The 142,826-nt window shown below is 47.6% G+C and overlaps 2 protein-coding genes and 1 long non-coding RNA gene across 15 annotated transcripts; 1 reads left to right on the forward strand and 2 right to left on the reverse strand.

The window, feature by feature from the left end:
- Window positions 1–4,450: 4,450 nt before the first annotated feature.
- ENTPD4 (ectonucleoside triphosphate diphosphohydrolase 4) lies at window positions 4,451–38,025 on the reverse strand. 4 transcript variants are annotated; one of them, XM_023636167.2, is made up of 14 exons: window positions 37,739–37,932; window positions 28,563–28,651; window positions 27,206–27,403; window positions 26,479–26,684; window positions 23,182–23,332; window positions 22,300–22,403; window positions 17,933–17,992; window positions 17,496–17,650; window positions 15,435–15,601; window positions 12,652–12,976; window positions 10,840–10,925; window positions 9,774–9,935; window positions 9,100–9,260; window positions 4,451–8,612 (listed from the first exon to the last, which is right to left on the reverse strand). In XM_023636167.2, the coding sequence occupies exons 2-13, from the start codon at window positions 28,568–28,570 to the stop codon at window positions 9,107–9,109; spliced, it is 1,776 nt and encodes a 591-aa protein (XP_023491935.1). In that variant the 5' UTR covers window positions 28,571–28,651; window positions 37,739–37,932; the 3' UTR covers window positions 4,451–8,612; window positions 9,100–9,106. The 4 variants fall into 4 exon arrangements, with proteins under 4 accessions (XP_023491935.1, XP_070112189.1, XP_023491933.2 ...); XM_070256088.1 differs by having other exon boundaries at window positions 17,520–17,650; window positions 37,739–37,919; XM_023636165.2 differs by lacking the exon at window positions 9,100–9,260 and having other exon boundaries at window positions 37,739–38,025.
- Window positions 38,026–39,848: 1,823 nt separating this feature from the next.
- LOC102149524 (uncharacterized) lies at window positions 39,849–61,923 on the reverse strand. Its single transcript, XR_289894.4, has 3 exons — window positions 61,787–61,923; window positions 52,685–52,779; window positions 39,849–47,541 (listed from the first exon to the last, which is right to left on the reverse strand). It is a non-coding gene; the product is annotated as an uncharacterized lncRNA (long non-coding RNA).
- A 36,080-nt stretch (window positions 61,924–98,003) lies between these two features.
- Window positions 98,004–135,197, forward strand: SLC25A37 (solute carrier family 25 member 37). Of its 10 annotated transcripts, none has more exons than XM_001493024.6 (4): window positions 98,004–98,442; window positions 129,901–130,129; window positions 132,117–132,173; window positions 134,013–135,197. In XM_001493024.6, the coding sequence occupies exons 1-4, from the start codon at window positions 98,233–98,235 to the stop codon at window positions 134,531–134,533; spliced, it is 1,017 nt and encodes a 338-aa protein (XP_001493074.1). In that variant the 5' UTR covers window positions 98,004–98,232; the 3' UTR covers window positions 134,534–135,197. The 10 variants fall into 10 exon arrangements, with proteins under 10 accessions (XP_001493074.1, XP_023491938.1, XP_023491937.1 ...); XM_023636170.2 differs by having other exon boundaries at window positions 98,020–98,442; window positions 129,901–130,583; XM_023636169.2 differs by having other exon boundaries at window positions 98,087–98,442; window positions 129,901–130,829.
- The last annotated feature ends 7,629 nt before the right edge of the window (window positions 135,198–142,826 follow it).

Raw genomic sequence — 142,826 nt, forward strand, 5'->3', positions numbered from 1 at the left:
GCAAAAGCGTAAGGTTTAAGTAGGTGGCCAGGTGGGCTTCCATGGGAGAGCAAGTCATGGAAGGTCCTGAGGCCAGTGGGGCTGGAGCAGAATGAGGCTCGGAGAGAAATTAGAGGTGGTCAGAGGGGTGTGGAGTGCGCATGTTGTGTGTGCCTTATGGGCAATTACAACAACTTTGGTTCTTCTTTTGAGCGAGACCAACTGGATGGGTTTTGCTGAACAAGTGTCCTGATCTGCATTAGGTTTCTCAAGGCTGCTGTGTTGAAGGGACCCCGTGGGGGCGGGGTAACCAACCAGCTCTCTGGGCTGTGAGGTGAGGGCTTCGCTGGGCTGAGGCTCCAGTACTCAAGCCAGGAAAGACTCGGGCAAACGGGTGTGGTTAGTCAGCCTAAAACGAGGAGACCAGTTTTATCCTTTGTCCTCCTTTCATAACCAACCTGCGTCCCCCATAACATCCATTTTAATGTTTGACAGTTGAAATATGCATGTCCTCATGACATATCATGTTGTGTGCCTTACGCTTACATAAATGGCATTATGTCATAAATCTCATTTCTTTAAGTTTTCAACACTATTTTTAAGATCCTCCATTTTGGTCTATTTACCTCCAGTCCATCATTTCGAACGGCTGCACAGTCTCCATAGTGTGCAATGGCCACCTTTTACTTACTCAAGACCTTGCTTGCCTCCTCAGATAGCTCAGATGACACTGCTGAGAGCATCCCTCTGTAGTCCCCTTATGGATCAGGTGGGAATCTCTCTGGGCAGCACAGGCTCTCGGACACATGCTGGGCTAAACTTGCAAGTGCTGCCGGCTTCCTTTCCAGAGTGCCCGCAGTGGGTTACATGCCCCCAGCAATACCTAAGCTACTGGGCCCACATCGCTGCCAACACTTCTAATAGCAATTCTGAGGGCAAGGTAGGGGCTCTATTTTCATTTGCACTTCTCTGGTTCCCTCAGTTTGTCTCTTCTTGTTAAGCATTTGGGCTTGCCCTTCTGTGAATCACTTTTTAATACTCATAGCCCATTTTTATTTTGATTTCCTTTTTCTTGCTGATTTGCAAGAAACCTTGTACAACACATATTAATCCCTTTTCAACTTTAGTCATTGCAAATACCTTCTCATCTGCCATCTGTTGGCTTTGGGTGTGATGTTGTTGAACAGAAATCCTTCCTTCAGGTGAAGCTGGATCCATCCTTTTCCCCCTTACATTTGCTTTTTGGTGGGAAGCTGTTAAGAAGTGACTATCTTTTAAGGAAAATTTTGGGTGAAAAAAATTGTGAAGCTATGCTTAGAACAAGATCGATAAACAGAAACTCTCTTCTCTAGGCTGGGCTTCCGGAAACATCTGTTGTACTTGGTCCCTACTCACCACTCCCTACTTTGGTTTTTCTTTGTTTCAGGACTAAATGGGTTAAGAAGAAAGGAAATAAATTGAAGTAAATTCAGTTCCCCTAAGGTTTTCTAACCACAGTTTAAAATGCAACACCCTGGGGCCAGCCCAGTGGTGCAGTGGTTAAGTTCGCATGTTCCGCTTCTTGGCAGCTTGGGGTTCGCTGGTTCGGATCCCGGTTGCGGACATGGCACCACTTGGCAAAAGCCATGCTGTGGTAGGTGTCCCACATATAAAGTAGAGGAAGATGGGCAGGGATGTTAGCTCAGGGCCAGTCTTTCTCAGAAAAAAGAAGAGGATAGGCAGTTAGTTCAGGGCTAATCTTCCTCAAAAAAGAAAAAAAAAAACCCCACAAAAAACTGCACAAAACTCTGCAATCTGGAAAGAAAAAAGCAGATTGAGAATATAAGATTTGTAAAATATTTGTTTCACAAACCCTAGAAATCTAAAGAGGTGGTTTGACAAAGAAACCAGATATTTACAAGGCACTATGTGCTATAAGCTGTTTTCTATTGGCTTAGTTATAAATATAGAAATAAAGAGAGTACACATGTCACCACCCATGCTCCAGAAGGTTCAGGGATCAAACAGGTACACTGATGGGCAACAGGGCCACAAAAGGTTGAAGACAATTTTAAAAATGTGATTTGAACATTATGGAGAATGGTCAGGAAATTCCAGAAAATTCTATTGTGTTGCCATTACCAAGATAAAAGACTTTATGGGGCTGAGTAGAGCCCATTAAACGTTGATGTGCCTCAATCTTTTTGAATCTAAAATCTAGGTAATAATTAAAGCCTGTGCAGGTGGAGAAGATGGGTCTTAGGAGGAGAAAGGGCAGAGCCAGGTCCCTGGAGCTTAAGTCCCGTGTCTTCACGGCAGGAAGATATTAATCTTTCCCAAGATGCCCACTTCAAACTCTGATTATCGAGTAAGGCCAGAGGCCCAGCGGGGCTAGGGGAGCAGGGTATCGAGCCGAGAGCCGGAAGAAACGACCTGGAGACTGAGAACCAGACATAGAGGTTTATCTGGACTGACTGACAGGGAGAGTGTCCGGTGGCGGCCGGCTGGACATAGATTTGTGCTCCGCTGCGGCCCCCTGGGAGAAGTGGGCTTAAGCAGGCAGAGGAACAAAGGCTGCGTGTTTACCAAGGGGGATCATCCTTGTATGGCCTGCATTCCAAGGACCAGAGCCCCCCACCTCCCTCCTGGAGACCTTGAGGGTCTTGGTGTCAATTACCCCATGAGAAAGCAGCTGGTCGGCCAAGCCCAGTACTGCGATCATCATGGGTGCTGGCGCATAGCCCAGATAAGAAGACTCCAGAACACGTGGCCATTAAAGGGGCACACCGGCTAATGTCCCTACAATCATGAAGGCCGAAAAGGGTGCCCAGTGGCATCCCACAACCACCGACAAAGCCAGGAGTCAGGGCGGCGCACTTCGTCTGCTGCGACCCGGCCACAGCCCCACTTCCCCCGTCTTTTTTCAGGAGAAAGCAGAATCTGCTTTCCCTCCATTTAGTAGAGCGCCTGTATTTAAACAAGCCTGTCTTCTGTGCCTATCACCGTCATGCTCTGTGAGGAGCTGGCAGTACTTTTCTCGGGCAGAAACCTTTCCTAAGGCCGGGTTTCTCGTTTGGGCTTCTTATCTGGGTCTCTTACACACAACAGGCTGTTGACAGAAACGTTTAAGTGGCCGTGAAGTCTGGAGCCAGATGTAACTCACTTGCCAAACAGGACCAAAGGCAGAGAGAGGCCGGAGGCCGAGCACAGGTCTCCCAGCGGCAGGTCCTCTCAGCCCCCGTGATGTGCTCATACAAAGGGGCGCCCTGCCGGGAGGGGCACTATCTGGTAACAAACGGAAACGCCCGACAGCTCGACTCCCATTAACGGGGGCAGATCACAGGCTGAGGAGTCAGGCTCCCACACAAGGCGGGGCTGGGAGGACCTTCACGGTATTGCTTTCATCCTGACACTGATGCTCCAGGCAAATGGCCTAATCTGCCACACTGGGCTTTGGGATTAAAGGGGCTCCTTTGTCTTTTGATGACCTTTCCAAAAGACAGTTTGACTGTGAGGGAGATGACGTTCACATCTCTGCTCCCAGACCAGCATGAGCGCCATAAGCCCCTGTGCAAAACATTAGCATTTCAGGATCTCAAAAAAAAAAAAGATCCACTTGTGCATTCCAGATTCATGGGACAAATGGAAACAGATGAAAACAAGCAAAAACCCAGAACCACTGCCTTTCAGATCTGTTACCATGGGTAGCAGTTGGAAATCTGCACTTACTTCTCTTCAATCAAGTGGAATAAAATTTAGACATCTTTAGACGCCTTAGATATTTTAATGTATTTACCCTCAGGCACAAAGACCTATATTTATTGCACTGTCTCAAAAATCACTCAAGCAAGCTCTCTCTTACCATTACGACACCACCTCCCTGCTGTCACCGGGTGAGCATGCGCTCTCCTGCTGCCTCTGCTCCTTCTCCGCTCCCATTTGGTTCTGCCTTTCCCTCACCTTTTCAGACATATTTCTTAGGCTCTTATTTTTGTTGTTAACTGCGGTCCCCTTCCCCTTTCATCTGTCTTCAGGTTCCGGCTCAGGCCCCCACTCCTCCTCCAGGAAAACCTCTGTATACCCCCAGCTGAAAAGGAGGTGTAGCTTCTAATAGGCACACTGGTAACATTACTAACGAGATTCCTATTTCTCTGGAAAGAAGCCAAGGGCTTCAAGCTTAGATCTATCTGCAAAACGGTGTAACATAAAGTCAGCATTTGATTTAATATCTATGAGAGAAAAACACATAAAAGTTGGTTAATTTCATTTTTTGGTCTCTCTATATAGTTAACAGATACCTTAAAATCACCTCACAAACAGTCGTCTCAGAATGGCCTGTATTGTAGGTGAATGGCTTAATATCACACCTTGGGAATTATTTCTCCTTGTGAAACACGTGGTTTTGTGCTGCAGGATGCACAGGCCCTCCCTCCACAACGCATACAGCAGGGCTCCAAGCAATGCACAGCAAATACAGCAAACGCATCGAGGGTGCAGTCAGACGCAGACAATTTATTTTACTGAATTTAGACTCAAGTTCAACAAAGCATTCTAACAGGCAACAAGATTCAAACATCAGAGAAAAAATCTATATAAACTGCAAGAAAGCCAGCTCAGAGAGTCTCTGGGCCACGGCTGCACTCCCATTTCATGGACTGTCAACACCCCTCCGCGCGCTCGTGTGGCGGCGCGAGCTCGCCCAACACACAAAGGGATATGACACCACAGTCTCCCAAAGACAAGTGTTCCTACCATGAATGGAAAACATCACTGAAATAAAAAACACTTAAAGATGCTCCCTTAGTTTTTCTATTTCCTAACTGTAAAATATACTCTTAGCAACAGAACAAACAAATCTCCTTGGTTGGTCACATCATTCATTATTGAAAGGAAAAATCAATATCATAAAAAACAAAACACTGAAATAAATAACTTTATAATTTACTTATAGGTAGTTTTGCTGCATTGCACATTACCACACAAAATTCAAAAGCTGACTTTTTTTAAAAGCTTGGAAAACACATCTGCCTCTTAGAGTTTCTTGCTAAGTCTAGCACGCTTCTTACAAGGAAAACTAGTCTATGTAGGCCTGAGTTTAAGGTTTAAACATCTGTTCTTCTAGAGCTTGCCAACCTGAGGGCACAGGTGTGGATCCACAGGTATGACAGTGCGCACGGGCAAGGGATCTTCTCAGCCTCCAGGGCTCCAGGCTGAGCCACAAGCAGCCGCTTCGGTTTGCCCCCAGGTTGGGGAGGGCTGCCGAAATCCAGCAGTTTAGGATGAAAATGTGCAAAAACCACGGGTACGAATCAGTATGTTTGTACCTTTAGTGTGATGTCCTTCAATGGATGGTGAGATCTCTGAGAGCACCCTCTGGAGGTCTGAAAAGGAGCAGCACATGCTACGACTGACGACGGACAGACGCACTGACAGTGGGCGTGCCTCCATCAAGACTTCACCCACCACGCTCTGTCTTCGACAAGGCTTTTAGCGAGTTCCCGCCAGGCCAATTTTTCACTTTCTATTACAGTATTCAGATGCCGCCTTGGCCTCTCTTATCTGGTATTAATTCTCCTCCTCTTGAATTCAGCCCCCCCCACCCCAGGCTTGCCTCTCACCCCCACGTCCCCGAGGGAAAGCCCCTGGCTGCCTCCTCTGGCGAGGCTAGAGGGGTGATAAAACCATGAGACCTTCTCAGGACAGCAGACATCTTGGCACAAGAGTGAGCCCTCCTGAACAGCACTTTTTAAATTTGGGGGTGGGGAGGCATGTTTCCTGGTTTATTAGAAAACTGATCTTGAAAATAATCTAGAGAGAACTGTAAGAAGTGAAATTCTGGTGCATAAACAAATATTTTAAGATAGAAGTTGGGTCACTTCTCTTGTCCACCTTTTTGTGCCCACGAATGGTAACTATCTTCCTGAATTAAGAGTACGCTACTGCACCTCCGTTCTGTAATGGGGTTGTCCACGCAGGGGGCAGCAAACGTCTTCTGTAAAGGGCATTTGGTAAATATTTTAGGCTCTACAGGCCACGTATGGTCTCTCGTGCATACTCTTCACCTGTTTTTTCTTTAACAATGCTTTAAAAATTGAAAAACCATTCTCAGCTCAAGGGTCCTGCAGATTTTCCCTGTGGGCAGGTTAGCCGAGCCCGCCCCAGGGAGTTCTTTGGCAGGGGATAGTGGGCACTTAGCTGTGCGAAGTGTAAGCTTCTTTGGGCCCTGGAACCCTAATCTGGGGATTCTTTTGGAGAGTGAGGTAGGCCCCTGCGGGGGATGCTCACACCAGGCTGAAAGCAGAACTCCTAGGAGTCCGTCTCTACTCTGCTCCCTCAACAGTCCAGAACTGGACCAAATTGGCATCCTTTATTTAAAAAGGGCTATTTATGGTAGGAAGTCCTAATTAAGGCCTATTTAAATCTGTGCCTATGCTGCTTATCCTTACCTTGATTTTAAAAGCAAAATGACATACTCCAGGCATTTAAAAATGCTCCTTCTACAGGTTAAGCCCTCAGCACTCCAACTGGTTGGTGGCAGAAGAGCTACAGTGTGAACTTACTTCCTCTTCCCTACTAATGCCGTCCAGCCTGCAGGCCACGTCACCCAGGAAGTCAGGAGGCTCCCCAGCTCACTCTGCTGCGGGGCGTCTGTGACAGCTCGCTTGTGTCTCGATAAGGATCTAAAGAGCTGGAGCCCAGCGTTTCCAGAGCTAGATCTTTCTGAGGGACATTCACCCCCATCCTCTCTGAAACAAGCCTCTGTGCTGAGATGCTGGAACAGCTTCCGGCTCCGCCAACCTTCTGGGTTGTGTGAGAGGTAAACTTCTACCAATAAGTTTCTCATTGCTAAAATATTCATATTGAAGAGGAGAAAAAGAGAATTTGCATTTCTTTCATAAATTTGTGATATTTTAAGTCATCAGTATACAGTATATCATGTTTTTAAGTAATTAATGAACAAATAAAATCCAACTTTTTTTCTAAGTTAAATAAGGGCTTTTAGAATCTGAATTCTTTCTCTAATCAATGATTTTTTAAAGAAACAGCTAATAGTTCTCAAAATACACATTTGCTACCAACTAGACGAATTTAACTGTTCTGGAGTTAAGAAATAGAATGCATGCGCCACACACGTGCGCACGTGGATACACACACAAAGAAAAGGAACTTCACCTCAAAGACTATGTATGAGAATTCTCAAAGCTTCTAAAAAAATGAATAGGTGAAAAACAACCAATCTCACATATGCCAACCTAGGTGTCCTTTTTAGGTTTTTGTTTAAAATGTCCAAATTGTTTTCTTCAAAATGTGAGTTTATAACTTATATGAAATTCAGACCCTTCTCTTAGTCTGGATTTGTGGTGGCATCGCCAACACAGCCTCACCCACAGCAGTAAGAGAGAACTTGTCAGGCTAAGCATGGGGTCTCCAAAATAAAGCTGCTGAGACCATTTTTAACTGACTGGGAACAACAACCTGAAGTCAGAAGAAACTAGAGCCTTAACAATTAAACAAGCAAAAACGTCTCCTAAGGAACTCTGAGGAGCCTGTCAGTGGCAGCAGCTCAAGGTCGAACAACATTGAAACCAGTGAAACTAGGAATTTTCCAACTCCTTAAAAAACAAAGCGTTCCAAGATCACTGAAAGAAGGGATACAGAAAGTAAGTACCTGCGGTCAGGAAAAGATAATGGTAATGGGGATTTTTAAAATAACATGAAACAGTAAATTCTGAAGTGTGCGTTTTTAAAAGAAAGCCCTGTATCCCTCATTCTCTTTCAAGAGCATTTCTCTCTCTCACACACACACACACACACACACACACACACAGCTCTAGTGATTATTTCACATTTTTCAGGTCTCTTCTCTATCAAGTTTAAAAATAATTACCTCCTGGCACCTATAGTTCTCTATTTTGGATATAAACAGTTTTGATGTTTTAAACCTGAAAAGAAAACACATAGCAACAGACCTGAACAATAAACAAAACCTAAGCATCAAGATAGGAAACAAAGAGGATTATCGTCTCAGTCAGGAGGTGTTTTGGTTCTGTAAAGATATCGCTCTTGGTCTTACCTCCACTGATGGAAAAAAACACCTTTGCCAGTTCCCTCCCATATCAAAGTGCATCTGTTTAAAATTGAACATACCTTTAAAAAAACCCAACAATCTCAGTAATTTTTGGCAGATATCCTATACAGCAAAAATGAAGTGATTTTCCCTTTTCCTACTCAGTTTGAAGCTGTATTCAAAGTGGCTAAACGTAGTAATTCTAGGACAGCAGAGCTTACAAACAGTGGATTGTGTTTTTGTTTCAAGGAACAAAAAGGGAAAGGAAAAACAAAACCAAATGAGAATACAGAGCAGAAACCCTGAGGCAAGAATGGCTTTTCCTCTGGAAAGTCTTCCTGGGGCTCTCAGTCGCGCTCACAAGGGACCAGCGATCTTCTGGGACGCAAGGCCTTCCTCCAGCCAGATGGTGGCGGTAGAGCCGCCGCGGAGCGTTCTGCGGTGGATGCGCCGGAGCCGCAGCAGGTAGAGAAGGATGGCGAGCAGGACCACCAGGAAGCAGCCCGAGAACAGGTAGTGATTGTAGACAAAGGAGAAGCCCCGCCAGCGAGCATGACTGGCCCGGAAGGTCTCCTGCTGGATATCTCTGCCCCATGGAAACAAAACAACATGACAGAACGATGAGAGATGGCAGAGGGCGAAACAGGGAGGACTGTGAGGTCGGAGTGCACGGGACATGGGTCGGGGACTTGGTTTAAGACAGCTCTGCGTGAAAACTGTCCCCTGGGTCTTGGGGGCTCGGTTTCTTTACCTCTAAATGTAGGGTACTACGGCCTTATAGAGTGTGGCTGCAAGATTAAGGATAAAACATGCGGCAGTTTACTCCTCGGTCTGCAGCAGTTACCATCACTATAATTCGGGTAACAAAAATTACAGAAATCTAGACCTGTGAGGGTTTCACTAACCCACAGAATCCAACGTGGAATCAAAGCACGTTTGTCATCAGTAAGACCCAGCACTCACATCTTTTCCAGTTAAGCCAGCTAAAAGGATTGCTGGGAGATGCTCAATTAAATGAAGGGAAAAAGCCCAAAAAAGTTAATCCCTCAATTATCAGTGAACCAGGGTCTTACGTGGGGGTCAGCTGACAATGGGTCGGTGAACTCGAATGGGGGAGAATGCGCATCTTTCTGCTACCAGTCTGCCTAGATGCAGCGCCCCCTCTGAGCACGAAGGCAGATGACAAACTGCGGCCGCAGCAGGGGCCTCGGACTTCCCGGGGAAACGCACAGACCTGTTACATCACATGGCCAGGTTTTGCAGATGCCTCGAAACATCATCAACATGCATCACTACATTGCAATTACAGAAATGACTAGTTCTGCTGCCAGATCTTGTCATTTAATGAGTTAATAAAGAACATATATTACTATATGACAAATTTGTTCTATAATATTTTGATAAATATATTTTAATATAATGGTTTCCTCTGTGCCCTAGGTTATTTATATTATGCATTAAAAACAGTATTTTCAGAAGGGATCCAAGGCCACAAGGTTAAGAACCCTGGCACTAACCCTTCTGCACAGGGGTTAGGGAACAGCCAGTTGAGAATAACCGAATGTTTTTGCGCTGTGTATGATGGACAGCTAGGGTGGGAAGGGAGGAAGCCCTGGGGGGATTCTACAGTTCTGCCCACGGCCAGCACTAACAACACCCCAACATCCACAGCTCACAGCTGCTGCGATGCATCAGAACTGCAGAGAAGCATCTCGTTTGATTCTCATTACCAACGCAACAGCCATACCTGAGGGGTAAAAAGCGGGTCCTGTAAAGGATTGCTCCCAGAGTCCACTGAACCTCCTTGTCGTAAACTTGTAAGGCTGTCTTTAAGTTTTTATAGTTGACGGGAAACGAAAAGCCCCTGTGAAATACCTCGAACATCCAAGCAGATTTGAAGCATTGATACCTATGAACACCAAGCACAAACATAAGCGGGACTGATTCATTTGGCAAAATGAACCAAAAAGACAGAGACAGCCTTCCCTCTGTGAGCAATGTGGCTGCAAAGGCATCGGGAGGTGAGTGTTCTGAGCAGCCAAACCAACCGTGCGCGTTTCAAGGTGACTGACTTGGTTTACGCCCCTTGTCCCGCAACACGAGATGGTTCACCTGTTAAAATCAATTAGCTCATGAAACTTGGTCTCAGCATAATTTAACATGCTGTTGCCATGACAGGTTTCTTCCTCAGGGATTCCATCATTTACTCATTGAATAAATACTGAGTAAGTTCCAGCCTCTTTGGATCTGTTTCTTTATTATAAAACAAGAAGGCAGGAGGATCTTTTTCAGCTCTGATATTCTAGGATGCTAAATATTTATCAGAGGCTTACTTTTTGCAAGCAGTGGGCTAAGCAAGCAATAATAATAAATAATAAGACAGTCAATGGACTTAAATGACTTAGAAGAGGATTTTTAAAAGGCAACAAATAACTATAAGACAAAGCAGTATATGATAAACACCATTAGCAAGACATAATCAGTGCTCTGGAGGGAGACCCGGAGAGAGGACGGAGTCCGGCTGAAGGGGCAGAGGAAGACTCGAGAGGGGCAGCATCTGGCCTGACTCGGACATCTGGGCAGGCCTTCAACAAGCGAAGGCTGCACGGGGGAGTTCCAGGGGGAAGAGCGCAACTCTAAGATACGTTTGGGCACTAGGGTTTGCTGTCCCATTTGAAAGGAGCCCAGGGCAGATGAGGAGGAAGAGTGACTGAGGATAGGAAGGCAGGTTGGGGCCAGGGCGTGGCAAGCCAAGGGCCAATACTGAATGTGCGGTTTCCTGCAGCCCCCGGGCCTGGCCGCCCACGACTTACTTCAGCCTGTGGAGGTCCGCGTGCGAGGCGTAAAGCCCTCGGTCAAAGCGCTCCCGCAAGATCGACCACTTTGTTGCACAATAATCCTGAAAGAAATTTCACCCAAAATAAATGATTAGGTTTAAAGGGTTTATTAAAAATCTTTTTCGTTTTGGAAAGGGTTTACCAAATTCATATTCATAACAAACATATCCTTCCAATTAGGAAACACCAGCTTAACTTCTCTATGTGCACGGTGAAGACAAGACTTACAACACTCCGTGAATACTTGCCGATTAGCAAAGACAATGCTTGTTCTTTGTCTTAAAACTTTGTCAAGGTTTGTTAAAGAGAATGTCACTGCCCACAACCAGCCTCTTCTAAACTGCTTAGTTTCTTCCCTCAGGACTCGTGCATGTGACAGGCAGAAACTTTCAGAAAAGTGAAGTGGTTCAGACTGAGTACCTATGTCTTTGGCTGCATCGTGCAAGGTTCTGAGAACAGAGACAATTGGAAAAGGCACTGTCTTCTCGAGATGGGAAGCCATCTGCAACAGTAGTAACATTAAGAGCTGGCGTCTGCTGGGTACTGTGTGAGTGCCTTTTCTGAATGTGACACTTAAAACAACTCCTTGACACGGCTACCACTCTAACCTCTAAAGGATGAAGAGACTGAGGCTCAGGGAGGCGGTGACACTTGCAACAGGGAACACAGAGACCAGCACTCAGCCTGCAGTGAGAGGGTAAGGACAGGCATTTCAGGCAGAGGAAACAAGACATGAACAAGACAGAATACAGAGTTGCGTAGATGGGAGGGAAACGAATAGCTCTCTGAAACGGTCAGAGTATAAAGTGATAGGTGGGAGACGAGGCTGCAGGGTGGGGACGACATGCTAAGGAATTTGGAATTTATCCTGGAAGAAAAAGGCAGCTGCTGCAGGTCTTAAGGAGGCGAGCAGGCGTCTGCACTTGTTTCAGACAGAACCTTCGGGGAGCAGTGTGGAGGATGACCAACGGAGGGAAGACCAGAAGCACGAAGACCAACCGGAAGGCTCCTGCGACAGAGCAGGTGACAGACAGGCCTGGACCAGGACAATGAGAGTGAGACAGAAGGCAGGGAGGGGTCTGAGAAATATTTATGATGTAAAATAATAGGCTTGATGACTGATTATATGGGGGTGTACAGCAAGGGATGAATGAGTGACAGGGAGAAGCCTGTAACTCCTGGGTTAGTGATGCCATTAACCAAGACAGCATAACTGGGACAGCACGGGGAGAACACGGGGGGTCTGTCCGGAGTCACAGGCACTGAAACCTAGCAGGCACTGGGCAGGGGTCAGGCCTGGAGCCTCTTCTTGAGAGGCAGCAGCAAACCATGAGCATGGATGCGACCATCCAAGAACCTGAAGGTCAGAGGGCGAAGGGGAGAAGTCTGGGACCACCAGGTATAAGGGGCATGAAGGGGGGAAACCTGTGAAAGAGCTTAAGAAACTGTCAGAACGGCAAGGGAGAACAAGAGAAGGGGAGCCTTGGAGCTAAAGGGACAGGAAGGCTCGAGGAGCAGTGTCAGACAATTCCATCATTACACAGCAATACAAAGACCGTGGTCTGGGAGCCACTGTGACCAGAGCAGTTCAGAGTGGTGGGCAGAAATCGGCTCGCACGGGAATTTTTACTTCTGCTGTCACTATTTCTCCTGCCCAACCAAGGGAACAGGGCTCCCAGCGGTTTCCCTTCTTTTGACCTGGGCCTCCAGACGTGAAGGGAGGACGTAAGCTGCCACTGTCCACTCGGTCTCTCAAAAGCGAGCAGAGGACGGCTTCTTTAAGGTTACCTTTGCAGCTTTAGTGAACGTAGCAGCATTGTAGTCTCCCCCCATTCGTAACACGTCCTCAGTGCAATAGTAGAACTCAGAAAAGCCGTAGAATTCACTGTTCTGGAAGTGAATTGGGGGCTGGTAGACCCCATTGAGGGACGTCTGTGTCTCATTTGTTTTATTCATGAAAGGCTGGATAGTCTCGCGACACAGGTCAAAGTCTCCTGTCCCTCGGAGGTACAGGGTCTGTCCATTTTGCTGAATTTCATCTTTAATGTCTAGGGGTAAGCAGGGGTCCAGGTACGGAGTATCAGGAATCAGACCAGTCTGTTTCCCCAGGAGCCTGCATCACAAAGAGAAACTTGTATCATGTTTCGGAGGATAAGTCAGTGCAAGGAACACGAGTCCTGCAGGGTGTTCTGCGGGGACACAAAAGGGTTCTGGGATAATTAGGAGAATGGGCACTTGGGCCCTTCCTAGAGATTCAGGATACACACCTGCATACAGCAGACACCTTAACGAGTCCAGTGCAACAGCCTCCCGGTGCCATCACCTGTCACCTCACCGAGAGACGGCCTGGCGCCCACCGCCACACCTCTGCTCAGCGAGCTCCTCTCAGGCTCACGTTCGCGGCAGTCAAATGCCCAGCAACTGTGTTGTTCCCAACCCCATGGTGCCACTAGAGCTTGTGATTTTAATTATATACAGACAAAATGTGACAATGAAAAGAAGCAACTGGCCCTGTGAAAACTAGGTTAGATGCCTTAGAAAAATATGAAAAGGCAAGTTGCTAGAAAATTGCTGTCAAATTAGGTGCCAGCAAGATAAAAAAAAAATTGGGAAAAATCAGTAAAAATCTAGAAGGATCTGGTATCAAATTGCTTCACAGATGTCTTCAAGTCCTCGGTATTCTTTTTTTTTGAAGAAGATTAGCCCTGAGCTAACATCTACTGCCAATCCTCCTCTTGTTTTTTGCTGAGGAAGACTGGCCCTGAACTAACATCCATGCCCATCTTCCTCTACTTTATACGTGGGACGCCTACCACAGCATGGTGTGCCAAGCAGTGCCATGTCCGCACCCGGGATCCGAACCAGTGAACCCCAGGCAGCAGAAGCGGAACATGTTCACTTAACCACTGCGCCACCGGGCCAGCCCTATGTCCTTGGTATTCTTTCTTTATTTTTTTTTTTTAAAGATTTTTATTTTTTCCTTTTTCTCCCCAAAGCCCCCCGGTACATAGTTGTGCATTCTTCGTTGTGGGTTCTTCTAGTTGTGGCATGTGGGACGCTGCCTCAGCGTGGTCTGATGAGCAGTGTCACATCCGTGCCCGGGATTCGAACCAACGAAACACTGGGCCGCCTGCAGCGGAGCGCGCGAACTTAACCACTCGGCCACGGGGCCAGCCCCTGTCCTTGGTATTCTTTAAAGAAAGCCAAAGTGACATCAACATGAGGGGTTGCAGTGCATGCCAGAGAAATGATGGATGTAGCCTAAGAAAAAACTTCAGTCCAGAGCAGAAGATTGGCCAACGAACATACAAATTAAAACTAATTATTATAAAAGTCCAAGACTAGTGAAATGTATATTTCGCGCCACCATTTTCAGTTGCCCTCTGCCTAAATTAAGAAGTAGCACTGAACTGTCCATTATATAAGCTTCTTGACATTAAAACCAATTAGGAAAAATTCAGGTTGCAGAATAAAGTGTTTCTTCAAAAGTCTGATTCAAATGTCACTTATAAAATATTTCTATTTTAAAACTATTATAAGATTTATTTAAGAATGTGCTAAATAATATACCACCTTTAAAAAGACACTATGAGACTGCCAATCCTGTAACTCACACTATTCAGCTAATGTCTGGGCAGACAAAGGACAAGTTTTTCTTGCTTTTCCTATTCACATACGTGAATTTCTGGAAAATGTGGTACCGAATGGCTCTGACCCGGTCTTTCTTAAAGTTCAGGACTCCACGGGTTTTCTAAGATTAAATTGGCCAAGTAAAGATACTATCATTTATCTCTATGAATTAGAATTTTTCCTCTCAAAAGTGTTTCGTTAAAAAAACCAAAACAAAATAGAGGAATTAACAGGATATCTTACGTAACCCAGATTTCAGACTTTTTTGTTCATCCAAACGGCTTTTCTGTTCTTATGGACTAATTTCAAATAAATAATTGCTATATACTTATAAAATAAATTTAAACTGATAAAGTGTTGCTTTTATTTGTTTTATATATTTTCTATCAGAATTCTTCATAAACTCATTTTTAAAAGTTTCACTGCTAACACTGTTTACGACCACCAACTTTGACTTCTAGATCCCTTCTGTCTCTTGAATAACTTCCTTCATTCCGGTCTTATTCACTAACAACTGCACGGACTGGTTTTCAATAACTTCGCCAGAACATCTACCCCAACTTTATCCTCACTGACCACAGGCCTCCAGGACACACGCAGCAGCCCAGGTGCTGAGTTCCCCAAGGACTCTGCAATCTGGAACAGCCTCATCCATGCTGAAAACTATTTTCATAGCCTGAGATGCAATTTCTAATCCATCAGGGGAGGTGTGGGTCTGAGAGAGAGACCCTCCTTTGGAGCTTGCTGGGAGGTGGGCTGAAGGCAGGACCCTTGTGTCCTTCCACATCTTCTCCCAGCTCAGTTGGCAGGGGAATAAAAAGTCACCTAGCAGTGCTGACACATTTCTGTTGACTGAGGTCTCCCTGCTCTGCCTGGATATGTTTTCTACGAGGAGAGATCTAGGTTTGAAAGTGACTGCCAATGAGCGGAAGGTGCTTTACCTGTTCTTTTGAATGGTGTTGGCAAATATTCTGTCTTCATATCTCTGTCGAGCAGCATTGCCACCAAACCCAAGAAAAGTGGCCACGTAGACTCGGTACACATGCTCAGTTTGGTGAACATCGCAGCCCAAGTTAAATTCAGCTAACAAGTTCTTAGCTATTTCTTCCTGCAGACGTAAGGATAAAAAACTAATATTTTAAATAATACAAAAACAATTACTTCCTATTAAAAAGAAGAATCTAAAAAGATTCTCATCTAATAGGAGCAAAAATTTCTGCTTCTGCATTTCCCAAGGATCCTTCTAAGCATCCCTAATTCAATATGACAATTCTCACTTAAGAAGTTTCAGATGAGCTGCCCATTTGTGATGCTGTTATGACTTTTTGAAAAAGGAAGTTAGCAATATAGTTCATATCCTCTGGTCTAGTAAATTTACTTATTGAATTCTATGCTTTGGAAACAATCCTAAACATTCAAAAATCTCTATACACAAAGATGTCCTTTGCAATACTATGACAGAAAAAACTGATGTAACCCAAATATACAACTCCAAAGAGGGTTTAATTAACTATGGTAATTAATAGTTTATGGAAGATCATGTTTATGCACCGTTAAATAAAGGACACAAAATTGTATTAATAGTAAGATCAATTATAAACAATATATTTCTGGAAACTATAAATAGGAAAGGAAAAATGAAAAGAAATACACCAAAATGCTAACAATGATTTTTTTGGATGATGCATCCATGGGAAATTTTTAATTCTGATTTTTCAGTATTTTTCCCAGACTTGCTTTATACATATTTTTTGCTTATCTCGAGGGAAAAAACATGACTTTTTCAGAGTGGAACAGTTTCTAGAGGCATGTCTGGATGGGAAGCACGAAACATAAATTGTAACACTTGAATTTACTAAGCAATTTTCTTTTCTTTTCTTTTTTTTTTTTAAAGATTGGCACCTAGGCTAACAACTGTTGCCAATCTTTCTTTTTTTTTTTCTGCTTTATTTCCCAAAGCCCCCAGGTATATAGTTGTATATCTTAGTTGCAGGTCCTTCTAGTTGCGGGACGTGGGACGCCACCTCAACATGGCCTGACGAGCGGTGCCATGTCCGCGCCCAGGATCCAAACCCTGGGTCGCTGCAGCGGAGCTCATGAACTTAACCACTCGGCCACGGAGCCGGCCCCTACTAAGCAATTTTCTAAGGTGCTTAATAAACCTATGAACCACGTTTATGGAGCAAGCGCTCGGGGCCTGGTGGTGCATTAGATGCCCTGAACATGCACGATCTGACTTCAACCTTAGGACACTCCTGTGGCAGAGGCACTTGCCTTTACATTTACAGATGAAGAAACCAGCTCAAAGAAGTGAGACTTGCAAAAGGTCACATAACTAGTGAGGACAGGGTGCTGACGCAGCCCGGGCTGGTCCAACCCAGATCTTTTTTAACTAGTACGCTGTGCTAGGGGAAGTGTAGGAAACCAGGCTTTGGAAGTAATTCACAGCTCAATGGGAAGAGAGTAATAAAGACATGGAGCAATCCGGGAAGACGCCTGGAAACCCTGTTCGTGCTCTCTACACAAGGCTGCCCAGGCAGTGCCTGAGAGCACTGAAGAAGACGGAGAAAAGTAGTAAACCATCAGTGGATACAAACCTCAGTTCTTTCCAGAAAAGACAAAAGCTGCCTGAGCCATAAAAAAAGCTTTTCCCCCAATTATACCTTAAGAAATCTGATGCTATTAGATTAAGTTTTACAATACCTGTTGAGAAAGGAAGTGACTGCAGAGAAAATATAAACAAAAGCTCAGGCATGTGATTGACATGTATACCAAAGAGAACCCCTCAGTTCAGAATGCAAACAGCTGATTCAACGAACAAACACACACGTCAGTGGAGGTCTGCCTTGGTTCCCTCCTGCCTCCTTTCTCCTGGGTTGAGAAGGTGGTACCTCAGCAAGCACAGTAAAGATGTGTTCAGACTCAGAAACAAAACAAAAATGGATGGAGACATGTTAAATGAAAACCAAACCAAACAGAAGGAAATTTGTACAGATAATAACCTGCTGTGAGGAGGCAAAGCTTACAGTTTTGGGAACTTCATATGCTATCTGAGTGGACACGCCTCCCATGTCGAGAATACCAGCCGTTCTTTTACGGAGAATGGCTTCGCTGCTTTCACTACCAGGAATGTTAACTTCCACAACTGCCTCATCATCTGGAGAGAGCAAGAAACAGCAATGGGAACAGAACAAACCTAGAGAATGGGGCTGTTCTGAAGAGTCATCTTGTTTTCATGGTACATTTCAAGCATATCTAGGCAAATCCAGCCCACTCCTCCCAACTGAGATCAAGTTAATTGTGTGAAATAGCACTCCTCTCACTCCACTCCTACACACTCAGCTGTGTCACAAAACTGTGCTCCGTTTTTATCCTTTGGATTAAATAGAGAAAGCCATCATGTCCAGTTAGACACAGTAGCTGGAAACATGATACTCACCATCTTCAATATGCTCAAATCGTCCCAGGACAAAGTTAATGCCAATCCAAGCATACACACCTACAGACATTTCACGGGGTGAAGGTAAGAAGAACACAGTGTTGAAACATTGTGTGACACTGATCAATGCACTCTGTGCAGACATCTCATTTATTTTACTCCCTGCCAACCTGTGAAAACATCACCTGCTATAACACATTTCTACTGATGTATTTTCTCTCTTAGTGGTTTTCCAAGAACTCTCAACTTTAAAATTTATAGTTTCACATCATTTACATAGGTTGAAAATATAATTCTCTAGGTGCTGGTTTTCCTCTGAGATTTATAGGTTGTTTTGAAACACTGGCATTTTTACTTTTTATGAAGCTAAACTTATCAGTTTCAAGGCTCTAAAAACAAGTTAACTTTGACTCTTTCCTTTCCTTTATCCTTCACTTCCACCCAGTTGCCAAGTCTGATGCTCGTTTCACATTTTCCACACCTGATCGGTAGCCCCGTGCATTAGCACCTTGATGTAAGCTGTCAGAGAGGGAGTGACAGCCCATCTAATCCCCTTCCAGCCCCTCCTCCTCCACTCCACTCCTCTGCTATTAGACTGATCAACGGAGCCAAGTCCAAACTCCACAGCCTGACCATTCAAGACCTGTCCAACTTTTAATATCCCCACCACCTTTCAAAAGGGCCATAATCCAGTCAAACTAAAATACTTTTGTTCCTTTGTCCATAGTGTATCCTTTCCTGTGTTGACTCAGATCATTTCTTCTGCTGGAATGTACTTCCTCTCTCTCAGAGCCCTGCCCTTACCATGCCCTGGCATGCTGTACTTATAACTGTCCCTTGAGGCACACTTCAAATGTCACTTTCTCCGTGATGCCCCTAGCCAGAAAGAAAAACGTCTCCCTCTTTCAAGTTCCCGTGATATTTTTTCCTTATCATTCTTAGGGCACTTAAAACTCTACCCCATATAGCAGCTAACTGTGTACCTCACTTATCGGTAAACAGCTCAATGGCAATATCCAAATTTCATCCAATTTTGTATTCTCCATTGTGCCTTTCACAGAGGACTATTTGCTGAAATGATAGAGGATTCTGAAATAAAGGTTTTTTGGCCTTCATTTCCAGCAAGCTATTCCCCAAATAATTTCATCAACTTGTCATTTTATTCTCAAATAGGATAATTTCTTTGAAAACAGAACTAATATTTTCTCAGTGCATCAAAGTCAAGAATAATTTCCCCTTCAGTAAGTAAATCAGTAGAAGGCTCCAAGAATTTGGTAATTATTGTAATTCCAGAACGGTGTAGAACTTAGGCAAGAAATACAAACCTTTTCTATCAAAATGAGTCCAATATGAAAAACTACATGCCAACAAACTGGACAATCAGAAGAAATGGACAAATTCTTAGACTCTTACAACCTCCCAGGACTGAATCAAGAAGAAATAGAGAATCTGAAAGACCAATCACAAGTAAAGAAATTGAAACAGTTATCAAAAACTTCCCCCCAAATAAAAGTCCAGGACCAGATGACTTCTCAGGAGAATTCTATCAAGCATTCAAAGAAAATTTGAGAAGATTACCCATTCTTCTCAAACTATTGCAAAAAACTGAGAAAGATAGAAATATTCCTAACACACTTTGTGAGTACCACATCACCCTGATACCAAAGCCAGACAAGGACAACACAAAGAAGGAAAATTACAGGCAGATATCGCTAATGAGCATAGATGCAAAAGTCCTGAACAAAATATTGGCAAACCAAATACAGTAATACATTAAAACGATCATACACCATGATCAAGTGGGATTTATACGAGGGATGCAGGGATGGTTCAACCTCCACAAATCACTCAGTGTGATATACCACATTAACAAAATGAGGAATAAAAACCACATGATCATCTCCATAGATGCAGAGAAAGCATTTGACAAGATCTAACATCCATTCATGATAAAAACTCTCAATAAAACAGCTATAGAAGGAAAGCACCTGAACACAATAAAGGGCATATATGACAAACCCACAGCCAACATCATACTCAATGGGGAAAAACTGAAAGCCATCCCTCTGAGAACAGGAACAAGACAAGGGGTGCCCACTCTCACCACTCTTATTCAACATAGTACTGGAGGTTTTAGCCAGAACAGTTAGGCAAGGAAAAGAAATAAGAGGAATCCAAATAGGCAATGAAGAAGTGAAACTCTTGCTGTTTGCAGATGACATGATTTTATTATATAGAAAACCCTAAAGAATCCATTGGAAAACGATTAGAAATAACCAACAACTACAGCAAAGTTGCAGGGTACAAAATCAACTTACAAAAATCAGTAGCATTTCTATACTCAAATAATGAACTAACAGAACAAGAACTCAAGAATACAATTCCACTTACAATCGCAACAAAAAGAATAAAATATCTAGGAATAAATTTAGCCAAGGGGGTTAGCCAAAAGAGCCAAGACCTATACAAAGATAACTATAAGACATTACTGAAAGAAACTGATAATGACATAAAGAAATGGAAATATATTCCATGCACATACATCAGAAGAATAAACATAGTTAAAATGTCCATACTACCTAAAGCAATCTACAGATTCAATGCAATCCCAATCAGAATCCCAATGACATTCTTCACAGAAAAAAGAACAAAGAATCTTAAAATTCATATGGGGCAACACAAGACCCCGAATAGCAAAGCAACCCTGAGAAACAAGAACAAAGCTGGTGGCATCACAATCCCTGACTTCAAAATATATTACAAAGCTATAGTAATCAAAACAGCATGGTACTGGTACAAGAACAGACACACAGATCAATGGAATAGAACTGAAAGCCCAGAAATAAAACCACACATCTATGGACAGCTAATCTCTGACAAAGGAGCCAAGAACATACAACGGAGAAAGGAAAGTCTCTTCAATAAATGGTGCTGGGAAAACTGAACAGCCACATGCAAAAGAATGAAAGTAGACCATTATCTTTCCCCATGCACAAAAACAGACTCAAAATAGACCAAAGACTTGAAGATAAGACCTGAAACCATAAGACTTCTGGAAGATAATATAGGCAGTACACTCTTTGACAACAGACTTAAAAGGATCTCTTCAAATATCATGTCTACTCAGACAAGGGAAACAAAAGAAAAAATAACAAGTTGGACTTCATCAGACTAAAGAGCTTCTGGAAGGCAAAGGAAACGAAGATCAAAATGAAAAAACAACACACAAATTGGGAGAAAATATTTGCAAATAATATATCTGATAAAGAGTTAATCTCCAAAATATATAAAGAACTCACACAAATGAACTACAAAAAACCAAACAGCCCAATCAAAAACTGGGCAAAAGATATGAGCAGACATTTTTCCAAAGAAGATATACAGATGGCCAACAGGCACATGAAAAGATGCTCAACATCACTAATCATCAGGGAAATGCACATCGAAACTACAATGTAACGTCATTTTACACCTGTTAGAATGGCTATAATCACCAAGACAAAAAACAATAAATGTTGGAGAGGATGTGGAGAAAATGGAACCCTCATCCACTGCTGATGGAAATGCAAACTGGTGCAGCTACTATGGAAAACACTATGGAGATTTCTCAAAAAATTAAAAATAGAAATACCATATGACCCAGCTATCTCACTACTGGGTATTTACCCGAACAACTTGAAATCAACAATTCAAAGAGACTTATGCACCGCTATATTGCAGCATTATTCACAAGAGCCAAGACAGGGAAGCAACCCAAGTACCCATCGACTGATGACTGGATAAAGAAGATGTGGTATGTATATATATTCAATGGAATACTCTCAGCCATAAAAACAAACGAAATCATCCTATTCACAACCACATGGATGAACCCTGAGGGCATCATGTTAAGCGAAATAAGCTAGACAGAGAACGACAAACACCGTATGATTTTATTCATATGTGGAATATAAACAAACTTACGGACAAACAGAACAAATTAGTGGTTACTGGGGGACGAGGGGTGGAGGGTGGGCACAAGGTGTGCAGGGGTATACTTACATGGTGTATGACAAATAATAATGTACAACTGAAATCTCCCTACATTATAAGCTATTATGACCACAATAAAAAAAAAAGAGTCCAAAATATGCTTCCTAAATGTGGCAAAAACAAACTAAATATTTTTTAATGGCTTAATGTTTAGGTAATAAAGACCAGTCATGTAAGAAACTAATTTTGTCATTTAAAAATTATAATATTTCAAAGCTATGGTTTCCCAAATTTTAAGATATTAAGAGTAATTTCCTAAAGTGTACACTAGGGAAAAAGGGGAAGATTTAAAAGAACAGCTTCCCAAGTTTCAAACCGAAGACCAATATACCAACCTTCTTGTTTCCCTGAAATTACTTCTGCGTGAGAGTCAGAAAATAGGAAGTCAAAGTGCACAGGGATGTCGGTCAGGAGGTCTTCCAGGATGGCACTTTGCTGGCTGTAAGACAACCCAAGACTTCACAATCAAAATATTTTATGAGTTTTTCTGTTTTGAAAAAAGAAACAACACTGTGGCTCTGGTGTATCCTAGATGAAACACTTAATTTTAAAACCAAAGCAATTTATTGAAAAGCTTATTTTTAGGAAGGAATTTTCAGGAGTTGTGTGAATTATGTGATTTCTACATGTAAAACTCCACCTGCAAACAATCCTTAAATTAATAAATAGAAAATCAGGTTTTTTAAAATGACAACTTTATAGTTTGATATTTAGTGTCATAAACGAATATGCTAAAAGATATCTGGTGAGTTCTGGCATAAGGGAACAGTTCTGGGACTATTCTGTATTTGAAGAAAGCATTTTTTTTTTTTTGAAGATTGACACCTGAGCTAGCATCTATTGCCAATCTTTTTTTTTTCCTTCTTCTTCTCCCCAAAGTCCCCCACTACATAGTTATATATTCTAGCTGTAGGTCCTTCTAGTTGTGCTATGTGGGATGCTGCCTCAGCATGGCTTGATGAGTGGTGTCATGTCTGCGCCCAGGATCTGAACCAGGAAAACCCTGGGCTGCTGAAGCAGAGGGTATGAAATTAACCACTCGGCCACAGGGCGGCCCCTGAAGAAAGAACTTTTAAGGTCTTCCCTTTTGATGACCATGATGCCAGAGGAGGAGGAAGAGGGGGAGGAGGGACATGCAGGGGAAGAGGAGGAGGAAATAAACTACCACCCCTACCCCCACCCGACCTTGGGCCTGGCCTGCCCCTGTGGAGGGTTACCTTTCAGGAAGGATTCTCATTCCAGCTGTGCAGAGAATGTAGAGAGGGGTCTCTTTGTGTTTTGCCCGTGGCACATGCTCGGCAGCAAAGTTCAAGAGTGGAGAAATGTAATCACTGACTTTCTCTGGAGAGGTGGCAAACTCTGAAATGCCTAGAGAAAAAGGGCACTTTTGTTAGCAGGTAGCTATCTTTGCTAATAAGCTATGCTTCTTCCGTGTAGCTAGGCTGAAAAAAATGCAAGCTACATACCGTACTCTCCTCATTTTTCCCATCCCTCTGGCAACTCCTTCCACAGTCTCTCTTCCTTAAATGATGGTGGTACTAAATGTTCAGTGCTATGCTCTCTTCTTCTCAGTCATCAAAAAAACACAGCCCCAACTGAACATCTACTGTGTCAGACACTCGGGATCTACTGCACATGAGCGGATCCCTGCCCTCGAGAAACGTGCCCCCACTGTCCTCAGGCAGCACTCACCCCTATGGCTGCCATCACCGTCTATATGTTTTGGATCTCCAAATCTTACCAGTAGCCACCAAGATCTCTTTCCTAACCTCCAGATCAGTATGTGGTAACTGTCCACTGGACATGGCCATGTGCTTGTGCTCACAGCCCCCAAACTCAACATATGCAAATCTGAACTCGACTTTCACTACAAACCTGCTCTTACTGCTAGTTACCTACCTCAGCAACCACCATTGTTGACCATCCAGTGGCCCAAGCCAGTATCCTGGATACAATCTCTCCCCCTCACCCCAACACGCATTCTGGGTTGCACTGACTGCCTCTCCTTGGTACCCTTCACACTATTTCACTTCTCCTCATCTCTTTTGGACAACACCACCCTGCCAGCCTCCTGCACCACCCTATTCTCCAGTCTTGGCCATCCCCCCAACAATTCCATATACAAAGGGTGTCTCTTCCTGGCTTAAAATCCTTTTGTGGCTCCTCAATGCCTCCAGATAAAGCTCGAATCTAGAACTGCATAACCTGCTTTGCATACTCACCCATCCTCTCTCTTCCCACATTCCTTCCATTCAGCTTCAACTATACCAAATAAAAATTGCTGTAATGCATCATCCTCTGGCCTCGGGGTCCATGGCCTCCACCAGGAAGAACTTCTCTGTCTCCCTCCCCACCCACTTCCCACCCCTTTTCACCTGGGCAACTCCTGCTCATCCTCTGAGCTACTTCCTCTTCGGAATCCTTCCTAACAGAACCCTGAAGATGGGCTCTCCTTACATTCTATGCTCCCCCTACCTCTAGCTGTAGCACTCATTACACATTATCAAAATTACCTATTTACTTATTTGCCTCATTTCAACTGGAAGTTTCTCAAGGGCACAACTGTCTTGTTCAAATTTATATTCTCCACTACCTAACACAGTGCCTGGCAAATAGCAGGTGCTCAGCAAATATCTGTTGATTGAGAATATAAGTGAATGGAATATTTCCAGCTGTCCTCTAGCCTACAGCATTAAAGACGATAAGGATTTTAGAAATTCACATATCCCTTATTTCACAGATTAGAAAATTGTGGACCAAGAAGGATTACATGATTTGTCAAAAGAATCAGCAGAAAACAGACTAAAAGCCAGATTTTTTTTATTCCACATACAATGCTATTTCAATGTACATCAAACCCAAAACTATCCAGAATCTATTAATTAAAAAATGTCCAGAGCTTTGCTGTAATGCTATGCACGAGCTTCCATGCTTCAGGACAGAGAAGCGCTATCAAAAGTGCTTGAGTTTCCACTTCAAACACTTCCGAGCATCAGAGAGAACCATGTTAAGCCTGATTTTAATGGGATTCTCGTGCATACCCTGGGATGATGCTCTTTGTTCTCAAAGGACAACTCTAAGGCATGGGAGGTTTCATCTTATTCCACAAGAGCAGTTTAATCACGGATGGAACTTGCTTTGTGAAGTTGGATGAAATGAAAAATGCTTTTTAGAGTTTTATTTTTTAATCTTCTGGTGAATTTTTTATTTGATCAATATTACTTTAACCCTGAAAGTCCTTCTAGATTAAGGATACATAAAAACTTAAGGGGTGGGAAAAAAGAAAACTAAAATTAGTCATCACTAAAACTTATAGAAAAAATGATGTTCATTCACGGAAATAAACTCTGATTTCAAAATAATGTTTGTCCAAGAGAGTCAGATAAAGTTCCCCTCCTCTAACCTGAAAAACTCAGTAGAGATTTTGAATTTTCTGTGCAATATGCTGGTGCCCAGCTGCCTAAAAATCAAAGAACAATCAGCTTGTTCACGGTTGCTGAAGAAGGAGGTGGGGCCTGAATCACTCCGTGAAGAACGCACAGGCCTCCAGGGGTCTGCAGTCCACATGGCGGGAACCATTCAAGGAGGGGAGGTATTTTGTCATGTTAAAACTGAATCTCTTTTTCACTTATAGTTTTGAAATAGGAGATAGTAAGCTATGCTTATTTTTTATCAGCATTCTCTAATATTTTAAAAGATAAAATCCTTGATTGTTTTTGATATAATATTTTACTATTTAACACATTAGCAAGATGAAATAAAAGTGCTAAATTCTATCAAGATCTATGGTCCACTGTTTTAAATCAGTGATCATCAACTATCAGGATGTAAAAGGCCTATTTCAAGGTCATCCTGACACCTTCCATTCCTAATGCTCTTGACAGAGAGGTGCTGCCCAGGCAGATGGTGTTGATATAGGAAACGTTGAGAACCACTGACTTAAACTATCTAAAGGGGAAGGCAAATCCCAACTTTTGCATAACACACTGGCTTAGAAATTCTAATATCTTTAAAACTGGACATAATGATATCAGCTCTTCTGAGTTCTACAGTCACCCTTATTAAATAATCTGCATTAGAAATATACTGGGCAGCAATTTTGTTTAAAATGACAAATATATACCAACGTATAGAGTACAGCTATCCATGAGTTATATGAAATTACCTTGTCATTAAGGATAAAGACCAATGACTATTTGGATAGGAAAAACTCCCCCCACAATTCATGCCAAGTAGCAAACGTGAGCAGACACCATGAGTACAGCCCTGTGACAAATGCTGCAGGAGACAAAAATGACAGGCAAGATTTTTGGATATTTTATTAATGTGTTGGTCATCTTATGCAAGATGCATGGAAAAGGGGGAAAAAAGTGAAACCAGGAGACCAACTGAGTCCTGGGTGAGCTCTGAATTAGAGTGATGACATTGGCATGAGAAAGGGAAAAATGTGGAAGACATCATAGAGAGTGAAAGGCAGAAGCTGTTTACCAATCAGCTATTTATCATTTACATACCGGGTTTTATTTTCATAACTACTGGCTTTCGGTTTTTATCCCTCATTTGCCTGATATCCAACAGATCATGAGGATTGCCATTATGCCTTGGCCAGCAATAGACAAAGATTCGAGACCCACTGCTACCACAGTCCACCACGATGCCATAGTTCACATTGGGGTTATTGGTGTCTGTAGCTTCAATGTCGGTAACTCGCGCCAGGTACCTTGTTTAGAAAAACATACACTTTTATTGAGACAGAGAATATCATCTAAATCTAACAGAGCAAACACAATAAACAAATGCCAAGTCAGTGAGTCTTGGCTGTGAGGCGCACCACTGTAACATTCTTATAACTGCTGAACGAGCAAAGAGCCAAAAGGAAACAAAACAAGTGATGGTGATGAAGATAACCTAAATCACATACACACTCATCACTCCTTTAAAACACTCAGACAAGTTCTAAAAAGCAAAACTCTATTTCCAAACTATCAACATTAACCGAAAAATCGGCTTAAAAGATATCACAGAAGAAGCTTATGTTTAAATCCTCTTAGAACGTGGATGTGGTGGCTAATGATTAAATAGTTTCAAATAGTTTAATTTTTCATGCCATGCTGTATTCAGCACAGAATCCATTTCCTACAGCCACATGTTCCTTAAATTCCAACCTAATCCCAAGTCTTGAAGCCATGAAATGAAGGTATGGCAGCCCATCTAGAAAACAAATGTTTTTTTTTCTCTTACCTTTGAAACTTCTTGTCTCTGGATAGCCGCCCATACTTATTTCGGATTATGACAACCGAAAAGTATAAAAGTGAAACAGCAGCAGCTAGAATGCTGATAACAATAATCTGGCGTAAATGGGTATTCAGAATTCGAGGACATCCCGCTGGAGAGATGCTAAAATGCCAGGAAGCAGGAAAAAGACAGGAGATGCTGATCCTGAAATTCCGAAAAACAGATTTTAAAGCAATCTGCTCCAAAGAGGCCTCCCCCACCTAAACTGACCGCCAAGTACCACAGTCAGTGTGAGCTACCCTATTTCCCCGCCAGCGGGTGTCTGTGTACCAGCATCCTCCATATTGATATTTCCCTATAAAACTCATTACTATAAAATCCTATGAATGAGAATTAAGCACTGATGCTTATGACACTTCTGTGTTTTCACCCCTTTTTTGAGAGTATTATGCAGATTTTTATTTGTACTCTTTTGTTTCAAAAAATGAGACAGCTTACAAGTTCAGTAAGATAGATCTATAATGAAATCAGATTTAAGAATGATGAAACCAAAAGACAATTTAGTACACAGAAATGCATGTAATAAGGTAGGCCTGCAAAGGTGGCTGAGCATCCTAGTGGCCAAAACTTTGCCATTAGATTAGAAACATATAAATAGCTCAGGAGGAGTAAGATTTTCCTAATACTGAATTCCAAGGCAAATTTCTCCCTGATGATTGAGTAAGAAAATGAGAAAACAGTATCTTTAACTACATCCCCAAAACAAAGTCAATAAATGAGTTTTACATGTCCTGTGTTTTCAGAAATATCCTGAGACATTTTTGCAATTAAAGGCTTTTCTTCTCAGTTTATGTCAGGAACGAGAGACTACTATTAGGCTTAAAACAATTCTGCTGCCTTCAGAATAAATTTTATTTTACAGTTAATTTCTACACTCTTCCCTAGAAAGAGTTCTTCCTGGACTAAAATGCCCCACAGAAGGGGGAGGTAGCCTGCTAACCCAAAGGAATCTCCTGTTTGTCATTCTGAGTCTCCATGTGGGTTCCTGGTCTACTCAATGGGGTCTAGCACCCCCTCCCCACAACTCCGAGGCTTACAGATGGTTCTCCTGTGCCCACTACAGCCCCGCACAGATTCCAACATGTAGGCCTTTCCGGTAAAGGACACTAACCCTGCAGAATCCACCTGGCAGTAGCACCTTCCTCCTGTGACAGGAGCCCCACCGGGGCCCTGGAAGAACAAGGGCTTACACAGAGGGTAGCACAACTTTGCACACTTTGCACTTGGGATTTAGATTGTTTTTTCCTCTCAAGACCTATTCCTGTGGCACTGAAATCTCGGGTATTACAGGGTCATCACTCACCTCCCCATGCTGACAGGTCAGAGGTCAGGCAATGCCCTGGGGTCAGTCCTCACACAGAAACACTGGGGTCCTCCCGGAGTTCGAGCCTCCTGCCATAGCAAGTAAGAAAAATCATAAAGAGGGCATAATCCAAGAAGAGGTCTATGCTCTTTATCAAGTGCGTGTTTAAATCCAACCATGGAGCCGGCTTGGTGGTGTAGTGGTTAAGTTTGTGCATTCTGCTTCGGCAGCCAGGGGTTCGCAGGTTCAGATGCTGGATGCAGACCTAGCACTGCTGGTCAAGCCACGCTGTGGCAGCATCCCACATAAAATAGAGGAAGACTGGCACAGATGTTAGCTCAGTGACTATCTTCCTCAAGCAAAAAAAGGAAGACTGGCAACAGATGTTAGCACAGGGCCAATCTTCCTCACCAAAAAATAAATAAATAAATAAAAATAAAAAATCCAACCACACATAACCTGGAACATGATCCTTGCACTGAAGCTGTTAGAAGGGCTTATTTCAAGCAACACACTCCTAAGTTAATTTCATGCTGTCAGGGATACAGGCCTAACACAAGAGAGATGATTCTAGTCTGGCACCAGTTAGTGCTCTCTACTTAAAAGCACATCTGTGACCCAAAAATACCAGGTCACCAGATAGGTCTTAACCACCTTACGGCAGCGAATGTTAACAAAGATTAGGGGAGGGGGTAGGAGGTAGGCAGAACGATTAACTGAATGGGAATTTGAAATACCCGTTCATCTGAAAAATATCTATTAGATCTCCCTTTTATGTACAAAATACCAAGCCTAGTCAGCTGTCACTCTCACAGTCACTGCCACTCCTCCAGCTCCCACATCTCAAGTCACACAGAAAACAGGGGCCTACAGCCAGGGCCCGCTTCCAACCAGCCGGATCCAAGGGCCGCCTCCCAGTCTGCACCTTTCTTGGTCGTGCAGCACTGCGTTCTCTCTTCCAGGCCTCTCAGACAGCTGTCCCCCCTACTCTGCTTCTTAGCTCTTCAACAGCTCCTTCTCAGGATCCTCCAAGTCGCCTCATTTCGTCTGCTCTGTTCTGCAGGCTTCTTTCTGTCTCAGCTCCATTCTGTTCTAACTGATCGCCATTCCTGGTCAACCTCATCTACAGCTTCAATGACTGGACTGATTCAAAAATTTCTTTCTCCCAAAATATTTGCAAATCACATATCCGACAACGGGTTAGTCTCCAAAATATATAAAGAACTCACACAACTGAACAAAAAGCAAACAGCTCGATCAAAAAATGGGCAAAGGACAGACATTTTTCCAAAGAAGATATACAGATGCCCAAAAGGTACATGAAAAGATGTTCAAGATCACTAATCATCAAGGAAATGCAAATCAAAACTACACTAAGATATCACCTTACACCTGTTAAAATGGCTATAATCACTAAGACTAAAAATAACAAATGTTGGAGAGGTTGTGGAGAAAAGGGAACCCTCACACACTGCCGGTGGGAATGCAAACTGGTGCAGCCACTGTGGAAAACAGTATGGAGATTCCTCAAAAAACTAAAAATAGAAATACCATATGACCCAGCTATTCTACTACTGGGTATCTACCCAAACAACTTGAAATCAACAATCCAAAGAGACTTATACACCCCTATGTTCATTGCAGCATTATTGACAAGAGCCAAGACATGGAAGCAACCCAAGTGCCCACTGACTGATGGCTGGATAAAGAAGATGTGGTATATATGCACAATGGAATACTACTCAGCCATAAAAAAGATGAAATCATCCCATTCACAACAACATGGATGGAACTGGAGGGTATTATGTTAAGCAAAATAAGCCAGACTGAGAAAGAAACACCATGTGATCTCACTCATATGTGGAACATAAACTAACACACAAACAAAGAGAACAGTTCAGTGGTTACCAGGGAAGGGTGGGGGAGGGCACGGGATTGAAGGGGAGCACTTATGTGGTGATGGATGGAATGTAGTGATAGAAGAAATAATGTACAAGTGAAATTTCACAATGATGTAAACTATTACGGACTCAATCAAAGTAAAATAAAAATAAAATAAATTAAAAAAACATTTCTTTCTCCACTGCAGGCTTCTCTTCTGAGCTACAGATACCTTCAAGCACCAACTGCTGTCTCCATCTGAACGTGGCACAGACCCATGGAAGACGTTTCCGAAGCTGAACTCTTGAACTGCAATCCTTGCCCTCTTTTCTCCCGACCTGCTCCTCCCTTGCGGTCTCAGTTCTACCAAGCTGCTCGCACCACACACGAGGGAGCCGTGCCTGATCCCTCTCCCCGCTTCACCTTCCACAGCCAATTTCCTACAGACGCCTTCCATTTCTCTAACCTCAGTTTATCCACAATCTGTCCCTTTTCTTACCGCTTCTGCCTGAGGGCAGCTTCCTGCCTCTGGCCTGGCCTAGCAGAACGCGGCCTCAGGAGTTAGTCTCCCACCTGCAGTCTCAACCCAGCGGCTCTCCAGCTCTCCATCCGATACCTTCAGGCATAGATTCTTCATCCGAAGCTGACAGCCACCCGGTCCCTGCTCAGGCCCAGGGTCCTGCAACCTTGCGCTCAGAATCCTCCAGTGGCTCCCGCCACACTCGCACTCGAAGTAGACGCCAAAGGCTCGACCCTGACATACCTAGTCCTATAGGATCTCGGCCCGTTACCGCTCTGACCCACCCACTCCTCTCCCCTTCCCACTGCACTCCACCCGCCCTGGCGTCTCGGCTGCCTCGACAGGCTAGGCACTGTCTGGTCTCAGGGCCTCAGAACGTGCTGCTGCCTCAGCTTGGAAACAATCTGTACGGCTCACTTCTTCACTCCCTTCAGGTCCTCAATCACTGTCACCTTCTCAGAGAGGCCTTCCCTGGCTACCCCACCTATAATGCAAGCTCTCCTCAACACCCATCCCCTCAACACCTCTCCCTTCCCTGATTTATTTTTTCTCCTTAGCGTTTACTTATTTATTAAATACTTATATAGTGCTTATTATATGCCAGGCCTCGTTCAAATGCTTTACAAGTATTAATTTATTCCTCCAAACAATCTACAAGGTAGGCACTATTTGCACAACATTTTACACCTGAGGCAGGGAGGCTAAGTAACTTGCTTAAGGTCACACAGCCAATAGAAGGTGATATAAATAAAAGAGCTGGGATTCAAGCATGAGAATCCATGCTCTCATCCTGTCCTCTAACACCCTGTGTGTGTGTGCATTTCTCCTGCTCAGGCGTCCCCTCCTCTAGAATGTGAGCTCCCGGAGGGGCCAGATGCACGTCTGCTTGGTTGACTGCTGCATTCCCAGCATTACGGACTCTAGGAAAGTGCCTGGCAAGAAGTCAAGTGCCAGAGTTCTGGGACCCAAAAAGCTTAACAGCTTATCCACTAGAGCGATCTGTCCAAAACAAACGGAAACCATGATACCTTCCCACCTCCCAACTTCCTCTCTCACTCAGGAAGAAGTCCTAACTCCTTAGGGTGGTAAAGGAGGTCCCTCACAGCTAGTCTTCTGCTGTTCAACATGGCAGCCATTGCCACGTGTGGCTGTGTAACATAATTAAAATCAAAAATTCAGTTCCTCAGTTGCACTAGCCACATTTCAAGTGCTCAACAGCCACATGGGGCTTCTGCATTAGACAGCACTGACCCAGTCCCCATCTATTTTCCTGCTCTTATCCCCTAACAGACAGTCTGGACAGATAGGTACTCTATGTTCCAGACACACTCAACACAAGCTGCAAGTCAGTGGAGCGCCCTGCAGTCCTCTGCATTTGCACGACGCCTCTCTCCTTTGGGTCCATCTGTTGGCATTCCTATGTATTCCTCATGACACAAGTAAGGACCTTTCCAATCCTCACATCCCAGAGTACGCGCTCATCATCGCAGTGGGCTGCACTACTATACCCGTGGCTGACTTTCTCATTACACAGCAAGCCCCTCATTGGCAGGGACCACCTCTTATGCACCCGCTTCCCCAGTGACCAGTGCCTGTCACAAAAGCGACGAGCAACCACTGTTTGTTTCGCGGATGGCTGGGAGTGGGATACAAAGGTTAGTCAGGTACGGACCTAGCTCTTAAAGAATTTATAATGCAGAAGAGGGGATAAAACACAGACATACAAAGATATATTACAGAGTAAAAAGTATTAATGCCTATCTGACAAAGGGGGAAAAATCATTTTAACCAGTTCAGGTTTCATTATGCTGTCCACGTTATACCATGTACCCAAAACTTAGGACAAACAATATTTGTGACTTAAAAATTTACACAAAAAGGAAAAAAATTTCAACTACTTGAATGTTTAAATGAATTTTAATGTTTTTATAAGGTAGCTCCCTTTTAGCACTGGAATATGGTGAAATTACCATATCACATGTTTTATTAGAATTCCAGTGGCTCAAAGATTTAAATATTAAAAATATCCATATAAATGTAAGATAAAAATGTAAGTAAATATTTATATAATCTTGGAATGGGTAAGGCTTTTCTATAAATAACATCAATGTCTCAAACCATAAATGAAAGAAAATACATGTCCACATGAGTTTAAGACTTCTGAGTGTTTAAAAAAAAATCCCTTTCAATATTCTTTTGAAGATTCTTTTGGCTAGTGCAGCTAAGGAACTGAATTTTTAATTTTAATTACATTAAACAGCCACACATGGCAACAGCTACCATATTGAAAAGATTATTGTGTACTTGTGAAAAATATACAAGGCTTGGGAAACTTACTTGTAACACACATGACAAAAGGTAAACATCCCTTACATATAAAAAGTTTTTACAAATAAATAAGAGAAACACTGGAACATAAAAATGAGCAAGGATAAGCGGAAATTAGCAAAGTAAGAAATATAAATGGCTGATAAAATATAACTTCATTAGCATTTAAAGAAATAGAAAAACAAGACTTCATCACTATCAGGTTGGCAGAGATTCATGTCTAATGATCCTTTGCTAACAAGGGGGAGGAAGAAGGTCCTGAGTACTATTGGGGAGAAGCTAAACAGGCACTAACCTTCTGGGGGCACATGTGTAACGTACATGAAAATTTTACACGTGCTCACCCTCTGCTCTACTTATCACTTCCAGAAATTCATCCTTAGGAAAAGATAGGGTAAATTCACTAAAAATGTAGAAAGATGTTCATCAGTTCAGCATTGGGTATAGTAGCAAAACACTGTTACTAAACTAATGTGCATTATAGGGGGTGCATTAAATTAAACATGGTCCATCTGAGCAATGGAATATGATGTGAGTATTAAAGGTGACAATGCAGACCTATATTTATGGACATGGAAAGATATCCTCGATATATTAAAGTGAAAAAACTGCATCACGCATACAGGGTGAAAATGGAAGGAGAGAAACCAAAAAGTTAACAGTGGTTACTTATTTCTGAGTAGTAAGATAACGGACCATCTTTATTTTCTTCCCTAGGCTTGCCTATATTTCTTAGAGGGCATATATTAATTTTATCATCAGAAGAAATAACAGAACTATTTTTAACAAGCTACCTTTGACTGATACCTCCAGTTTCCAGCATCGAAACCTCTTCTGGATATATCAAGAAAGCCTATCTTCATGACAGGAATTCCAATCTAAATATCTTTTAAAATTGATAATTATGTGAAAGCTGAACTAAGAACAAAGAGAAGAACATTTTAGTTAAAGTCAAGGTCCTTGGGGGAAGAAGGGACTTTAATGATTCAATGATGAGCACCATGAAGTGACACGAGCGCACAGAGGAGTAGCAAACAGGACTGCAGACTTCAAGGAATCTGCAGACTGGTTACAAGGAAAATACTAACACCCAGGAAATAATAAAAAGCATAATAGAGACGATTCATCTCTTGCTATGAGAGGTCAGAGAAGAGCGCCATGAAGGGTAGTCAACAGAAGGAGATTTCTGGAGCCGGGAGTAGACTTCAGATGGGGAGGAGAAAAGAGAAAACATTTCAAAGGAGAAGACGCACCATTGGAATTATCGTAGCAAATTTAGTAAATGTTATTTAGCCTGGTGTTTGTCTTAGAACTTTTTGTTTTGAGATACGTGACGATTCCAACAAAAAGGAAAAATTGATATTTTTGTTAAGTTCCAAATTTGTGTTTAAAGACATAGAGAAAAGAGGACAGCTTACAAATTGCTGAAGTAATTGCTTTTATTTAGGACAAAAGTATGGCTGAATATTGCCCAGTAGTCAACAATACGGTAATGTGATCTTAAAATGTAAATTCCAGGGCTGGCCCTGTGTGTAGTGGTTAAGTCCAGCGCACTCCACTTCGGTCTGTGGGTTCAGATCCCCGGCATGGACCTACACCACCCCTCAGCCATGCTGTGGCGGCAACCCACATACAAAGTAGAGGAAGACTGGCACAGATGTTAGCTCAGGGTGAATCTTCCTCAGTGAAAATAAATAAATAAATAAGTAAATAAATTTAAACTCCTATGGCCTTTGCAGATAAGAATCTTGGCACCACAGTTTGGGGAGGCAAATTCTTAGTACTGTTACATAAACTGCCATGTTTTTAAAAGGCCTAAATTCTGTTAGACCTATCATCAGAGAGAGGCATTAACTCTCATGATTTCAGCTAGTGGGCCCTCCTGAGCTGAGCATTCTTTAGTGGAGCAAAGCCCATCAGGTCATAGGTCATAAGTCACTGTCTTTGTCAGTTAGTTCTCACTAATAGTCCCAAGAACACAGTGAAAACAATACAAATCAACTCCAAAGTGAAATGGCTCCTCTGGTGAAAAATGCAGGATGCAGTGAAACAGACAGCAAATTCTCAAATCACAAGCTAACAAAATCATAGACAAATGAGACTCTGGAAGAGCTAGACCTCTGAGTAAGAAAAGGTGAGATGACATAAAGGGTGCTTCAAAAAAGAATGATACGAATACCCAAAGATTACAAGAGGATCTTGAAAAATCAAAGAAGCCCACACTTCGGCAGAATTTTCTAAGAAATAACCGTCTTTTTGAGAGTGAGAGGCCACAGTGAAGCGAAGGCGCTGGTGGCACTCAGTGGTGGGGAAATACATAAAAACAACTTGATTCATTCTTTGAAGAAGAATGCATGCAGTTGCATTTATGATCTACATTTTCTCTGATATTTATTTTTAAATTTTATTTTTCAATATTAAATCCTAATCACTACCTCTTAATATTCATTTGCAAAATTCGAGCCCCCATTTTAAATGATCTTTTTCTGCTCACACTTTTTCTGCATCACCTCTCAAGTTTCCCAAATCGGCAATTCTTACTTTCCTCGAGTTCAGTTCCACATCCTGAGCTTTCTGACACCGTTACTGAAAACTCATTTAGTCTAAGTCTGGGGTCACAATCTTTTGACACAAACTAATACCACCTTCCAAATTCTCCAGGTCTAAGAGGGGCATCACCACTGACTGGGGTCACCTGGTTCTTAACTTTGATTCCCACTCATCTGTGTGTTGACACATTGTATCATTCATCAGGTCCTGTCAATTCTTCCTCAAATAGTGCACACATCTAAAATGACCGCAGCAAACATCACTACCTCAAGACAGATCTCTAGGTGGGTCACCCACTGCTGCCTTCACTGTGAACACCACTCTTCGGAAATATCTCTCTGTAAAATGCTACCTTCAAATTATGACCAGCTGAAGAACCTTCTGGAGCTTATGGGTCAACACCAACTTCCCTGTGTGGCATCTGAAACCTTCCATTCATCAACTGGTCCCATCTTATTTTCCCAACCTGCCCTCTCCTCAGCCCCAGATAACATCTCTCTGCTCTAGGGAGGCACATCTCTTCTCTCCACATAAGCTGTTCTCATTCCTGCCTCTGGACTTTACTAATGTCACTTGCTCCAAACTAATATGTCCTGCTCTCAACATTATACTTCTTTCAAGGCAAAGGTCTATGCTCTTCTTTGGCAAAGGTCTATGTTTTTCTTTGCCAAGATTTAGCTTGTTATACTTTCTAATGTTTTCCCACATGCTGCATCTTCTCTTTATTCATGTGTGGTCCATTTTAAATAAACATGCTGAATAAATATGTAAAGAATATAAATCCTTAGATCAACTTTTGGTTTTGTTTCTTCTTTCCAGACTATACAAACAAGAATTGAGCTCATGCATTCCTGTTAGGGCTAAAAGAATGAAAACCATGGACTCAATATGCAACAAATACAAGCGATAAATCAACGTTAAGGTAAACACAGAAACAGACAAACTACTTATACAAATTAGTACTCCATTTTATAATTCTGCGAATGTGTCAAATAGAATTAATGAACCTCATACAAAGAGAAGATAACATCAAATATAAGATAGCACAATGCATACGATTGTTTTAGGCCTCTCCAAGGCTGCAAAATTACGTATTTTCATTACACAAGGCGGAACACAGTAAAGACTGCGATGTGAATTTAAACTAGAGATTCGAGGCTCTAATACAGAATTCTTTAATAACTTCGTTTATCTTCCAGCATGGAAGTTGCTGAATCGTAAAGCCTCTCTTTTCTTTCCTAACAGTGATAATGTTCTCTGACAGCGCTCCGTACTAGTGTTCGTCTAACTGGGGCCCGGGGACCCCTGTGGGTTCTGCGAGGTGTTCGAGAGAATGAGGAACTGTCCCTTTAAAAAGCGTCCACGCATTACTCAAGTTTGAGAAACACTGCTCTCACCATCACTATCGCCCCATTAGCTCGATTTTTTCAAGGAGAAATCTAAAGCATGAAACTTTATGCTTCAGCAGGGCAAAGCAGAAACGATGCTGAAGGTGTAATGTCCCGATAGGCGTCAGGCAAGAAGCGCGGGGTCCCTGGCGCGGCAGCCCCGCGCCCTGGCAAGGTCCCTCCCCGGCGTGGGCCCTGCGCCCACACTCCGTGACAGAGGGACAATCCAGCGTGGTCACCGGGGCAGGCGCCACCGCCCCGCTCCTCCTGCCAGGGGCCGGGAGAGCACCTGCCGCGGGGGTCACGGGCTGACGGCGGGCGCCCGGATGTGCCGCCCGGCCCGGCGGCAGGGGCGGCACGGGGGAGGGCCGCCGGTAGGCCCGGGGCACAGGGCTCCCCCGCGGCCCGCGCCGCCCCTGCCACCCGGCCCCACGCTCTAACCGCCCTCGCCCCGCCGGCTGCTTCGGCCGCCCGCGCTCCCGTCGTCCGCGCCAGGAAGGCCGCCTCACCTGCTCTGCAGCGCCCGATTCGGAGGCCGCGGCTCTGGGGAGCGGGAGCGGGAGCGGGGAGCCGCGAGCCGAGCGCATCCCGACCACCGCGGCGAAACGGCGGCGGCCACGCGGGCCGGCTTCCCAGACAATCCGCTCCCTTCCGGGAGCGCGCCGCGCCGTGCCGCGTCACCGCCCGCGCGGGGAGCGAGCACGCCGAGGGGCGGGGCCTGCGCCGCGGGCGGGGCCTGCGCCGCGAGGACGGGGTCTGGCGCCGGGCTACCTCCCGCCGCCGCCTGGGCTGGTCCGGCGGTGGATGCGGGAGGGGAGGATGGTGCGGCAGGGGGAGCAAGCGGCTGGGTGACCGTAATGGTGGCGATACGCGCTGTGCTTATGATGCCGCCCTTTATCTTTGTGTCTTGAGGATTATGGTGAATGACGCTTGAAACCTGAACAAGGTCTAGGTATCTTTGCGCGACTCTTGGTGTTTTTACAACTTTGCCGGCCGCCATCTATTTTCAGATGGGGAAACAGGCTCAAACTCAGTCCATGACCCTCTCAGGGTCCACGTAATTACTAAAAGCCAGGGTTTCCTCCCTACCGAAAGTCGCTTCTACAGTCTTAGAGCCTCTTCTGAGGGTAACAGACTGCCTTGCACACGCAGTGCTTGTGAGGAGAAACAGTAAGGTGAGCAGCATGGCTCCTGAGACTGACCCCATGACCCGGACTTGGCACAAGGCCCCTGTAGGGCCACTCGCCTGCGTGTCTTTTAAGCCACGTGTCCTTGAGGCTCCTCTCTGGGCTGTGCACTGCACTGGGATGCTGACAGCCCTGGGCTTGGTTAGCCAGCTGCTTTCTCCTGGAGGGGTTAGCACAGAGACCTTGGCGGTCTGAGGGAGCTCTGAGGCCCCCTGGGAGCTGGGCCTTGGAATGCAGGTCATAGAGGGACAGTCCCCCTTGGCAAGCACGCAGGCTTTGTTCCTCTGCTTACTTAAGCCAGCTTCTCTCAGGGGGCTGGAGCGGATGCACACTGCCTGTCCAGCCTGTGCCACTGGACCTTCCCTGTAAGCAACCCGGTAAACCCATATGTCTCCTTTGCCATCTTGGGGTCTTTCCTTGGGTCTCTTGGCACCCTGTCCCGCACTGCTCAGCCAGCCTGGCTTGTGGCAGAACAGCGCCTCTCCAGCTTGACAGAAAACTGCCTTAAAGTCACAGAGCTTTGCACGAAACAACTGAAGAGACCTTGGGAAGCACAGATTCCATCCTTTTCCCCTCTTTTCTTACAGGTGAATCCAGTGCTGTCCAGAGATAGGAAGTGACCAGCCAACCTAGCTGCTTTCAAATGTTTTTAAAGATGAGAGCCCTAAAAACATCTACTCCTTCCTTTTCGGAAGTGAAACAAGCTTGGACAGAACAAGTAGTTACGCATTTTAAGCAGAGTCCCTTTGGTCCAGTGCCAGCTGGGGTCATCCCGGGGTGGTGATGTTGCATCCCTGGACCAGATGCTGTCCATGGAATAAGGCCAGCGGAGCCCAGGCAGCCTTGTGCTTTAGAGTGGATACCGACTTTACTATTGCTCCACCTTAGAACATGTTTGAGCCAAGGGACTGTGGAAACCGTCTATTCCAAACCATCTCCTTTAAAACCACCAGGAACCCAGAGAGGTTGAGTGACTTGCCCAAGATCCCTGGAGGCAGAGGGGGAAGCAGAACTGATATTTCTGACTCTTACTTCAGTGCCCTTGTATGGCAACCTGTTGCTATAAGAAAAAATGACCCGTTTGGATAGTTCACACATTAGCAACCTCTTGGACGTGTACCTAAGGCTAGCTTTAAGGAGCTGAAGTAGTTGGCTACTGACATGCTGTGATGTTAGGGCCACACACCCTTGAAATCATGTGCCCTTCAAAGTCTTTCCCATTTGGGATACTGGTTTGGAGTGTGGTAGTCTCTCTTAAGGAGCCTCCACTAAAATGCCAGACTAAAGTAGTACACCATTAGTACTTCCTGATAGTTCTATGTAATCATTATCTGATAAGAGCTGGGAAAGAAAAATATAAAGAAAGTATGAAAACATGTAACGTGGTGTATTAGTTTCCCAGAGCTGCTGTAACAAATTACTCCAAACTGGGTAGCTTAAAATGACAAATTTATTCTTTCACAGAACTGGAAGCCTTTCCAGAAGTCTGAAATCAAGGTGTTGGCAGGGCCATGCTCTCTCTGAAGACTCTAAGGGAGGATCCTTCCTTGTCTCTCCTGAGCTTCTGGTAGCTGCTGGCAGTCTGTGGCATTTCTTGGTTTGTAGAGGCACCCCTCCAGTTGTCACCTGGTGTTCTCCTGTGTGTCTCTGTGTCCACATTTGTCTCTTCTCCTAAGGACACCAGTCATATTGGATTTAGGGCCCACCCTAATCTAGTATGACCTCTTCTTAGTTACATCTGCAGAGACCCTATTTCCAAATAAGGTCACATTCATAGGTTCTGGGTGGACGTGAACTTTTGGAGGACACTATTCAACCCAGAACATGAGAGGACCATCCCGGTCTGGGTCATCAGGGAAGGCTTCTTTGAGGAAATGATGTTTGAGATCACACTCAAGAGGTGAACAGGAAAAACTAGAGAAGGATGAAGTCAGGGCCTATGTGGAGGAATAGTTTCAGGCAGTGGAAACAGCAAAGAGACTCTGAAGGGGGAAGGAACACAACTGTCAGAGTGATCCATCAGCTTATTCTCATTAACAAAAGAAACGAAAAACTAAGCCAGCAGGAGATACCACTTGCTGAGGACTTACTTTATTCCAGGCACAGATCTAAGAGCACTAGAAAACATTTCAAACAGAGTAATAATGCAAATACAATGTATCGAAATTCATGGAATGCAGCTGAAGCAGTACTAACAGAGAAATTTATAGCTTTATAAAGCTTATTTTAGTAAAGAAAAAACACTTGAAATCCATGATCTAATATCCCACCTTAAGAAGTTAGGCTAAGAAAAGCATGTTAAACCCAAAGAAAGTAGAAGGAAGGAAATAATTTTTTTAAAAATTGACAAAATTAATAAAGCCAAAATTTGATTCTTAGAAAATACTAGCAAAGTTGATAAACTTCTAGTGAGATTGATCAAGAAAAAAGAAAGAAAACACAATCAATATCAAGGATAAAAAAGGAACATCCTTATAGATGCTACAAAAATTAAAAGAATAAGAAAACGTTATGAACTATTGTATGCTGATAAATTCATTAAATTAGATGGAATGAAAAAAATTTTTAGAAAACACAATTTCCCAAAATTTAAACAAGAAGAAATAGAACATCTGAATAGCTGTATATCTTTGAAGGTCCCCAAAATAAAATTCCAGGCCCAGATGGTTTCACTAGTAAATTTTATCAACCATTTAAGAAAGAAATCTTACCAATCTTACATAAACTCTTTCTGAGAAACAGAGGAGGAGAGAAACTTCCTGACTCATAAGTTCAGAATACTCCTGATACCGAGAAATAAGAAGGAAAGGAAATTACACATCAATATCCCTTATGAGCAACAATGCAAAACTTCTAACAAAATACTGACAAGTCAAATCCAGTGATACCTAAAAAGAATAAGATAGCTTAACCAAGTGGGATTTTTTCAAGAAATGCAAGGTTGCTTCAACATTTTAAAATCAATCCATGTCATTCGCTACATAAACAGAATAAAGGAGAAAATTCATATGATATACATGATCTCAATCGATGAAGAGATAACATTTGACAAAATTCGACATTCATGATTTTAAACAAAACCTCTCAATTATAAAGGGAATGATCTTCAGTTTGAAGGATGTCTGCGAGAGAACTACAGCTAACAATGGTTGCAAGATCAAAGTAACTCATCACGTTCGGTGTTTTAAGAGCATTAAAGTTTGAGAAAGCAGGTGACACCTGGACTGCAGAAGCCATCCTGCAACCATGAGGGAAGAGCAATGCAGATAAGAAGCCAATACTAAATATGACGAAATAGAAAAAGCACATTGTCTGGGGCGATCATGGCATCACTAAAGGCACTGAACTAATACCAGCCACTGGGTCTACCTCCTGACTTCTTGTTATGAGAGGAAAATCAAGCCTTTACTTGTTTCAATTACTCTTGGCTGGATATTCCATTACTTGCTGGTAGGTCTTTAAAAATATTTGTTGACTGGTTGATTGAAAGCTAAAAGGGACCTTAAGAGGTCATATTTTCCAGCTGTCTTTCTGTAGTCAGTTTGGGTTTCATTTACATTTTATAGATGAGACAGCTGAGGTCTCAGAGGCAAAGCGACTTGCCCGAGCTCCTAAACTTGGGAGGGAGACAGGAAGATTGAATGTAGAGAGTACCAAACTGGGAGGTAGACACCCAAGGCCCAGTCCCCACTATGCTGCTAACTGAGCGTGTAAGCTTAGAAAATTTCATTTGCCTCATTGCTCCTCACCACCATATATAATTTTAAAAAGGGAAGGGGAAGGTCGTTAGGTAGACATCTAAGGTCCTTTCCAGGTCTAAAACCCATGATTTCTCTTTTTCTTTTTTAAAGATTTTATGTTTTCCTTTTTCTCCCCAAAGCTCCCCGGTACATAGTTGTGGGTCCTTCTAGTTGTGCCATGTGGGACGCCGCCTCAGCGTGGCCTGACAAGTGGTGCCGTGTCCACACCCAGGATTCGAACTAGCGAAACCCTGTGCCGCCCAAGCGGAGTGCGCAAACTTAACCACTCAGCCACAGGGTCAGCCCCTAAACCCATGATTTCTAAGACACAAAAGAGAAGACTAGAAACAGGGTCTTCCTCTTCCTCCTTCCCCCTTGCCCTCTCTTCCTCCTCCTTCTCCTTGTGACATCAAACGTAAGATAGAAGAGCCCTTTCATTTTTTTTATTGAACTCCAGATTACTTTGAAACTGTGCATGTCGGAACCTTGATGAATGGATCAGGGCCAGTGAATAACCGTCAGTATTTAAAACCCAAACAGGATTTATTTTTAATTGTTTTTCTGAAAAAGCCCCCACCATGGCAATTGCTTGGCATTCTGCTGGCTTTGCTCTCCAAATGTTTTAACCCGTCATTCCAGGGAGCCTAGATTGGCTAAACTGTCCTTCCTGGCATGTGTGGGTTGGGGGAGGTAACTGCGAGGCAATAGATGTCATGGAAACAGTGGAATCAGTGGCCCTTGGAAATGACGAGTCTCATTGCCCTCCCCCGGTCCTGTTTGACTTCCAATGCATTCATGCACAGACTGGTTTTTGAGTGACTTGGCTGATAATCCTATGTATTTATACAGCATTTGTCTTTAAGGAGATCATAGAACTTGACAGACATGACCTCATTTATGAGCCTGGCATTCCTAAGGCAGAGAGTGGGCCAAGAGAATTCTTATTTTATGGTGTTTTGTTACAGAGAATGCACTTGAGATCCAGAAAGAGCAGGTGACTTGTTCAAAGCAACATTGAAATTCAGGGTTTCCTTCAACCTTTTCTCATCATAGCAGCGTGGTCAACTGTACCATCAAGAGGTCATATGAGATATGGATCATTAAATACTCTAGTAGGGAGTGGACATGGTTGTTTTTGCTGCGTAGGACTCTTCCCTGTTTTTGGTAACTACCTCAAATTTCCAAAGGAATATGACTATCTCACACTCAGTCCATTTGGGTCAGAAAATATGACCTTGGCCTGATTAAGTGGAGTAATTTTATCCCCTGATTACTATGACTGGTACATGAATCATGCTGTTCTGATCAGATATAAGCCACATTCTTCAAGATCAGCTTCATCTGATGAAGTGTTAGGAACTTATGTCCTAACTTTCCTCCATATATTCCCTGTATTCTAACGTGCTTAACTACTTGCTTGCTCCCAGATCATTCCTTATTTTCATGTCTCTGTGTCTTTACATATGTTCCCTATGAGTGGAATAATGCCCCCCCCCTTTTTATTTTGAGGAAGATTAGCTCTGAGCTAACATCTGCTGCCAATCCTCCTCTTTTTGCTGAGGAAGACTGGCCCTGAGCTAACATCTGTGCCCATCTTCCTCTAGTTTATATGTGGGACACCTGCCACAGCATGGCTTGCTAAGCGGTGCCATGTCTGCACCCGGGATCTGTACTGGCGAACCCCGGGCCACCGAAGCAGAACGTGCGAACTTAACCGCTGTGCCACTGGGCTGGCCCCTAATTCCCTCTTTCCTGACTGCCTGGAGGAAAGCCCTCCAATGCATCCTTCAATTTGCCCCTCTGAAGCCGTGTCATCATCAAGTTGTCCCTAACCTCCCCAGGCGAGAAAGCCTTCCTCCTTTATCGCTCAGCACCATTGTTTGGTGTAACTGCTCTTGCTCTTTGCTACCATCTCATTCCTCTGTGTTTCTCAGCCTGGAGCAAACATGAGTGCAATCCAACGAAAACATTTTGTGTGCCCATGATGCGTTCCTCTCATGCCCTGCAGAACTAAGAGGCATCCAACTCGCTTGCCTTCCACAGACAGGAATAGATTTCACCCCCCTCCCGCTGCAAGGATTCTTCTTTTACCCTATCTCCAAATTCATCCCTGTTGGAAACGCATGCTGTATTTTTTCAAGAAGGTGCTCAATAATGTCTGCTTGAACTGAATTGAACATTTCATCTTGTTGAGGTCAGGCCAACAGCTTCATCTGTCAGAGTCTTTGGAATTCATATTTGTTATCAACTTGCTCATTATCCTTCTTAGCTTTGCATAATACTTATCTGCATATGTGTCTTATCTCCCAAATCCTCTCCTCTTAGACTGTCATCTCTTTGAAGACAGGGACTATGTCTTCTACTTAATACCCTTCAGTATGTAGCTTAGTACAGTGCTGGGCACATAGGATGTCCTCCAAACATGTTTGCTAAGTGATTAGTGAGTGAATGAATGAATGATATTATTTTCCTTCCTGATCAGAGGTAGACATCTATGAATATAGATACAGCTTGGCAAGAGAGGTCACTTCTCAGCTTACCATCCTTTAAGGTCACTAGAGGAGAGGGGACAGGAAAGGGAGAGAAAGCAGTGGGTGGTCCAGGGAGAAGATTTATCTTTCCTCACAATATTCTGATCCCCATGCCTTGTGTGTCTAGCATGAAATTCCTTAGAGTTTCTGGACTTGGATGGGGAATGTTCCACTTCAGTGATGCAGGTTGAACCTTATTTTTATACTATCTCGTCATTTCAGTAGGAATTGGGGACAAGGAGTCAAATGTGTCTTCTCAGTCCAACATCCGTCTCTGTGCTGCCTTCTCTGACCCCCACTGAAGAGTCCAAGCTGCCCTCCTCCTCCCCACACTCCCCGTGCCCATTCCCTGCTTTGCTTTTTCTCTGTAGCAGGCATCACCGTCTGACATACTATAGATTTTGTTCTTTTGTTAGTTTACTCTTTGTCTCCCTATATCAGTAGGGAGGCATAAGGCATATATGTTATTTGAACAGGAAAAATTTAATATAAAGAATTGTAAACTAGGAGAAGGTAATTAACTATTAAAAGAAGAGGTTTCACAAAGGGGTCCGGAAGAAGCAGGTGCAGAAAAGCAATTTCTCCCTCTAAGCTGCGGGGGAGTGGACAGGAAGGAACTGAGGACTCAGGGAGCAGCCCCCAGCCCCTTCCAGGCCCATCCCCAGGCTTGGGTTCAAGCGCTCCCAGGAGGGTGTGGCTATCTAGGACCGGCCACACAATATGGAGACTCAGTGAAAATGAAAACGTTGAAAATGTCTTGTACAGGGACATTGTCCAAAAATTAATAAGAATTTCAAGACAGTGACAGCAGAACATGAAACCAAATGCGGGGCTCTTCTCAGTGCCAGGCCCCATATGATTGACTGCATAACTGTCAGCTCAGTGGCTGCCTCAGGATTGCATAGCCTGCTCGTGGCAGAGAACTTTGCCCAAGGGTGCAAGCTGGCCTGGATCTGTGGCCCAAGAGTATGAGAGTGTGGACTGGCCTGGGCTGCTCTGCTGGGCAGAGATGGCCAGTGGAGTAGGGATGGCGTGGCTTAAGGATGCAGCCAGAGCCTTGATAGCTTACTGACTTTCAGTGTTAGAGAAACCACAACTTACACATTTTCTATTTTGTTGTTACAAATATATATTTTTCAAGTTAGAATGATAAAATATTTTATTTACATATATGTTATCTGCGTTTATAATCTTAAATATATCTAACCATATGCACAAATGTTTGTGGCAGTCCTGGAAGGGAGAGACAGAAGGTATAGCCTCCTGGAAAAGATGGTGTGAGATAGGATTGAGGCTGCAAAGAGAACAATTAGTGTGAGGAGGAGGAAAGACTCCTCTTCTTTTCTTTTTTGCTGAGGAAGATTAGCCCTGAGCTAACATTTGTACCAATCTTCCTCCACTTTATATGTGGGTTGCCACCACAGTGTGGCTGACCAGTGGTGTAGGTCCACGCCTGGGATCCAAAACCACAAACCAGGGCCACCAAAGCAGAGCACACTGAACTTAACCTCTATGCCAAGGGCCTGGCTCCTCCTCCTCTTTTTTTTTTTAAGTTGTGGTAAAATACACACAATAAAAAATTTACCATATTAACTATTTTTAAGAGTGCAGTTCAGTAGTGTTAAGTATATTCACATTATTGTACAACCAGTCTCCAGAACTTTTTCCTCCTGCAAAAGTGAAACTGTGTATCCACTAAATAATAACTCCCCATTCCCTTCTCCCCAGACCCCTGGCAGTCGCCATTCTACTTTTGTCTCTATGAATTTGACTACTCTAGGTATCCCATAAAAGTGGAATACACAATGTTTATGTTCTGTGACCGGCCTGTTTCACTGAGCATAATGAACTCAAGGCTCATCCATGTTGTAGCATGTGTCTGAATTTCCTTCCTTTTTAAGGCTGAATAATATTCCATTGTATGTATATAACGCATTGTGTTTAGCCATTCATCTGTTGATGGACACTTGGGTTGCTTCCACGTTTTAGCTGTCGTGAATGATGTCACAATGAATGTGGGTATACAGATATCTCTTTGAGACCCTGCTTTCAGGTCTTTTGGATATACAACTAGAAGTTGGATTGCTGGATCATATAGTAATTCTATTTTTAATTTTTTGCCATATGTTTTCCACAAGGGCTGCACCATTTTACATTCCCACCAACAGCGCACAAGGCTCCCATTTTCTCCACATCTTTGCCATCGCTTGTTATTTTCTGGTTTTTTGATAGTAGTCATCTTGATGGTGTGAGGTGGTATCTCATTGTGGTTTGGAAGCTGCTGCTTCTTTTGAAATAGGAGGGAAGGAGGGGAATGAGTGGAGAAGCAGAACTATTTTGAAGTCACTAAGAGGATACTGAGATAGCTCATAGCTGATCTCCATTTTGTCAGCTATTTTGGTGGCAAGGGCACAATCTCAGAGAGGAGGCAATGGAGAAGGTAGGTGCTCCTGAGGACCGGCAGGTGTTAAAATGGGAGCCTGTAGGGACGTGACAGGTGAATCAGCCAGGGGCGATTATAGAGATAACTGAGCAGTTGTGCGGTTCCCTCTGAGGTTAGGGGGCTTGAATACATAATGGACCCAATCCTAGATTTGTGACTGTCTTGAGCAGCTAAGTCGGGAAGAAGTCAATAGCCATGGGGGTTGTCGGGAGCACCAGCTGGAAGTCCTTCTCTTGTTTGTGACGGTGGGTGGAGCGCAGGAAATAAGCCTTATTTTCTACGTGTGGCTGGTACGGAAATGGTTATCAGAGCCGGAAGACTAAAGAAATCGTGAGATGAGGGTGTGAGAAGTGTCAGTGGGAACCACTCTTCCTTGCCTTGAGATCAGAAATCAAGAAAAGCCAGGTTTCCCTGTAAGACATGGGGAAGAGTTTGTTTAGGGAGAAGGTTAGCAACACAGAAAATATAGTAGAACGCAGGCACCCCAGAGCAGGGATTCTCAAAGTGTGACACCAGAATCAACGGCATGAGCCTCATCTGGAAACTTGCTCGAAATGCAGATTATCCACTCAACCCCAGAGCTGCTGCATCAGAAACTCTGGGAGTGCGGCCCAGTAACCTGTGGCTGCACAAGGTCTCCAGGTGATTCTGACGCCTGGTTACGTTTGCAGACGTTACCCTAAAGTACAGTAAAGGACCAGTCGAGGGCAGGACGTGGTGAAGTGAAGGACAGAAGGACTAGAACAGACGTATAGTCACGCTGAGTGCTTGAGAGGGGAATGTAGGCGTAAGGGACATCAGGTGGGTGCAACGGCAGCCCACAGAGACACAAAGCACAAGAGGTTGGGAGACTGGTTGGAGGTTGGACAGTGGTGGGGGTGGGTGCAGAGAAGGCTGCTTTATTTGCTGGATTTGGAAGAACGACTAGAATTAATCAGACACAAAGTTCTGATTGCAGTGACAAAGTGTGAGTGAGAATTCTCAACGTGGACTTCCGAGTCCTGGGCCATTATTAGTTATGACAGCTTGGGCCAGTTATTAACTTGTTTAAGCTCCCATTTTCTCAAAGGAGATCATGTTAACATCTATTTAGACTGCTGCGAGGACTAAATGAAATAATTCAAGTGAAGTGCTGAGCACAGTGCCTGGCATGTAATGAGAGTTGATAAAAGTCAGCTGTTAATTGTTGTTTAGCAGCAACTTCCAGTTTGGTAGGAGAAGGTAATCAGAGAGAAGGTGAAAGCTCTATAAAGGCCCTTCAAACCACACCGTACCTACACAGACATGTTGGACAATTAACGTTCATTGCTAATGAGTCTCTTCCATTTTGTCATGTGCTCAGTAGCTGTTCAGTCATCTGCACATTCTTCACGTCTGCACCATCATGAAAGCGTTTTCAGATTACAAGCTAGTGGTCAGGGGCTGTGTCTACTGAGGATTCATCTCACTTGGCCTAGAGCCTTTACAAGGCACTTTAGAAATTAGCAAGCTCAGATTTTCCTTGTTCACACAGGGAAACTGAGGCAGGCCGGATGTATGTGTCTTGCCAGACACAGACAGCGGCATAAAAAGGATGAGTAATGTAGCATCTGCTTTCACAGTTAACCTCTCAGCATCCAGGGAGACAGAGACAGGTGCTGACGTCCCGTGGGGCCATGCCTAGTGCAGTGAAAGTTTCCCAAATACGCAGAGGGGCCAGGCCAGGCTCAGATGTGGCCTCCCAGAGCTGCCCACCCTGGGAAGGACCTGTGTGTACAGCTGGATCCCTGCCTCCCTGCTGGGGAAGAGCCTGGCCTCCTGACCTGCCAGGCTGTGGTTTGTTGTGTTTCTAAACAGTATATTCCTCAGCAAGGAGCCTGCTGCCACTCCTGCTCTGCGCTGGAACTTAGGCCCAGAGGTTTACGTTTTTTCCTGCCCTGTCCTTTAATATAATGATTATAACTGAAAAGACAATTTAAGAAGGTTACGTAACAGAACATCTTGCTTCACATTTTAGCACCTCTCCTTCCATGTGTATAGACCATTTTACCTTTCTGCAGTCATGGTACTCCTCAGTCCATATATCTACTTTGGCTCACCCTAATTGCCGGGCACTTGGTACAATCTCTGATCTATAGCATGTGGTCAGCAAAGGATTATTGAACGAAGACTATTTTATAGCATGCTGTTTCCATTTAGCATAATGAGACTATTCCCTATGTTTCTATAGTATGAATAATTGTAATTCTCAATGGTTCCATAATGGTATCGATTAGTAATTTATTAACATTTTCCTTATGTTGGAATTCTGTTTCCTTTGTTATTGCTTTTACTGTTACAGATAATCTTATTATAAAAATTTTCATGCATTTTGTTTAGCTTCTTTGAATTAATTTCAAATACAAAATTCCCAAGAATGGAATTACTACATTAAGGAGGTTTGGACTTTATGATTCGATCATTATTTCTTAAGGAGCCAGCACTTCCTGATAGGGACGATCTGATTTGCGCCCTGTCTACAGTACCTATTCACGTATCTACTTCTACAGTGTGTCCAAGTCAACGACGAGGCCATCCCCAGGAGCCCCCAACTCTTTGAAGAGCCTAAAGCCACGGCCCAGTAGGTGGCACGGAGGAGATCTTTGGGTTTCTGAGTAATAAAACAGATGAACAGAAACGACACCTTTCCCCCAGGTGCTGAAACAAAGCCTCAAACCACGGCTCCACTCAGAGCCGAGTCTCTGAGAGGCAGCATAGCTCCGGCCGTTCTCGCTTTGACGCTGGCAGAGACTTGGAGAGCTCGAATCCTACAGGAGGCCTGTGTTAGCTTTTATTGCTCCTCTAACAAGTTACCACGAATTTGGTAGCTTAAAATGATGCAAATTATCTTACACTTCTGCAGAAGTTGGACACCGGTCTCACTGGGCTAAAACCAAGATGTCCACAGGGCTGCATTCTTTTCTGCAGACTCCAGGGAAAATCTATTTTCTTTCATTTTTCCAGCTTCTAGAGGCTGCCCACATTCCTTGGTTCCTTGGTTCCTTGGCCTCCTTTCTCCATCTTCAAAGCCAACAACATCAAATCTCGCTCAGACTCTTCTCCTGTTGTCATCTCTTTCTCTCTGACCCTAGCCTGGAAAGGTTCTCTGCTTTTTTTTTTTGGTGTGGAAGATTGGCAACAGACATGTCAACCTTCCTCTTTTTATTTGATGAAGATTGTTCCTGAGGTAACATCTGTGGTAATCTTCCTCTCTTTTGTATGTGGGACGCTGCCACAGCATGGCATTATGAGCAGTGTGTGGGTCTGCACCTAGAATCTGAACCCAAGAACCCTGAGCCGCCAAAGCCGAGTGCACGAACTTAACCACTGTGCCACGGGGCTGGCCCCAGGTTCTCAGCTTTCAAAGGGCTAATGTGATTAGATTGGACTCACCTGGATAACCCAAGATACTCTCCCCATCTCAAGGTACTTAACTTTAATCACATAGAGTCAGGTCGCTTTGGCCATGCAAGTTCATCCAGTCACAGGTTCTGGGGATTAAGATGTGGAAATTTGGGGAGGGGGGGATTATTCTGCCTACAACAAGATCTAAAATGGAAGTATATTTTTTAATTAAAAATGTGTATATTGACAGAATCTAATATTTTCATTCACTTGTATAATGAATTACTAAATTGGGTGAACCAAGTGCAAAAGCCCATCTGAGCTTGGAGAACTCTTCATTATCCAGTCGTGTTCAGAGGAAATCTTCTGGGATGCCATGTAGACGCTCCATCTCCTCTGCCACCGAGGCCAAGTCTTCGTCTCTGGCCCCTTGATACTGCCCATCTCCCTCCTGTCCAGGTCCAGGCTCTGCACCGCCGCCTGCCCTACTGGAAGGTGGAGCCGGGGCTGCGTTGTGGCACAACCGGCAAAGAGAAGGGGCAGAAAGCAGGAGCAGGCAGCCGGTGCCTTGAGAGGCTGCTGAGGACGCCCTGTTACAGAGGTTCCTTTGGCAAGAACAGCATTTTCTTCCGTGGTGGTCCTTATTCCTTGCCTTCCCAAGCTGCTGGATTTTTCCCTCCTGAATATTGTGTTTAAGAAAAGTTCCCCTGGAGAGGCTCTCTGATGAATGACCCTGCCAGCAGGTGGGGGGTGTGTGTGTGTGTGTGTGTTTTGGAACTGCAAGACTAGACTGAGTTTTTTTTTTTTTCATTTGTGACTAACACGAACGGAAATGCAAAGGAGAGTATAGAAGGACATTCAACTGTCTTTCCAGAAAGCCTGGAAGGTGAAGGTGTGGGCTGAGAGAGCCCACTGAATTCAGGGATACAGATCTGACGTCAACATGGGCAGCACATGAACTTCTTTTGGGATCCTAGGATGGGTTCTGGGCCTGGGATTTAGGACCTACCCATTACAGCTGACTCTCAATCTCAGCTCTTCACGAATTGTGAAGGATGTTGGTACCAGATCCTTTTTCAAGCCCTACAACGAGGCTTTGGACTCACCACTAGATGGCACCCGAGCTGTGGCTCTCACGGCAGTGCAGCAAGGCGGGCCAGAAACTTGTCCCTCTGAGGTACCTCTGTCACTCGACTGGACAGGGTCGCTCAGAGTTCTGCCTGTTAAGACGCAGCCACCCTTGCCCCTGGTTTTGCTGAATTCCATCGTGGTATCCACCAGGACTAAGGTTGGCAGTTTTTGCTCTATTCTCTGGATCCAATCATAGGTGGAAAACGGTCCTTTTGTTCCTCGGACTCCTGAAAGAAGAAGTGTATCTTCCCAATGAGAACCAATTTGTTTTGTAATTGCATTTTGTTTATTTCTTTATAGGTGACATGGAGGCAGACTGACTTGGGTTTGAGTTTTGGCTCTCATTTTCTGGGCCGTCCTTTCTGGGCCTCAGTCTTCTTCTAAAATGAAACTCATCATCCATGCCTGAGGGGGCATTGAAGCGTGAAATGCAAGGATGGTGGAACATGCCCAGCACAGCACCTGGCGCTTAGTAGGCTCTTTGTCTCACTGCTTCTCCCTTTGGAGCAGGGGCTCTGTTCCACTCACCTCTACACCTTCTCAGCCATCACAGTGCCTGGCGTGTGGACAGTCTTCGTACATGTTTTGAACAAATGAACAAACCAGCTCACAGAGCTACTCACCTTGATTTTAATTGACTGATCGCCTAATGAAATACCAAGTTTTGTGGGGGATTCAGAGGATTATATCATGACATCCCACAACTGGAAGGACCTGCAACCAAGATATACAACTATGTACCGGGGAGGTTTGGGAAATAAAGCAGAAAAAAAAAAAATCAAACAGAAGATTATATCATGAAACTCCTCCCACAGGTTCTAACAATCTGATTGGAGGAGACAAGATTAATCAACACATTTAAGAGTGAACACAGAAGCTAACAAATGAAAATGATTAAACATGTATGGCACAGACTGTTCATAATTAAGTTCACAGTTCCTCCAACAGAGCTCAGTTCTCAAATTCTGACACTCACAGTGTTAGTTTACATCTGTGTTGTTTGTTGACAGTCGGCTGTTCGTCAGATCCTGGGCGTTCCGATGGGAAGGAGAGCACTCACCTTGCAGCAGGGACCTTGTGTCTAGACGGCAGGGCTGGGTGGGAATCTAGCAGGCATCAGAAGAGCGCAGGGCCCGGGGGATGGGATGGAGGTGCCTGGAGACAGGAAAAAAAGGAGTCAAGGAAGGGAAGCGAGAGCAGACTGAAACAACATTCAGCCACTGCACCATTTGGCTGTTGATTTCTTCCTCCCTCCGAGTGTGAATAAAGTCACAGGACCTAAATCCGGGAGCCACCTTAAAAGCGTCTGGCTGGGAGGCTTTATGTAACAGCTCACGAGGCATTCAAATCACTGCTCACACACTTTTAGGGACAGGGCAGAAAGCCCTTCGCTACCGCTACCTCGGCAGAGAGCCCGCGTCTTCATTAGACTGTTCTAATTGTAATGATTAGCTCAAAACCTGCCTCTAGCTTCTCCACGTAGCTGCCGGTTCTGCTCGAGAGCCACGTGGATAACGTTTCCTCCCGCTTCCAGAGGTCAGTTCTTCACGTTGCAAAGAGCTGCTCTCAATCGCATCTTCCTTAACTCTTTCTCTCAAAACTTCGCCACTACCTTCAGACGTTTTCAAACGACTCTTTGCCTCTCCTGGACCACAGACTCGCCGGAGGTCAGCGAGTGAGCAATCACGGGGACGCCGTCCGGCGCCCGGGCTTCCCCGCTACGCCACGATGCAGCGCTAGGTGGCGCTCTGGACAAGGCCTCATCCTGGTGCTCCAGGTATCCAGGGCTGACACGAAGATTGCCCGCTCCCCGCAGAAGTTGCCAGTGCCAACGCCAGCATGCCTCATATCCCTGTTTTCCCCAGTGACCCGCCAGAATTCCAAATCCCAGCCTCATCAGTGACTCAGCATCACCCTGACCCTCATCCCCGTCCTGCACCTGATGTGGACGACCGATGTTTTGCCTGTCCAGTACCCTGTCGGCATTCTCCTCATGATAGACAGCACCACAACTTGCCTTTGAAGAACCATTCCCCTTCTTGCCAGCATGTGGTTCTGGTGGATTCCGCCCACCGGAGGTGGGCAGTGGACCCAGGCCTGGCCACCTAGAGATGCGCCTGCATTAACCACAGTGGATGGTTCAGACTGGGATTTCACTGCTGTGATAAGGGAAGAGGCAGGTGCCGAAGACCATGTGCAGCTGGAGCTGATGGGCAGCCATCCGCCGCTGTGGGCAGAGGCTGTCTGAGAAGGTAGCAACACAGAGGAGAGGGAGCAGAGCCTGAAGGAGAGCACCCTCAGGACATGGTTTGAGAGGGGAGCAGAGCCTGAAGGAGAGCACCCCGAGGACATGGTTTGAGAGGGGAGCAGAGCCTGAAGGAGAGCACCCTCAGGACATAGTTTGAGGGTCTGATGCATCCAAGACTGAAGCTAGCATCCCCCCTGTATTTCCAGGTATATGAGCAAATAAATTCTCTTTTTTCTTTTGCTGAACCTAGTTTGAGTTGGATTTCTGACATTTGAAACTGAAAAGTCCTAATATAATCCCTAACCTGACCGCCCTCCCGTCCTCGGGGGGACATTTAATTGTGCCCTCATGGAACACGTGCTGAGCGATCAGCACATTCTCCAGTATTCTCACCTCTTCCCTGAACTCATCACCCGCCTCCTTTCATTAACTGAAATCTGGCGCCCCCTTCAGGACACTAGTTCCCCCGCAGTGTTCTCAGAATGGCAGTCCCTTTTTCTCCTCACCTTGGGGTACCTCGGGGCCATGAAGTGGGTAGGGGCCCTCCTTGCTCTCTATTGCGATTTTAAAACCACTTCCCTTAACTTCTACTTCAAACTCTCAGCTTGTTTCAAGCTTGGTGTCCGCCTGTCCTAACAGCTCTACCTAACAATCTGCCAGTCACTGCGGCACACTCACTGACCACTTTGGCTCTAGGCCCATTGACTTTCTCTCTGGTCCCTGCCTAGCCATGTTCTCAGCAACTTCAACATCCACATGAACGATTCTTCCAGCACATGAGTCTCCATCACCTCAGCCACCTTGGACGGTAACCACAACACATCCAAAATCTCAAATTCATATTCCCACCTTCCATCAGCTCTTTTCCTCACAGCTCACTTACTCTAGCATCCCCAATGCAAAAATCCTGTGACTTTGAGGCTGCCAATTCGTGTGATCCCCATATTCTGGATCCTATAGTCCATCATTATACTCATGCCCCCCAAAATACTCTAAATTCCTTTGTATGTCTTTTCTTCCATTATATTTACCATGCTGTATTTCTATATTGATGACTTATTTATGTTGGGAACTGTGTTTCCCAAAATCCCTTACTCTGAATGGTTCATGGTTAGAGTTAGCCAAAAGTGAAGCTGTGCAAGATTTGGGAGGCAAAGTGAAACAGCAGCCGTCACACTCTGAAGCTTGTCGTTGGTTCGAGGCAGACGTAGAAGAGCCAGAGGTGCCAGCTTGTGCTTAGTCTTCCCCTCACTGGGTCACTCTTCCCAACTGCTGGCCCTGCTGACCAACAGTGACCCCAGGCCCCCACCCAGACAATTTGAGGTGAACACACAGAGGCAGTAGCTACGGAGAACCAACACCCATCCATGGACCTCTACACCAGCTCCCTCTGTGGTCCTACTGCAGCAGCTGGATGTGACTAGCTCCCAGAATTCCTGCAAATGCCCACTTGTTCACCACTGCCAGGACTGGTTAGTGGCTTTTCTCTGGTCCTTTCAGCTCCAAACTTGGACTTTTATTTCCCCAGCTCCTCCCATGATTGTGTAAGGTCTAATTACTATAATAAGCTCCTTATTCCACAATGCTTATTCAGCTCAATCCCAATGACCCACTTTCTTTGAGCTTGCCCCAGAGAGGCTGAATATTTCTGGAGAAAACACACACTCCTACTGACTGGTTACATTTTAATTTATGACTACATAGTCATCTGACTTTGTCCAGAATCCTTTCCCTCTTGTTTGGGTAATGATATCATAATTTTGCAGGATGAAGTATCCATCTCTCACTGAACAGTCTTGGTGAGACTTTCAATCAAATCACTGTTCTTTGTCTCAATCTGGCCAATCAGATGCTCTCTCCTTGGAATTTGGATGTGGAGGGGTTGAATTCATTCATCGAAAGAGCTGCATTCTACCGCTGTCCTTGAGTTCCTGCTTTTGAGATCTCTGGTGCTAGGCTAGTCCCTGGTACTCTGGTCCTTCAGCTTTTCCTATGACCATGTGAACTCTCTCCATTCTTCCCATATATTTGTTGCTTAACTTAGCCAGAGCCAATGTGTGAGGCTTGCACAAACCTCAAATGGCAGAGTGCTACTCTGCCCAGCAATCCGTTACATTTCTCCATCAATATGGACTCTCACTTTCCAAGGCAATTATTTCATGTCTTTCCTCTCTTTTAAACCTGATTTCTGCCCCATCCAACTTCAGTCTCAAACTTCATTAAGAAACGGAAGCAGTTAACATCTTCCTATCAACAAGTCTACAAACCTACTGGCAGGTGAACTCCTACTTTCTGTTTTATTTCCCGTCACAATGCTTCCCCTGCGAGCTTTCTAAGTCTCCCTGCTCCTATCGCAAGCCAGGTCCTCCACCTGTGCTCTGGATCCATCTCCACTCGCCATCTCAAAGGTCATGCGGCTGCATTTATGCATCCCCCTCTCTCCTGACCATCACCCTCCCTTCCTCTGCTGGATCCTTGCCATCGGCACACAGTTGTGTGCTAACACCTTCCATCTTTTGAAATACATCCTTCCTTGACTCTATATCCTCCACTAGCCACTATCCCATTCTCTGCTCTCTGTTCACAGAAAAACTTCAGCGAAAGATTGTTTCTACTTTCTCACTTTCCACTGTTTCTTCAACCCACTCCACCTGGGCTTCCATTCTCACTACTCCAACCATAGCCCCCCTCGTGTTATGGTAACAAATGACTTCCATCTTGCCAAATTCTTCTGTGTTCTCATCTCCCTTGTGTTCTCAGCAGCACTCAACACAATCAACCTTTCCTTCCTTTTCTAAGTTTCCTCTGTTTCTGTGACGGCCCCCAATTCTTGATTTTCCTCTGCTTCACTAATTGCTCTGGAGATTATAGCCAACTTGCCACCATTCCCCCTTTATTTCTTTCATACTATAAGAATCTTGCTTATGTTTTTCATATACTAGCTTGTTTTCTCTTTCTTCCTGTATTCACATCAGAATGTAAAGTTCCTTGGGACAGGAATTTAGTTTTTGTTGTCTGTACTATTCAACTGGCACATAGTAGGTACTCAATAAATGTCTTCTGAAAGGTAAACAGGACATTTCTCTCTGTTTCCCAGGGCTTTGATCATTCCAGTTGCTTTTCTCTTGGTACACTCAAGCTAGTCAGTATCCCTCTAAAACTCCGGCCCCGCTGCAGCCCAGATGAGCATATTGCCTTGGACCCTGACAAAGATTCTCTCCTTGACCTAATGCTAGTTGGGCTCCTCCGAACTCTCTTCTCAACTAGGCACTGGCTGTTGGGCTTCTGTGTTCATCTCCGCTTAGTCTAGATTTAGCAAGAATTCTGCTGGGTCAGTTTAGCAAACGTCACCCACCCTTGATTTCTGAGGAAATTCCTATCCCCCCAACACTCAATATCTTACTATCCTGGCCTACCTTCAGCAAGAATCCTGTCAAGTTGGTTTAGCCAGAATCTTCCTTATCCTTGATGTTTCCTCTTAGTAATTTTCCATCCACTGACCCTGCTCCTTGGCTATAAATCTCCACTTGTCCTTGTTGTATTCAGAGTTGAGCCCAATCTCTCTCCTGCTACAAAACCACATTGTAGTAGTCCCCCCTTGAATAAAGCCTGCCTTATCATCTTTAACAAGTATCGGGAATTTTTTTTTTTTTTTTTTTGGTGAGGAAGATTGGCCCTGAGCTAACATCTGTTGTCAATCCTCCTCTTTCTGCTTGAGGAAGATTCTCACTGAGCTGACATCTTGCCAACCTTCCTCTATTTCATATGTGGGATGCTGCCACAGCACGGCTTCATGAGTAGTGTGTAGGCCTGTGCCCAGGATCTGAACCCACAAACCCTAGGCTGCCGAAGTGGAGCACATGAACTTAACCCTACACCACTGGGCCAGCCCCTCATGAAATTTTTTTAAACAACCCTCCAGTTCTATTAATACAGTCCAGAATCACTGTAGCTTTTTGGCATCTGTGTCCAAGGCCGTCTCACTGAAGTGCATGTAAACGCTGCTCCCGGAGCTGTGTGACTCGGTGGCTCCCCGTGTTACACTCTGACCAGCACAGAGTGGAGGCAGCTAACTGTGCGGCCAAACATTTTTTAGCAGACATGCTATCTGGTCAGTTTTCCTCCTTTCTGTGTTCAGTTCCTTTTTTTTCCCTCTCTTCTTTTACAGACTGGCATCTGAACTAACATCTGTTGCCAGTCTTCCTTTTTCCCCTTTTTCTTCTTCTCCCCAAAGCCCCCCCGGTACTTAGTTGTCTATTCTAGTTGTGAGTGCCTCTGGTTGTGCTGAGTATAGTTTCTCTTTCTTTCCTTTTTTTAAAAAAAGTTTTGGATAGAAACTAAATCTTCATACTTCTTGCTAATAGGAAGAGTTTGGGTCCATCCTTTAGGTCCACTGAGTTTGTAATCTTGCTTTGGTCACTCAGCATATTAGTTATATTAGCTCTATGTTTTCAGAAGCCCACTTTATCCAGCTTCATCGAAATGCCAGACAGGATAGAGTCAAGGATAGAGACCCGTGACACATCAATAGAGACCTTCCCTCAGGCTAATAATGAATAAAGGATCAACCCTCTCTAGGCTTCCTTTAACATATTATCATCTTAGGCACACTTAGCTCTCAAAATACTCAAAAGAACAATAATTTTATTTTTAGAATAAAAACAAATTTAATCATGTGTGAAATTTAATCACGTGGGACCCAACACCTTAGGTTTAAGTTCTTATCTTTGATACTTGCAAGATTTCTGAACTTGTACAAGCCACTCTAAATTCTCTGTAGTGCGCATGCCTTGTCCGTGGACGGAGGATATGAGTGATTTTGAACCCAGCGGCAGGGTGCTGAATGAGTGATCTCTTGAGGCACTTGAGTGCTTGAGCTCATAATTCTGTGACTCCCGCTAAGATAGGGTCCTCCTCACGAATGTGGTGACCTTTGAGCAACTACTTTAGTGTCATTTATAACAGTGAAGCACTGGGGGGAAATTCCCATAATCACCAATAAAATATAAATTATGAATACATACAATGGGCTATTTCACGGTAACTAAAAATCATGTTTTTGAAGGATTCTTAAGGATGTGGAGAAACAGGTGAAAATAAGTGAAAAATACAATTTTTATATATAAAACAATACCAGAACAATATGGAAGAAAGTATATGAAAGTGTCAAAGTGGTTATTTTTGGATGGTAGGATTATTATTTTTTCCATTCATTTTACTTACTTCTATGTTTTAACATTTTTATATGAGTATATGTTACACGTACTGTAAGAAAAAATTGGAAAACATTTTGAGATACTTAACATATGCATAAAAAGCCTTTAAATGTTCATGCCCTTTAATAATATGAATTCCATTAGGGGGATTTAGTCTAAGGAAATAATTCGAGTTACAGAATATGCTGCATACAAAGATGTTAATGCGCTGCTATTTATAATAGTGTAAAATTGGAAACAGTCTAACAATGCAGGAATGATTCGACAGGAACACATCATCTGATTAAAATCAAAGGCAGACTTTTGAAATCGTGTATATAAAGTCTACAATAACAAAACTTGTTAATGAAGTAATGTTAAAGTGAGAAAGAATAAAATCATATTTTGATTACAACTATATTGTTTTTTAAAAAGTAAAAAATAATGCACTGAAAAGAATGGGGAATACAGAAAGGCAATTGTTTCAGGTGGGGAGACTCAGGTAATTGTAAATGTTATTATGACTGTTCCACGCTTTTCAAATATAAGCATTTATTATTTGTGTAAATAGAAAAAAATGTACAGTCATTTAAAAATAAAAAGTACCTGCTCTATGGGAGGAGACTGATGGGGTGAGCTTATCTCTTTCTGGGGAGGCTCCTGGGGTTGGGTGGAGACAGGACCGATAAACTCCTGTCCTTGTTCGAGGGCCCCAGGGCCCCACCCCCAGAGCAGGGCCTCCCCCCAGTCACTCATGTTCAGGTGGAACACACTCCCTCCCGGCAGGACGCAGCCTGAGCCCTGAAAGTCCAGCCCAGGATGTGGGTCTCTCCCGTGGCTGCTTGAAATCCCCAGAGAGACAGGAAGGGGGCCTTCTACCCACTCCTTCTGCCCCAGCCCGACCAGAAAAATCCCCTTGTTCTGCCACCTTCTTTCCTCCTCCTTCCCAATGGGGCACTTTTGATAGCAATGCTGCTGCTGCTGCTGCTGATGGATGACAATAGTTTACTGAGTTCCTATGACACACCAGTCATATTACATAGAGTACTTAGTCACTCCTCACAATATAAGGTCTGTACACTCCGTATCAAATATGTATGGTTCTCCTCATTTTACAGATCAGGAAGCTGAGATTAGAGAGATTGAACCATTTCCTCAAGATCCACAGCTAGTAAATGGCAGATCCAATCAACCATGCCCAGTCCATGGCTTAACCACTGTCCTGATGCCGTCAAATGCCCAGCCCTGCTCGAGGTCATACTGTCTCCCCTTCCTCCTGCAGATGTCACCCCATCATTTAAACTGGCTCTGGCTTTCTTTTATTGCATCCTTATCTGGTCATCTGCCCCCCCATCTCCCTGAGACCTGTGCAGCAATTTCAGTAGCCTCTGTGTGTACACACACACATCATAATTTCCCATTACCCAACTGAATGGCATTTATATGATAAAACTGAACTACACAGATAAAAGTCTTAAGACTCTAGTGCACAGCCAAAATACAAACTCCCAAATTGTTCCATATGTTTGTCACTGTCTGTGTGGGTGTCCCATTGTGGGGCTGGATGTGCCTGACTTTCTCTGGACCAGCCTACAGTGTCAGCAGAGGGTCTGGCATATCATGTGGACTCAGTGAAAGTTTTCTGAATAAGTGAATGAACAAAGACAGAACAAATGAGTGTTTTAATGACATCACAGTCTTATATTTCAGTCTCTTCATCTGTGAAACGGATTTGACTATGTTCTCTCCCACAGGACTGAGAGTGGCTGAAGGGTGGGGAATGGATCATATTCACTGTTGCATCTTTAGCACCCAGCGCATGGCCTGGCAGACAGGATGTACTCTGTCAAGGTCAGTTGGCGACAGCGCATTCCCCTGGACTCCTAGTGGGGGTCTGAGAACAGGCGAAGCAAGGCCTATAACACGCCCTGCACATTCCCTAGAGAAGGACATGTTGCTGTTAAACGGCTGAAATGGAGTGCGGGGTCTGCTGCCCTACGGCAGAGTCCGCGTGCAAATCATGGGCCTGAGTCCACAGGAAGTGGTCCCTGCTGAGAGCGGGAAGCAGTCACTGTCCTGGGGTAGGCCCAGGCCAGGCCCTCAGGGAGCTGCAAAGAAAACCAGGTTCCTCCACTGCCCCGAGCCTCTGACTTGGGCTTCAAGACTCCATAAAACTCTGTCAGACCCAGACCCAGCTTCCTTGCAGAACTGCTCCCTGAACCACCCTGGCCGTCCATTGCCATGTACTGAGCACCGGCCTTCGGTCAGGACCTGACTGAACGGCTGCAGCTTTTCAGGCAAGGGCCCCTGTCATTGCTTTGTACACGGGTCTCTAGTTAAGGAAACCCAGGGGGGGAAAATGGCCCCACAGGAGAGGTTCCCCCACAGCCACCGACAGGATTCCCTGCCTGGGAATCTGCAGCTCTGAATATTCTTTCAAACAGCCTTTCTTTCTAGCTCTTTGTCCTCCTGCCTCTTCTCATTTTCTCTCTCCTTCCTCTCTTCCCCATCTTCTTTATCCACCACAGAACCAACATACAGTCAACTCTCAAACCGCACTTTCAAATGCAAGACTGGACAATGTCCCTTCTCTACCTGCCCTCTCTTCCTGTCCTGCAGCCTCTGCCTCTCCCACCTCCACACACACATGCACCTCCCCTTCTGCCACCCTCGCCACCATGCCAACACAGCAGCTTCAAGAAGCTAGTGGAGTCAGTACCTTATTTTGCTCCGGGGTCCAGGGAATCCTGAAGGCTGAGGGCCCTCCAGGTGGGAATGGGGCCTCTGCACCGAGTGCAGGCCCTTGGGATAACTCAGCGGCCTGGTGGCCAGCACAGGACCAAGTACCCAGTGGTGTCACCGTCTGCTTCTGAGCGGGGCAGTCTCCACAAGGCCTGCTCTGATTCAGCGGAAAAGCTTGATGTCTGTCAGGTCAGAGGGTTTCAGGTTCCAGCCAAGCCTACGGCGGTTTAATTCAGAAGGGCTGCAGCACTGGTGGAGACTGGAGGGCACACAACGTCTCCAAAAGCAGCTTGGCAGGGTGTGGGGGGTCCCCAGCTCTATCATCTGAGGCACAGCTGAAAACTCCCCTCCCAGCTTCAAAGCTCCCTAAACAAACTGCGGAGGGACAGCTGGCACTAACAGGATCCTACAGGCACACAGCATCTCACAGTTCACCAGGCACCTTTACAGACAAGTGTCTCGCTGGAACCTACCACACAGGGGACTAGAAAGACAGTTATTCCCATTTCATAGATGAGGAAACTGAGTCCCAGAAAAGAAACACAGCTTGAACAAGGCCATGGTATAGGGGGAACTCAAACCCACGTCCTCCGATTCCAGAGCCCATTTCCTTCCTCTGACTGCTCCCCTCTTTATTCCGCCTCCATTAAGTCAGTACATACCTCTGGTTTGGTCATTATCTCACTACTTAATGATCAGTTAACACTTTTGCAGGGATGAGCAAGGTTCATGGAGAACACAATCACACTGCGATGATTTGCAGAATTGACACCTGGGAGCGGGCCCTACTCAGGAGCTAGAAGAACCACACACACGTCAAACTTCAGCTGTTACCAGGGCCACACTGCTGGAAACTGAGCTAACCTAAGCTTTACTGCCTATGGTTTTTTTTTTTCTTCTTTTTTTGAGGAAGATTAGCCCTGAGCTAACATCTGCTGCCAATCCTCTTTGTTTTTGCTGAGGAAGCCTGGCCCTGAGCTAACATCCGTGCCCATCTTCCTCTACTTTATACGTGGGATGCCTGCCACAGCATGGCTTGCCACACGGTGCCATGTCTGTACCCAGGATCTGAACCAGCCAACCCCGGGCCACCAAAACGGAACGTGCAAACTTAACCACTGCGCCACTGGGCCGGCCCTACTGCCTACGTTATGACCCCAGTGAGATTTCCTCAAAAGTGCTTTGCAAACAATCTCTCTCTCTGCCACCATTTTCTTCCAGGGTGAGGGGAGTTCTGCCCCACAGCTTTGCCAGTATCCCTTCAGTTTTCCCCTACCAGAGGGGCCCCAGCAGCACACTCTGCCCCTCTTGTCTCCATGGTCCAGCTGGCCCTCCAGGTGCCTCGATTCTCCTGAGCGTTCTGCCAGAGCTGGCAGCGAGTCACAGGACCTGGGGGTGCTTCATTCCCCCCACTCCCCTCACCTTCTCCACCAGACTCACCGCAACTTCCTGCAATCTTAGGCTGCTCCTCCAGCTCAGGAGCGTCGGCCAGGAGCTGGTTTCCCTGTGCTTTACCCCGGCTTTCCATGGCATCCTCATTGTTTCTCTGCCTCCCCTAGGGACCTTGCACTCGTCCCTACCTAATCACAACAATAAGAATTAAAACAAAAATAAGCCAGTACCTATTGAGTGTATCAGGCTTATTAAATCTTATTGAATCCTCAAACTATGTGGATGTCATCTCCATCTTATGGTAGTTGAAGAAATAGAGGCTTAGAGAAGTCAAGAAACGTGTCCAAGCTCTCCCAGCTGGCTAGTGGCTGCCCAGAGCCCCCACTCGCACTTGCCCATGTGGCCTGCTTCACAGTCTGGAACACTCGACATCTTCTCCCCAAACAAAATCCACCAGCCCTTTGTCCCTTCAATCAGTCCTCCCCATCAACAAGTGTCCCCAGAACCCCACTATGGGCCTGGGCACCTGGAGGGATTCAAAACACAAGCAAGCTATCGGCCCTGCTCCTGAGTTGCTGAGACAAGACAAAGATACACAGTAATTCACACACGACCCCTGTGTGACCTCTGCCAAGTCACTTCCCTTCCCTGGGCCTCAGTTTCCTTATCTGTAAAATGAGGGGGTTGTACTAGAAGATTGCAAGTACAAAATCCTACTTATCTATGATCAACCGAGCACATCCCACTTAATGAGAAGGTGGGGACACTGAGGCCCCAGGATTAGGACCGTCGCAGAAAACAGCTGGAGCAAAGCCAGGAAAGAAAACCATGCGATCTGACCCTTAGAAGGAAACTGGTTTCCTTCTCAGAAGAGGACTACCCCGATAATGAGCCCAGAGCGGGGCGGGCAGGGAGGGGCTCCTCTCCTGCTCAGTCCTTCTGTAGCTGACGAAGCCCAGAGAGCTTCATGCTGGGGGTTTCCCCTTAGTTCTCGGGCGCTTAAGGAAAAGTAAGCTGGATGCCTCTGATCCTTTCACTTCCAGGGTCCTGCAGGGACCTGAGAGCAGGAAGGCTCCAAAGGAGCCATTTTGAAGCCATTTTCCTTAGAAACAAGAATCCGTGCTTGAGTTTGGAGTTGGGACTGAAATGAGACGCCCCGGGGCCCGGAGGTGCAGGGTTGCGCTGGGCTGGGAGGCTGCCTTCGCTTCGCGGCGCCCGGCACGCGTGCACCCGGCCCGCGCGCCTCCAGAAGCACGTGCTTGCGTTGAGCACGCAGGAAAGGGACGAGGCCGAGAGATCTAGGGCTCCTTGTTTACAGTATTTTGTGGAAAGTCCTTTTCTCGGTTGTGTTGCCTGTTTTCCATGCTGACGCGGAAGCACCTTTTGAGGCGGGATGAGAATGCCGCCCCTCCAGACCGCGTCTCCTGACAGCCGCTGTGCCGCCGCCTCGGGTTCGTGGAGGACGTGGCCTCCTCGACACTGCGCAAACGCCACCTCCACTTGCATGCTATTGTTATGGGTACATAATTAGAGCCACAGGGGATAGTCTCCACTCTGTCTTCCTCGGGTGGGGATGCTGAAACTCAAAGAACTGACTGCTTAAATCATCCAGCGGGAAGTCCAGGGGGAGGTGAGCTCCCATGGTCCTTCGTATCTTCTGAAGCCCCACAGCCAGTGTGCTCTCACATTCCTTTTCTTTCCTTTTTGTTCATCCCTGTGATCCCTTTATACCCTTGGCCGTTCTCTACATGAACGTAACTCACCCCTCCAACTAACGGTGTGGACGCCCATTGCTTTCTGTTCCCTAAACCTGGCTGTCAGTTTAGGAGAAAATTGATGAGACGGTGGGCTGAAATTACCTTGTCTATTATAACCACATACATTTACACTTGTGAACTCTTTTTACTTCTAGAAATTAAAGAAAAATCACAGGATCGTTTCACCCCTGCGGGGGAGTGGGGTAGGAAGGGGAAGCAGGCCTTAGGGAGCTCCGCTGCCCCCTCGACGCCCCTCTGCCGGGCACTCTCCCCACCGCAGCCCCTTGCGCCTCAGGGACGGCCCTGCCTCGGAGGCATGGGGACTCCCGGAGGAGGCAAGCAAGTTGCTCAGGGTCACTCGGGTCATAAGTCAGAATCAGGATTTCAAAGCAGGTCCATCTGTTCCCAGCTACCCTCCTGCGGCGGTGGCAGACTGAGACTCAGGCTCAGGGCTCCGCACTGCCAATCCAGCCCCGTCTTCAGGACCAGGCATGAGCCCACGGCGTGAAGTTTGTCTTTGCTCCAGTAAATCTGCACTAGTAAATGCACAGTATAAATAAGATTGCATGAGTAGTGTGGAAGGCTGAATGACGGCCCTCCCCGAAACACCCAAATCCTGATCCCTGGAACCTGTGAGTGTACTTTGTATGGTAATAGGGACTTGCAGGTGTGAGAAGTGAAGGCGCTTGAGAGGAGATTAGCCTGGATTATCCAGGTGGGCCCTAAACATAATCCCAAAGGTTCTTAAAGAGGTAGGCAAGAAGGTAGAGGAGGATTCGGAGCTGTGAGGGTGGCACAAGAGGGTTTTGCTGGGGGAGGAAGGGGTCAGGAGACACAGGAACGCAGGCAACCTCCAGAAGCTACAAAAGACAGGGAGATGCTCACCCAAACACCTCTGGAAGAAGCATCCAGGCAGACACCCTGATTTCTGGCCAGCGAGACTGATTTCAGACTTCTGGCCTCCTGAACTCCGGTCAGAGGGCACATTCATCTTGTTTTAAGCCTCCAATGTGTGGTAATTTGTTAGCGCAGTCACAGGAAACCGATACAAAGACTATTTACCTACTGCAGAGAATAAAGCATTTTTGTTACAAAAATGTATCCTTTTTAATGTAAATGATCTACAGTAATTCATTGTAGGCAGAAGACATGATTGCTTCTCTTGGCTGGCTCTTGGATATTTGAATTAAAAATCATTTTAAGTTACTTGATAAAGCCCAAACTGTACGAGGCCAGGCTTGGCAAGGCCTAATTTTATATTGGAGATATGGAACTTTTGTTTTTGTATTTGAAAGTAAGTTTTAAAATCTCTTTACTAATTCAGACAGACCTCCCCTCGATGTATCTAGGCGGGCAGTGTCCTTGGCACAGTGGACACAAAGACTGATATACTTAGCAAGGAGAGAGAACTAGCTAGTTCATAGCTATTACCTTTGGGTTCACTTCCATTCTGGTGAAGAAGTATTTGTTCAGTTATATATTTCTGTCTTGAATGGAGATGTCTACATGGAAACGTATCTTTTTTGGCCCATATTATAATTTATCAGCTTCATATGCATGTTATAAATAGCTTGTAATTCTAAATCTTATAACAAGGCAAGCATACCAACCATTAGCTTTGGGACCAGATGTGTAAATAGAAAGAAAATTCATAGTTTGCTATGATTCTTCTCCCGGAAGAGCCAGCATGTGGATTTGAGCCTCGTAACATGTCTTGGATGTGTTTGTGCTTTTTGTGTAATTGTTATTCACAAAGATGATGTTTATTACACATATTATCTTGCTGGAGTTATCACCGACTACACAAATTACTGTTTGCAATAATGATTGTTTTGACTGTAATCATGTTGCTGATGAACATGGGTTTGAAGAATATGATACAAAAATCTAATTGGCATGGGCCAAGGTGCAAGTCCCGGCTATCGTCAGGGACGGATTCTCCTGCTTCCAAGAGCAGCTGCGGACGTGTTCACCGGGGCTCATTGAACAGCGGGTTAAATGGCAGAGCATGGGCCATCACTGGATACTTAGAATGGCGTTTATCATTGTTTTCATGATGACAGGATTGGCAGCTCTGTGGAGGCACCCTGGTGGGTTCAAGGAAGTATCATCTGCTTGTGAGGCTTGAACAGGACCTTTAAAAGAGAAAAAGGAATATGAAGTCAACTAAGAGAATACACCCAGCAAATGAGAAGTAGACCTGGCCAGCAGCAGCTTGCATGCTATCTGAAGTAAATTGTGGGTTCCAGCACATACCTCCTCTCCTCTCTGTTGTCCTCTGCGTTCGATGTACATAACACTGCCAGATACATTTTTAAAAGGCCCAGCTGCTGTTGCTTATAAGTGGACATTGATGTGTACCCAGAATGCCCTGGCGTGGTACTGAGTGGTCCTCCTATAGCTCCTGCATTCTAAGGCCCCGGACCACCCCCACAGCACGTTCATTAACAGCCCAGGCTGGTAATAGCACACAGTGGGTTCATTTAGGAGTCAGTCTATACGTTTTGCTGGGGTTGGTGTTAATTTGGAATGAGCATATTCATGAACTGTATCACATAATTCAGTTTAGAACTTGTCATCTGACCTGTTCTGGTCAGTATCAGCCCACGGTGTAACTTTTGTCACTCCCTCTGGATTGGGGGACACCAGGACCAAGTCTTATTCTTCTGTTGTATCCTTCTCCACACCTTGCCCAGTTGTAGGCCCAGAGGGGCGCACCCTAAACCTGAATCAGACTGCGAAGCCACATGGATGCCAATGGAAGGATTTGGCGGGATTTTAATAGAAACCTGCAGAGGAAAACTTGGGAGGGTAGGCAGTAAGGAAGGATGATTTTTTCCTATTATCAAATGTTCAGTGTTGTTCTCCTTCCATATTCTTGTCTTGAAGTTGCTGCTAGAGAGCTCCCACCCTTGTCCAAAGACAGATCAGTAACTACCTTCAAACACACTGGGGCCATCTCCAGAGCTGCCAGGGCCATATGTAAAATTTTAGCAATATGTCACTGATACTATTTTTGCTTCCGGTCCACCTGGGGGGGACCCCCAAAGTCCACTTTACTCTGAGGCCAGTGGACAGTTATGTGAAGGTCCTCCTGGGCAGTGTGGGCCTGCTGGAGTGCGGCCATGGGCCACTGAGCCACTCAGGGCAGACTGCACTGAAGACCGTCCAGGCCTGGCTCCGTGCTCACGCACAGGGCTGGCACAGGCCACGGCTGCCCCTCCGGCCTGAGCCTCCCTGTGTGATGTCGCCGAGCTGCGGGCTAGTTCCTCACGTGCAGATCTGGAAGCAGCGAGTCTGACAGTGACAGCAGCCCACCCTGATAGTTAGATCCAAACAGGCACGTGGGGAGGCCGAGCTCACCACTCCTGCATGGGGGTGTCAGGCAGACGTGCACGAGTAACTCCCCCTCCAGGAGCAGGACCTCTTCTTTCCCTTTAGGTGACATGTACCTCTTGCAGAAGGGGCACCGCCCCTGGAAGGGGACATGCCTTGGATTATACAGTCATAGGTAGTGGTGGAAACAGGGACTCTTGGCCCCTGACTTCTGAGCCACAGCTTTGCCCACCGGGCCACACAACCCTCCTGCTGCCTGATGGGTTGCCATCAGATCCAATGGCTTTGTCTAGAAAATGCTTTTCTCTTGTTCTCTCATTTCTTTTTCTTTCCCTGCCTTTACTTGTTTTTGTTGCTGTTTTATTTTGTTCCAGACACACTTGCTGGGGAAGGGAGGCCCGCGATATCGGGACTGGCTGGGCTGCTATCGCTTGTGGACACATCTGCCCGCAGCGCTCACTCCTCCCTCACCGCTGGCACCTGGAGCAGGGAGATGGCTGCAGCCACGGAATCTGGAGAGGCACAGCTGTAGTGTGGCACAGCAGAGGGTGACTCCCCACCCCTACAGATGGCCGGGATGATGCCTCTGGGGTGACAAGTGTCCCCACCCTCACCCCAAACACACACAGGGCCCTGCAGCCTATTTCTTCCCTCCTCCTGTGTCGTATTCTCCCTGCTCTTTTGTCAACAATGAGAAGAGAGGCTTGGAGACTGCACACAGTTATGTGAGTCACTTACAGCCTCGAGCCTTCAGTCAGAGGTCAGGGTTAAACCAGAAAGGGGACAGCTCTGGGGAGGACTGACCACACTTGCTCTGGTCCAGGCAGGGTGTGTGTGGAGCCAGACAACCTCCCTCCCTGCCTACTGTACCTCAGTTTCCCTACCTGAACCATCTTCCTAAAAACAATGTGCTGCTCTCAAGGTAGGAAATTTGGAAAAGCCTAAATAATGTAAAAGGAAAAATTCACCCACAATTCTCCCACTAACATCTTGCTGTTTTCGTATATCTTTTACATAACCAAATCAGGTTGCTTACACACTTATGTATCTTGTTTTTAAACAATAACCTTTCCTTTGTAAATGTAGTACGTGTTCACTATGTAGCATTCAGAAAATTCAAACACAAGGAAGAAAAATGACTTTGTTGCTCCACTGAGAAATAAGAAAACATGAATATTTTGGTATATCTCTTTCTGGTCTTTTTAACAGGCATAATATATCAAAAGGGAAAAAAAAAGCACAGTAGATTCCTGCTTTACATACTTTTTTGTAACTTTCCTTTTTCACTTAACTTAGCATGAACAATAATTTTATTAAATGTTCTTTTGCCTCCTTTGTGACAGAACATACAGATGTGCTGTATTTTATTTAACCAATCTCCTTTTGTTAGCCCTTTGGTTTGATTCTGACTTCTCCCCATCATAAACAGGGCTAATTGTAGCTAAATCTTTGCATTCCCCGTGTTCTGCACACACACCTCTGAATCCCCCAGCCTGGGCCCCGCAGAGACCATGGTGAGATTGTGCTTGACAAGGTGGATGAGAGTGTTTTGAGAAATACACACATTGCTGCATATCTATGAGGGGTTATTGTCGTTTGTCAGTTAATTCAGGGAGCTGGTGGTGTTGGTGGAAATGGTACGTGTCGTCAGCAAAGAACAGTAATAAAAGCAAACACGGACATGGTACTTCCTATGTGCCAGGCCCTGTTCCAAGAGCTTCCTGTTATTTTTGATGTATTTAATCCTTACAACAACCCTATGAGGTAAGTACTATTAGTTAACTTAGCTTTCGCCGAAGAAATTGAGGCACAGGGAGGTTAAGTATCTTGCCCAAGGTCACAGAGCTAGGAAGTGATGGAGCTGGGATTCTAAGCCAGTCTTGCCTCCTAGTCTATGCATGTATGTCTCTCTTAAGAAGCCAGTCCCACTGAGGGCAGCATACTGGGAACAGGGGAAGAGAGGTAGGGTGGGCATGAAGCAAGATTTTCTGTGCCCCTATGGGTCCCTGTGGTAGTAATAGGGGCCCGAGAGAGCAGATCTTAAGGGAGCTCATCAGCCTTCAGCCTCTGCCTCAAGGATCAGAGCACTTTGATAAAGCACATAAGTGACATTTAGAACAAGAGCTGTTATCTTTTAGAGATACACACTGCGTATTTAGGAATAAAATGACGTGACGTGTTTCGTCTGTTTTAAAATCGTCCTGTGGGGAGGGGTGTCATGAGTGGGTGGAGTATTATAAGTGATGCCAACTCTGACAGGAGTTGAATCTGTGGAAGCCGGGTGGTGGATATATGAGAACTCTCTTTTCTTTTGTAGTTGCTTGAAATTTGCCATGCTAAAACATTTTTTAAAAATCTCAAATCATTGGCTAGTTCATGAATGACCTTTGTGGGGATACTCCAACCCAGAGCGTAGAGGTTCAGCATAGAACATGAAGACAAACCCAGTTCTTTACTGCAGCTTTCTGAAAGCCATCCCAGTGTCCCAGTCTGCGGAAACCTCCCCTGGGGCCAGCTCCTCCTGGGGACCTGCCGAGTGAGCAAGTGAATGAGCTTTCTTTAGTGGCACGTGGATGAGCTGTGAGGGGTCCTGCTTAGTTTGGGAGATAAGATACACAAATGAAAAAGTTAACACAAGGTTCAGCAGATGTCCCAAACCTTATAGGAGCCTAAGTGGGGGAAGGGAGGGGGCATGGGTTGTGTCCCCTGCCCAGTGCTTAGAGTTCCTGAAGGAGGGAGGGAAGGAAGGAGGAACCTGGAGGGGTCTCATTGCTTTTTTCCCCCCTTCTCCTCCTTCTGAGAGTCCTGGGGCTCGGCTGGGCCTGGGGCAAAGGTGACATACAGGATGCTGCCACCGTTTCTTCTCGCCTCTCCTTTTATAACCACGGGCCCTGGGCTGGGCTGTACACTTTGCAAAGGGAGACCTACTTTCCAGCTGGCTGGGCCTGAGAGAGAAAGCACCTCTCTCTGCCTTCTATGGGGGCAAAGGTTAAGACAAACCATGCTCCTTTGTATTTTTTCAGGGAGTTAATTAGCCAGGAAGAATAGCAGTGTATGGGATATACGGAATCTACTCCAAAGTGGATTTTACATTATAAGAGATTGATTATAGAAAACAAAGCCCCCACAAAGGTGAGGTGGGCCAGGCCCACTGACGATGAACTAGTTGAAAAACTCCTGCGCGCTGGAAAGATCCTAGCACGGTTAGGATCACATGCTCTTCTCCTGCCAATAGCAGCTCGATGGGGTTCCACCCTCCCCCACCCTCCTCGTCCTGCCCTCGCCCTCCCCCGAAAGCGAGTGTTTAGTTCCTGACTTAACTCACTGTGGTCTGTGTCACTATGTAGGGTAATGGGAAAGCTCAAATCCGTAACTCTGTAATTAACGCCTCCTCCTGGGTTTCGAGCCGGCCGATTTGTGAATGTGCCTGATGTTTCCTGTCTGGAGGCAGCAGGAGAGGGCCGATCGGACGCGGCTAGAAAGGCCGCCAGCTGGTTGATCGCCCCCGCTGCTGTGGTGCGCCCCGGGCCCCAGCGCAATGGCGGAGTCGCCGCAGCCTCCTGCCCACGCCTGCGCGGCCGGCCTGGGGTGCTCAGGGCATCGCTTCGTGCGGGAGGGAAAGCCGGGGGCAGGAGGGCGTCCCAGGGGCTAGGCTCCCTGTGGATTAGAGAGAAGCAGCCCGGAGGGCCCCGCTGAAGCTCTCCAGGACCCGGGGGGACTAGACGCAGAGAAACCGGGCCCGTGAGGATTAATTTCCACTTTGCGTGGTCAAACACACATTGGCAAGGACAACACAGAAATTTAAGCTCCTGTCGCTCCCCACCAATCCTGAGAAACAGGAAGTAAGCCTGAAAGTGGCAAACGCAGGATTATCAAATGTTCTGTCTGCCACGCAGAGAGCTCCGCCTGGAACAGGCGCCTCAAAGTGACGGGTCCAGGGGTTTCTTCACCCATGGCAGACGCCCACCCGCCCTGAGCGCGGGAGCTTTTACGGCACCCATCTTCCGCAACCTGGAGTCCTTCAGTTTTCACGTGAAAAGTCCTTTCCTTATTCTTGGCGTTAAAGATTCCTCCCAAATTTCACCATAGCCTGTTAGGATTCCATCTTCACTTGTGAGGTGTGTTTTCTTGCTTGTGTGAAAAGGGCCTAGGCAATAATTTTCTCGATGACAGGGCCAAATCGTACAGCCTGAGGCTGTTGCCTCCACGTGAATGTAACCTTAGGCGCATGGCTTGAAGAAGCGCCAGGTGAGGAATGTGGTTCGGATTTGCAGCCGGGTCAGATGGAATCTGGAGGGTGACGTCGTTAACTTCGGCATTTCACCTTTAAAACAAATGTTGGCTATTTTACGACATTTCTAGATGGCAGGCCAGGATGTTGAGAGATCTAGAACCGTGTCCTAAGAGGACTAGTCTGAGGAATCAGGACTGACGAGCTGTGAAAGAGAAAACTGAAGGGGCGTGAGAGCCGCTGTCAAAGGCGTGGGGCCTCTGTTGGCTCGAAAAGCAGAACCAGGGCTGGGGGAGGGGGGACTGGGAGACAGATTTTGACTTTGTAGCAGCAAGAACCTTCTATAATTAGGCCGTTTAAACATGGAAAGAGCTGAATGAGGTGGTGAGTCAGGGCCTGGTCAGGCAGTAGCCAAGCCGAGGCTGGCCGCCCTTCCCCGGAGTGGAGCGTGGCCGGGGGCGTCCTGCGCTGGGCGGGAGCTTGGCCCTAGGATTCCTTACTCTGTAACTCTCTGAAAAGCAAGTTCTACATCGTAAACTAGATAAGGGGATATACTAAAAATTTTTAATGGCTTCTTAGAAACATTTAGGCTTTTTGTTTACAGAAATGAAAGATGAATGAAAGTGAACGAATGGAAACCATGGATAATGTTTTTAGGTTACTTTCAGCATTTTGATTTCCTGTGTCTTTCTGTTCCTCTTACTTTCAGATCCTGTTTTCTTTCTTTACTCCTCCCCATATGTCTTCAAGTTCTTTCTCTCTCTCCTTTGACACAGAAGGTTTTCATTGATGCCACGGGTGGTAGGGCTTTGGGACATTGGAGGAATTTAAGGTTATTTGGAAATGATTAGAGCAAAAATCTATAATAGCTTGCCTAGTCTGGTAAGTGTTTCTTTCTACTTTTTCCCCCTTCTCCAACCATATCTTCTGGTCAAGACAATGTTTGGGTTTAAGAAAAATCATAAATGCTCATAATATTACAAGTAAAGAAAAAAAATGTAGATTTGCCAGAATGACTTTGAAGGAACACACATGCAGGTACAAACAAATTAATGTTGAAACAAAGAAAAGAAAGAAATATTGAGGACTTTCCCTAAAACTAGAAATGACACACACCATAATGACACTAATTAACATAATTCCAGCAAAAGAATACACATCAATTAAGACAGAATGAAGGCCAGAAACAGACTCAATTCAGTATATAAAGTCCCGTTTAAAATCAGTAAGAAAAAGATTACTTATTCATAAAATGATAACTGGGAAAAAAAGACAGTCCCATCTCAGCCTTCAGGCTAGAAAAAAGTTTCAGAAATAAAACCAGGAAAGTATTGGGAGAACATATAGGTGAACATTTAAATAATTTTTTTGGGAAAAGACTTCCTTAAAAAAAAACCCAAAACACCAAAAACAGAATCTGAAATGAAAAATATTGATATATTTAAAAACTATCTGTATATCAAAAATACAATAAATAAAATGTAAAGGCAAATGGCAAAACAAAAGGACAGTATTAACAACATACATGAAATAAGAAGCAGAAGATCTGACTAATCAATAAGAGAAAGAGGAATGCCTTGATGGAAGACAGAGCAAAGCACACGAACACTAAGTCAACCTGCAAGAAACACAAGTGTCCAAGGGAGGTATGGTTGTCGAGCCTTGGGACCGATGGCAGATCAAAGCTATGAGAGTCCATTTTTCTGTGTCCAATGGACAGCATGTCTTTGTTTCATGTAAACATCTAGTGTTGGCTTCAGTCTGGGGCAGAAGACTCTCATAGACTGAAGTGTGTATGAACTGGTGCAACCTTTTTGGAGGTATTTCTGGCAATACGTCTCAAAGCCTTGAAAACAGTCAGACTCTTTGACAATGGAAGTCTACTTACGGGAATTTGTTCTGAAGACATAATGAAGGCTGTACGCCAGGGGTTAGCGGTAGCAGCATTTGTTCCAGCATTGAGCAGAAACCGGAACCAATCCAAATGCCTAACGATAGTGATTGGTTGAATCAATTTTGACATGTGCTATGGAGCCGTTAAATGTGTTGCAGAAGAACATTTAATCACATGGGAAGATGTTCATGGTGTACTTACGTTGCTGTTGTTGAAATAACTGCCATTTATTTATTTTGTCCTAGTTGGCTTGTTTTAAAAAATTGTATAAGCTTGAGTAAAATAAGTGAAATTTAGTCTAGAAGCTTAAAGAACTGGAGCAGAACTGCGGCTCCAGGGTGCCTTGGCGTCTCAGACATCTTCCTGGACACAATCCCAAAGCACTCAGCCTCTAGCCTGGAGAACGTCCCCCGCCATGTCTGGGGTTTCAAGCTCTGTGTTAGTGTAAATGGCGCACCAGGGCTGGAAGGATGGACTGAGGCGTGCGGTGTAGCAGCTGGCGGCACTCCTGGGAACCCCTCATTGTCCGATGGCTCATTACCTCTCCTCCAGATCTGTAGCTGTGCAAGACACTGCACTGTCAACCCAGTGAAATCCAATCGCTGTCCCGCCCTCTAGTTTACAGTAAACATGCCTTCAGACCCCATGCCCCGGAGCTGGCCCGTGATGCCGGGGCAAGCACTGGGAGCCAGCGGTCTTTGGGGAGAGAATCTTTGTTTTCCCCTCCCCCCACCTCCACGGATAGGCCTGAAGCTAATACAGTTTGGGAGAGGAGAGCCTCTTTAAGGCAAAAAAGGAAACTTATGAAATAAAATTTAAATACAGGACCTTGCATGGGGTCCGTGTAAGTGAGGGACCTGAAGCTTCAGCTTCGTAAGCTTCATGGTAAATCCTCCTTTAATCCTGAATTTGGTTTTTATCATTTACATGAATTTCCTTTTAGTTTTTATTACATATGTTCTCCTAAACTATGTTATTCTTTTACATATTTTTAAGCTTTGTATAAATGGTATTCTCCATGACATTTTTATGCTACTTGGTTTTTTTTATTCAACATTATACTAGGGAAATTTATCCATGTTGATACACATAGTATTAGTTTCTTTTAATTGCTATATAATATTCCATTGTGTGACTATCAGAACTTATCCACTCTCCTGTTGCAGTATTTCAGTAGCAAATAGCAAGTTGTAAAATGAAAACAGGTTATAAAAAAAAATACACACACACATGTATGTGACATCCTGCAGAGCAAGGAAATCCGTGCCATTTTGTTATAAGACTAGTGTAACTGAGTCAGTAAAACATGATTTTAAAACGAATCCAGAAACAATTGCTAAGAAATTGGTATATGATACAGACAACATTTTAAATCAGTGGGGGAAAATGGACTATTCAATAAATGGCATTGAGAGAATCAGTATTTATATGTAGACAAAATAAATAAAAGCAAGTCTCTACCTTACGTACACAAAATTATACTCTGGATGAATTAAAAACCTAGACCCTCAAAATAAAAATTTTAAAGTATTAGGGAAAAAGAAGTATATGGGAATATTATGATCCCAAGGAAAGTAAGACCTTCCATAAGTCATGGAAAGCAAAACTCAGACGGTGAAAGGCCAATTTAAATCAAGTTCAGGAATAAACGTCAGCTAAATTGTAAAGAAAAAACTGAATAATAAAAGATACCCCAAACAATGCTAAAGACAAGCTGAGGACTGGGAGAAAATTGTGCAATATAGTATGTAACAAAGAATGAGTATAAAAGATATATAATAAAAACCAAACACCCTTTAGAAAGATGAGCAAGGGATAGGAATAGGCGGTTCATGAAAGAGGAACCACAAGTGGCCACAGACGTGTAAGAAGGTCCTCAAACAGCTCTGATCAGGCACATACTGATTAAAGCAATGAAGAGATACCATTTAACCTGCTGCACTGGCCACGCTCTGGGAGGCTGGGACTTCCAGGCTCTGTTCTCATACTCTAAGGTGGCACAGCCACTTGACAGGCAATTTGGGCCTAGCTTTGGACCCATGATTTCTTCTCATAGGAATTTAGGGTAGAGAAACATGGGGAAATATATATAAGTATTTATTGCGATATTGTTTGAGGTAGTGAAAAATTGTTAATCCTAAGTGTCCACTAAAAGGGGAGATGAGGGCCAGCCCAAGTGGCCTAGTGGTTAAGTTCAGTGTGCTCTATTTCAGCAGCCCAGGTTCAGTTCCCAGGTGCAGACCTACACCGCTCTGTTAGCAGCCGTGCTGTGCTGGTGGCCCACATACTAAAAAGTAGAGGAAGATTGACACAGATGTTAGCTCAGGGAAAATCTTCCTCAGCAAAAAAAAAGGGAGATGACAAATAAAACATGGTATATCCATACAATAGAATACTATTCAGAAGTTAAAAGGAATGAATTTGGTCTCTATGTTAACACAGTTAGAGTCCAAAACATTAAGTTGAAAAACCATATGTATAGTATGACGCCTCTTATGTAAATGCAACACCCAAAATACACTATATACAATTATAAAACTCTGGAAGTAACACACCAAACTCCAAGAGCAGTTGGTTCCTTAGACAGAGGAAAGGGCCTGGCATTATGGGAGATGGTCAATGGATAATGTAGTTTTATATATGTTCTAATTTTCTTTAAAAGGTGTCTGTAGTTATGTATCTCTTGTTCACTTAAACATAATTTAAAAAGATAAAACATTACAAGGATGCATGTTCACAGTCCTCTCTTGGAATGAAATTATATGTGATTTTTACTTTGTTCTTTTTTCTTATCTGCATTTTCTAAAATTTCCACAATGTTCATCCATCACATTTGAAATAAGAAAATAGTGATTTTTCAAGGATTGTTGAAAGTTTCAAAAATTCTTAAAAAGTTAGTTTTAGGTTACCTTAAATATACGCCCCTCCCCACCACCCCCCCCCCCCCCCCCAACTTAGCTACACAGCTGTGTGTTTGGGAAGGAAGGGTGGCAGGTTTTATTGAAAAATGTAACTCCCCTCAGTTGGGAAGTACAGAAAAAGGTTCCAGGATTCATTCAGCCCAGGCTGGTTCGGGGTTTTAGGTAAATGGCTCCTGCGCTCCACTCCCTGACGTTCTGTTAACCAGCATGCTCCCAGGACTTGACCACGACTTCTGACAATAAATCTTTATCTGCAGGCCGACATGGCTGCTTTCTGGAATGAGTCTTCTCAGAGAATTGAGGGTGATCCTCTTAATATCTGTTACATTTTTACCTTGTAATGATTTGGAGTAGAAATATTTCTAGCATATTTTACCTACTTTTCTGCCTCTGTAAACAGAGCACAGTATCTAGTTGCAGCTTTCCCAGCTCTGCCCTTTCTGAAGGCCGCCGCATGCTTCACCGTCCACACCTGTTGGCAGTGCCCTCCTTCCTTTAACCCGCTGTGGGGCTAGAAGTCCGCTTCCCGGAATTGTTGGTAAAACAGTGTGAGGGGCTCACGGGGAGAGGCTTCCCTAGATACAAGAACACACACACTTCAGGCCATCTGTTTTGGCTGTTTCACAACCTTTTCTTCTTCTTTCTGGTTTTCAGGGCGGTCTGCAGTGCTGCCCTCAGGTGTGGAAGGTGGTGCAGGCAGAGAGGAAAGAACGGCTGCATTTATTGCCAACCTGTGACCTCTATCAATGTCAAACGTTTTGCTATTGGCACAGGGCTCTTGCCACAGAAATGACTTCTCAAGAGATGAAATGTGTGAATAACTCTAAATTGAGACAGAAACTGGGGTCCTACAGGATCTGTTATAAGATTTTGTGGTTTTATATAAGAATTTCCCAAGATGCAGCAAGTGGTTATTCATGAAGCCTTTGCAAGTAACAACCTTACAGAGCTGAGAAAAATGGGGGCCCAGGGGGCTTTGCACAGAGCCGAGGCCACAATCTCAGTCCTGCTCTCTGCAAAACCAGAAGGGGGAAGGGTAGGGAAGGGAGAGGATCGAAGGGAGCCGCAGACTGCTGCAAAGCCTCTTCTGGTGCGTCACTGTTCTGTGCTTCTCTTCAAGCTGCAGTGACCAGGCAGGAACTCCAAGGGGTGGTGAGTCACAACCAAATTCCAAGCCTCTGAGCGCAGGAAGCTGTGGCTCTTCTGATGTTATCAGATAGCCCGGTGGTGGTGACCAGCTGGAGTAAAAATACAGAGGATGCACGTTCCAAGTTCCTTGGAGAAGGAGCCGTCCCGCTCTGAAGAGCAGGGCCTGTGCAGATTGCTCTGTGAGGGGTACATGCGACAGACACTCAGAGAACTACGACTGAAAAGAGACGGCCTGGTTGGAAGTCTCATCCAGGGGCTGTGATGTTCATCTCCGGCGACACAGAGCAGATGACGGCTCCCAGTGAGTCAGTGCTGCTGCACTGAAGACAGGAGGATGGAGAGTCCAGGACAAAGCATGGAGTCCGGGATAGACTAGACGGGCTGTCCGTGAGTCTTAGCTTCTCCATCTCTCCGTGCCTCAGTCTTCCTTCAATAAATGGGGAGTTTCACCCTTTGCCCAGCCTCAAGTCTAGCCCTACAAAAGGCGAAAATAAATTATGGCAATGGAAGTGCTTAGAATTATTTGGGGAGAAAGTGGATCACGTCAGATGGAAGTATGGTATTGTCTCTCCTGAAAGGCCTAATCCTAAAGGAGGGAAGCAGGGGAATCAGTGGTGTGTCAACTGGTACTCTTTGGGGTACACCTCAGTCTGAGAGTTGGTTCCCATTTTAGGAGATTTGGATAGCCTTGTGAATGTGCCTAAACTTCTGGAATATTGGTCCTGGAAAGGGCTTCAAAGATCAGTTCCCTCGTTCTATAGGCACAGAAATGGAGGCCCAGAGAGGTGAAGGGACTTCTCCTAGGTCATACAGCTACTCCCAAATCCATGCCTTCAGTTTACAAGCCCAGTGCCCTTTTCAGAGACCTTCTCCAGTGGGGTCCTCTGATATTGGATGTTAGAATCACCTGGTGTGTACAAGGGGGTGCAAGGAAGATGGTGGTAGTGGTGAGGAGAGGTGCTTAAATGCAGATTCCTGGGTCCTCCCCCAGATGTACTGAATGAAAATCTCTGGGAGTGGTACCCGGGAGTCTGGATTTCAGCATGAAGCAATTCTTATGCAGCCTGCTGTATTCGAACAACACCTTGAAGTGTTGCTTCCGAATGATTTATATAGAGTCACTAGCATTTGTAAACTGTCTCCTAGGGAACATGAACAGAACAAACGCTATTAGGTGCCTTTGGACAATGCCATGCCCTCCAGGAGCTGCAATGAATGACAGTTAGCTTCACGGCCTGTAAGCCACAACCATACAGCTGAGTGTGCTGAACAATCAAAGCACACTGTGGGGACACACATACTTCAGGGGGCCCCTTTAAGAGCCTTTCTTCCCCTGGGTTCTGGGATGGGTGTGCTCGCCTTGGCAGGTCCCTCCCAGCTTATCTTATGTACCCACCACCTCCCTGAGACATCTTGCTTTGTATGTGCATCTCTGGCCTGAGAGCAGATGGTTTCTGATACAGAGCTGAACCCACCCTTTCCTAATCAACCAAAAAGGACCTGGCAAGGCCATAGCAGATAAATGCAGCTGAGATGTCCCCTTCAGGAACCTCTTGGGAGGATAAATATGGTACGTGAACGAATGATGGACAGGCCAGCAGCTTTTAGTTAATGCCCACAAAGGGCACTTTGCACAACTTTGTCAGCGTGTCAGACACTTCCAAACAGAAGTAAACTGAAGGAGAAAACCTCGGAACCCAGATAGACCCCTGGTTACTCCACGATGGCGTGAACTTTGGGGAGGACTTGTCTCCCGGGTGCCCATGCACCTGATTGCTCCCCGCCGGCCTTCCCGCAGGTCCCCACCTGCCTGCAGACGGCCCCCTGGAGTCCGAGCCTTCGCTGCTCACTCCTCCTCACCTGGCCAGGCAGCCCACAGAAAGACAGAGCCAGGTTTCAAGAAGGGCCCCGTCAGGGAACCACTCACTAAAGGACAGCCTTCCTTTCAGCAAAGCCTCCGCACGTGGCAGGGCAGGGCTGCGGAAGTTTCCATCAGTCTGCATTCACTCTATTTTTCTTAACGAGGTATTTTTTCGGCTGGAGAGGAGGTAGGAAAGGGCTGTTATTTTAGTTTCTCTGGAGGTTGCAATAGGAAATAAAGCCAGAGGCCCCAAGAGAGCAGGGGCATGGTGTCCCCCAAGCTCAACTCGGTGTCCAGCACTGAAAACATCCTCAAAATCGATGCAGCAGGTGAATAAGCCACTATCTGGGTGTGGCCCTCGGGGGCACGGCCACTGCTGGGCGGCATTTGTTAACACTGTGATGACTGACCACACTGTGGCTGCAGACTTCTCGACTTAGAAACTTGCTTTTCTTGGAGCCCCAAGAGTACGTTGATTTCTCAGGGGCTGGTTTGTATTTATCAAATGCACGACATTAATATGGGGAACTAGAACGCAAGTTACCCGTCAATTCACAGTGAGAAATACATGTGTGGGGCCTCAGCACTTTCCCTCTCTGTAGGTGATCCTCACAGAAGCCAAAGGGTGACCCGGACGGTGGGCTGTGAGCACAGGGCCAGAGCCAGGGGCACCAGCATGCACCCAGGGCGAAATCCGACATTTCATGGCAGCGAGATGAATAACAGGGCTTTCAAGAGCCGTCCAGCCAAAAGGCTCTGACACACTGGCAGGCTGCCGGCAATCACCCCGCGTGCCCTGGCGTCGGGGGGGCCTGTCGAAGGATGGGCATGGAGATCCCACGGAGGCTGCCTCTGCCTCCCCTCTGCACTGACAGGTGCCGCTGAGTGTCTGTCTGAGACTCTTCTTTTACTTCTAGACTTTAAGATCCTTTCTGATTAACCCCTTCTTTTTTCTCCTTTAATTGAAATATTGCTACTTTCAATCCACAGCCGTCAGATTTTATGAACCCGGGCCTCCTCTCTCTTTCAGGCAACTGCACACCTCCAGTGTACTGTGTATACGCTTTTGACGCTAACACTCCGAGGAAAGCTCAGTTTCCTTCATTGCAGAATGGTGAGGGGGCACCATCTGCAGCCCCAGTACTAGCCGACAGCAGTTATAAATCAGGTGTCTAGACAGAAGACCAGTTTAGGTGTTTTGTTTTGCCTTTTTCTTCCCGACCCTCTCAGTGCTGTGGTGTATGGTGCAAAGAGCTTAGATGGATGTTGGTCAAAACCTGCAACATCAGCTAAGGAGGCCACTGGTGCTGAAGAAACCTTCTCAGTGGGGCTCTGAGTGGGAAAGTTGGTGGGCACCGCTTTGGCCCATCCTGTTAGTGACCTTTCTCTCTCCTCCCTCTCTCCGCCACTAGCAGGGGCTGTCTGACCTGCCTGAGGAGCCTCTGGTCTCATTGGGAATAGAAATTTTCAGCCATGAGATCCAGCACGTGGCAACAGAGAAAGCACCACTCAGAGGTCATGGCGAGCACAAAACATCAGAATCCGCAGGAAGTGACAGTCAGCACCTAGAACAGTGTGCACTGCTCACCAGGCGTGCTGTATTGCCCGACTGACTGGACGCCTGAATGAATACCCGAACCGTCCAGCCACCCCATTTTACACAGGAGGAAACTGAAACCCCAGGGGACGTTGATTTGCTGCGAGTCACGCAGTTGAGCAGTGGCACCTGGGACTGGCTTGCAGGAGGCTTGGGTCTCAGCTCTGTGCTTATTATATCACAGTGATGGCAGATGGATTAGAGAGAAGGAAATAAGGGTGAGAATTAGGGATCATGAATGGAGTAAAATGACTCTACATAATTTTAGAAGAACTCAACCAGCATCACCCTCAAAGCTTACCCTATTCTTGGGTCCTCGATACCACCACCCTCGCGCTGTCTCCTCTGTCCCCTCTTCCATCCGGCTTGTTTCTGGATGATGCACCATTATCTATTTCCGTTTTCTTCCATCTTTAGGCTCTCCCTCCCTATCCCCCACAGTTGACATAAATGATCACACATCCCATACTAAATCAAACTCCATCCAGACGCCCTCAAAGCACGCCTCATTTCTCCTTTACTCTTCACCATCAAACTCCTTGAGAAAAGAGACGACCTGCACTGCTCAGTGTGGCAGTCACTAGTCCTTGAGGCTGTTAAGCACCTGAAAGGTGGCTCGTCTGAATCTCGGAGATGTGTCGTGAGTGTAAACTATTCAAAGACGATATGAAAAAAGAATGTAAAATATCTCATCAATAGTTATTTTGGATAAATTAAGATAAATAAAATATGTTACTAATGTTAATTTCTCTTTACATTTTTAATGCAGCTACCAGAAAATTTAAAATTATATATGTGGCATGCATTGTATTTCCATTGGGCAGCGCTGGTGTAGACACTGCTTCAAAGTGTTTACAGACCATGTCAAATATAAAGCACAATGCTATAAAATTAAAATGGGCATTGAGTCTATGGAAGCGCTTGTTTTCAAACCATCATTTATAAGCACCTTTTAAGTGAGGGAACACAGAGGTTGCGACATGGGAAATTGTGATGGAAATAATCAGGTAACTTGCTTACTAACCAGGAAAATTGACCCTGAAAGGACAGTAATGGTACAGCCCTTGGTGGTCCAGGCTTTGTGTCTCTCATAAGACTTCCTGGCCATTCTAACATCCTAAGAAGCTGTTTGAGGATGTGCCTTCCTGAGGATAGCTTAGTGTCCCCTGTGACTGATCAGGAATGCTCATGCGGGGTGTTTGATGCCCAGGTGGAGGAGGAAATAGTGGGAGGCAGTGCGAAGTTACTGGAACATCCCCAGACAGCTTCAGAAGACCTGGGCCCTGAAGCAGGCTTCGCGTGTTCCTGTGTAAACCCTCGCGGTTTCCTCCCGGGTGTAATCTATGTGCCGCAGCACAGTGCTGTCCCTGGACATCCTGTCCTTCTTCCTTACACTTAGCACCTGGGAGACCTTGAGCAAATTACTTGAGATCTCTAAGCCTCAATTTCCTTGTTTGTAAGACGGAGCCCATGATAGTGATGTCTTACGGAGTGGTGGAGACTCAATGAGATAATCCATGCATATCGAGTATTCAACAAAGATTAAAAGAAACAAATACAAACTTAAGGACTGAAAAGGACCTTAAGGGCCATCCAGTCCAACTCCCACGCAAACTCAAGAAGGCCCCTCTATTTCCCCTGAGATCCAGCCCCTGCTTGTTCCCTGCCAACGGTGGGAAGTTCACTGTCTCACAGGGCAGACCCTTTTTGTTTTTCAATTGTATTTTTTTTCTTGTGGTAAAATATGCATAACATAAAAGTTACCATTTTAACCGTTTTTCAGTGCACAGTAAGTGCACACACACGGTTGTGCAATCATCCATCATCTACCTCCAGAACTTTTTCATCATCTCAAATAAAAACTCTGTACTCATTAAACACTAACTCCCCATTCTCCTTCCCCCAGGCCCTAGTAACCACTGTTCTTTTCGTCTCTGTGATTTTGATGATTCTAGGTATCTTGAGTAAGCACAATCCTACAGTACGTGTGCTTTTGTGACTGGCTTATTTCACTTAGCAGAATGTCTTCAAGATTCATCCACGTTGTAGCACGAGTTAGAATTTCCTTCCTTTTTAAGGCTGAGTAATATTCCACTGTATGTGTATACTACATTTGCTTTATCCATTCATCTGCTGATGGACCCTCAGTTTTTAAAAAAATTATTTTATTGAGGTCATATTGGCTTATAACGTTGTATAAATTTCAGGTGTACATTATTATATTTCAGTTTCTGTATAGACTACATCATGTTCACCACCAACAGTCTAGTTTTCATCCATCACCATACACATGTGCCCCATTTTCCCTTTCACCCTCCTTCCACCTCCTTCCTCTCTGGTGACCACTAATCCATTCTCCTTATCCATTTGTTTATCCTCCACATATGAGTGAAATCATATGGTGTTTGTCTTTCTTTATCTGACTGATTTCGCTTAGCATAATACCCTCAAGGTCCATCCACGTTGTCACAAATGGCATGATTTTGTCTTTTTTATGGCTGAGTAGTGTTCCATTGTGTGTGTATATATATATACACACACCACATCTTCTTTATCCCTTCATCCATTGATGGGCACTTGGGCTGCTTCCATGTCTTGTCTATTGTGAACAATGCTATGATGAACATAGGGGTGCATAAATCTTTTTGAATTATTGAATTCATGTTCTTTGGATAAATATCCAGTAGTGGAAGAGCTGGATCATATGGTATTTCTGTTTTAATTTTTTGAGAAATCTCCCTACTGTTTTTCATAGTGGCTGCATCAGTTGGCATTCCTACCAGCAGTGGATGAGGGTTCCCTTTTCTCCACATCCTCTCCAATATTTGTTATTTCTTGTCTTGTTAATTATAGCCATTCTGATGGGTGTGAGGTGATACCTCATTGTAGTTTCGACTTGCATTTCCCTAATAATTAGTGACATTGAACATCTTTTCATGTGCCGGTTTGCCATCTGTAATTATCTTCTCTGGAAAAATGTCTCTTCAGATTCTCTGCCTATTTTTGGTCAGATTGTTCATTTTTTTTTGAGTTGTATGAGTTATTCATATATTTTAGAAATTAATCCCTTGTTAGATATACGATTTGCAAATATTTTCTCCCAGTTGGTGGATTTTCTTTTTGTTTCATTCATGGTTTCCTTTGCCTTGCAGAAGCTTTTTAGTCTGGTGTAGTCCCATTTGTTCATGTTTTCTTTTGTTTCCCTTGCCTGAGTAGACATAGTATTTGAAAAGATACTGCTAAGACTGATGTCAAAGACTGTACTGCTTATGTTTTCCTTGAGGAGTTTTATGGTTTCAGGTCTTACATTCAAGTCTTTAATCCATTTTGAGTTAATTTTTGTGTATTGTGTAAGATAATGGTCTACTTTCATTCTTTTGCACGTGGCTGTCTAGTTTTCCAAACACCATTTATTCAAGAGACTTTCCTTTCTCCATCGTATGTTCTTGGCTCCTTTGTCGAAGATTAGCTGTCCATAGATATGTAGTTTTATTTCTGGGCTCTCAATTCTGTTCCATTGATCTGTGTGTCTGTTTTTCTGCCTGTACCATACTTTTTGGATTACTATAGCTTTGTAGTACATTTCAAAATCAGGGAGTGTGATACCTCCAACTTTGTTCTTTTTTCTCAAGATTGCTTACCTATTCAAGGTCTTTTGTTGTTCCATATAAATTTTAGGATTCTTTGTTCTGTTTCCATGAAGAATGTCATTAGGATTCTGACTGGGATTGCATTGAATCTGTAGATTGCTTTAGGTAATACGGCCATTTTAACCATGTTTATTTGTCCAATCCATGAGCATGGAATATCTTTCCATTTCTTTATGTCTTCTTCGATTCCTTTCAATAATGTCTTATAGTGTTCAGCGTATAGGCCTTTCACTTCCTTGGTTAAATTTATTCCTAGGTATTTTATTCTTTTTATTGTTATTGTAAATGGGATTGTATTCTTTTTTTTTTTTTTTTTGCTGAGAAAGATTAGCCCTGAGCAAACATCTGTGGTAATCTTACTCTACTTTATATTTGGGTCACTGCCACAGCATGGCTGATGAGTGGTGTAGGTCTGTGCCTGGGATCCGAACCTGTGAACCTGGGCTGCTGAAGCAGAGTGTGCCAAACTTAACCACTAGGCTACAGGGCCAGTCCCAGATTGTATTCTTGATTTCTCTTTCTGCTAGTTTGTTGTTAGTGTATAGAAATGCAACTGCTTTCTGTATGTTGATTTTGTATCCTGCAACTTTACTTGGACCTTCAGTTTTTGAATGTTTCTAACTATCAGTTCCTCCACACAGTGAACTGAAACCTGCCTTCTTGTGACTTACATGCGTTTGCCCAGCTCTGCCCTTGGGGCCCACAGCGTCAGACTGGCCCCCGTCCCACAGGAATTCCTGCACTTGAAGAGAGGTCCTCACCACCGACTCCTCAAAGGCTCAGTGGTCTCTTTGACTATTTCATAATTTCCAGGCTCTGTCTGTGGTTTAGGTCTTTAGACTCTCTTCCATTTATGGATCTCCTTTTAAAAAGGAATTGTCCTAAACTGAGCTGAGCTGGACTCCACTGTGAGACTACAGCCTCTCTTATCTCCACCCTTTGCTAACACCACCCAAGAATGCATTGCCCTTTTTTGGCAGCTATATTTCATTGCTTCATTTATTGAACAAGTTTTATTGGGCATCTCATAAAGGTGAGGCAGTTCAGCATAGTAGTTCAGAGCTTGAGCTCTGGAGCCAAACTTGCTGGGTCAGATTCCAAGATCCATCCCCTAGGACGTTGGGCATGTTTCCTAACTTCTCAGAGCCTCAGTTTCCTTATCTATATGACAGGAATAATAATAGAACCCGCTTCATTGGCTTGTTGTGAGGACTAAATGAATTAGTGCGTGTGAAACATTAGAAGAGTGCCTGGGACTTGATGAATGTATCAGTCCTCTGTGCAGGGCACGGTGCCAGGTGCTGGGGGCACAGTGGTCAGCCAGGCAGACCAGCTACGGGCTCTCTGTGGTTTGCAGTCTAGCGAAATGGTTGGACCAGTAAACCAATGCTTGACAACTACAATTTATTTATGGGCAAATGTATAATTAAAAGATATGATTTTTTAAGTAGAAATGAACCCCAATTATACCACAATGTATTAAGTTTTATGATGAGAGAATTACAGGGTAATATGAGAGCACAAAACTGGGGCAACCCACTTACCCTCATATAGTCAATCATTTATTCATTAAAAATAAATACTTATTAGTTTCCTACCATGTGTTAGGCACTGTTGTCCATTCTGGGAATTATCAGTCCAAACATCTCTCTTGAGATGTAACAAAGCAAACATCTCTCTCTTGAGAAGCTTACATTCTATTGGAGGGAGACAGACAACAGCATAATGAATAAAACTAGAAATAATAAAAATTAGGTTACATGTTGATAAATAATAAATAGGACTATCTTGTCTATTGGGAAGGAGAGCTGGCATGATTCTTGATAGACCGTATGTTCTACGTGAATGACAGGGAGGACTTTGGGATGACTCCCGGGCTTTTAGCTTGAGCAACTAGAAGCAAACCTGTGAGGTCAGGACGGATTCCTAGAAGAGGTGACATCTAAATGGGGACTGGAAAGACAAGTAGCGGCTGGCCAGGTGAGGGGAGCCAGGACAGAGTTCCAGGAGCTGGAGCTTGTACCAAGCTTACGGGCAACTGCAATGCCACGTGAAGCCTTTCGGGAGTGCTCCGTCCTGTCGAGCAAGTCTGGAATGTTCAAGACTTAAGGGCAAAATTTTACGTTTTTAGAGATTTTACAAACAACCTTGAATTTTAGCATTCCAAGAAGCTACTCCTCCTAATATTGTGTCTTCTAAGAGGTTGATAAGTCCACATTCCGCGACTTTTTCCAGTAGTTGATGGAAAAAAACTAGTTGAATTGAACTTGGTCAAGGACAGTCCTGTGCCACACCTCCCATCCTGCTGATATTGGCCTCATTAATCAACCCTCTTGGGGTACGGCTACACAGCCACCCAACCAGAAGATAACATTACACGGCCTGCATTTCTCCGTCCTGCTCCCTAATAGCAGTCCCAAGGATCAAATGCGATAAGATATGTGAAAGTGCTGGAAAGTTCGCAGTTACACAAGTTGCCATTATTTCCCATGACTTGGCCACCAACTCTGGGAATGGAGAGATACAGGGACAAAGTGAGATGCTGCTGTCATAGGACAGATGGTTAAAGAACAGAGGAGGCCCTCCGTGTTTCCCCCTGATAAATGTGCTATGATGGAGCATCCTTTGCTGGCTCCACACTGATTGGTTGTGAGAGATTGCTCTTGCTCTTGAAGTAACTCTTGTGGAGGTGAAACAAACGGTGAGAATTTGAATGAGTTCTTTTCATTATAACATTTAAATTAAGTCTGAAATTTAGCAAGTCTTGTTCACGCCCTGCTTTTATATACTTGCATTTATCAAAAACATTTTGATAAAAATTTTATATATTTGCATTTGGGGGAAAAAGGGAACACTTAAAAAGCAGAAGTAACTGCTGCTTGAGAGGCAGAAAGTCTTTGGTGAATATAAGCACACTATGAAATACGTCCATGGCTGCAGTAAGAGATGACAAACATTTGTCAAACACTAAAGGGGAATTGGCATTTAAAAAAATATATATGTGTGTGTATGTATGTGTGTGTGCACGCACATATATATATATATATATTGCTTTCTATAACTTCTCCTTTAATCCCGTGAATTACGAATTTCTGTGCCCATTTTACAACTGAGAAACTAGGCTCAGAGATGCTAAGCAATTTTTCCAAGGACATACAGCTAGGTAGTAATTGGTAAGTCAGGACTTCTGATTTCAAAGTTCACCTTTTCTCCTGTGCTCTGCTTCCTCCTCAATTGATTGAACACGTTTATTGCTCTCCTGTTATGTGCAGGAACCTGTGCTAGGTGCTGGGCATAAAAAGGAGTCTAAACCAGAGATTCTGCTGTCCAGGGACTTCAGAGCTAGAAGGGGGACCAAAGCATGTACTGAAACAAAGCACAGTTCCAGGTAGCAGATGCTAAATGTCATGTGGAGGATGTAGCATACATGTCCTTAAGAAGTTCAGTGGGGAGAGATGTGTGTGGGATCTCAGGGCCAGGGAAGGCTTCCTGGATGAAGTGACATTTTATTTGCTCATTGCCTCTATTTAGCGGTAGCTGACTCTGTGCCAGGCATGGTTCTAGGCACTGAGGACACAGCTGAGAAGATTTGACACCTGATGGTTGTTCTCTTGAAGCTGTGTGTGTGATGCGGTCAGGGAGAGACTAAACAAACAAACAAGATAAGTGAAGAAAGCAATGGGTACTATAAATTGGAAAAAGTTATTAGGGGACTGGTTTAGATTGTTCTGTCTGTGGAAGTGCCACTAGAGCAGATGCTTGAAAGACAAGAAGATGCCCATGGGAAGAGCTGGCTCCGGACAGACAGCAAGCTCAGAGCCCAGAGGAGGGAGCCAGACAGAACATGTTGCTGGAGCCTGCTGTGTGAGAGAGTCAGAGAGAGGGGAAGATGAGGTGGTCAAGATAGCCAGGGCAAGACCATGTGGGACCTGGGAGAGCTCAGCCGTGGACGATGTGGCTTTGATTCCCAGGGCAATGGGAACTCACTGGGGCTGCATAACGTGTAGCTCGGGATATCAGGAAGGCGAATAGATGTGTATTGGGGAGCTGAGGCTTCTTCTGTTCCTAACTAGGGGACAGCAACAGAGAGACAGGGACCGTGGCCACCTAGATTCAGTTCTAAAGTGCTGGGGAGGAGGGGTTCTTCCATGGATTTTCCACAGCATTGGTTTCCCAGACACTCACCTTTGTCCACAGGGAGGGCGGGAAAGAGGAGGAAGAGTATATTTTAGTTCTGGATCATCAACGCATGAGGAGATAGTATATTTTTCCCCAAATTTATAACTATTTCTATATTTAAAGTCAGGTATTGACTTACACATTTGGAAAAATATAGAAATCTTAACGGCCCGGCTCAATGAACTTCCACCAAATGAACACATCTGTGTAACTAGTACTTGGGTAAAGAAACAGAACACAACCAGAATCCCAGAGGGTCCCTCACGTTTCCCTGCTGCCACAAGGGTAATCACTGTGCTGATTTCTAACGCTAACAATTAGTTTTGTCTGTTTTTGATCTTTATATAAAAAGAATTATGTTTTGTGTCTGCCTTCTTTGGCTCAACATTACGTGTGTGAGATTCATCCATGTTGTCGCCTCCATTTGGAGTCCTTCATTCTTGTTGCTGCAGAACATTCACAGGGTGAAAAACATCCTGCAATTTATTCATGCATTCTGCTATTGATGGACATTCAGGTTGTTCCCATTTGGGGACTACAGTGCACTGTGCTGCCAAGAGCATTTGTGCTCATGTTTTTTGGTACACAAAGTAGGAGTTTCTGCTGGGTATACATTAGGAGTAGAATTGGTGGGTCAAAGTTTATGACTATGTTCAGCTCTAGTAGATACTGTCAGTTTTCCAAATTGATTGTATGAGAGCCAGTTGGTTTTTCAAACCAGACTAAAAATACTCCTTCTGACTATGTTGACCAAATACCCTGGTTTTTGATAACCTCTCCTGGGTAGGCAGATTTCTTGGGAAAAACTGCTACGTAGCGTACTGCTTCAGAGACAAACTTTGTGAATTACCACATTTGGGCTAAATTGAGATGGGTGTATTTCTTATATCAAGTGGGACTCTGGTAATTAACAAAGCAGAATTAAGGACTTCACAGTTGGTGTGTGGCGGGATTTTCCCACAGGCTGGAGCTTTAATGAGGGACAAGGTACCCTCCAGCCCATTCTAGCAGAGACAAGTTGGGAGGCTCAGATATTGGTGGTCTATCCCCCAGCACAGTAGCTGAGGGGATCCTTCTGGGAGCCTGAGAGAAGGGAGGAGATCTGGCCACTCTCAGAGCCCTTCCCTGCCACTCTCTGTTCTGAAGGGAACTATGGAGGTGGATAGCCCAGTGGTTATCCATGGTTAGCCTTTCGTCTCTCTCATCTGAGAAACTCCTACTGCTAGCTCACCCCTCGCTTTGCTCAATAATGACCCTGGGCACCTGTGCGTGTCTTTCACCTATAAATTCACAATTGCTCTGCAATTGTCCTCTAATAGCAGCTGAAACTGAGGTCCACACATGAGAGATGTGCGACTAAAGGTCAGGAGAGACACGCCAGGCATAACAGGATGCTATGGACAGAGACAGTAAACATGAGACCCAAATGGAAAGTCACACTGGTTGGCGTTCCAAATTGCAAATAAGCTGCTTCTCACAAAGGCAACTCTTAGAAGGAGCAAGTATTTATTTACTTAATCCTGGTGTGTCCCCAAAGCACGTGCTTTTTATATTTATGCTATATCATCTCCATTCTCTTCAAGAGCACCTCGTCTACGCTCAGTGGTCTCTTTGAGGCATTGGAGATAGGGTAACCATGCTGTCTGGAGGACTGTGATCAACAAGCTCGTATTAATGATGCAGAGAACTCAGTGCGCTAATGTGCTGTGTCAGGCGAACCTGGCCAGAGTGGAGAACTGATGACTATTGACTTTACAGAGCGGGCATCTGAGATATGACTAACGACAGCAATAAGGGAGCCTTATCAGCCTCGGGCTTGATTTCAGAGGCGGGTGAATGAAAGAGCACGGAAGGAAACACCTGGGCTCTTATCCCAGTGCTGCCACAGACCACTCTCGTGTCCTTGGACAAGTTACTTTACCTCTTGGATCTCTTTTCTCACCTCTGAGATGGGACTTATGGACTATATCATATTCTAGTTCTCTTCCGGTTCCCGGGCTTTGCAACCCCATGTTCCTAAGAAAAGTATCACCCTAATTTAGCCCGCGACATGTACTTTGGAAGAAAAGAAAATGTTACTTTTTTCTCTCTTCTCCACAGACTGTCTGTGTTCAGAGCCTTAGGATCTAAGGTGCAACATGTTTCAATTTCCTGGAGACCATTAATGGCTGCAATAATTGAATGTTATTATATAGAAATGTGGAGCTCTTTTGAATGAAATTGTTACTCCTTTAATAAATGTTGATTGTTTACTCAATTACATCCTCGTGGAATTAGAGTGTAAGGGAGAGGAAAGACCTGGCTGCTAGAACCGACATGTAAAGCGGAAGGCCGCGAGAGTCGGGCAGGGCCACGAAAGAGCGGCAGGGCTCAGCTCGCTTCTTACAGGTCAGAGAAGGCTTCTCGAAGGGAGCCCCTGAGCTGAGAAATGAGCATGATTTGAACTGGGAGAGACATGGAGATCCTTCCTTAGTAGAGGGTGTAGAGTAGAGGAGTGGAAAGGGCCGCAGGCTTGGGGAGATGGTTTTGGGATGGAAAGCAAGCGCCGGCTGTAAATAAGTTTACCCTATGTTCTGGTTTTCCCAGGACAGTTTCAGTTTATGCCTTCTGTCCTGGTATAATTGTTAACAGTGCCCCTTTTCACTCTCAAAAAGTGTCCTAGTCTGGGTGATAAATTATACTGTCACCATAGCTATAAGTGATGCAGTCTCAGAGGCTGGATCTACACATGCTAATGGGATCCGAGAGGTAGGAAAAGCGAAGAGAAAAGAATGAATCTAAGTTTGTCAGCTGGTTGCCTGGTAAAGTATAGGGGAAAAAAGGCAAAAAAATGGCCAATTGGAAGGAAAGATTATAAATCCAGTTTTAGATGAGAAAGATAGAGCTGGAGGGGCCTGCACACCACTGAGTGTGACCCTCTTTCACAGATAAGGAACTGGGGCAAGAGAGATCAGTCAGGACTGGCCACCTAGCCTGCCATCCCTTTGGCAGCGCCGGCCTCTCTACCTTACTCTACTGAGTTGAACTGTGTCTCTCCAAAATTTGTGTGCGCTTGGAAACTGTGGACATGACCTTATTTGGGAATAGGGTCTTTGCAGATATAATCAAGTGGAGAGGAGGTCATACTGGCACAGTGTGGGTCCCTAATCCAATATGACAGGTGTCCTTATAAGAAGAGGGAAATTTGTACATACGCACAGAAGCCCATGGGGACAAGGTCACGTGACAATGGAGGCAGAGATTGGAGTGAAGCATCTACAAGCCAAGGAACAGCGAGGATTGCCAGGAGCCACCAGAAGCTGGGAAGGGGCGAGGATGGACCCTCCCCTGGAGCCTTTGCAGGGAGCGTGGCCCTGCCGACACCTTGATCTTGGAATTCTCGCCTCCAGAACCGTGGGAGAGGGTATTTCTGTCATTTTAAGCCACCCAGTTAGTGGCATTTTGTTATGGCGGCCCTAGGACACTAACACACCGTCTGAGCTTTAGGTTCAGGTGGAGCTGTCTGGGAGGCACACGAAAATGTGGGGCTGGAGCGCAGAGGAGTGGTCAGGACTTAGACAGAGCCAGGGCTGGTAACAGGAACATGGGAGTGGAAGAGGAGACCAAAGGGAAGAGAAGAGAGGAGCTCCGAGGACAGGGAGGGAAGAGGAAGGAGAGGCAGAGAAGGAGGCAGGAGGCACATGGGAAGGGCAGGGAGAGAGGAAGGAATTTCAGAGGAGGCAGCAGTCAAGGGTCACACTGGAGGGGGGCTGCTTGGTGACCTTTTCAAGAGCTCCTTTAGAAAAGTGCAGGGTTAGAAACCGCTATGCAAAGCCCTCAGGAGTGAGTGCATTAAGGACTGACGGCAAGGGGAGGTCATTCTTCCAGGGACTTTGGACGAAGGAGAGAATAGGGCAATAGCTTAAGGTGTGGAGCAGAGATTTTAGTAGGCTATGGAGCAGGGAAAGGGGTCTCATCAGGCTTTGGAGGACCGAGTATATTTGTGGGAAAACGTAAGGATAAGGAAAAACTACAGATGTAAGCTGTTGTGGTGGGTGGCTAGGCAAAGGCTCACCCATGCAAACACACAGATATGGCACACCCTGCCCAGAATGTAGCCAATGCTTTGCCTCCACTGGGCCCAGCTCTCCCATGCCCGCTGCCTCTGTCCAGCCCTGGGGCCTTGAGCCGTCCTCTAGGGGATGGGCTCCTGAGTGTGATGGGCATGACAGCAGTGGAGAGACAGTATGGCCCCTGACGCGGCAAAGGGGCACCTGGCATTGTTGGGTCTTGTCAGCGCAAGTGCAGGGGTAGCTCTAAGGAGGATGCCACAGGTGCCCCCAGAACAGGAGCCAGGGGCTGTCGCATGGCAGGGGGCCCAGCCCTCATCACTCAGGGCATTTGGATGCAAGCCTTAGAGTGTGTGCAAGCGTGAGCACAGGCAGACTCTTGGGAGAGAGGGCAGGTCAATTCTGCTCCCTCAACCTGCTGACTAAACTGCCAGCTCTGACCCTTGCCCACCACCCTTTGGTAAAGGAAGCCTGGTGCAGTAGGGCGGCTCTGCGTGTGCTGCGCCTGGTGGCTCCTCCTTTCCTTCCCGATTTGACGGGGCTCTGGGGTGAGGCTACCTTTTTGTCTCCATTTCTTCTTCTGTCTCCTGGGAGACACATCCCTAAGTATGGATCACACAGAGCTTTTAGGAAACACAGTAAGTAGGGGATTTGGGGGTTCCGGGACCAGATATGTACATGAGGGAGGGACCCCGCCTGTCCAGAGGCCCTCACAGCCCTCCTGACATATAAACTTAACATTAATGGGGATGTGGATGTACAATGCCAAACACAAGGAGAGACAGCACTGCCCCCCCGACCCTGATACCACATCACATGGTGCTCTAGGAGACGTCTTACCAGCTGTAGTCACTCCATGGCATGGGGCTTCCTCTCTGTAGAGGAGTGCTGGGCCCAGTGTGAGACCCAGCACTGACTAGGTTCTGGGTGGAGTGTTCGTGTATCTGTGTGTTGCACTGGTGGTGGGTGGATGTGAGGGCTGGAGTAATTACTGTGAAAAAAGTAGGATTTTGGAGAAAGCTTGGACCCCTTCCCTCTGCACCCATAACTACTTTCTCTCCTCTTTCCTCCCAACACTCCAAAATCATACATACGTCACCCTGAGCTTTTATTTTATTTTTTTCTCTATTTCATTCACCTTGTGTTAAGTATCAATGTCCACGGTCAACAGATGAAGAAGCATGCCAACCGAAAGCGCCAGAGCCGCACAGCCAGTGAATGGTGGAGCCAGGGCTGGAGCAGGTCTGTGCTTCCAAGTCAAGTGCTCTTCACCCTTCACCCTCCCTAGCTTCCTTCCCCTTTCTAAGTGGAGTTGGCTCCCACTTGGGTTAGGATAGTATGATGACATCTTCAGAACTTCAACATTCAGGAATTTACGTAAGACTCCTGTGGAACCAGCAAGTCATTCTGAGTGTCCTGGCCCACCTCGCAGGAGAAGATCACTGCTCTGCTCCTGGGTCCCCAGGTGGCTCCCTGCTTGTTGGCAGTGTAGCAAAGTACTGCGTTATGGTGTCTGGGATGTCACTCCTCTCCAAGCAGGCCTTCTGCCGAGGTCTGGGACAGGGCTGGCTGCTGTATTGAGACAACCAGGAATGGCTTCTTTGTTACGATGCTGCTTTGCTACTATCCACAGTATTGCTGGAAGGGGTGGAGGAGCTGGGCTTCCAGGGGTAACTCTCAAATCCACACCACCCACCTGGCTTCCCAGGGGAACCTCTGCCACATCCTCAAAGATGAGGAAGCCCACCTTTTGAAGGTATGACGCTGGGATCAGGAGGCTGCCACCATCCCTGCTGCCACCCACACTGCCACAATTACCTCTTAATACCCATGAGCCTGGTGACCTGACACTGTTGCCATAGGGAAGCCGCTGCCCACCCCAATTGCTCCTAACCCAGTGTCTATGACCTTGCTAGGCAGCAGAAAACATCAAAGCAGCAGGACGGTGGCCTCCGTCTCCATCCCACCTCCCATATCTCTCTAGTTGATCTAATTGGCAGAATATAATTCACATCTAGACTCCTAGCTGCAAGGGAGTCTGAGAAATGTGATTTAAAATTTTCTGGCCACTGCAGGATTAGAAGGAGTTTGAGATGAGTGCTGAGCGCCAAACAGCCATATCTACCATATATGGGGTAAAAAGTATTGAATACTTAAAATATTCCAAAGATTTTCTAAATGGTTCTGGGCTGACATTCATTTAATGAAATAAAACAAAAATCTTATGTCTCTGAAGATTACAGGCATGTTCACATTTGCCAAGAGTCCTCTTAACTATCTAAAGGGTGACTTCTCTCCACCAATATCACCATTGTAAAGTTCAGAGGGTTTCTCCTCCATTGTGAGATTATATCCTAAAAAGAGTGATTGATTTTCATTCTTCTCACTTTTTAAATTATAAAAACAATACCAGTATTATTTGAAAAATATAGTAAAAATAGTTACCTATAATCCTACGTCACTGTCACAATGAACACTTCACTCTTTCCATGTGCATATTTACATCTTGCGAAAGTAATGTTTAGAGAGTTTTGTTTTGTTTTTTCACCTAACATTGCATCATAGTCGTGCCCCATATTGTTGCCTAATATAACCACAATTTTTAGTGGGTCTATAATATTTCACTAATACATGTGTCATAGTTTACTTAGCCATTCCTCTCTAGTTGAACATTTAGGTTGTTTCCAATGATTTATTACTATAAATAATACTTTGAAGAAGAGCTTCCTGCATATTCAGACTTTTATGCCACATTCTCAGAAGTGGGACAATGGGTTAATATGTACTGGTGAAAGGGTATCCATTTTTAAACGAGTATCAACAGCTTTTGCTCAACATTTCTTAAAAACCACCTTTGGCGAAAGCAGGGAAATTTTTCTCTAGCAATTGCTAAACACAGCTTGTTTCTACGTGTCTATCCTTAGCACTCATCTTGGGTGCTACTAGTGGCAGTTACCAAAAATGGGGAAATGGTGCCATTGGCCTTGAAGCCTCTTCTGAGAGTGCTTACATCGCTGTCTTTCAGATCCCTGAGAGCTGCCCAGGTTGATATGACTGGAACCGTGGGCCCATGGTGAAAGCAAAGAGTGGGTGCAGCATCTTCAGGTCTCCCCACCCTTTCATATCTCAAGGCCCAGCGTTCCTGACCAGAAGCCTTCTCTGGATAAAGTGTCTGTTGCAATAGCAGCTGATCAACTGGAGCCAAGTCTTAAGGCCCAGAATATGCACATTGAGCTGTGCACATGCCATGCTTTCCTGGAGACTTCCAGAAACAGGTCACTCCCCTACTCTGATTCCTCCAACTTCTCCCAGATGGGGCAAGACAATATTATCTAGCTTAAAATAAAGCAGCCTGGGTTACACTTTATTTAAGAAGCCAGCGTGGGATGAACTTAAGAACTAGGAGACCAGAATCTTAAAACAGGCAGATGCAGTGCTGCAAGATTTTACTCCTGGCCACTTCACACCCTACTGTGGGACCAGGCCTCTAAGGACCTTCCAGGCATATCAGTACAGGGAGAAAGGGCTGCAGGTGCTGACCTGGAAGGGCTCCATCCTGGTTACTACTTACTGTCTTGGTCAGTCCAGGGCAGGGTGGATTTGGCCTCCTTGTGAGAACAAGAGGGGGAACTAATTTAGCTGTATTATGCGTTCGCAGTGAGAGAAAGAAATTTCGAATAAATGGGTGTTCTCCCCAACGAAGCAGCCGAGTGCAGGACCTTGAGTTTTAAGTCTGTTCCCTTCACGGTAATGCCCTCGTGTTGCACAAAAGGAGATGCACCACCGATATCGCGCGCCGTGTCCTCAATTCTAGAACTCCACTCCCCCGGCCACGTGCGCCCCCACCCCCTCATCCGGGCACCATAACTGCTCCATAAATGACGTTCGCAGAATCTTGCCCCTCTTCCAGGCCATAGGAATGCCAAAGAGCGCTGAGCAATACTGTTTGCAAACCCCTGACCTCTGGGGGCGGGTTTCCCCCGAGCCACTGTTCCTGATCTCCCTCCAGCCCTAAGCATCTCGCCCCTGCTGCCCGACTGACCCTCCCCAGTGACCACTTCCCTGCCTGCCCCAAGCGAGGCAGCACCACCCTCAAGGTGGTACAACTTCCCGGGACACCCCAACGTCTCCTCTCGCCCCCGTCCGGTTGCTTGGAAATTGCACCGGACCGTGACGTCACACAGGGAGGCGGGTCCCCACTGTCGCGCACACCAATGGTGCGGCCGCGGCCGGCCTCTTCTTTTCCAGTGATTGGTGTCTCGGGCCCCTCTGCTCCACCCCAGCCCGCCATGGCGTCAGGCGCCGCAGCACCGGGGAGGTGGTTCCCACTTTAAGAAGTGAAGTTTTTCGTCCCCTCCCCCTCCCTGCCCACCTCCTGCAGGCTCCCGCGCCCCGCGGAGCTGGCGGATGGAGCTACGCTGCGGCGGCGTAGGGAGCCAGGCTGTGGGGCGCAGGATGGATGGGGACAGCCGAGATGGCGGCGGCGGCTGCAAGGACGCCGGGTCGGAGGACTATGAGAACCTGCCGACCAGCGCCTCCTTATCCACCCACATGACAGCCGGAGCGATGGCTGGGATCCTGGAGCACTCGATTATGTACCCGGTAGACTCAGTGAAGGTGAGGCACGAAGAGACTTTAGGGACGGAGCGAGCAGAGAGGAGAGCGCGCGCGCGTGCGTGCGTTTGCATCCCGCGCAATAGCAGCCTGGGCCAGCGCCCCGAAACCACGCTTTCCTCCCTGCTGCAGCGTGCGTGGGGCGCGGCGCCCTGGGTCTCTCCCGGAGCTACCGCGCGCCACTGGATTGCACCACGCCGCTCCTTCCGCTGCGCGCCTGGGCCCTGGGGGTGTCCCCCGAGCCCACGAGGGTGCTCCAGCCAGCGCTCCGCACCGCCGCTCCCGCCGAGTTCCCGGCCCGGGCTGCTGGCGGCGCTGCGGCCAGGGAGGAGAAGTGGCGAGCGCCGCTGGCCTCGGTGACGGCGGCAGGGCTCCAGAGGGAGGTGATCGGTGCAGCTTTGCACAGTCTTACCACGTCTGCCCTCGCAGTCCGAGGGTTTTGGGGTCCCAGTTCGTCGCGGCTCCTGCTAGCGCGCCCGGTGTCCGAGCCGCGGCGAGAGGCGTCCGCCGGCCGGTGGGGGTGGCCGAGGCTGCCCACACGTGCGCCGTTTCCGAGGGAGCTCGCCGCGGGGGAAGCGCTAACCATGCTCGTGCTGAGAAACGTGGCCCGGCCGGCTCGCGCCCTCGGGCCCTGGAGTGTGGCTTCTGCTCCCCCGGTGTTTGGGGGGCGTGGAAGTGGCAGGGGTGCTCTTGGCTCTTGGCAGCTCTCTTGGGGGTAACGGTTCAGTGACGGGCTCTGTGATCACCTTTTCTCAGGGTTTCTGCACCTCTAGCCCTGGAGTTCGGGCAGCCTAGGGGCAGCGAGACTGCTGTGACATTTGCCTTCTCTTTCCCTTGTAGGGAGGCGGTCAGGCAGCAGAGCTCGTGCTGTGCAGCCCTGACGTGGGTCGTGTCGTAGACACTCAGTTTGCCCTGCATTTCCCCAGGGAGTTCTGAGTGCACTTCTGTAAGGAGGCAGCTTTAGCCAGGGGATTCTGCTTGAGCTGCCCTGTGTCAGCCTGTTCAGGACAGCGAATGGCCAGAGCAGAGAGTGGCTCAGGGAAGTAATAACTGGTGTTGACACACTGCTCTTTTATAGGCGTAACTCATCTAATTCATACAGCAACTCTGGGGAGTCACGGATGAAGAAACTGAGGCACAGAGAGGCGAACTGATTAGCCTGCCCAGGCTGGTACTCCTGCACCTCTGACTCCAGCCCTAGTGCTTTGGGAGGTTTGGGGGTCTCTAGGCAGGGCCCACAGAGCTCTCCACCAGCACCTGTGTCTTGTTGCTGATGCTGGCCAGCAGGAGCAGGGTGAAGGCCAGACTGTCTGATGCAGAGGGTTTCCCTGCCGTGGGCAGCTCCAGCAGAGCTGGCAGTCAGGGCTGGACAGGCACCAGTCCCGTGAGAGAAAGTGTGGGCCTTCGCAGTAAGCTAAGCCCGTCTGTGATCGTGCTGCTGGGCCTGAGCCATCAGCAGCCCTTCTGGCTCCCCAGTGTCCCAGCGCGGAGTTAGATGAACCGTCCCTGCCTGCCAGGGTTCCAGAGGGCGTCGGGGAGATCTCCTGTCTTAGGTTTTCAAAGCTCCTCCAGGAAAGACCCTGGACACACACCAGGTGGCACCTGTAGAGGTAAGAATCCTTCACATGTAATAAAATTCCCCATGTTTGAAGCTGTCATCTCAGGTGCCTTGGCCAGAGTGTGGGGCAGTTAGGATCAGGGAGATGTCATTTGAGCAGGCACCAGATGCACTGGGTCGCAGAGACGAATGTTCCGTCAAGGAACGACCGTACACCACTTCCCCAGCCCTGGGCTTGTTGCTGTGAGTTTGGTTCAGAGCATCATTTTAGCTTATGCTTAGGATTACAAATAATTAGTCATGCCTTTTGAGCTCCCTATGACACTCTAAAGATGCATTTGTCTCACAGGTTTAAACTGTGTAATCTGTGTAGTTTCTTCCTGACCCCCCCGCCCTGAGTCGTTGGTGTGTTTTGGTGCAGACGTCACTGTGTACTTAGTATTACCCTCCGTAGCAGCTCTCACCTGTGGACAGGTTAGCGGGGTGTGTGTGGTAGGAGGAGCTGGTCTGGCTGTCCTGGACAGGTCGCTCATCTTGTGGGGCCTGACTGTAAGATGAAGGCTTGGTTTAGCTGATCAGTGAGGTCTTCTAGGTTCTGGGATTCCAACTCTGACCCCAAATAATGACCCTTAGGGATTCTTCTGTTTTTGAGCACGCAGGTTTGGTTTTAAAGCATCTCTCCTTTTTCACTACTACTTTGTGGAAGGGGTAGCAAGGATTATTCTTTTTATCTTTTCAGCTGAGACAACAGGCATAGAGAGAGTTAAGCGGTGTGAGCCCTGTGGCATGACCCCAGGGAGGCTGCAGCGGATTCCCAGGGTCTGCCCAGATCAAGACAGTTGTCTGTGCCAATATCAGGGATGCATCTGTGCTTCGGTGCTGGAAATGCTTCACTTGGGGAGACCTCACTGTGTTCTTCGTAAATATTTTGGATGATAGTGATTGTGCGTAATGGAGTCTGGAGCCCTGGGTTGGGTTTCAAGCCTTGCCCCCAGCTTGCTTCATCCTTAGGCGCCTATCTGTGCCTTCCTTGTGTCACTGTAAGATGGGGCTGTGGACCAGTTCAGTGTTTCTCCCCGTTTTTAACATGTCCCCCTTTCTGTGAACACAGAACACCCGTTGTCCTCTTTTATATTACGTGAAATGTCAAATAATTGTTACAACTGAAGCCAGATAAATGTAAATCATATCTTGAGAGAAAAGAAGTTTTCTTTGATTTTATAAGGCACACATTTTTAACTTTGATCTTGTGCAGTTAAACGAGAGCGTTGGGTGGGCCTGCTTTTCCCGGTTTTTCTATCCTAGACAGTTGTGGACCAGGAGCTCAGCGCTGCTTACTTTCAGCCCTGAGCCTGACGAGCTGCTTGGTTTTGTGGTCATAAGTGCAGGAAGCTACCCTTGCTAAAGTTTAAAATTATAATATTAAATATGCTTTCCCAGGAAATCCCATCCCACCCCCCAATGTCACTTTAATGACCAGCGTTTTTCAAACTGTGTGTTGTGACCCATTAGTGCGTTCAATGTTTTAAAAAAGACGGATTGGTGACAATACAAAATACAAGCAGGCGTGGCATGCAGCAAGGAGCAGGAGTGCTCCGTGAACTTCTGTTTGGGTTGTATGTGTATGTGTGTTCCCTGGCTGGCTGTGTAAATGCACTTCTGGCTGGGGGTTGTGGCCAAGAAAGTATGCAAAGCGCTGAACCCAGTGATCACTAATGTCCCTCGAGCTCCAGCAGCCAGCAGCCTGCGATTCTTGAATGCGTGTCTGAAGACCTTTGGCCGCTCTTCTGCTCCTTCCGGTCTTCCTCCCTCAGTCCCGCGGTGGTGGGATGTGAGTGCTCCCTGATCTGGAAAGGGCCATGTACTGGGAGCCTTGGCTGCATGTTTTCTCCACCAGTTCTGAGCCTCCGAGGTGGTACCAAGGGAGAGAGCCCTTGGTAGCAAATACTTGTTCCTTTCCAACTGGGCCTGTGCAGCAGGCTTTCCGTGGGCCTCTTCCTGCTGCTCCAAGTGGCAAGTGGCGTGGTCGCCTAGACCAGCGTAGGGGGTGGATGTGAGAACCCCTGGTCGGGAGTGCTCAAGACTGTGGGGAGAAAGCCAGGTGGGTGGAGGAGGAAATTCCAACCAGATTAGGCACACCACTGGTAGACCGGGCTGAGTCCCGTGGCGGTGAAAGCAGGAGCAGAAGGAAACAGGAAAGATTTGAAGCGAGGGAACTTCCGCTGACCCTTTCACAGCCCTTCTCTTTCTTTGCTTGTGGGGAACGCTGTCCTTTAACTTTGCTGGGGGCAGCCCTCCCTCCCGGCCAGAGTGGGAAGGGATGGCAGGCACCTCTTGTGGACAACTGAGCCTGGCCCTCTCTGGGCGCTGGTGGGTGCTGAGCCACTTGGAAGCCTTGAGGTGGTCGTGGGGCTTTGGTGGCCGGCCCTGCTGAGCTCTGAGCAGCAGTGAGCCAGGCAGGTGGCAGGGCGGCCCAGCACGCCTCACCTTCTGAGTTTGCTCCTCACGGTCCCCGCAGTGCAGGCGGACTGGTAGGAAGGGTGCTCTGGGGGTGAAGGCAGCTGCCAGAGTCCCCTCCCACCCACTTCAGCGCTCTTGAAACAAAGTACAGTACAGTCGATGCCATTCAGCGTCAAAAGGGCGTGAAATCCCAAATTGCTCTAGTTCCTGCAACAAAATTATAGTGATTTTTCTGTCTCCCTTGCCGTCTCGTCCCCTTCAGATCCCTCCCCTCCCTTCTTTGCTGTCCTTCTTCAGGGGGAGGTGCTTCTCTAAAAGGTGGATTTGGGAGGGGCAGGGGTCAAAAGAGGGGTCCTCTGGAACTTCTGTCCTCTTCTGTGTGAGGTGAATTCCCAGGCCTCCGCTGACAGCCCAGGCGGGTGGGATCTGCGCCCTGCAGGCCTGCGGGCTGGAGGGGTGGGGGCGGGGATCTTACACAGCCTCAGAGTGAGCACTTGGCCCCCACATGGCCACTTCCCTGCCTGCCGCTGGCCCCCTCTACCCGGAAATGGGGGAGGGGGAGACTGGAGCTCCAAGGACTGTAGTGGGCAGTGAAGGCGGGCTCGGGCCCTCAGGAGGGGAGGCACTTCGGGCTTAATGTGGGATTTAACTGGCAGCATTGTTTAAACCACGCAGAGGAGTCACGTGGGGCTGGGGGGTGTCAACGTGGAAGGGAGGGTGTTACTGGTTTCCCTTGGGCACGTTGTAGCTCCCTGTGGCCACCTCACTCACGAGGGCTTTTGTCCCTGCTCTTTGGAGCAGTGACTAACGTCTGGACTTGAGTCCCACTGTCCCTGTTTTTCAGCTTGGCTTCTTGACGCCCCAACTTCAGGAGGGTTGCCTTTCCCTGACCACCGGACGAACTGACCTGTGCTGAAGCCTTTGGCGGTCTCTCTAGAACCGCAGAACCTTCTGGCCCTTTTCTTCTCTCTCTTGGTACCCCACCTTTCCTTCTCAAAGGATTTTCTTCTCCGTTTGCTTTTGCTCTTCGGCGAGCTGTCTGGCCCATCGGTGCTGGCGGAGGCGCGGCCCCGCGGCGGGGTGCGGGCCCTCCTTCCAGTGGGCCTGGTGCGGCCTTCGCCGCCTGCCCTCCTCCCTGCCTCCCCTGGGAGTGTCCACAGCTGACAGCTTTCCCAGGAGGGAGGCAGCTCATCACTTTGTCTGTGTCTAACTGTGCACCGTCCCTCGGGCTCCCAGGAGCTGGGTTTCCTCACCCCAGAGGACTGTCTGTGGAGATTCAGGTCCCAGTCTTTGACTTACTGTTGGGCAGGACACTTGGCTCTTCTGAGTTCTAATTTCCTTATCTGTAAGATGCAGATACTAATTTTCTTCCTGCTTGCTCTCTCCTGACCCAACTTTCTATTGTTTCCTTCTCCCCGTATTTTTTCGTCATACTCTGTGGAAGTTCCTGGTAACAAGCTCCCTTCCATCCTCGCCCAATGTTCCTTCCACCTCCCTGTCCCGATAGAAACCCGGCTCTTCTCCTGAGGCCACCACTTCCCTGAGGCCCCGCAAGCTAAGATGATTCCCATCAGCTCAAACCCAGGCACCTTTGGGCCGGGGGTAGGGGTGGGGCCGCTGCCCTCTCTCCGTGACTCAACTGCCCTCTCATCCACCTCTCCTTCCCCTTCGAGGCTCCCGCCATGCGCTTCCACCAGCATCAGTCGCTGTTCTCTCTCTGTCATCCCTTCTCCTCAGATTCCACCTGAGAGGCGGAGAGCAGGATGGCATGGACCCTTGAGCTATACTGCGTGGACAGGTCCAGTTCCCACCTGGGTGTGACTTGTGCAAGTTTCCTCACCTCTCTGTGCCCAGTTTCCCCATGGATAAAAAGGAGAAAAGATGGTATTGCTGTCCCGAGTGGCTGTGCGATTTCAGTCCTCGGAGCACGTGGAACAGTGCCACTGTGGCGTGAGTGCTTTCTAGGTGTCAGCCCTCCTGCTCCTGTCTCTTCACTGACACGATCGCGGTCACCGTCCCTTGTTCTCTGCGGGCTTTGGTGTCTGGCTCACAGACTGCTTCTCCACCACCAATCCTGTCGTCACCCTGACAATGTCCCCTCTCGGTCCCCAGCCAACTAACATCCGAATCGTCTCTGTCCCTCCCTCAGGTTGATGGCGTTTGCCTCCGTGGGGTCTTGTCCTCACCCAGGACCTTTCTGCCTCTGAAATCTGAAACTCGGACGCCTCATAACCTGGCCACAGCTTTCTCACGGTCACACTGTGCTGGGTCTCCCGCCTCTTCCGTCCCCTCTCAGCCCGTCCCTGTCTTCCTCATCTTGCCTGGACCCGGTGGCTCATCACTGCGGCCACTCTCGGGCCCTCAGTTTCTCTGCCTTTGGTTCTTCTGTTACTAGCCTGCCCAAACCCTGATCCTGGACAGCCCGTCGGCCCAGTGGGCAGCCGCACTGCTGCTCTCCTCCTCCACGGCTGCTTCCCACCACGCTCTTGCTCCTTAACCTCCACCCCTCCCCTCCTCTCAGCCTTGTGTGGCTTCTTGCTTCCTACTTCACAGAGAAACCAGGAGCTTAGTCAAACGCATCTCACTGCCACGGTCCTTCCACTCGAGTGCCGTCCCCTGTCCTCCTCCTACGTAAGGTAAGAGGGTCCTTCCTTCCTCTAAGGTGAACCGGCGGGCGCAGGGAAGGGCGCTGTGTGGGGATCACCCACATACACCTGGAGTTGAATTCTGTCCACACTGGGGGCACATTACTTGACCTCTCTAAGCTCAGTTTCCTTTCTGCAGAGCGGGCATGTTAATATCTACCTTATAGGGTTGTTGAAAGAATGAAATGAGGGAAGTGAGTAGGCATTGCTGCAGGGCCTGGTGCATAAGCTCTCAATAAATGGTCATGGTGGTGGTTATTTTGGTCATCTCTCTCTTGACTAATCTAGTTCCAGTATCTTTAGCCTTCCCTCCCATTGGTTCCTTCTTAAAAGCGTTTATACCTTCTTAACTTGTCCTCTCTTAAATAACAAAAAACCCCAGACCTCTCAGCTTGACCCGTGTACCCTGAGGGGTTTATCTCCTTAAAATGACAAATGTTAGGAACCCATGTTGACAGTGGTCTTTACTTCCTCACCTTGTCACCCCTCAGGCCTCAGGCTTTTGCCACCACTCTGCTGAGCCTCAGGGAGGCTGCTGGTTAGGATCTCTGGCAGCCTCCTGGGCTTCCCCAGAATTCTGCCCTCCACCCTCTTTCTTCCCTCAGGACGCACGTCGCACTTTCCGCCTGGGTCCTGATGACTCCCATGTGGCAGGTGGGTGTCTGGTCCCGTCTGTCAGGAGCTGGATATCCAGTTCCCTTGCAGACTGATCCACTTGTCTACCTTGGTGTCTGGGATGTCCAGCGTGGACCCCTGACCTCCCCTCGGGCATGCCCTTCGGCCTGGGCCCCCTCCCTCAGAAACTTGGTCATGGCCTTAGCTTTTCTCCCACCCCTGGCCACTCAGGCCCTCCCCATATGCTTCCAAGCCCCGCCTGTTTCTGCATCTGTAACACCTCTTGAAGTTGCTCTCTTCTCCCTCCCACTGCTGCCGCCTTGACTCAGGGCCCTCTTCTGACCCCTCTTCATGGCTGCTCCCCTGACCACCGAGTCACAGTTGAGTACCCTGCTTCCCTGTTGCCAGCCCTGATTTGTTTTTCTCCACAGCGTTGTTACCTTCTAACACGTAATTCCATTTACTTGTATATTGTGTGTATATTTTGTTTATATTATTTATGTTGTTGATGGTCCGTCTCCACTCATTCAATTGTAACCTCCCAGTGGGCAGGAATGTTTTGCTCTTTTGGTCTCTGTTGGGTAGCCATTTTCAGAAACCCTCCCTGGCGGGTACATGTGCTCAGTTAAGTATTTGTTGAGTGAGTTACCGCAAATGTTGTGTAGCTGGCCCCGCTCGCACCCCCTGCAGCACCCTCCAGCCTCCTGGCTGCCTGCAGTTTCTCTTCTTCGTTTTTTTTTTTTCATAGTTTTCTTTTTCTTTCTTTGTTTTTTTTGAGGAGGATTAGCCCTGAACTAACATCTGCCAATCCTCCTCTTTTTGCTGAGGAAGACTGGCCCTGAGCTAACATCCATGCCCATCTTCCTCTACTTTATATGTGGGACACCTACCACAGTATGGCGTGCCAAGTGGTGCCATGTCCACACCCGGGATCCAAACTGGCGAACCCCGGGCCACTGAAGCAGAACGTGTGAACTTAACCGCTGCGCCACCGGGCCGACTCTGCGGTTTCCCTTCTTAAATAGAGGAGAGCGACGATGCCCATTGGCCCACCTTCCAGGTCTACTTAGTGCATCTGGGAAGAAAAGGCAGCCGGGTTTGCAGGCGACACAGTTGAAAAAGCATACAGCTCTCTGCAGCTGTCAGATCGTGTGTTTATTATCAAACTGGGATCCTCTTTGGGGGGAGGTGGGCTGCCTGCAACAGGAAGTCTACCCTGTTCTCCACCAGGCCGCAGAGCCTGCGGGGCTGAGGGGCAGCTCTCTTGGCCGTGGCTCGTCGGGGTGTCTCTCCCGCCTCATACCCCTAGCTGTCCCCGTGGCCTGCAGAGTAAAGCGGCACCACCTCGCACACAGACCCAGACTCTCCCCTCTGACTTGTCCACCAGGCATGGCATGTTAAGGTATTCTGTGACTGTTGGTTGAATGAACAAAGGCACAGTTGTTTTAAAGAGCTGTCAGGGCTGGCCCGGTGCCATAATGGTTAGGTTTGTGTATGCCACTTCAGGGGCCCAGGGTTCGCAGGTTCGAATCCTGGGTGCAGACCTATGCACCGCTTATCAAGCCATGCTGTGGCAGGCGTCCCACATATAAAATAGAAGAAGATGGGCATGGATGTTAGTTACCTCAGGGCCAATCTTCCTCAGCAAAAAGAGGTGTGCAAAAAAAGTGCTTTAAAACCTGCTATTAAACAAATGTTAGTTTTTATTTTGTTTTGCATTGATTTTAAATCCATAATGTATCTTGGCTACAAAAAGCCATTCTCAGTCCTTTTGTTTGTCCTTTTTATGCGGTGGAACCTGCAGGCCACAGTTATACCCTGACGAGGCTGTTAACCCGTCTGGCCACCCACCTCATTCATTCCACGCTTCCTGAGTGCCTGCCCTGCCAGGCTCTGTGCTAGACGCTGGGCAACAAAAATAAGTCCTGGCCCCTGTCCCCAGGGCAGATGCCCTATAAATAGACCCTGAGCTTGGGCACCAGGCCTGGCTCCCTTGGAAGGGAAGAGTGGCCCAACTCAATGTTTACTTTCCAGTGGACACAGGCCCGGGGAGTCTGGACTCTGGAGGCTCAAGCTGCCATGTTGAAGGTCCGGAGCTGCTGGGAGCATCACTCTGGGCTCCTTTACTGGGCCCTCTGGGATTGGCTCCTCTCCTGGAGGACACAGTGGCCCTCAGTTGTACAAACCCCCGCCCCCTCTTCCTCACTCCTGAGGTGGTTAGTCATTCTGGAAGCTGAAATTGGCTCACAGAAGGTGCCTTTGAAAACATCCCCCACCCTACCAGTAACGGGAAGGGCCGTTGTCTGGTCACTAAGAGGTGTTATGGTTTCACGTTCATGTTTTCCCTCTGAAGAGAAAACAACGTGTTGAAATAGAGAGAAACCCCAGCAGCAGCTTGGTTGGAGCAAGAGTTGCATAACAGGTTTAGGAAACGTCTGGCCATTGTGGGTCAAGTTGAGGGGCTGCAGCTTCGTGTCACCAAGTGCACCGCCCCTGGGTCCACCAGTCTCTGGGTCCACTGGACACATCCAGTGAGAGACTCAGAAAGCTGTGGTACCCTGAGGCCTCCTGGCAAAAGCCCCTGGCCTGATCTTTCATTGTACCAACAGCTTTTGCTCCTGGCACGGCCATAAAGGCTACGTTTGAGATGCTGCTGTGGGCAGGGGCTGGGGAGGGGTGTGTGTGTCAGATTTGTACTGGTGCTGAGGTCCTTAGGGAGGGCACAGAATGGGTGGGGTGGGAGGGAGGGAGGCCCCATGAATTTAAATCCTGGTCTTCCCATTAACCAGCGTTGAAATCTTGGGCGAGTTGTTTCTCTGGGCTAGTGTCTCCTTGTCTAACAGACTAATATTGTCTCCTAGACTAATAGCATCGGCTTACCTATTGGATGGGGCTGTTGAGAAGCTCAGGTGGGACCACGTTTGTGGGTGGCTTTTGAAAACCTTGACGTGCCCAGCTAATGACGGATTGTGTCAGAGGCAATGTGCTAGACGGTTCAGTCAACGGCACGGGCTTCGGGGCTGCCTGGTCAAGTTACTGAAACCTCTCTGGGCCTTATTCTTCTCATCTGTAAAACGGGGGTAAGAACAGGACCCACCTCAGAGGGTTGCTCTGAGAGTTAATTGTGATACACCTGAAGTGTTAAAAAATGGTGTCAGATTCATGGTAAACATTCAGTTAATAGTAGCTCCTCTTATCATTTCTGAAAGGGTTGTTACTTGAATGCCTGGTTGCGCTGTGTTGCTGTTGGAACTGTATATTGCAATATTTTTATATTGTTTCCACCTCTAGTCTGTCATTTGATCCTCTTAGCTCTCCTTTGAAGGTGGGAGAAGGCGTGTGCTGTTTCTCATTTCATAGATGAGAAAACTGAGCTTCAGAAAAATAACATGACCTGGAGCTTGGGCCTCTTGCTGCTACACCAGTGCTGAAGGAGGAGAGTCAAGGAGGGGAATCAGGCGGGAGCAAGTGGGTGAGGTGCTGGCTGCAGACTCGGATGTTCAGGACGGCAGAGCCCTTGAACTGGGTCCTGAGAGAGCAGGTGATGGGGCCCCCACTGCATTTTTTGGAGGAGGTAACTGGAGTTGAGGGAGTGCCGTCCGGAAATCAAAGTGTGGCACAGAATGCAGGGCTTTAACATATAGGTAGGAGTTTCCTGGTCAAATACTCCAGTATGGAGGGCAAGGGGATGCTAACAAACGGTTCTTGCCATAGGGTATTTTTGGCTCTGTCTTTTCTCTCTGGAGCAAATTGTAGCTGCTGTGGCACCTTTTCATTTCAGCAGGGAGTTGGAGTTGGGCTCAGTGTCGCGATCTGAGTCTGGACTGGCCTGAAGATCCCCCTCCAGACCACAGCAGAGAAGTGGCCGTTGAGAAGAGCTCTGCATCGTGGTTCCTCCATCTGCTGGGGCTGTGGTGTCTCGTCTCCAACGGGGAGGGGTGACAGTACCTGTCTTGCCTCCCTTTCAGGTCTGCTTATTGCATCTAGTAAGAAAATACAGCCAGGTTTGCAGTCAACAAACCTGTATACTGTTTAAAAAGTATGGCGCTCTCTGCAGATGCCAGGTCATGGTATTTGTTATCAAACTGGGATCCTGTTAAAGGGATAAGGTTAGCGCCTTGGAATGGAAAATAGAGGCTCCTGTTCCAGTGACTGTAGGATTGCTGTGGCTGCATGGCCTCGGCCACTTAACCTCTCTCCTTACACAGCATCTCCCATCTGTTGAGTAAAGACCAAGGTGGCCGTCTGCCGCCACCTCTTTGCCTGGGTAATGAGGAAGAGCCATTGTACCCTGAGCATGCTCAGAAATCCGTTTACACTTGGTACTGTAGGACCAGCGATGAGCGGAGCTGTGCACAGCTACTGTGATGGAGGCTAGTGAAGGGCCGGCCCCCTTTGGGGGGTAGCATGTCCCCAGGGTGGGTAAGGGCACCTTGGTCTCTGGAGGGTTATCATTTCACCTGCTCACTTTTACTTCTCAGTGAGTCTGCCCCCTTGAGTGCCAGTCATGCGGCTGGGGATGAGGCCAGCGGCTCCTGTCCTGAGCGTGTCCATGTGGGTCTGCACTGCTCTTTCCCCTGTCCCTCCTGGCTCTGGCGGCCTTGTGTGCTCATGACCGCTGACGTAGAAAAGTAAGTGAGGAAGGAGGTAGGACCCAGATGCCTTTGTCTAGGTTCCCGGGTCCTCCTTCCCTCCCGCTGCCCACATTGAGGGTTTTGCTGCCGCCTCGCCTTGCCCCGGGCCTGGTGGTAGACGTGCAGGGTGGGTGCCGGCAGCTGCAGCAAGCTTCCAGCCAGGCCTGCTGGGGACCGGAACATGCTGGGCACTGCCTCTGACTCGCTGTGCTCTACTCCCCTGGGATAGAGGATGTCCCACAGTGTCCTGGGGCTGCCTTGAGCCTGGATAAAGGAATAGGGTGGTTGGCTGATGATAAGATCCAAGAAGTCAGATCAGAGAGTCGTGGAAGCCTTTCCCAAGGAAAGAACATGCCGGTGTGTGTATGCGCATGTGCGAGGGTGGAAGAGGTGAAGGCAGGGTGTGTCTTGAACTGAAGAACCAAGACGGTCTCTTTCCTTAGTCACTGTGTCCATGACTGCTTTGCTAAGTGTTGCCTTGTGTCAGCCTGGTTCATCGAAATGTCTCTTCCAAGGAAGTGTTGAAAGGCATTTGTGAAAATGCAACTTCATCCCCTGGACTTCACTGAATGGCTAAATTAATTAAGGAATGGGGCATATGGGGTGTGACCATGCATGCTGGGCACCAGAGAGCTGGGAGACTGGACACCTCTGAGGTCTCTCCCCGGAGGTCCCTGTTGGCAGGGAGCACAGACTTATCGATGAATCCTTCATTGGTGGAGGGGTGGCGTGCCTATCCTCAGGGCTCTCATCGGGTGGGGTCAGGGAAGGGCCCCTTGAGGAAATCGTATCTCAATATCCCTGTCTAGACCGAAGGAGACCTAGATGTTAGAACAAAGCCATGGGATTCTCTCCATCCCCTAGAATGTCATGAGCTGGTCCCTGAGGTGCCTGGTGAGTCTCAGGACATCTGCACTCCTGACACACTAATTTTGGGGTTGTGCTCTGAGCCTTCTGACTGTGGTATCAGCTGAGAAAGTTTCTGTGGTTTGGGGTCACCCCACCGGGGCCTCCAGGTGGGACCTACCCCCGTGTTCTGAAATTTCTTCTTCTTCTTCTCCCCACTGTTCTGAAATTTTAATTCCCTATTTGGCCACCAAGCGACTGCCTGGTGGCTTGCAGGGAAGCCCAGCCTCCTCCCTGGGTGGGAGCTTGCACTGCAGAGCTCAGGACCGGAGGAGGGCGGGAATGAAGAGGAAGGGAGGAGAGCTGTCATATCAGAGGTATTTCTGCTCATAATTGGTTTATAATTAATGGATGGCATTAGTGGCAAGTGCCAGCTGGAGCAGCGGCCAGATAACTGGCTAAAAATTAAATACAGTCATGTGATTGTGGAGGTTTAGGGTTTGCCTGAGTGACCTTTACTGGCCCAGGTCGCAGTTTGTAGGGTGACGAGAGGGACTTGACAAACAGTATAGGTGACCACTGTGCTTTCAGAAGGACAGAGATCTCTCTCGAGCCCCGTAGAACTGGGACCTGTTCTTGACATCAGATTCGTGTGTCATTCCTTGTCTCTTGTTAAAGGCAGCTGTGTAGCTGAGCACGTTTCCTGTCCTCTCTTCCCTCAGCCTCTCCCTCTCCTCAGGATCCCCTGTAGAGCAGAGGGCTCAGTTTCTGGCGCTTGGCCGTCAGCCACCTGCTGATTTTGACAAAGGGCCTGAAACTGGGCTCTGGAGGGGTTTTCTCCCGGCGTCTGTATTAGTCCAGGGTTTAGACAGAAGCTCCTGGATCTCGAAGCTTCTGGAAACTGAGATTTCTCTCTCCAAAAGGCCAATCTAGTGACGTGGGCAAGAACTGGCCAAGCCCAAGGCCAGCCCTCTGTTTCTGTGTCTGTGGATCCCCTGGCACAGGAGGTCTTTGTTACTAAATCTGTTTGCTGGGTGTTTTGAAGGAGGACATGTGTGGGCCTTTTTCAATGTCACTAGACAATGCTGAGCTGTTACCCAGAAAAAACAGTGGGGATAGAAGCAGACATTTGATCTGGTTGAAGTTAACACTGTGGAGAATGCCCTGTCCGGGGAGAGGGGTTGTCATCAAGAGAGTTAAAAACCTAAAGTGTGAGTGAGACTAGAGAGCTCTCTTAGAGTGTAATTGTGTTTGCAATTTTTTTTCCCCTTGAATCCTGGCTTCTCAGACCATCCCCGAATTAACGTCCATGTATTTATGCAGGCCGGGGAGGTGAAGAGCTCAATGAACTTGCTTAGAAAATTACTGATGATGTATAATTAGCCCTTAGAGTGTCAAGAGTATCAGCTTCAGAAATGACTTTCCATTGTAAAAACAACATAACAAGGAAAAATTGACAAGTTGAAATGACTCTTGGCTTCCAAAAAACTCTTTCAACTTTCAGAAGGAGTTGAAACTGGTCTGTCACGAGGGGCCCCTCTCGGTGATTTTTCTGACGGCAGCAGGTCCCTTCATCCTTGGGGTTGGCGCCGTTCCCTCCGCGGACTTCCGAGAGTGAGCAGCTGATGCTGCTTGCCCTGACCTTGGATGGAGAATTCTCGCTTCAGCATAGATACAGAGAACAGATGGGTGGGTACTAGAGGTCAGAGGGGCGGGAGGAGCAGGAAAGGGGGAAAAGGACACATGTACGGTGACGGATGGAAACTAGACTTTTGGTGGTGAACACAATGGAGTCTGTCCAGATGTGGAAATATAATGATGTACACCTGAAATTTATATAGTAGTATAAACCGAGGTGACCTCAGTAAGGAAAAAAAGAGTTCTCGTTTTAAACTTCCCTTGAGAGTCTCTTTCAAGGGTCTTTTGTATTTTCTGATATTCCAATCATAAGAAAGTTTCTGAAATTCTTTCAGACCCTAAAAACCGAAAGTTACTACGAAGCTGGACTTCTACCAGAAGCTGCTTTAAATTGAAAACAGATTTCTGATCTCTGTCAAGCTGAGTTTAAGGCACAGGGGAGCTTTGTCAGCCCAGGACAGGCCACTCAGGGCATTCTTGAGTGAGGAGGGCAGGGAGCGAGACATGGAGAATCGGGCAAAAGTGGAATCTTTCTGAGTGTGTGCATGTGTAATGTTTGTATTTGCGTTTTAGGATGAATTGTACTTCGCTCAGGTGACCAGAGGCCCACTGACTGAGTGGCCCTGGGAAAACAATTTACAGATCTGAGGTTTGGTTTTTTCGACTGTAAAATGGCAAGACGGAGTTAAAACGAAATGGTCTCTTAGGAGGCTTCCAGTTCTAACATTTCTGCTCCTTCTGTCTGGGGGGCAGTCTAACTCTTGGGCACCCTCTTTGACATTGAATGTGAAGTATAGACTGACGAGCTCTTCTGCCTTGAGGAGGAAGCTGGGAAGACCCCCGCCCTGGAGTTGTACCCGGGGGGCTAAGGAGCAGGGAGAGGAGCAACCCCTGATATGCTGTTTGGGGCTCCTGTATCCCAAGTGCCTGCCTAGAAATCATAGTTTGTTTAATTTACTTGAAACCTCCAACCACAACACTTAAAGACTGCAGACTGCTCATTCAGGCAATTCCAGAAATGCAGAATGGCCACAGCCCCCCCGGCCCTGGAATCAAGGGGAGACGTGTAGCAGATGCTTCTGCAAGGCCCTGTTTATAGCTCTCTGACTCCTTCCTGCCAGGGACCTTTGACAAGTTCACTACCAGGAAGCTGAGTCATCCAGGGGTCAGCCCACGTGGCCAGGGTCACCCTGCGTTGCCAGCAGCACAGATTGGGTTAGCCCAGATGGCCAGAGCGTTTTGGGGAGCATTGGTGGGCATGCTGGGGTGAGGGGAGCTGCTCCTCACTTTGGGAGGCTCATGGTGGCAGGACACCATGACTCCCCATGGTCTGCACTCCCTTTAGATTTCACAGTGAGAAAGATTCTCTTCCTCCATTCATTCACCTCACTTCCCATGCCCGATTCTTCTCCTTTGTTCACAAATCCAAGGCAGGAGGTCAGGACTAAGCAGCATGAAACACAGCATGAAGGATAAAAACGACGCTCCTGGGCCACGGTTTCCAGGGCTCAGCACGGGCTCTGTGTCCTTTCACCTCTTTCCAGACTCATCTCCTTGTGCTCAAGAGGCTGCCAGTGACACGACCCTTCTCAGGGCCTTGGTCCACATCCCACCTGCCCCTCCCTGCGCCCCCAGGCAGCCCTCCGCTCCTATGCTCCACCTCCCTGTGCCCCCAGGCAGCCCTCCGCTCTTATGCTCCACCTCCCTGCGCCCCCAGGCAGCCCTCCGCTCCTATGTTCCACCTCCCTGCGCCCCCAGGCAGCCCTCCGCTCCTATGTTCCACCTCCCTGCGCCCCCAGGCAGCCCTCCGCTCCTGTGCTCCACCTCCCTGCGCCCCCAGGCAGCCCTCCGCTCCTGTGCTCCACCTCCCTGCGCCCCCAGGCAGCCCTTTCTGCTATGCTTCACTTCCCTGGCGCCCCCAACCTTCGGGTCTCCGCTTCACAGTTGCTTGCAGGACCCCTCCTCAAATATAAATCAGGTCCCTTGCCTTTGCTCTTGTAGCACTTTCACCTTTTACTCTGCTTCGTGGCCTGTAGAGTCTGTAATTGTTTCTTTGTGTGACTTTTGGTTTACTCTTTCTCTCCCATACTAGACTCTAAACTCCTTGAAGGCAGCGGCTCTTTGCCTGCTCTGCCCAACCCAGCCCCCCGGCGGTGCAGTGACATCCGTGTAGGAGGCAGGATGTTTTGGTACAACCCTCTTGTTTTACCAACTTGAGGCTACCGCAGTCTGGCCACTCACTTGCATCCCTGGCACCAATCTCCTTCCCTCGCTTCTGGAAACCCTGCTCATCAGATGACAGTTTAAATCAGACCCCTGAGCTCACTGTTTCCAGGATGCGGGTTTTAGGCCCAGGAAGACTTACCCATGATTGAAGGTTCCTGCCATTCTCTTAGGCATCCAGTAAAACTGAAAAATGACTCCCCTAAAAGCTTATGGTATAGTTTGTACATGCAAACATTTCTACGTGTGAATGGATTCTGGAGGCTGAAAGGTGTCTCCAGGATGTTTCCCGTGGGGTCTTTCCCCCAAGGCCCTTAGAACATCTAGCCTGGTGTTGCTGGTACTTTGTCATCTTTCTCTGTTATTGTTTGCTGTGAAGGTGTGTGAAGACAGCCAGAGAATGTCCCCTCCAGCTGTGACCTGGCCCCATGTACACATAGATCATCCAGCATTATGGAGATAATTTGATAGTGGCGTTTGTGGGACATCGGGCTTCCGTAACATCCCAGAAATTTACCCTGGACATCTGCTTAGACCTCTAGCGTCCCCTGAACTGGAGCCTGCTCTGGTGGGGCTTGTACCCTCGGCTGTTACCTATGTGGCAGCCCCCAGAGAATGGTGAGGCGCATCATGCTGTGGGACACAGATCCATCCATAGGCAGCAGAGAGGGCATGTGGGGCTTAAAGCGCCTGCTGTGTGTGTGCCTAGGGGGAAATTTGGTGTGTCTCTGAGTCCTCGACAGACAGTCGGTCACCGAGTGTCTGTTTTAGTGAAAGCACCGTGCTGGGTGCTGAGATCACAGAAGGGTGAGGCTGTGCCTCCCTGGTGTTCCTCTGTGACTTTGATGGGAGACAGGCGTGCAGACATATCACCTGATATAATTACAAGTAGAGGAATGAGCAACAGAAGGCTGGCGACAGGGTGCTTTGGAAGGTCTTTTTTTCCTGTGGATAATAGGCTAATAGCCGGTGTGCTTTAGAAGGTGTGGCCTCTGTGAAGGGCGTGGAAGCTGCTCTTGCAGAAGCTGGCAGGACCACACTTGACTTGAGAACTGTGCACAGGGCTTCTGAGGTGCCCGGCTCCCTGGGCCTGTCCAGGGTGGATCCCAGGAGAGCTGTCACCAGCAGTGCTGGGCCCCCCCACTCCCTGGCCCTGATGGCAAGGGCAGCGCCTTGGAGCTCCTGGCATCGTCACCTGGTCTCTCTCAGACGAATATTTGGCTGGTTTTCGGCAGCTACCTCCAGCCCCGAGCAGTGGCGGTGCAGTATCTTTTGGGGTGGCCCAGGCCAGCGTGTCCTGGAAAGGGAAGCGCTGCCCCGTTGGCGCCACGGGCCAGCATGGGGGAAAGGATGAGGATTCAGACTCTGCATCTTAAGCATTTCTGCCTTCCTTTGCCTTCCATCCACGAGCGCCGGGGCTGACCTTCCTTCCAGGGTGCTTCCTTCCAAGGCAGGCTCTGAGCCAGGGATGTTGCTGTGTCCAGGGGATTATGCTGTGCATTCGAGACCCCTGGCTGCCTTCTCCAAAAACAGACAAACAAAAAACTGCTATCTCAGGTGTTAAAGGAAATCTCAGGCAATTATTTGATTGTGACAGGTTTTCAGACTATGAAATGCATGCGGAGCAAGCTGTTGATTAGATTTAGGACTTTCTTTTACTTGTAAAATATACGTAACATAAAACTTGCCGTCTTAACCTTTTTAATGTGTACAGCTCAGTAGTGTTAAGGATGTTTACATTGTCATGCAACCGATCTCCAGAACTTTTTTCATCTTCTCAAACTGAACTTCTATTCCCATTAAACAACTGCCATTCTCCCCTCCCCCAGCCCCCACCACCAACATTCCACTTTCTGTCTCTGTGGACTTGACTCTTCTAGGTACCTCACATGAGGGGAATCCTACAGTATTGTCTGTTTGTGACTGCCTTATTGCGTATGTCCTCGAGGTCCATCCATGTTATGGAATATGTCAGAATTTCCTTCCTTTTTTTAAGGCTGAATAATAGTCCGTTGTATGGATATACCACATTTTGTTTATCCGTTTATCCATCGGTGGACATTGGGTTGCTTCCACCTTTTGGCCATTGTGAATAACGCTGCCATGCACATGGCCGTGCAGATATCTCTTTGGGACCCTACTTTCAATTCTTTGCATGTAAACCCAGCAGTGGGATTGCTGGATCATATGGTAATTCTATTTTTAATTCTTTTAGGAACTTCCATACTGTTTTCTGTGGGTGCGGCACCATTTTACACTCTTGTCAGCGGTGCACAGGGCTCCAATTTCTCCTGGAGTCCTTTTTTCTTATACAGGCGTTTTTAAGCTGCAAGTAGGCTTGATGTCTAGTAATGTGGATTTACCTCACCTCAAATAAAACTCACCCACACACATTTGTTTTTCAAAGGACTCTTTACAGGTTTCATAGATTTAGAGTGTTAGAGACCAAAAAGCACCTCCTTAGAGACAATCTATTACCTCTACTTACTCATTCCACAAATATTTGCAATTGTAGTAGATCAGTAAACAAAACAGAAGAATTCTGTGCCCCCCCCCCCCCGGGTTTCCCTGCTGGCAGGCCTTCCACCGTTCGTGTCACTGCCCAGCCAGGTGAAGCGGTTGCTTGGAGTTCCTTAGGGCCTTGGTCGGTGGCAGAGCTGCACGGGAGTTTAGGTTTCTGACTCTTGGGACAGGACTCTCTCTGCCTGTCACACTCACGTTTAGGTGCACATCTTGGGGGACCGCCCTATTTGGGAAAGTGGGAAACATCGGTGCCCCACAGTGCCACAAGGACTTAGCCCCCAGAATCTGAGGGAGCTGAGAACCTGCCCACACCCACAGGTGGGGAGCCAAGGCCTGCAGGGTGACTGGAGCATGGGGGCTGCAGGACCCACAAAGGGCTCCCCGTGCCCGGTCCTGCAGCTCCACTGGGCCCCATCTGTCGATCTCCCGACGGTTCAGAGGGTAGCGAGACCCTTCAGCAGTCGGGAGGGCCTTTTCCACCTCGTGGTGACCTCGCAGGAATGGGTGCCCGGCAGCAGTGTCAGGGGACCTTGGTGCTTAAGGCCCCTGCCTGGCCCGGCCCGGACTTCAGCACCAGTTCAAGGTCTCCAGAGCTGCCCGTGGCCCTGAGCAGCCCGGCCATGAGTGAGCTTCCGGAGGCACTTTCCTGTGGGACGCTTTGCGCCCATGTAAACCGACACTAGGGATTTTTCCTGACCCCTCTCCCTGTGCAATTTCCCTGTGTTACATAATCAGGATTAATGTAAGCAGCCGGGCCCATTCATTTAGAAATGGCGAGGCAAGAAAGGTGAATGTGGAAGTTGGGGGAGGAGGGACAGAGTCCCCTGGCTGTCCTGGCCTCCAGCTCTTCTGTTAGGAGGGCCGACAGTGCTGCAGGCCATCGGGCTCAGTGGGCAGTGGTTGCCCCTGGGCTTGTGCCCAACCAGCGCGGCTCCTCGGGGCGTCCCCCTCCGAGGGAATGTGACTTTTATGAAGCAATTAGAGTAAAAATGACATCTTCCAAGGAATTCACTGTTTATCCAAAAAAAGCATAAATGAAAGCACGAGCAGCTGTACACCAGACCCCCCCAGGGTCTTGCCCTTCCTCTTTCCTTTAATCCTTGCAGAGGCTTTAGGAGGTAGGTGCTACCACAACCCTATTACACGTGGACGTGGAGGGATCGAGGAACTCACCGAGGGAAGCTGGGGTTTAGACCCCGGGGGTGGGGAGCCCGGGGCCTCTTCTGCTGGCCACTGTGGGTGTGGACCCCCTGGAACCTGGAAGGGCCCCTCACGTTGTTGAGCCTCTTTCTGGCCAGAGGGCATTGGGGTGAGGTTTCATTCCTGTCCTTTCTCATGAGCGCGTGTGAGCTGTGGCCTGGAGTCCCCCACCCCTGTGCCCGGCGGCTGGTAGGTTACCTCTGGGTCCTGGGGCCTCTTGTGGTTGCGACCCACCCTATTCTGTAGTGTCACAATTCACTTCAAACCCAGAATGAGACCCTGGGTGCCAAACAGCCCTGGGTGCGATGAAGCTAGCTTTGGCGGTGGTTTTTCAGGAGGTCTCGGAACCGTTTGTATGGACACAGGTGGTGGTTTAGGGAGCTTACTGAGCCCTTCTAAAGGTAACTGCAGTGAGGATCAACAGGTACTGAGCGCCTGCGGTGCTGTCCTGGGTGACTGACAGGCACCTCGGCTCAGGAAGCCTGTGAGACAGGGCTTTTCAGCTGAGGGAACCAAAGGGCCGCACAGTGCAGTCGCTTCCCAACTGCCCACAGCTCAGAAACAGAGCGGATCTCCACGTGAGCTGGGGCAGGACAGGCGCCACCTTTGCGCCTTGGCGCCTAATAACCGCGTCTGGCATGGAGTAGAAGCCCAGTATGTAATTGTTGAGTGAATGGATGAACCTCAAACCCCAGGGGCTGTCTGAGCATCAGTGGGTGGTTCAATGAGTTTCCTTTGAGATTCTGTGATAGGGATTTTCAGCAAAATATGGTTGAAGGATGGTCAGATGAGCGGGGCCTGGGAGTCGGAGCACTGGCCCGTCCTGGGCAATGGTTGACCAGCTCTGGGAGCTTGGGCAGGTCACATAAGTGTCTCCTCATTAGCAAAACAAAGTCGGGAGGGCTGACTGGGTGGCAGAACTCTGAAATCAAACCAAAGCCCACAGGGAGCCCCACCATCAAAAGAGGTGAGAGTGAGCTGCGGGCTGGAGCAGACAGCAGGGGCCAGCTGCCGTGAGCAGAACCTGTGAACGTGCGTCGGGGCCTGGATTCTGTTCCTCTCCTGCACACGGCAGGTATGCTGGTGCTCTGCGGTGCCTTCATGTGCTTCCGTGTGGACTCGTGTATTAAGTTTGTTCTCCTATGTGGCATTATGATGTTTCAGTCAGATTACCTATATGCCAGGAAAGAAGACGCTTGAGAATGAGGTGTTTCTCCAGTTTTGCCTCTGACATCTTGTCTTTACTTGTAGGTGGGGTCTTTATAAATCCATGACATAGACAAGGCTCCTGAGTCAGGGGAGGCCCTGGGAGGCCAGGTTACCAGCAGTGAGTTAAATTTTTTCTAAAAGCAACCTGACCTTGGAATATTCAGCTTGAACCTTTGGATACCTAAGGAGTGACAGGCTTTGATCCATCAGATGTCGCTCCCGCCCACGGCCTGGCTGCTGCGTGAATGGGTCAGTCTCTTCAAGGAGGGAAAGAATGGATTCGTATCGAACCAACCACTATTCCCAGTTCCGTCTGGGACCAGTGGCCAGGCTGATGGCCAGGATTGGGAAACCCTGAGGCTGTGTGACCCCCATGAGGCTGACCTCGTGACTGGCTGAAAGTGCCCGCCTGCAGGCAGGATGGAGGCAGAGCCCTCGGGAGCTGCGCGCCTGAGCCAGCGAGGACTTAGGTGACTTTGACGTGGTCAGGGCCACTCCCTCTTCAAAGAGGCGAGGCACCTAGGGGGTGGTGCACACGTGACTTAGCGTGGTCAAGAAGCATAGCACATCAGAGACGGGAGGCAAGTTAGGAATCACCTCCCGTCCTTTCCGGTCGCCTTTTTGTGAGACGCTGTGTAGCCTTGTGGTTATACCGGCCTGGGCTCTGGAGCCAGACCGCCTGTACTCTGTGACCTTGGGGCAAGTTGTTTAGCCTCTCTGTGCCTCAGTTTCTTCATTTGTAAAATGGGGATAATTGGTTACTAATATTACTGTTTTAATTAATTGTTTTGTGAATAGAGGCTTTGGGGCTTAGAGAAGTAAGTTGACTTGCCTAATGCCACACAGCCCTTAATGCAGACGTGGGACTAGAACAGAGGACCCCAGCCCCTTGCTCGTCTCACTTCCTCCAGGCAGGGTGGGTAGGAATGATGGGTGGTTCAGGCTCCCTCCAGCCCAGGCTTCTGCCGCTCTCTGTGTCTCCTGGTGAGGTCTTCAGTCCCACGCATGAAATCCCAGCCCTGTTACCTGGACTCTTGGGAATTTGCCCACTTGTGGAACAGAAATAATTTTTGGTTGGGCCGCAAACTGGGTGTTCTGAGTGTGTCCTGGGTACATTGGGGCTGAGCCAGGCACAGATTCTTGCGTCCCTCTCTCCCTCTGCTGGAGAATTTTCTAGAGAAGGGGAGGAGTGATCAGATTTGGCTCCTAGGATAAAGGAATGTGGGATGACGTCCTTTGAGCCATAGGCAAGGCGGTGAGCTGCTGCCCACGGGTGGGGAGGGAGACCTCAGTGGCATGTGGTGTTGTAGTGGCCTTGCAAGTGGCCACAGCTTCAGAGAGAGGGGCCAGCCTGTCAGGAGACCTGGTCGGGACGGCTTCTGTCATGTGGGCCTGCCGCCTTCTCCCACATGCAGGAGATGCCATCGGTCTTTGTAGCTGCCATCGTCATGTGCAGTATGTAACCACGGAAAACGCTTCACTGTAAATTCCAAACCCCTTAGCAAGCTCCTCAGGGCCTCCCGTCGTCCAGCCCCAACCTGCCCTTCTCCCAGCAGATGGTCATTGATCTTCTCCTGTTCAGCCGCCGTCCCAGGTCTGCGGCTACCTCTCCATCCGTACCTTACCTCTGCATTCCCTGTGCACAGACCCTCCAGCCGACACCCTCCTCCATTTCCCAGACCCGCTGACCGTCACAGCCACAGTCACAGTCCTCAGCCAGGACCCACCAGCACAGTCACACCCTTCAGCCAGAATTGGCCTCTTGTGCTGCCTGCCCTGCTTGCTTTTTTTTTCCCCCCAAAGTAACACATGTATGTCGTCAAAAACCAAATGTTACCAAGGGATTGTAATGACAGCCTCATTTCCTATTGAAGGATTGTCCCTCTTTCAGGTGCAGCTCAGATGGCTCCTCTTCCACCACCCTTTCCGGGTTGGACGTGACCTACGTCTGACTCCTCACACTGTGGCCTGTCCCAGGAGAAGTGGTGTTTGGTGCTGTGGCTTCTCCCCTGGGAGGCCGAGGAACTTGGTTTCAGATGTCCTGGTGGAATTTGTATTTTCTACCCCATTCTTTGTGGAGGCTCTTCACTTATAGTCTTTTTGTCCCTGGAAACAGCAGTGCCCGGTGAAGCACACCCTGTAATGGGCCCTGGCGGTTTCAGGATTGCGTCTGCAGAGTATGCATGATTGGCGGCGCGGATTCTTTACAGGCCAGGCCCCGCACCTCAGAGGCGACAGGTGACCAGGAATGCCGGAGTGTGGCTGCTCTGTTCGGAAGGGCGAATGTGACTTTTCTGAAAATGTGGGCCGTAAGTGAGAAGGTGGAATGGCCTGGATGGTTAGTTCTCACATACGTGAGCCGCGTCCTCCCACCCTCCTCCAGCGTCAGGGCGACCGACAACCGAGGCAGGTCTGGGGCTTCCTGTGGGTGGGACGGGGAAACAGACACGGGCATGACGCAGCTGGAGGTGTTTCCACCCTTCCTCTCCATTCTGTACAGCTTTTCGGACGGGTCTCCAGTAAGCTGGCGCTTTTCCTTGCTCTGAACGAGTGGTTCTCACCGGGCTTTCAGAAGGCATGTGCTGGAATCTCGGAGCACCGCCCCACCGCGTGATTCTCAGCTAGAATCATTCGACCAACAGCCACCCCTCTTTTGGGGAGGCACGGACTCATTTTGAGGAGTCATTTTTCTCTTGCTGATTCCTAAACTTTGAGGATCAAATTTTCTTTTTGATTAAAAAAAGAGAGAGAGACAAAGTGTATTCTCTTTGTGTACACATTTTTGCCAATTTGGGAGATGTAAAAAGCCACGATTTGGAATTTTGAACTTGCGAGTAAACTTGGATGTGCCTCGGCATGCTGTGAACAGCATCCTTCCCCTGAGAGAATTGTCTGCATTGCTCTGTTCCTGGTTACTGAGTGCGTGTGAGAATGACACTGGATGGTGTCCTTCTGCGTCCTTTTTGGTGATTCCTGTGTGTGTTTCCAAGGGCCAGGGTGTGACTGTTGGAGCGCCATTAGGAGTCCATCGTCTGTATCACACAATAAGGGCGCAGATTCTGAGTCAGAACGCTGGTGGTTTTGAACTCGTGGAGCGCTGAGAGTTTTACTGCGCGTGGTCCTCCTTGATGTGGTTTGGGTTTCTTTGTGAGTTGTGCGTGCCTCCTAAGGATCCTGGAAGGTGAGACAGGGTTTCCAAGCCCTCGATGAGGCCTGTGGCTTTGCTCCGGAAAACAGTCCTTTCCCCTACAAAGCACTGTGCCAAAAAGCCTCTCCCTCCTGGCCTGCTGCTGGGTCCGTGGGTGGCGTCTCAGCGTGCCCAGCCGCATGGGCACCCAAGTGGTTGTGGACAGGAGTCGCAGCGTCAGCAGCAGGCCCCAGTGCATCGGGCACATAGTGCCGTGGATGGGCTGTGGGAAGAAATGGGGGAGCTGCCGGCAGAGGGCTGAAGAGTGGGCTTGTGCCCGTGGGGGGTGGCTGTGGGGCTTGGAAAATTGGGAGGGGGCTGGGGTTGGGCCCTGCAGTTTGGCTTAGGCATTTTCCTGTGGTTCGGCTTAGTGACTGTCAGTTCTACTTGGAAACAGTTGGCAGACGGGGTAGAATTAAACGTACCAATTTGCTTTCTAATTCTGAAGCAGACTCTGGGCAGCAGATGCTAACATTATTTGGCATTTTCCTAGCACTTTCTCAGTGCCTGAGCCTTATTTCCTTTCTCTGGGAGAAAGTCTGGGACGGAGATTCCTGGCCAGCCTCCTGGGCACAGCCCTGGTCCCTCGGTGGGAGCTGTGCCCACCCATCGTGTTGTGATGTTGGTGTTCCCACCAAGACCTGGCAGCCCACATGCCCTGATCCTATTCCCGTCTCCCCACTGTGCCTGCCTCTGTGTGGGAGCGTGACAGAGGCTTTTCAGCAAACGGGTAGATTTCACATTATCTGCTCCTGGTCCTGGAAGGAAGGGCCACCTGTACTTTCACAACATGGGAAGGTTTTAGTTATTACTAGTTTCTTATTTTGAGAAATTGAGAAAGGAGGGGTGGGAATCCGCAGCTGTGTCCAGGTCAGGTGGGAGGACATGGCCGAGTGATGCCTCAGGGGCTTGGCCAGGCTGGGCTGTCCCCTGCAGGGTCCTCAGGGAGGTCTGCAGTGTCCCTGCCAGGCTTGGCTTGCTCTCTTCGCTTTCCTTCTCTAGTCCCGGCCCAGATCCATGATGCCTGGTCTCTGTGATCTTGGCCAAGTCGCCTTTCTGCCTGAAACGGCAGGGGCTGAGCTCGCTGCGCCCTCTGCCCAGGGCCTGGGGCTCCTGTCACGTGATCCTGCGAGCTGACCCGGACAGAGCACACAGTTTCCACTTTCTCTCCATCCTCCTCTCAGCGAGGGAACAGGCCAACAAGGCAGGCTTGCCCTGTTTCGTCGTCTTAGGGGGGAGTTTGAGTAAGGGGCTCGACCCCTCCATTCAGGCCTTGCTGGGGGTTGATGGAGCTGGTTCAGAGCAAATACGGAATTTGTGTCATTGCTATGGAGCCTCCGCTAGAATCGCGTTCTCGAGCTGGAGGGGACTTGCTTGGGTCACACAGTGAGGGGCAGAACCAGGCCTGAGACCCTGGTCTCCTGATTTGGGGGCCAAGGCATTCTCTCCCTCCTCCCCTTTGAGAACAACAGCAGTTTCGCAAGAAGGTGTGGAGTGACCCTCTCTCATGACACGCAGCCGGGGGCTCACCCTGCTTATTGGCCACTCTTCTCAGGCCTGGTCTTCCTGGCTGTTCGTTGCTGACGGCTCTCTGCAGGGGCTGCCCCAGTGGTCCTCTGACACCTCGAGCCGATCCTTCACATCCTGCTTCCTGGGTCCCCGTCGGCTGCAGCTGTGTTTTCTCCGGTGTTCTGCAAGGTGTAACTGGCTGTTCGGTCAGGCAAGGCTTCTGTAGCCAAAGACAAAGGTTTAAGAAGTGCAGAGTCAGCAGAGTTCAACAGGCCGCTTCCCAAGGCCTCCCCAGGGCCGTTGATACGCTAATGTGCATTGTGAATTTCCAAGAGTGGAGAATTAAAATGCATAGAGTGGGAGTTTATTATAAAGGAGCAGGAGAACCATGCAGCTAGTCTGTGCGCGGGAACTGAAACCCAGGACAGGAAAGGCGGGTTGTGAAATTCTGTCTCCGTTTTTTTGTCTTTTTCCATCTCTGCCCTCTCTCTGTGTATCCTAATTCATTCATTTTCTTTTTCCTTCTCTCCACCCTCATACCCTGACTTGTTTTTTAAATTGTGGTAAAATACACTTAACAACAGATGTACCATCCTAACCATTTTTACGTGTACGGTCAGTAGCATTAAGCACATTCATATTGTTGTGCATCCATCACCTCCATCCCTTCACAGAACTCTCCATCCCGCAAAACTGAAGATGGAATATTCTCCAGCAAAAATCCACATTTTGTTTATTTATCCCTTCATCCTGTGAGGGACCCTTGGGTCGTTTCCGCTCATCTCCTAAATTTTTCTCCTTCTCTCATCCACAGTTAGATAGAGGATGCCCACTGCTTACTTGCACGTTTTACAGGCAGTCGCCGAGAAAGAAAGGAGAGGCTGAGTTGGTTGTCTCCTCTCTGTCCCGGCCGCTTCTGCCTCCCCTCTTGCCTGGCCGCCTTCGCTTCTCTCAGCTTCTCCTGTGAGGAAGCTTCCGTGACCCCGATGGTCGGGACCACTCTGTCCTGCTCTCCGAGTTCCTTTCTGACACCCAGCGTGGCCCATGTCGTTCTCAGTTCTCTCACACTTTCCTTGTTTCTCTCCCCCTCAACTTTTCCTTTCTGTCTCCTGGCGCCCGGCCCAAGTGGGGTCTCCCCACAGGCAGGTTGGAGAAATGAAAGTACCCTAGGACTGAAGAGGCTCTGGCCCAAAACTTGGCCCCTGTGGCTGTCGTGGCCAGAGGAGGCTTCACTGGGTCCTCCTCTGCGCTCTTGGGCCACTTGCCTCTGTTCTGGGTGCGAGTCATTAAATGTGGCCTGCCCTTGAGACGACCCCAAAGCCAGAAAAGTCACCCATGTGCAGAGATGCCCAGTAGTCCTTTTCTCTTCCGTGGGAGGACAGTGCCTTTTGTTCAGTAATATTTACTCCACTTGCCTCACCTCTAATTTAAAAAAGGGAGACATGGGGGCCAGCCCTGTGGCTGAGTGGTTAAGTTCACGTGCTCTGCTTCAGCAGCCCAGGGTCTTGCCAGTTGGGATCCTGGGTCCGGACATGGCACCACTCATCAAGCCATGCCGAGGCGGCGTCCCACATGCCACAACTAGAAGGACCCACAACTAGAATATACAACTATGTCCCGGGGGGCTTTGGGGAGAAGAAGAAAGAAAATAAAAGAAGATTGGCAACAGATGTTAGCTCAGGTGCCAATCTTTTAAAAAAAAATAAAAAGGGAGAGGTGAGCAATCAGTCCCACATTTCCCCTGTAAGCCGACGTGAGCAGCTTTGTAAAGGAGACCACCTGATGCCCTCACATGTCCAAAGGGTGGGTAGAGGGGGTCCCTATTGACTGCCGGCCGAGTCAGGCGTTTCCCACAGTTATCGCACTCCTGCCAGCCGCTCTCTGTGGATTATTCCACGCCCCAAGATTAAGGAACTTGCTCGAGGTCCCAGAGCTGAAATTCAGACCGATGACATCAGCTTGGCTGGCTCTGAAGCCTTGGCAGCATGTCCCCGCTGTTCCTGCCTCTGCCCGCTCCGCATGCACCTCCCTCCCCCAGCACCCCCTCTCTCCTCCTCAGGAGCCAAGGCTGGATGGAGATTGTTACTAGAAAGTGCTGGGGCTGCAAGGGGCCTCTAGGTAGTGGTTCTCCAAACTGAGATGATAGGAATCATCTGGAGAATTAAAAAAACATTTGAATCAATACATGTTGGGGTGGTACTGGGCTACATAAACACTTCCCAGGTGATTCTGATGATCAGCCACTGTTCTGATCCCCCCCTTCATTTTCCAGTTGAGGACACTGGGGACCAGTGAGTTGGGATGCCGTAGCCAAGGCCACGTGGCCCTGTTGCAGCCTGCCTCAGGTCCGTAGTCCAGGCTCTCGGCTCCTTGCTCTGGGGCCTGGGTGTTCTCTCGCACTGCCGCCTCTGCTTGCGAGGCGCTCTTTCATTTCTGCCCGTCTGGACCCAACGAAGGCCTTCACCACAGGTGGTCCTGTCTCCCCAGGCTGGAAACCAGCAAGGAGGAGGCGGAGGCAGGTGGGCTTCCCTCTGGGAGTGGGGCCAGCAGGAGCCGCCCCTTATTGACAGCCCAAGGAGGGCTCTCCTGCGGCTCAGCAGATCCCAGCCTGGGCTTGAGAAATGCAGCGACACAGGGACTTCTATCAAGAGGGAGAGATCTAGACAAGAGGGGAGGCGGGGACAGGTGCCAGGAATGCATGCTCCCATTTAGGGGAGGTGAAGTAAGATACGTAGTATCCTTCACCCTGGTTGGTATCCTAAATTGCACGTGTCTGTTCATCGATTCACTCGACAGCTATTTACTGGGCCCCCACTGCGAGTTAGACGCTTAACAGGCACTGGCGATCTGCTGTGCACGAGGCATACGCAGCCCCGCCTGCACAGACTGAGCGTCTGCAAGGCTGGTCGTATAGAGAACCGGATTCCTTAGCCCCTTGGTGAATCCTTTCATTGTTAGTGAGTGATGGTCATAGACAGGTAATGGCATTTTCTTTTCTCAGCCATTCTCTCGAAGGAGGAAACTAAAGCTTAGAGAGGTTCCCCGTCCTCCCCAGGGTCACGCTGGGAGTGATGGAGCTGAGTTCACCTGGTGCTCTGGTGAGAAAGCCCGCGTGCGGGACTTCCCTGCTGCCCGCCCACTGCCTCGTGCTCCTGCTTCTGGTCAGGCGCAATCAGAGGAAAAAGCCGGGTGCCATACGAAGCTTTGTTTGCTCCCACAGTTGAGCGATTTCAAATAACTTGTGGAACGTAGTGCTCGAGACCCTCTGCCGTCCCCAAGGAAGCCGTCGCCTCTCCCACATCGAGCGCCTTGCCTTTGAGCACGTGGCTGGGCCAGCAGCCGCTTGCCCCTCCTCGCTGGGTCTCGCTTGCTGCTGCTGCACGCTGTGATTACGCCGCCTGAGATCTGTTGAGAAGGGTTAGAATAGAAAACACGGAACCAAAAGGTGCAGGCCCTGAGCCCAGCCCCCGGCGCTCCCCGAATGTGGGCCCAGGCATCTGGCGGCGGCCTGGGGCCGGGCCAGGGCATTTTCACCCGTTTGAGGTAGAAAAAAGGGTAAAGCAGTGAGTTTTTAATAAAGCTAAATTTAATCTAAAGAACAGTTTTATAATCAGAAGTAGTTGTCTTTGCCTTTTTTTAAGCATTAACAGTGTCCTCTCTTTTAGGAAATCTTGATTGTAATAGAAGGTGATAGTGACTATTGCTTATATTGTTGTTGTTTTACGTCCTTTCTTAGCAAAATGAAAAGTTGTCAGTGGTGTGCCCGTTTTCTTTGTGGTGTCACTGGCTGGGGAGATCTGAAAGTGACCGGTAATTAGGTTGTTGGTTTTCACGCTCTTCCTCTGGGCCTGGATTCCTGGGGGCAGTTTTCTGCCATGTGGAATGAGAGGAGGGCCTGAGCCCTTCACCCCATTTCCAAGCAGAGAAGCCCTTCTTAAATTCTGTGTCGTGGTTTTCTGGGAGATTTTGTTTGGAGAGAAAAGGATGTCCCTGCCAGAGCTTGGAGGCTGACCCTCCAGTCTGCGTGTGTGTTGGGGGCGGGGAGTGGAGGAGCAAATGCTGCTGCTTTTGCAGGGCTGAGCCAGCGCTGGTACTAGTGCATCTACTGTGCTAGTCAGGGTTCCTCAGAGAAACAGAGCCAACAGGGGGTGTGTATATGTGTGTGTATGTGAATTGGCTCACGCAGTCGTGGAAGCTGGCAAGTCTGAAGTCTGCAGGGCAGGCTGGCTGGAGACCCAGGGAAGAGTTGATGTTGCAGCTCAAGTGCAAAGACTGTCTGGAGACAGAATTCTTTCTTCCTTGGGTGACATCAGTTTTTTTTCTCTTCATACCTTTGACTGATTAGATGAGGCCCACCCACACCATGGAGGGTAATCTGCTTTACTCACAGTCCACTGATTTAAACATTAATCTCATCTGAAACATACCTTCACAGCCACATCTAGACTACAGTTTGACCATAGTTGGAGCCAGTGTGAGTACGGTGGCCTTGCCAGGTTGACACATAAGATTAATGATCACACTTGCTCAAGTGCCTGGGAGCACAGTAGGATCACAGAGTGGGGAGAGCTGGGTCTCCGCCTCAAGGAGGCAGGACTATACATAGGGAGAAGTTCAGAACAAGACCATTTATATGGAAGCGCTAACTTGTAAAGACAAAGTGGAAAAAGTATTCAGAGGAGATGAAGGGGTGAGGGCTGGAGGACTTGGGGGAAATTTCATGGTACGGCTCAACAGGAGCTGTCAGAGCCTGGACGCCTCCACTAGGTCAGGGTGCAGAAGACTTCAGAGCCAGAATGGGAACCACCGGGTAATAATACTACTCACATTTGACTGGGCCTCTGAGTTTATTAAGAATCTCCACACCCGTTGTTTCATTTGATGCTCGCGACAATCCTGTATTTTTAATTGAAGCTCTCAAGGCCCAGAGAGGTTGAGGGACTCATCAGAGGTCACACAGCTTGCCAGTGGCAGGGCACGTCTTCCTACTCCCGATCCTGCCCCCACTCGTTCCCCCTTTTGCTGGGTATGATGAAGTCCTTGTGAAGGTGTGTCTGTGGGGGAGGGAGGACTCCAGGAGGGAGAGAGTAAATGTTTTCTTTATGAAGAAATGTGAAACTGAAAATGGACTGTTCCCTCTCTCCGGGTCTTCCTTTCCCTCCTTACCATCCTCGTTAACTGCCATTCTCTTCTTGTTTTCTCGCCTTCTCCCAGACACGAATGCAGAGTCTGAATCCAGATCCCAAAGCCCAGTACACGAATGTCTATGGAGCCCTCAAGAAGATCACGCGGACCGAAGGCTTCTGGAGGCCCTTGCGAGGCCTCAACGTGATGGTGGTGGGTGCAGGCCCGGCCCACGCCATGTATTTTGCCTGCTATGAAAACATGAAAAGGACTTTAAATGACGTTTTCCGCCACCAAGGAAACAGCCACCTAGCCAACGGTATTTGAAAGCGTTTGTCTGGAGTTAGAAAGTTCTCTCCTTCAACAGACCCTTCCCCAGGGTTCTCCTCCCTGGGACCCAGCAGCCTGACGCCGCGTCTCCGCCACGCTTGCTTACGAATAAAGAACTCTAGAGTTGTGTGTGCACACACACCAGACACACGCACACACACACACACGCTTCTTTCCATTCCCCTCCTTCGCTTTCTGAAGCCTGGGGAAAATCAGTGACAGAGGTGTTTCAGTTTTCATTGTTGTGTGGGTTTTTCGTTTCGTTCTTTTAAACGTTCAAAGGCAAGTAAAGATCAGATCTAGGAGAAAACCCTGAATAGAAACAAAACTTTTGAATGCTGGATTCAAAAAAAAAAAAAGCTATCTGGACAGCTTCTTTGAGACTATTTAAAAACTGGTTCAACAGGTCTCTACAACGTCAAGATCTAACTAAGCTTGAAAAGGTCAAGAAGTTTTATGGCTGACAAAGGATTTGCTCCAGCGCAGACGGCCTTTCCCACCTTAAGCTTCTGGGGGCCCAGGGCCTCCGCCCGCCCCTCCTCCGTTTGTCTGAGTGGCAGCTCTGCGAGCAAGGGCTGACAGCGTTTCCTTTCTTGTTTGGCGGGAGCAGGCGGGCTGGGGGCTGGAGTTGTGGGCAGCTCTTGCGTAGGCCTGTCTTACCGGCCCGAGCGCTTATTCTCGCCTCTCCTGTGGGTTTGGCTTTTGTTGGTTTTTGTTTGGGTGTGAATGGGGCTATGGATAGCAGTGTAAGGTGTACTTATCTTAACAAAATTGCTTTTCAACAGTGGAGAGGTAGATGTGACCAGCAGCAACGTTTTCCCCTTCTTTCTGTTCTACTCACAACCAAAAAAGTCCCTTCTGTCAGCAGACCTGGTAATGATAACTCCACCTGGCTGGTTTGTAGACATTTGTTTTGCCTTTTAAAAACTGGCCGTTAGTTGTATCTGTTGACGCGGTCACTAAGAGCCAGGCTGTCCCCGAGTCTGTGCCTCGGGCCTTCCTTTTGCTGGAACTCCTTGGTCGCTGCAGCCCTTGAAAGCGGGTTGACGGAACCCAGTTTATGCCGAGTTCCGCCCAGCGCTGTTCCGGCATCATCGTGCTGTGTGCTGTGGTTGCGTGTTGACCTTTCTGGGGATGATGCTAAGCGTGTGGAGGAGGGCGGGGGATAGAAGTGCATTTCTGAAGGCTTCTCCTGGTGTTCCTCCTCCCTTCCACCTTCCTGCCGGCGCCTTAGTTACTGGGCACTGTCAGCTGCAGAGGGAGGAAACCCCAAGCCAAACGCAAAATTGCAGGCCTGAGTCAGGCGTTTGAAGTTCCTGGGGTTTTTCTTTTTTAGTTATTTTATGGAGGCCACATTGGTTTACAACACTGTGTAAATTTCCTGGTTCTTGGAGCCCGGCCCTTCGGATGAGACCCTCGGACGGGGTCGGCCGTCCCCGAGACAGGTCCTAGCTTTGCAGACTTACCTGGGAGTGTACCACGTGCAGAGCTTCCTGGTGTGCTCTTCCCTTGCCTGTTTTCTTAAAAATGCCTGGATTTTATTAAGGAATTTTCTTACAGATTGCTTTTCAGACCTTTTCTCCTCTCGGCCATTTACGTGCAATCCTCCCCTTTGGCCCAGTTTAAGGGCGGAGTGAGTTAATCTGTAGACAGAGTGAAAAATCTAGACGGTGGAAAAAGCCACCACGTGTGGTTTCTGGGTGCCATGCAGTGTGAGCAGGTCTACCCTTTCCCCAGGTTGACTCCCAGAGAGAAAATGAGGCTTCTGCAAGATTGAAGTGTGGGTAATTGTGCCCCTTTTTATCTGGCGTTGCCAGGATCTCTAGAGTTTTGAGCATCAGTGCTCCCCTGGGTGGAGTTGATAGTGAACGTTGCTTCTTAGAAAGCTGTGTCCGGGGTTCCGTCTGATTTGGGTTCCAGGAACTTCCTTGGAATACCTTGTCCCGGAGGGTAATTTTCTGGAGTTTCTTTTGCAGGGATAGCTGGGAGTATGGCCACCCTGCTCCACGATGCAGTAATGAATCCAGCAGAAGGTAATGTTTCATGGTCCCAGGGAGTGGCAGCAGGGGCTGTGCGAACGGGCAGGGAAAGAGGGGCGGGTGGGGAGACAGAAGGTCCGGCAAGGGGCCTGCTGGCTAAGGAGGATGTTTTCCTCCGCATTAGTAAAGGTGTCACGACGGGACGGGAGCCTCTGAGCTTCTGGTACTCCTGTTCTCAGGAACAGCTACTCAGAGTGTGATCCGCGGGCCAGCGGCGTCAGCATCTCCTGAGAGCATGCTAGAAAAGCTTATTCTTAGGCCCCACCCCAGGCCTACTGAATCACAATCTCTGGGGTTGGAGATGAGGAATCTGTTTTAAAAGCTCTCCTGGTGACTCTTTTGCATGCTTTTGCACTAGTCTAACACATACACTCACACATGCACGCACACACACACCACTCCGGCCCTTGTTAACCTTTATCAACCCTAGACAAATTTAGGGGGAGTCTGCCAAAGGCCATTTGTTAGGGCTCAGGTTCAATTTGCTCTTTTAAAAGAAATTTGCAATTATTATGAAAATTCCAAACTCATGCAAAAATAGAGAGAGGAGTATTCTGAACCCCCATCGCTCTACTTCATGAACGAACATTTGGCCGGTTTGTTTTAGCGTCTCCTCCCGCGATTTTTTCTTTTGAATTTTGAGAGCATTCTAAAACAATTCTTAGCTGTGCAGACTTCAGCTCTGTCTGCTTTTTCTATATCCTGGTGTCGTTGGCCAACTTGGGTCTCAGAGGTGAGGGCCTTTTGGACCAGGTACTGGGCGTCCTTTCAGCTGGGTTACCCTCTCTGAGAGGTGGGACCTTTCTCCCCATCTGACGATGGCCCCTTTCCAGAAGGGAGAACCAGAGGTAAAAATTCCAACATTTTAAGCCTGTGTTATGTTAGTCTGTTTTTGTCCTTTAAGGTGAAAATTGTCTACTTGCTGTAGCTGCCCCCTGTGCCCTGGCAGACAGGGGACTTGTCCTGACCTTCAGGGACAGGGCGAAACAGGTTGGGAGGTGGCTGCTTTGGTGCATGTTCAAGGCGACTCAGACAGGGACCTGGTCAGTGACCAGTCAGTAAGCCCATGTCAACTGGGCAAGAATTTGTTTCTGTTTTTTTTTAAGGAGAAAAAAGTGAGGTTCAACTCCCCCCCTTCTTCTTGACATTATATTGATTTAAGGACTTTATTTCTTTAAAAGTAAAGAAAAGCACACTGTGCGTGTTCATTTCACAGTGCATGGGGACGATTAAAACTCTAAGTGTAAGGGACCCCAGTTGGCCCTCGTTTGCCTCAGGTCCTCTGAACGAAGCCCGGTTCTTCATTGGACTTTGTCATTGAACTTGGGCTGACATGATTCTAGTGTCTCTTCCGAGGGTACTGTGACACAGAAGCTAAGAACACTGTCAGAGGTGCAGAGCACTGAGAGTGAGAGATGGGAGCACGCGTCCAGTAGGCAGGTTGGGAGGGAGCAGGGCAGGGAGGCGTGGTTTAGACTGGCGGCGCCTGCGATGCCCAGGCAGCCAGGCTCTGGGGATCGGATCAGTGAGTCTAGTCTGAAGTGGCCCCTGGTTTAGAGCACCTTAGATGAGATGCAGGCAGGAGAAACTTGAGGAAATAGCCCCTTCCTGGCACGGGATCCTGGAGCCCCATGCGTAAACGGGGTTTCCGGAGCTGGCCTCTGGTTTCTCAGGCTGGGGCTGTGTGTGCTAGCTCTCTGGGCCTTGTGACCAGTGTGTCTAAACTTACTTGTTTCTCTTTATGGCTTGGCTTCCCTTTCACTCCGACCCGGGGTGGGGCCAAACCCAACCAACTGGCCCTGACTGCCGCCTGGCCTGCTGCGCCCGCAACAGTCGTGAAGCAGCGCATGCAGATGTACAACTCGCCGCACCGGTCGGCCCTCAGCTGCATCCGGACGGTGTGGAGGACTGAGGGCTGGGGGGCCTTCTACCGGAGTTACAGCACGCAGCTGACCATGAACATTCCCTTCCAGTCCATCCACTTCATCACCTACGAGTTCCTGCAGGAGCAGGTCAACCCTCACCGGGTCTACAACCCGCAGTCCCACATCATCTCAGGTGGGCTGGCCGGGGCCCTTGCCGCGGCCGCCACCACCCCGCTGGACGTCTGTAAGACCCTCCTCAACACTCAGGAGAACATGGCCCTCAACCTGGCCAACATCAGCGGCCGGCTGTCGGGCATGGCCAACGCTTTCCGCACGGTGTACCGGCTCAACGGCCTGCCCGGCTACTTCAAAGGCATGCGAGCGCGTGTCATCCACCAGATGCCCTCCACGGCCATCTCCTGGTCGGTCTATGAGTTTTTTAAGTACTTCCTCACCAAGCGCAAGCTGGAGAATCGAACTCCATACTAAAGGAACAGGCTGTGGGGAGCGATGCCCGAATCTTATTTTTAGAAGGCTTTCCCTGCCTGCTTCCATCCCTGCCCTCACACTGAGATTATTGTTGCACGGTGTTCGCAGGGTGGGCCTCCCGCCCGACGCCTTAGAGAGAGGAAAGGAGGGACAGCCGCTTACCGGGAGGCCAGGGGCAGTCCACAGGGACATCCGAGGTGGTGGTAGGTGGGGAGAGACCTTGGAAGGGGAACGAGAAATTGCTTTTTCTCTTCGTCCCCCAAGAGGTATGTAGCATTTCTGCTTCACTGGAGCAGTTTCCTGCCCTGGAATTGTAGATCACACAGAAGGGAAGAAAATGAGCAGTGACCGAAAACATTAAAGAAAAAGAAAATCATGTATATAAAAGTTGCCGTACACAGTCTAAAATAGATGGATAATGTTTATCCTTTATTTTTCTATGTAGAAGTTTTTGGATTTGTGTGTATGCCTGTGCGTGTGTATAAATAAGTGTTACAGCTGGGAATGTAAAGCTGTTTTTTTAAAAAAATAGAGGGCTGAAGTCTTCCATTGGGTTATATAAAAAGGGCACCGAAGTACTAAATTGCTGAAAGTGGCCTAAAATTGTGTTGAGCCCCCAAATGGAAGTTTCACTTGAATGTAAAATAATAAAATATAAAGTTTATATTTTGAATTTCTTTTTTCATGGGGGAAGAAAAGGTACGTTGAAAAACAGTCAAAATAATGATGTATTACTTCCAGCTACATTTCTTTTCTTTTACTCAATCAGTCACCTTCATGTGCCTTCTCCCTTTGCCTTCCCTAAAAACTCCAGGACTAAAGACCTGGCCCTGAGGCGTTTTCTCTTGCTGAATGCATGCACACACGCACACAGACCCCGCGGTAGGGTGGTTTTCACCTGACAACAGTGGTCCCCAGTAGAATTGGGATGGCTCGTCTTACACCTGCTGAGACCTCGCCTTCCCTTGCTGTGAGTGGCGTGAATATGTGCCCCTTGGGCCGGCACTTAGAAGCCTGCGACATGGCAACCTTTGGCTGCTTGTTGGGCAGGCCGTTGGGATGAATCCTGCCTTTATCCTAGGACTTATTTCTGCATCAACCTTTTCACTCAGACACATCGGGTATTCTGGTCTCTGTGTGTGATGATAAATCTCTGTTGCCTGTCCACTTTGAGGGATTGTGAAAACCGTGGCAACTGTGTCAATGGCATTTGTCTGTCCCCCTGCCCACCATGAATTCCCCCATCATGGAGCCTCTCACGCACGGTGACAGAGGCCAGGACCTCGTGCACGAGTCAGGATGCCTCTCTGGGCCACCTTCAGCCTCGCTGGGTCTGTGTCAGCTGAGCACGTGAGGCCTGACTGCCTTGTTTTCTGAAATGGTGCATCCTGCATCCGAGGCGAGCCGCATAATCACTCAGAGAAAATACAGGCTGATTTCCTCTCGCCCTGCCCTTTGATTGGCTGCCAGACCTCTCTCCCAGGCAAGACCAAATGGCTCTACCTTTTCCTTTCAGAGCCCTTCTTAAAAAATGAGCAGGAAGCACGTGTGTATGTTTTTATTCTGACGGGCCAGGTTCCTACCTTCGCCCTTTGCCCTTCACCCTTTGCCTCAGGCGTGGTCAGTGTTGTGCATCTCTCTCAGGCTCAGACCCGCTGCTTCAGCAGCTCTTACTTCCTGGGAAGAGCTCAGGCGGCACTGAGACAGTTTTCATCTTGGGACGCTGCCCACAGTGCTTCCGGGAGTAGTTTTCAGGTTGAGGGCAGGAGAGCGCCGCGTGGGCAGCTCCCACGTGTGCCCTATGAGCAGGGCCTTGCTCCTGGGCTGGGGGTTCAGCTGTTGACCTGTCCCACTTTGGAGCTAACCTTCCGGTGGACGCCAGTTGCCGCTCGCTTCTGTCCCACTCGGGGATGCAAAAAGCCATGGCGACCATCCTCTGTGGGCAGTGTTTACATCTCTCTAAACACGCCCTGCGTGACTGTTAAATTCTGCCAATGGAAGAAAAACTAGATCAAATAATTATCCAACCACCCCTTTTCATCCACTTAAGATATGCCGCACTGCTGCAAATACTGCTGCAAAATACTCCTTATTTCTTACGGAATTTTATATTCTCTGGTATTCAGAAAAGAAACGGTTCAGTTCTCTGGGAAAACTCCTTTGGGTCGGGGGATGCGAGGAGGAGAGGAGGAAGGGACTTGGGAGCTGGGTGGGCGGGGGCGGGCTCTCCTCACTGTGCGCTGCGCAGAGGGATCGGCTGGGAAAGGGGGTGCCCCCTGTCCTGCCCGCCTGCGGGGTCTTCTTGAGGCTGGATGAGCGATGGAGCTGAGAAAGCTTTGAAAGTCCTGAAGCACTAAGCAAATTTAAGTGGTCGTTAATTTTGTGGCAATTGAGGCCCCAGCTCCCTTGCCCTGAGATTCAACCTCTTGTAGATCATAGTTTTACTTTTATATTAGAGTAAAGAATTGGTTTTGTTCCAAAGGGGATAAATCATCAATCCGTGACTGTTTTTTCTTAACTTTGGATTGAATCTAGCTCTTGGCTGGCCTACATCCTTTCTGGGTGGTTTCTGTTTCTATTTCTTTTTTTTTTGATGCTGATGTCTTATTCCAAGGGCTGTCCTTCGAAGTCCCCCAGAGCTGCATCTGCAGCACACTGTTATGCCAATAAGATTTTGTTTGACTTGATTGAAGGATGGCTGTGCCTGTTAAATTCGAATGTACCACTGCTTCCTTCCGGCCAGCCACACAATGTGTAAGGGTGAGCAAGTGTGGTTTCTTAAATGCCTGTATGGAATATCATTGTTTCTGTCTCTCAGTTGTTGCCAGCGCTTTGAACAAGGGGAGAAATGTGTGTTCATGTGTGGGATGTTCCGACATGCTGCTACAACTGTGACACTGGAGCTAGAGAAAATAAAGCCTTGGTCTTTGAACCGCTGCGGGCTCTGTGGTGGGAATGTTGAATAAGAGGAGAGTGGATGGAGAGAAGGAAGCTACTCCATGGGGCTTGTGCCTGTTCTGGTCTCGCACGTTAGGGACCAGGATCTACAGCTTCGATAGAAAGTGCCCTTTCAGCCCTCTTGGAAATGGAAGCAGACCGCTGTGTCAGCCAGCCCGGAGACGGCCACGTCGTCATGCCAGGGCAGGGCTGGGAGCCGCCTCTGGCTTTGCTCGCCATGCCGGGGAGGGTGGCAGCTTTCTCTCCTGATGTGAGAGCATGAGCGTGACAGGGTGCAGGTGCATGGTGTACACAGCCCTGGTACATGGATGCTCAGGACTGTTTTCTTTCTCACACACACACTAATCCCTTTGTGGAGGTTCAGTCAGGGTCCCTCTACATGGAAGACCCCAAGGGTGACCAGGATCTACGCATACATCCTAAAGGTCACAGCTTAAGCCAGAGAACTAAACCTCTGGAGTTAGGAGTGAGGGTGACGGGTGGTCACAGACCCCTTTGAGGAGCCAGGAATAACTCGATTCTTCACACGGTTTTGGAGGTCAGCTCGCCTACTTTAACCACTAAAGACCTCAGCGAGGGTAGGGAATCAGAATCGAAGTCAGCCCTGAGAACCAGCCCTGGGCAAGGGTGCTGGCAGCTGGAAAGGGGACACTGATCAGAGGGTGGAGAAGGCTAGAGATAAGCTTCCTGCTTTGTAGTTGTACCAAAGGCCACCCCTGTGCTTCTCGAAGCTGTCTTGCAGCTCTGGGTTGCTTCCTCTCCTCGGGGTGGGTGGCAGTCTGGGAGGGTCCGCTCTCAGTGCACAGGCGTCCATTCTGCACATCCTCCTCCTCTCCCTGACCCATGAAGTCAAGCTGCCAGCAAACCTGGAGTGCCTCCCGAGAGCAGAGCACCGTGCCTGGCGCTGTTAGAAAAGAGCCAAGTGTAAGATGTGGTTCCCGCCCTCTCGGGCCTGACAGCCTAAGAAAAGAATCTAAGGGAAGACACGGCTTCCTTAATGCGACCAAATCTAGATCTGCCAGGACAGCAGTGGAAGGTGCCTTGGAAGAAAAGCGGTAAGGTGATGCCATTAGGCCAAGCTTCATGAGATACTCACTTGTCCTGCTTGTTCGTGGTGCTGTCCCCACTGGTGGTGTGCGGGGGCTGAGGGTGCACATCTCTTCCCGGCTTCACATTCAGGAATGTCATCTGGCTAGCTTGAAATCAGCAAAGGTAGGAATATTTACACTGCAGAAATAGACAAGTGCTATAAATCAGGGCTGTTACTTTTCATAGAGCCAACTTACCAGTCCACCACTGCTGGCACATGGCACTGTGCTTACTTTGTGGTAGGTGTTGGGTAAAGGTTTGCTGATAGATGTGCTGGGTAAGCCTTTTGTCATCAACCTGGCGTCCCCTGTAGTGCTGGCCCTCCTAGTTCCTCCTCGTGGCAGGAACCATCTTCCTCACTTAGAAGCTGTCTGCGGTACATCCACACTCCTCAAATTCCAGCCTAGAAAAGCCATGAAAGGAAGGGGTTCCCTTTTCCCCAGGGCCAAGGTCTCCTTTCTGTCTGAGTTCCCTGAGACTTCTACGGGATCAGCCATCCTTTCCGGGAGAGACTCCATTCCTACCCAGAAGAGTGGCCTTAATGGGACAAACATCTCAGAGAAGAATGCAATAAGCCCTGAGTTGTACAAGAGAGAGTACAACCGCTGGGAGGGAGCAGAGGTGTGCTAGTACTGCTTACAGGGAAATAGTTGTCTCTGGTCTAAGGCAGGAGTTAGTTTCTCCCTAACTGCAATTAGGGAGAAAAGCTTGGTTTGCAGCCAGAAGGGCATTGTAGGAGATGCCCTAGCCGTAAGCTGCAAATGAGAGCTTTGACTGCTGTCTTAAGCAGTTTGACCTTTTAAACAGTAGGTAAAGGGGAATCATTAAGGGTCTTTGAGCAAAGGACATCATGATTGGAGCTCAGCTTTAGGAAGAGCCATTTGGCAGAAGTGGACGGAACAGAGTGGAGAAGGAATACCCAGGAAGCTAGGAGATGGTCAGTTCGGTATAAGGCTAGGGAGACTGGAATAGAAGGAGTCCAACTGATGAGAGTGTAGAAGTGGGATCAACAGTGTTTGGGGGGGCGCTTGACTGCAGGGCAAAACGAGAATGGGCTGTCTGAGAGAAGTGTTGGTGTTAGGAGGAAGACCTGGCTCGCCGGCAGAGCAGGTGGTGGCGGAGAAGATGCCTCATCTCTGAATCCATCAGTCTCTCCTTAGTCCTCATTCTCCTCCAGCAGGCACGATGCTGGAGCTCTGAGCTCTTGCCTAAAAGCTGCCTCAATAGCTCCCCTCTCTTGGCTTCCATTGTCCTGCCCTCCCTCCGGCTGCTCACTTTGACTACCTCCTCTGGCTCTGCCCACCAGCCTCAGTTCCTTTCTGGGCCACCTAAGAATGGCTGCGTGGGAAAGTTCTGCCTTTAGACTTCCTGTGTGTCCACCCGCTCTTGGCACTGATCTGCCTTCACGACTTCAACTGGCCCCTGTGGAAAGATGATTCCAAGTTGTGGGATGTAGCACCCTGACTCCGCTCCTGAGCTCCAGATCGAAATGGCCAGGTGCCTGCTGATCTCAGACATCTCAACTCTTGTCCCGCCAACCCCAAAGCCTGCTTCTGCTGCCAGAGGCTTACCATGTTATGCACTTGCTCAGAACCTTGAGGGCTCCTCATCGTTTTTTTTTCAAAGATTGGCACCTGAGCTAACACCTGTTGCCTTTTTTCCCCTCCTTCTTCTCCCCAAAGCCCCCCAGTACATAGTTGTATATTCTAGTTGCAGGCCCTTCTGGTTGTGGCATGTGGGATGCCGCCTCAGCATGGCTTGATGAGCGGTGCCATGTCTGCACCCAGGATCCAAACCAGTGAAACCCCAGGCCACTGAAGCGGAGTGCATGAACTTAACCACTCAGCCATGGGGCCGGCCCACAAGTCTTATCTTTAAGGCACCCTAAGATGGCATTTACTATCCCACTGCAAAGCTGTTCCTGACTCTCTCATCATGTGTCAGTACCTGGCCTGGGCCGCAATGGCCCACCTCACTTTGCCTTTTTGCTGCCGTCTGCCCAGAACGTGTGCCCCATGAGGACAGAGACTGCAGTTTATTCACTCTTGTTTTCTCCATAGCCCTCGCCCTAAGATTCGCCCATTCTGCATAAGAGCAACCGTCACTGTTAACCGTATTTATCAAACTTCTGACGTGCTGTTGAGATTGGAGCGCCTACAGGGCATGAGAGGTGGAGACACCCAGAAGGAGCTACACTCGGTGTTTGGGAGGAAAGTTGCAATTGAAGCCAAGGACTGGGCAGGGATCTGAAGGGGTGTGATGGTGGAAGCCATGCACACAGATGAGAGCCCCAGAGAGAACAGGGACCTTGTGGGATGCTTACACGTAATAGGAGAAATAGTGAGGGGAGAAAGGGGAACTGGGAGAGACTGGAGGGGTCAGAAAATTATGAAGATAGCCGGGAGGTGAGGCGTTCACAGAGGAGGTGTCATCAGTTCTACACGCTTAGACATAATAGAAAAGCAACTAAAGCCATTTTTAAAGATTCCCAGATTGCTTCTCCTTGCTCTTGGCCTCTTTGTCCCTGGTTTGTTGTCCCCTCCTCTTACTTTTGCCTTTTCTGATTCCTTTCTCAATCCCACTTTTGCCAGGCTATCCCTCCCAGTGCCATTCCTAATGTACCTGACTCATGGCAATAATTAGAAAAGTACTCAAAAATGCACATCCCAGGCTTGTTTACGAAAGTCAAAAGATGGAAGCAAACTGAATATCTACCAAGAAGTTAAATGATTTATAGAACATCCAGGCTACCCTGGTATTGGTGTGGGGAGGAAGGCAGTTTCATCAGGGGTCTCCAGCCAGATACCGTATGTAAAATTGGGACTCCCCAGTACATTTATAAATTTGAGAATACTTCCAAGCTTACTCATTTCCCTAGCCTTGTCTCCTGAAAGTAATATTATTTGGGGGAACATGTAAGCTTTCTTTGTGAATGTGTGGCTATGAGATGACACTTGAGAATTCCAGTTTCCTGTTGACGTGGCTTCTGTAGGAAGCTCTTCGCTCGTGTTCTTATTTACCTGTGGCAGTCATGATCTTTCACTTTCCAGAGTAGGTGGGACATCTGGGGAGAACCACCAGTCTCCGCTGAGAGGACACAAGTGCCACCTCAGGAGGGACAGCCCAGCCCATGTCCTCTGTCATCTGAAACTCCTCTGGGAGGAGAAAAATTATAAATCCAGAGGATGCGGGCAATGGTTTTTCTTTGAGCCAAGGCAGTTGAAGCCTGCACAGTGCCAGAGTCCTCATGGGTTTCTGTCCTCAAGGACTCACTGCTGAAAGTTCTTACTAAAAAGCAGAACCTGACTAAACCTCATGAAGCCCAGGGCTACACAAAGAGCCATGGGGATACCTGGGGCCTCCATTCCTGTCCCACTGCCCCATGTGGTGGCTGCCTTTCAGGGAAGAGGTGGTCTAAAAAGAAGAAATGAAGAGCGGTCCTGGGAGCATTTGCTCTCCTCAGTTTGTGAGTTTGTGGAAGTAGCTTCTGGCTGTCCACTGAATAGGGAGAATACAGTCTTGGTGGATGCCTTAGCTTGAGTTGACAGGTGGTAGACATATATCCCAAGATTCATATTTTAAGCTTAATGCAACCGGACGAGTGAAATATTGCGGCAACTCCTCTCTCTTTCCCTGATTGTATCTTCGTAAAGTTTGGAATAAAATCATGTGCAAATTTTAACGAGAATAATTATGGATACCCATACTGCCTTTTTTCCGTGGCACTGGGCTTCACGAGGTTTTGCTGGGAGCTGCTTTATAGTCAGGACTTTCAATAAGGAGAGGCCTTGACCACAGAAATACCCAAGGACCCAAGGCAATGTCCAAACTTCAACTGCTGTGGGCCTAAGACTAAGAAAACGTCACCAGCCTAGAAGCTGGTAAGACCCAAGTACTAGCAACTTCCTTTGGTTCTTGTGTTTCCCCTAGCACTTCAAGGGATCTTATTCATGGTTTAGTTTAGTTTATGTCCATAATAATGAAACTCTATGGTCAATTGTAGTGTCTGACTTCCTCTCATGTCTCCCCTCAAGCTTGTGGTAGGAGTGGAATCTGGGTAAATTACACATTAAGGGGGTCATGATTAATGGTACTGAGAGGGCAATCCTACTGGGAGGAGCAGCCAGGGAAAAACAATCTTCTAGATGGAAAGACTGGACCAAACGCTGAGCTGTGGTAGAAAAACTTCCTTCACACGGAATGAAACATGAGGTTCTAAGCCTCGTGATGTTTCAATGAACTCAAG

Source organism: Equus caballus, chromosome 2 (assembly GCF_041296265.1).
Source record: "Equus caballus isolate H_3958 breed thoroughbred chromosome 2, TB-T2T, whole genome shotgun sequence".
Lineage (NCBI taxonomy): Eukaryota > Metazoa > Chordata > Mammalia > Perissodactyla > Equidae > Equus > Equus caballus.

What these genes read in the sequence shown, in the direction of transcription:
- ENTPD4 (XM_023636165.2), bottom strand. An exon ending in AATTTCAGGGAAACAAGAAG is followed by an intron (nt 17,993 to 22,299) that starts GTTGGTATATTG and finishes AAATGTCTGTAG; the next exon opens with GTGTGTATGCTTGGATTGGC. An exon ending in GCGGACCTCCACAGGCTGAA is followed by an intron (nt 9,936 to 10,839) that starts GTAAGTCGTGGG and finishes TGGTGTTCATAG; the next exon opens with GTATCAATGCTTCAAATCTG.
- SLC25A37 (XM_001493024.6), top strand. Translation starts at nt 98,233, where the DNA reads ATGGAGCTACGCTGCGGCGGCGTAGGGAGCCAGGCTGTGGGGCGCAGG. An exon ending in ACCCGGTAGACTCAGTGAAG is followed by an intron (nt 98,443 to 129,900) that starts GTGAGGCACGAA and finishes GCCTTCTCCCAG; the next exon opens with ACACGAATGCAGAGTCTGAA. An exon ending in AAACAGCCACCTAGCCAACG is followed by an intron (nt 130,130 to 132,116) that starts GTATTTGAAAGC and finishes TTTCTTTTGCAG; the next exon opens with GGATAGCTGGGAGTATGGCC.